Genomic DNA, 107,432 nt, shown 5'->3' on the forward strand with positions numbered 1-107,432 from the left:
CCCCTGCCTCAGGCTCAGCTTGGAGCCCCGCTTCCACATACTGAACTTCTTGGCCCCAACCCAGTTAAAATGAGTGAGGGTGGGGGAGAGCAAGGGACAGCGAGAAGGGGGGAAATGGAGTGACTGGGGCAGGGCAGGTCCTGGGTTGATCTTAAATTCAAAAAGTGATCTTGTACATGAAGAGGTCATGGCTTTAGGCATAAGGTTTTAATCACTTAAGACTGTAATTCCTGTAGTTGACAACAGCACTTGGTTTCTTTCACCAGCAAGACTTATTGCATCTAGTGCTAAATAATTAGATATGCTACTTGAAAGAATTTAGGAAGTAGTTGCTTAACTCACATATGAAAGCAGACTGAAATTTCTCAAAATAAGCTGTTTTGGCAGACCAAGTCAGAGACAGCTCCTTAATTTCACTATTTAAAAAATAAATTTATTTTAGACAAAATTATGTACAATATATACATTGGGTAAAGTTTTTTAACAAATATACACTTCTACACTTTCGCTAGGTGTGATAGGTGCTTACAAGAGTTTCATAAGTCATGTTATAATTTCGTGTCCATTAAAACATTACCATCCTTGTCCTTAACTCTTACTCTCCCACAGACATATTTTGTTTCTTGGTGTCCATTCGCATACACAGTTTTGACAGTACCATCTGGATATTCACGTCTCTTGAACTGTGGCGTATGCAGCTCTCTCTGACCATTGTTAAATTCTATAGTTTTGCTTCCATCTCTGTATTAAATAAGTGTATACAATTAAATATAAAATAGACTGACAGGGCCAGCCTTAAAATGAAATTCCAACACCATACTAAAAGTTAATAGGCAGGGGTTTAACTGAATGTAGAAACTTGGTAAAGATTCTCAGAGAGCATGCGCTATTTTTCCAGAACTTTATAGTGGTCAAAAACAAAACTTTCATTAAATCACAGTAAAGTTGATAAATACCATCTCAGCTGATCACTACTGTTGCAGTTAATTTTAAAACAATACTAAAGCTGCATTCTGAAGGCAATTAAAAAAAAAGTTGAGAGGCTGTCTTAATAGTTAAAGCAAGGAAGGAGCAGTAGAGATCACTGAAGTGTAAACGTATCAATTATTAGCAACATGCATCTTTGGAAAGTTTATTCTTGATTTAGTTAAATCAAGGCATGGAATATAGCTTACCATCCTATCTGAAGCATTGGAAGGCCCAAATAAATTTGTCCCTGATTCAGGAAAAGTATTTAAGCATGTGCTAATGTGCTTTCCTGTTTCAGGGCCTATATTAGTACATGCGATTAAATAAATGAATGCTTAGACACCTGTCTCTTAAAAGCAGATTACTACATGTACTTTGTGTAAATACATTATTCGGTATAAAATGCTACATTTCTTCTATATATCAGACATGATGTATCAAACATGTTCAAGTGTAAGCTTCTCGAGCTGAATAAGGTTTTAAAAAGTCTTTTCTATTACTAGTGGATATACCACACAGTTATACACATTCATTTTTCATCCTTTCATACAATATATCCGTCTTAACTTGAAGACAAGTACTGTACACAGAAAATGAGTTTTTAAGGAAGGGTGGATGGACTGCAGTGTGCCAAGAACTTTCTCCCCCTCTCTATTGCGTGGGAACCTGTCGGGTATATTTAAAGTAAAAAGTTACCTCTGCACACGAACAATAGTGCCATCTGGAAAAATGCTTTCCTCTCCCCCATCCATAAATAAATTCTTAATAGTTTGGTCAGGAAATGTAATTTCTTTCCTTCCGTCAGGGTAATGCTTTTCTGTAACAATGTGCACATTTTGTTTCAAAATAACTGCAGAAAGCTTTTTATACAAATTAAAGTATACAGATAAAAGGTTCATAGTTTTTACCTATTTGCCCATTTGAGAAATGCAAGACCTCTAACCCATCAGGGTATGTAGTATGAGTTGTCTGAGCATCTGCATAATAGTAAACCTGTAGAGAAGAATAGATCATAAGTGTCTAAAAAAAATCTGTCCATATAAACTGTTGGGAAGATTATTTGGATACATACCACTCTTTGATCGGGCATAACTTGTTTCACATCCCCATTAAAGAATGTTACAGTTATGGTCTTTCCATCCAAACTCATTTCTTTCCGTGTTCCATTAGGGAAAAATATAAGACGACAGCCATTTTTTAAAACCTTTTCAACCTAACAGGTAAATTACATAAAAGTGTATGTTCAGCAATAAAACTAGTATAAAGTTTTCAACAATTTCAGTTAAAATTAAATTCTCTGGCAATTTTAGCAGCTTGACAGTTCTAGCTATTGACAGGTAAACCAGCATTAGATGAAGAATATTTGTCTGACTTTTGCCCAGAATTTAATACTGAGCGCTTTGAGAGCCAAAGTTTGTTTGCACTTCTCATCCAATCCTTTCCAGTGTTTGGTTTGACCCAATAGTAGTAATAAAATGCAGCCACAGATGCTGTTGTGGAACCAGAAAGCAATACACAGGAATAGCCATTTATGAATTTGTCAGCCACATCCCTGAAACAGGTTTCAGAGTGGTAGCTGTTTCCCTCACACTTTGTCAAACCATTTCTCCAATAAGCAAAGAAAGTAGTTTTTTTTCCCTTTATTGTATAAATTCTTGTTAAATAAATTCTTGGGCCAGATGCCCAATTTATTTTAAATAGAGGTTAGAAATATTATTTGTAATATCACAGCCCTCAGGAGCCTCAGTCATGTACACTGTACAGCACCTAACCTAACAGTCAAACGGAATAAAAAGACAGTCCTTGACCCAAAGAACTTAAACTAAGTATAAGACAAAAGACTGATGGGGCTCGAGGAAGGGAGTACAAGGAATGAATGAGACCCTCGTTTTCCTTTTTTTTTGCTGCTTTGGTCATTTCCAATTGGACTCAAGTAAGAAACCATCCTGTGTGTATATATGGAACAGTTTACAACACACACTTTTTATGAAATGGTGATTTAGGTATTTAGATTTTAACAACATTTATCTTAGACTCTAAATGCCTCACAAGTGAAAGGGACACCCACCCAAAAGCCCCATATATAAATTGAACAAGAGAGGCACCACAGCCCTAACAAAGATGAGTTCCCCTGGCAGAGTGACATAATTACCCAGATTTATTCTCTGTAGCCTCTTTAAGGAAATCTGATCCTACCTTTCCATCAGGATAGTTAATTTCTCCCTGTATTTCTTCACTGCCTGTAGACACAAGAGTAGGGTGCTCTAATGGCACACATGTTTCAGTAGGAGACATGTCCTGAAATGAAAATATTTCTCTAGTAAGCAACTGTGACAGAATGCAACCCTGTATTAATACCCTCCACACTATTGTAATAATCACTGTACAAATTATGCCCTGTTTGAAATCATTTGAAAACTAATAACTCGCTGTCAATAATATGATGAAATGTGTGCAATTTTACATGTAAAATTGAAATCATGACTGAAGTTTGTTTATCAGACAAGTCTGGGGAGGGGATAAACCTGTTCCTCAAAGACAAAAGGACAAGCCTTTTGCCAGGTGTCAATCACCTACAAAATGGCCATTCTTTGGCAAGGAAGGGGGGCTGGAACAAACATCTACATCTTAGCAAACAACAGCATGAAACCCCTTTCACTACAAGACTCCAGCCTCACAGCAAGAATGAACTTCATTTAAGGGTAGCCTTCAGGAAAATGTATTTCAAAGGGGGGCTGACCTATAAAGTGAGGGCATGAAAACACCCTAAGGTATCTCTCCCTGTCCACCTCTCACTCTTTCACCTAAGATGACCAAACAAACAGCCTTTGGGAGCAAATTCTAGCCTGAGAATTTTGGTCAGCAATGTTACTGGGAACATGTGGTAAAAGATTTCACCTTGAACCAAGTCTAGAGTGTTACACTTTAGTACTAGGAAGCATTTTATCTTTATTTCTCTTGTAACCATTTCTACTTTAATGCCTTATACTAACATAAAACCTCTCTCTTTGTAATTAAACTTGTTTTATTCTTTAATCAAAACTACTCCAGTGTTGTCTTTAAACTGAATAGTGGGGGTAACTCCATTTAAAAAGTAACAAATTGTTGGATATGGATCCCCTTAGAAGGGCAACAAACCTAAAATATCTGAACTGTCCAGGAGAAAGCTGGACAGGGCAGAAAATGTTTTTGGGGGAAAATCTGGTACTGGAAGTGTGTTGGGATCACCATGCAAGTGGTAACCAAGGCTCGTGGAAGCTAGAGCGTGACTGGACTGCGCTGGCAGGCTGCAGCTATATATAGCCACTGAGGGGGCCAGCTTGGGAGCTTATAGCACCAAAGCAAAGCATTGTGAGACACCTCAAGTTGCAAGGCAGGGGGCGACACAGGCCCTCACTGGTCTGGATTGCAACCCAGAATGTGACAGCATTAAATCAGGCTCCATTTTTGTGGGATTTTTCTGGAACATAAAGATACCAGAAGTGATAAAGTTAGGTTATCTTTTTTTAAGTAGCCAAACTTGAAGGATTTTTGTGGCTGTGAGAAAGCAGCTCATGAAAGCAAGGAGGAACCAAGAGAATCATCAACCCAAAGCACCTAGAGAAAAGGTTTGATATAACTTATTGGATAATGACAAATCCACACAAGATCTGTTAGGTTTTGGCAATCAGCTTTTGCCTAGATTATAATGACCTCCATTTTACCAACAAATTCCAATCTGGTTCTTAACTTAAAACGTCAGTAACAACAGATTCCAAGGCAAAGAATCATTATTCATGTTTCATATACTTCTAGCAAATGCTACATACAATAGTTTATAAAGATGTATTATGTCTCAACTACCTGCATTCTTACAAAATTCACTGTTTTCTTCAGGTAGGAGATAAACATCCTTTTTTCTGCAAACATTTATTAAAATTTGGTAAATTTTGTAAGATAGTTTGCTTAGCTGCAATTGAACATCTCCATCACCAAACATCTCTCCCTGCTGTAACCAAAAAAAAATAGGGTTCCAAATACTAGATGGAAGTGTAATTTTCTGTACAGGTATTCTGCATTGCCAGAGAGTAGTTTAATATTGTAATCATTACTAAATCTTGTCTAGTGTTCTTATGGCAGTTTTACAAATCACTTTTCAGGCTGCACATTTGTGTAATGCAGATAACTATTCTATTATTTGGAATCAAGTCAAAATAGACAACATTCTGGTATAGGACTTACTATCATAAAAGTCCTAGAAGAAGCTTCTAGTGTTGTCACTGTCTTGTCAAAGTTACTCCCATCACTAACAGGTGCTGATTTAGGTCTTCTAGAAGGCTTTCCTGTTCGAATATAAAACAATAAAAATTGTTCATTTTACATTATCTCAGCAGCCAAGAAGCAGTTTGGGTGTTATAAGCAAATGTAATGATCAGAGTGATAGATAAACTATACTGGATATCTGCATACCTCATGTGCAGTATTAACTTGAAAGCAGTATCTTCAGCTACTCAAGAAGAATATCCAGTTAAGTGTGTTACCTCAGATATATTATTGCTTGCTATGGTAGCAGAGAGCTACAATAAAGTCATAATAATAAAATGCGCTATCTGTATTATATTTTATGTATAGATTCAAATAAGAAAGGCACCTTTTCAAAGCTCTCGGCGCCTAACTCATTTATTATATAAGAGAATAAAACAACAGCAGAGATAATCATGCCAATAGGAACTCAGCAAGCAAAACACCTACAGAGACTCCTTTCTACCCATTTTGATTTATAGGCAGCTCATCCTTGTCCTTTTCCAAAATAACCCTATAGTGTGTGTCCTTGCAGCATTCTTGGAAGATTTGGAATAAGTGAGAGGAACTATTTCCAGTATCTCGAAACCCTTACAGAGAACACAAAATGTCCTTCCAGCTACCCACTCTTTTATGAGGGATGTCCAGCTTAGGCACTTTTGCAGACTGTAGCTGTGGCAACATAGGACCAGAAGAAAGTCGATCTCTCAGGTACATCAGTCTCAAGACAGATAGGGCTTTATAGGTCATAAGCCAAGACTTTAAACTGCACCCAAAGACCAACAAACACCCAGTGAAGATCCTAGCATCATCGTTCCCGCCAAAATGCTTTACTCAGTAAGTGAGCCACACCATTCTTTACCAGCTTCATTCTTTGAATGATTTTAAAGATGTAACCTCATGCAGAGTGCATAGCTATGTGTTTAAGACTATTGCAAATAGCAGCAAGGTTCACATCTGAAAGACTGCAACCTCCTAGCCAGACGCAGATGTAAAAAACAAAAAAACCTGTTCTACTCTTGTAATGAGAGTCAAACAACAGCTGGGATCTTAAAAAAAAAATCACTCCTAAAAAGCAAATCTTAGTAACTAATGGTGGATGTATTCCCTCAAATCAAAGGGACCAATTACATCCAGCTGCTTCCCCACCATCTCTACCTTCACCTCATTCTGATCTAGATTGAGCAGCCAACTCATGGTCATCCATGGCCCAATCTTAATCAGAAGCTGTCTGAGTTGCATCATCCAAGTTGAAAATGACAGATTTACATTTTGGTGTCATCAGCATACTGAAAAACACACTTTATGCTTTCTTACTAACCCGCCTAATGGCCCCATATAGATGTTGAACAGGAGGTGGTGACAGAATGGCACCCTGCAACATCTCCCACTTCAGATGTCTTCAGAAATTGCTTTCAACTACCTCTTTTGTGATTTCTCAGAGAGAAAACAATCACACCACTGAAGAGCAGTCCTGTGCACTCCCACTAGAGTCTGTAGGCACAAGAACACTACCTTACAATCAAAACGGTATCCAAGGCAGCTGATTGATCTAATACGGCTAGCACAGATACCTGATCTTCATCCATTGCCAGGAGATCACTGACCAATGCAGTCTCTGGGCCATACCCAGTTCTGTACCCAGAGTGGGAAGGAGATCAGGGACACATCCACATATTGAGAGAGATGTATCCACAACTTTCTCCACAATCTTATCCAAGACTATTTGTTATTTATCAGAGCATTAAGTCTGACTGTTAAACTTCCACATGCATTATACTTTTGGACTATTTAATACATGGATTGCCTGAGGAAGAGAGAGATTACCAATTGTCAGTTGCTGTAAACAAACATTAAAACTGTTAAAAAGAGTTAATAGGATTCTCCTATTGAATAAATGTTTATACCTTTTACTTGTGAATAACCTTTCCCATTCATCTTGCTACTCTTTTCTATTTGAGGAACTGGAGATAGAAACTGGTTTTTTTTAAATCTAGTTGGTGGACTCTGAAAATACATAATCAAGAATTTGATTCAAAAATGATTTATTCAGCAATGTTATTACAATGCAATAGCACTCATCAACACAGACCACTTGTCCATAATTTTTTATTGCAATGACTGTTAATTATACACTTTTAAAGTATATTGTGGAGAGAATAAAGACTGAGCTTCTCTTTCCTCTGCTTCCTCACCATGCACAATCCCAAAATTTTACCTTGGTGCAGTTCACCAGGTATGAGCGTACTCCTCCTTACATTAGTTTTAAGTTTTAGTAGCCTAACTGTGAAATCATTCAGTGAAGACTGGCTGGTTTCACTGGCTAATCTTTAGAGTGCAAAGGCACTAAAGTCAGTTGCACCTGATTTCCCCACTGAACTCCAAAATAATTCAGTTAGCAGGATTCCTGGAAAGCATGGTACCTCCATACAGTGAAGATCCAGGTTTATAGGGGCAGCAGAAGTCAACAGCAATGTACTGTCTTACAACACCAATACACCCCTATTAAGAGACCAGTTGGATGTTTCATTTAATTTGAGTACCAATTGAAAACAAAAAATCACTATCTCTCTGCAGAAAATCAGTTTAAAATACCTCAAAACAAGCACAACTTACTATAGACTCTGCTCTCTTCAAATTCATTCCAGAACTTTCAGCTTTCCTGTTGCATTCAGCAGCTTCTGCTTTCTTCCAAACTTCTAGACGAAATCTTTCCATGATTTTGATCTCTTCCCTCAACTCTGTGTTCTCCTTTGTTAAGGTTTCTATCTGGTTTCTAAGGCGACCGTGAGTAGTTGACCATTTTGCTTCTCTTCGCTTTAAGTCTTCCTGCAGGTCTGCAAGCTGCTGTTTTAAAGCCTTAGAAAAATAAGGATTAACTGTGTGTAGGGGGATACAAGCCAGTCATTTCCTGCTGTATTAAAACACGGACTTGAGAAAATAGTAATCCGTCATTAGCAGTGACAGCACAGAAGACAGTGACCCAAAACAAGTGAAATCTTCTGTGTGTGAAGGGCAGGAAGTGTGTGTTGTTTTCTAAAGACAGGAGTTACTTTGTATTAACTTACCTGATCTCTCTCCCCATCAGGCAGCGAGCTTCATCCCTACTCAGGCCCCTTTACACCAGATGAAAATGTCAAGGGGCTCTAAAAGCCCTTGTTCTGGCAGAGGAAGGATTACCCTGGTACAGGAAATGGAGTCCTTCACAAACCTGGCCTCAGGGGCATACTGAGGATGGAGCTGCGGCACTACAGAGATTCTGGGCAACCCGCAATATTTTAGACAGTCCCTCTTCCCGGGGCTGCCTAAGTTATGTGGGTGGCCTCTCCAGCCTCCAGAGCAGCCCAAGATAGGGAAGGTGCTAAGGAGGCTTAAAAGCCAACTTAGCTCACCTTCTCCCTGGGCTGCAAGTTCTGTGCGCAGTGTAATGCAGAATCTCACCCTAGCTCCTAGGGAAGGAAAAGGACTTTTTCTTCATAGTGTTAAAGATTGTATTTTTGTCCTCCTTAATTTAAAAAAAAAAAAAAACAAAAAAAAACCACCAACTTAAGCCTCCCCATCTGTAAAATAAGGATACCGATACCACCTTTGTAAAGCACTTTGAGATCTACTGATGAAAAATGCTATATAATAACTAGGTATCATTATTATACAGAGATGTCTGGCTAGACAAAAAAAATATATATCGCATTTTCTATTCCTCTTTTCCTCTCTAAACAAGCTCACAGGAGATCAGGAATTAAGTAATTTGAATTAAATAATTGCCACCTTAGACTGAGTTAACCATAAAATAATGGATGATTCAATCACTAACTATAGTAAGATATTAAAAAGGAAATCCAAAATTCTAAAAGATAGAGGGAAAGATATCCATGAAATACCAAGATTACAATAAACTGCATTATTCACTCCTAATAGTGACTAACAGGTCTTATCTTTTTCAAAGGGATAGGATTAAACATGATGGAAATGAGAAGTTGTGTTTATGCATCAGACACATTATAATCTACATCTATTATGAGATAAAACTCTGCTTAGAACGCAACAATTATGGACAGAATGATGCTTGACACTGGTTCAATTTTTGCATTCAATTCACTACAGTGAATGAATTTGTTTGCAACATACTTATTACAGTAATATTTTGTAACTTGATTTAGGTTTATTGGTCTGATGTCATGTTCTTCGTTAGTGCCATTCTGAACCTTTTTTGTTATGGGAGTCTGACAGAAGGTCAACAGTTCTTCAGTAGTGTTTTGTTTTTTAAAGCAAAATGATACTTGTGTGACGCCTGTGATTTTCAGTGTGGGAACTACTGATGGATGCCAAGTATCTTGATCTAGTTTGAGAATATATATATATATATATATTCTCTCTTATCACACCCCTTCAAATTAACAAAATCTACAAATTCCAAATTGCACAACTGTGAAAAGCTGAAGTTTCACTGTGAAGATCAGAACAATCTTTAGATTTTTCTTACCTGAATTTCATCACGCTCCTTTTTATCTGGCATCGCTCTAGCTGCTGTGGAATATTTTTCAAAAACTTTACGGTCTTTTTGGAGTTTTCTCATTTCTTCTTTTTTAACTTCTTCTATCTGAGCCAATTCTTTTGTTTTCTGCTTTTCAAAGTCTGCTATTTCTTTCCTGAAATTACACAAAGTAGCTTATTGTTCTGGAATAGAACAACTTAAAGTTTGGAGTATTTATTTAGAATTTTACTTCTCAGTAATTCAGAATAGTCTCTCCTGTTCCCAGAAAGATTTTCCACTGTAAATAAATTACACACAATATAAATTTGGTCAGAAGGGTTTTCTCACTGTCACTGCTGAAGTCTTAATCATCTCTTTGCAGTTCCCACTAACAAGAATCCCCTCCATATTTACTGTTGCTTTGACTGACAATTGGACAGGACCTTTTTTCAGAGACCGCAAATAACGTTCCTTAATTGGCAAAAGGGATCGCTGTCATCCAACATAAGGCATTCCCTCTCCTTCCTCCGTCCCTAACTCTACCCCTTTTCCAGTCTACATGTGCCCAGGAAGGTTTTTCCAGGAACAAACATCTGATCAAAAAGACAGCATCAGAGTCACATTTTAGCAAGACACCAGGTAAAAGCACCAAGCTCTGGAAAATCAATCTTATTCTATTTTTTTTTTAAAGATTATTTTTATATAGTTTGACTCATTTAAAACAATCTCCCAACCATATGAGCTTTCATACTGAACAAGTTGGGTATAGATTTTTAAATCATGTTTTGATCCATATTCTAGAGTAGCAACTTGAGTGATTAATTATACAGTGTAGGCTATTTATTGCATGTTATACATTTAAACTACCTATAGTGCCAAACATTTTTTTTGCCTAAATCTACACTATTATATTCTAAGAGATGTCAATTACTTACCTGTATACTAAATATATCAGGGGTGGCCAAACTGTGGCTCATCAGCCACAGGTGACTCTTCTACAGTTAAAGTGTGGCTCACGGAGCCCCTCCATTCTCCACCTACCAGATTGGGAGCAGGTGGAGCTTGGGGCATCTGCCCAATGGGAAGGGAGTCTAGGGGCTGTAGCCCTGCAGGAGGTACCTGCCGGGGCTCAGGACTTCAGCACCTTCTTCCTGAAGCCCCACGCACTGGCAGGCACCACTCATGGAGCTGAAGCCCCAAACCTCACCACCCTGCAGCAGGGCTGAAGCCCTGAGCAGGTGCACCCAGCACTCAAACTTCTGAAGATTATCATATGTGGCTCCGAGGATCAGTAAAGGCTGGTCTACACTACGGGGGAAAATCGATCTCAGATACGCAACTTCAGCTACATGAATAACGCGATCCCGAGCAATCGATTGCTACCCGCCGATACAGCAGGTAGTGAAGACGTAGCCTAAGTTTGGCGACCCTTGAAATAGATCTCTAATATTTACTACTACCCAATACTGGTGTGCTTACCTGCCGATTTGCTCATTTGCCTATCAATAGCTCTAACTCAGAGGTGGGCAAACTACGGCCCGCGGGACCCTCCTGCCTGGCTCCTGGCCTAGGAGGCTACTCCACTGCCCCTCCCCTGCTGTCCCATCCCCCCTCGCAGCCTCAGCTTGCTCCACCACCAGCGCAAGGCACTGGGCAGTGGGGCTGTGAGCTTCTAGGGCAGCACAGCTGCAGAGCCTGGCCTGACCTGGTGCTCTGTGCTGCGCGGTAGCGACGGCGTGGCTGGCTCCAGCTGGGCAACGCAGCTGTAGTGCTGCCAGCCACCAGTGCTCCAGGCAGCATGGTAAGAGGGCAGGGAGTTGCAAAGAGGGCAGGGGAGTTTGGGGGGGGGGGGTGGATAGGGGTCAGGGCAGTCAGAGGGCAAGGAACATGGGGCTTGAATGGGAGCAGGGATCTTGGGAGAAGTCAGGAATGAGAGAAAAGGGGTTGGATGGGGCAGTAGGGGTTCCAGGGACGGTCATCAGGGAATGGGGGGTGTTGAATGGGGCAGGAGTCCCGGAGGATGGGAGGGCCAGGCCATGACCCTCTCCCTAACCGGCCCTCCATACAATTTCCAAACCCCACTGCAGCCCTCAGGCCAAAAAGTTTGCCCGCCCCTGGTCTAACTGAACAGTTGAGATGTATTTACTAAGCAAATAAAATACACTGAAATACTCCCATTGAAAAATTACCTGAGATTTTCTAAGGAGCTCTCTCGTTCTTCACGGAGTTTTGTTAAAGATGCATTTTCAGATCTGAATCTTTCAATTTCTGTTTCCAATTCAACAAGCTTCTCTCTTAGTACCCGGGATCGAACAATGTCTCCTGTCAGGGAACAGGCATACCCAAGTTAAGAGACATGCATACAGAGTGTTGAAGTATACACTAAATTGTCAGATATAAATGATCATCAGTTGATCTTACTCTGAGGCATAACTAGTCTCCAAATAATACAGTAGGCGATAAGTCAGTCCTTATCAAAGCAATCTGTGCTGCTTGTTCAACCATCTCAGGTTTTGAATATATTTGTTGTACAGGCACAACAGGATATGCAAGAAATACAAATTTAAATCTGAATTAGTCTTCAAAATAGAGTAATTCCCACTGAAGTTATGATCAGGGTTCGTACAGGGGGTGGGAGGTGAGGTGGTCAGGCTCTTCAAAGCTGCGCTCATAAAATAAACTCTGCCCATGCATGTCGGCAAAATAAGATCAACTTCAAAGTATTTTATGCAGATATTCAAAGTATGATTGTTCATACTCTCTGGGTTCGGTGAGCTTGGCTCAACCTCAGTAGGTACATCTACCCAGCAAAGAGCAGCAAGCCCCCAGCCCAGGTTGATAGATTCTGGTATTCTCTAGGTCTCTTAATTAAAAAAAAAGCTATATAGACAGCTCTTCAAAGTAGCAGCTTGGGCCCTGAAGCCTACCCCTTTCTCCCTTGGCTTCAGAGCCTGAGCTGCTACTTCGAAGAGCTGTCTACACTGCTATTTAAAAGAAGTACTAGTATGAGCCCTGCAAGCTTAAGTCTATTGATCCAGGCTGAGAGTCTTGCTGCTGTGAGCTTTGTAGATGTAAGTAAGGCTCAAAAATACCCATGGACTCTGTTAGGCTCTTCTTGATTGGAAGTTATTTTTTTTAAATGGTAGTATCATCTAACCACTTTTCACTTGGGGCACACCAAAGTGAAATGGTGCTCAAAGTTTCTTGTGGAGATCTATGATCCTTCATCTCCTTTCTTACATGAGGAATGAAACAGTTAATATTGATGTTGAAATCACTGTCACTAGGTATCTGAATAAACCCCTTCCCAAAATTAACGAGGCAGTTCTCTCTGCATTGGTTACACTCTGACATTTTTTAAAAAATTTCTTCTCAACCATAACACTAGAGGCTTTAATTAAAAAGAGCAAGCAAGCAGATTCTGGATAACAAGACAAATCTGAATCCATATCCTGTTTATGGTATAAAATTGTTTTGCCAGATATTAAATGATCAGCAATGTGCTTTTTGTATTTTAGTACCTATCTAGTATTTTTCCAGTAAGAGTGTGTTAGAATTGCTGAATTTATTCAGGTAGTTAAGAGAAGGCAGATGTGGATACAGATTGACAACAAGGGAGGGGGGAAGGTGGCATTACATTTGACAATGTAACAAAGTTGTTTCTAAATCATCTACATACACAGACGTAGTGCTGAATCCATCCTTTGAGGCCCAATGGCCTAGGAAACCAACAACCCAGGATCTGAACTCTTAACATACAGGCTGCAGTGCATTTTGCTACCACTAAACCATTGACAAAGTCCAGGTGTCCAAAAAACAAAAAAAACACCAAAACAACAAACAATGTTCCCTAACATTTTTGCATTAGAACATTCAGCTTGTGTACTTCAAAAGAATCCTACTGACCAGCAAATCTAACAATTATTAAAATTAGGTTGCTGTAAAGGATGATGAAAAACTATCAAAGGAAATGTAGCTACAATCCTAAAGACTCTCTAGTAAGAAGAAGAATTGTGCTCTGAAGATTGTTACGAAGCGGCCAATGGGAGCTGCGGGGGCAATGCCTGCAGGCAACGGCAGCACACAGAGCTGCCTGGCCATGCTTCCACCTACAGCTGAGCAAGGAGGATGTAGCTACTTCCAGGTAGCCCTCCAGATAAGCGCCGCCCAGGGCCCACTTCACCCCATCCCGTGCCCACTCTGCCCCCTCCCACCACCCAAATTCTGCTGCTGCGGGGGGTGGACTGGAGGAGTCACGTAGGGAGCCTGCCAGCCCCGCCAACCCCCCAGCACCTGCGGGGGCCCCAGGCTGCATGCCACTGCCTGCCCCCCTCCCCAGCAAGGGTCTCCCCCTCCAGTGGGGGTCCCAAGCCATGCACCGCCACCTGTCCCCCTCCCCAGCTCTCAGGCTATCCTCCCCCACACACCTCGGGGGTCACTGGGCAGCCCCCCCCCCCCCCGTTTTAGTTTCAGGTATTTTTAGGAAGAGTCATGGACAGCTCACGGGCCATGAATTTTTGTTTACTGCCCATGACCTGTCTATGACTTTTACTAAAAACACCTGTGACTAAAACATAGCCTTAATTATGAACTAGGTAGAGCTGGTTGAAAATTTTCTAGCAAATCAGAGTTTTGTCAGACAACGCCAGTTTGTTGAACCCAAAATGTCTCGTGAAACCAGGTCAGATTCAACAAACTTTTGTCAAGTCACTAGTAGGGTTCTGATGGAACCCTGGTTCCCACAGTCCACAGTTGAAGAGCAGCCCTATCAAACTAGGGCTTCCAGCCTCCCTGTTGTGGAGCCAGAAGCTCAAAGAACTGGGAGCCAGGAATCCCTGGGCTTAGGGCTTCCAGGATCCATGGCTCCCAGGCAACCCCATCTGGATGGACATACCTGGGCTAGAGACCCCAATGACTCCAGACTCTCAGACCAGTTGACTGCCCAATTCCCAAGTGGCCAGCCCTGGGAGATGGAGACCCCGGAAGCCCTAGAGCTGACTGACTTCTGAGGTTATTAGTAGTCATGAAAATGAAGAGAGTGTCAAATTTCAGTCAGCAGCTTCCAGACCCAGGGAGTGTCTTTTGTTTCGGAAATACCAAGGGTTGGTGTTCCCCCAAAAAAAATCAGGATTTCCAGTTTGAGAAATTTTGAAAAAAATTGTTCTATTCTGATTAGGAACAAAACCAAATTTTAAAGTAGCAAAATTTCTTGCAAACCAGAAATCTCAAATTTCAGCCCACTCTAGAACAAAGTTCTAAGGGCCTGATTCTCCTCTTAATTACACTAGTTTGACAACTGCGGGGAGGGATATCTCAGTGGTTTGAGCATTGGCCTGCTATACCCAGGGTTGTGAGTTCAATCCTTGAAGGGGCCATTTAGGGATCTGGGGCAAAAAAATCTGTCTGGGGGTTGGACTAGATGACCTCCTGAGGTCCCTTCCAACCCTGATATTCTTTTTTTTTTTTTTTTAAACCACTATAATTTCAGATTTCACTGACATTATTTGCAGCAGCATAAATGAATGAAGAATCAGACTCTAAATATTGATATTTGGCATTAATCCCTTTCAGTAACTTCAATTAATAAAATCTACAAATAAAGTAATGTGAGCATCTAGTAAAAAAAAAAAACTTTTGAAATCATGTTACTGGCCTCAAACATTTTTTCTAATGCTATTGCAAGAGCACTACACAGACACCAAATTTGTATCTAAATCGAAGGCGTAAAAATGAGTCATGGATATCTGCAGATTTGTGTGGCTCTAGCTATTGCTGTTGCCATTTCAGCAACGAGTTCAGCACAAGTTTTTGACAGCACACGCTAAATTTGCATGACTGGTAATTAACAGAAACTGCAAGGCAACACCAGTATTTTTTTCATTCCTCTCCATTATTTTGATTGCATGTTTTCAGAACATCTACTGCTCAGTCTACAGTGAAGTCTGTGTGTTTATATATTATTCTCTTACCTCCTGGTTCTTCTTGTCCCACATTTGATTTGGTTTCATGCTTTGCATGACAGTCTGGCTTCTGTTTAGGTTTCAGTGAAGGAAAGAGTTTCATCATGAGGTCTGATGTGGGAGGTGTACTTGCATCACCATCTGTCACACACTGTTTGGGCAAATCATCTCCCTTCTTTATTGAAGCAACCTTTCTCTTTATTGTTTTATCTGGGGCAGCCATTTCACTTTTATTGTAATAGTCAGTTTGTGGAGGTATTTTAATGGTATCATTTTGGGGTACTTCATGCTGAATCTCATTTTCTTGAAGGTCAGTCCATGTTCTTTCATCATCAAACTCAACCTTATCCTTATTTGTACATGAAACACTTCTTTGAGATTCAGACACTTTTCTATTAATCTGATTTGGTAGCAAACTGGATTCATCACTACTATAGTCTTTGTCCGATAAATCAAGATCAACATCCCTACTTTTGTTTTCTTTGCTGAGGTCTTTGACAGGTCCTGTGCAATCACAGAATGCTGGATTATCTTCTCTGATGCTCAAAATGAACTTTTTAGCATCTTCATTTGCACATTTTAAGGTGGTCTCAAGTTCTTCCTCAGACTCTGTAGTAATGACACTGCTTCCAACATCCTTATCTTCATTTACATTCCATTCAGTGCTTTTTAAAGTTGGAGATGCTGCAGTGGAAGAAGTCTGAAATATTTTATTATCTGTTTTATTGAATTGGTCCCTTAGTCTAACAGATGCCCTCAAATCCAAGACTCTATGTGTAACTGCCCTGTCATTTTTATTTCCTTGTAAGATAATTTCTGATTCTTTATTTTTGTTATTTATAATATCTAGTGTATTCATTTGCAGCTGCTGCATTGCTTTAACAGGGGTAGAAGACATTCTACGGCCTTTTGAAATTTGCTGATCTCGATCCAGGAACCTTTGTACAAATGAGGAATTACTCGAGAAAGATACTTCATCAGCAGCCTGTTCTAGAAACAAAAATTCATCTAATTCTATGTTCTCTTTTTCCTTTTCTTTTTCCCAGTTTTCCAACTTATTCTGAAATGAAAGTTCAAAAGAAAGTTCTGGATCTTTTACAGGGTGACTTGTAGAACATTTGGAAAGAGAAAAAGTTTTGGTAGATTCTGTGGACAGCTGAAACTTTTCTGTATCTGAAAAATTGTCAGTTGGCCTAGCAAATTCCATTATGTTTTCTTTATTTTCAAATTTGCAGTTGATTTCTGATCTGCAAGAATCTCTGAACTGCCCATCAAGATTCTTATCAGTCTGCAGTCTCACTATTGGTGGCGATATATTTTTTCCAATATGATTCTTGAGTACTATGGCCTTCTGAACAGGGAAGACAGAATCATTTGTTTTAGCTGCTCGGTTACATTTTTTAGAGAGCACAACAAAATTCTCAGAAACCTGTTCCTTGCTTAAAGGTGCAGTTTTCCGCTGTATTTGTGGTCTGTCCACTTTAACAACATTTCTTTCCTCCAGAGTACTTTGCTGAGTCATCAGTTTGCTTTCTTTATGCTTAGTTACTTTAGATTTGGCATTAGTGAACCTAGTTAAGCCTTCTCCGCATTTCAGAAAGGGTCGTTTTGTCAGTAGTTTCTGAAAGGTTGACTTTCCTACTTCCTTAAAAAAAACAAAAACAAAAAACACCTTCCATTATATATTTACAGACTTATCTAAGTAAGGCTTACTAATATGTAAAGTTACACAGGACCTGTCCCACTATAGTTTTAAGGAAGATTAGAATCTTAAAAATAGAATAATTGTTTTTAAAAACTTGAATACTGCATATATAAAGTTGTAAGCTCTTCAGAGCAGGGACCTGTCTTCTCACATGTTTGTAAAGTTTCTAGTACATTTTGGGATAGTATATAAATAACTGTAGTGTTTATAATAATTAACCTGTTGCTCCTCTTTTTGCATCAGGCGCTGGTCTTCTAATCGTATCTGTTCTTCAAGGAATTCTTCAAATGTCTGTTTCCTCTCCTGAATCCCAGCTTTAATAGGCCTAGTATAAGTTTTTTAAAGTTATAAACTGCAATGTTAAAGTTAAACCTTTGTTTGACAATGCAAATAAAAATGTAATTTATCATACAACATATGAAAATTATATAAGCAGGTAAGGAATTAAAAAGTTCTTTAGTCATTTACGTATCCAGTGGCAAAGCTAAGGCTATTTAATTTAAATAATATGCTAGATTACCACTGATTCTCAAAGACAAGCACAATGATATTACAGTAGAACATCAGAGTTACGGACACCTCAGGAATGGAGGTTCTTAACTCTGAATAAAATGCAGCTCCAGCAGTTCACACTCCGGGCCAGTTTCTAGAGGCAGCTACTTTACTGGGCAAGCCTGTCCCCATCTCGACTGGGATTGAGAGGGAGATTGAGGGGTGGTGGTGGTGGTGATGATGAAAACAGAGCATACTCCCTCTCAGCCGGTGGGAGGTGGTGAAAACAGCTTCCTCCTCCCCTCCGGCCGGGGGAAGAGGGTGAAAACAGCACCCAGGGCTTATAAGAAAGCAGTGCAGACCCCAGTGCGGCTTCTGCCCAGCTGCCTTGGGCTGGCAGCAGAGGTTCACAGCTTTGCCTGCAAATCTCAGCAACTTCACTTCCTAGCAGTAGGTTGGTGTCCTGTATATGGGGTTAGGGGTGGGGACAGGCATCCCAGATGGCCCTACCTTTAAGATGCAATGCACAGTACAGTATTTGCTTTTTTTTTTTTGTCTCTGCTGCTTCCTAATTGGTTACTTCTGGTTTCACATGATGTTCGGCTGACCAGTCAGTCCGTAACTCTGGTGTTCATATCTTTGAGGTTCTACTGTACTTTATCACATTTGTTTTAAGTAACCAAGAAAGGCACATGTGACGCATGGCTAGAAAGGGTTAAACATCCTGCAAAATAAATAACCCACAGAAGACATGTGGGGAGATAATTTGTGGTTTTGTGTATTTACATACATATGAGTAGGGTGAACAATGTAATCAATAGTCCCTGTCTATGCTGTACTCTGATAATTCAGAGGTCAAAAGAATATCCTATCGTGTAAATTAATTGTAAACATAGGATATCTCAGTATTCATCTCTCTTTGAAATGTACTGCGACTGGCGGAGGAACAAGCAAACCCTTATGTTAATTCATATAGCTAAGTACCCGTGATAGACCTCCTTCAAAGTCATCCTAATGACCTTTTGTTCCCTGAGGAATTTATCAAAAGACATGAAATTGTATAAAAGATCCTTGGGTCCTGATTCGGTCATCTCAGATCTGCTTAGACCTCATCAGGAGAAGTTTGAGTTGCAAGACTGAAGTCCCAGTTATTCTGGTATGCCCTGAATATGAGATTTGGAGATTGGACTGTGACCTACGAACTGAATTCTAAAGGAAGTCTTTGCAACTACATAGCTCACCATCTCTTCTGTGAATCTGAACCTCAGTGAATTGAACTCATGTATGTATATTGATATTTTAACCATACTCTCTTTTGTTCTTTAATAAATTTTAGTTTAGTTAATAAGAATTGGCTGTAGCATGTATTTGGGTAAGCTCTGAAACATTCATTAACCTGGGAGGTAATGTGTCCGATCCTTTGGGATTGGTAGAACCTTTTCTTTTATATAATGAAATAAGATTTACAGAAATTTTCATCATATTTCACATGGGTACGTGGATGGAGGCCTGAGGCTGCATCACTTTAAGGGAATTGTGTTGTTTGGACTTCTGAGTAACCAGTGAGGTAATAAAGAATCTGTTTTATGCTGGCTTGGTAAATCTAGGTATTCCAATATCCACCAGCTTTATGGGGATTGTCTGTCCCATTTTTTGCAGTTCACCCTGACTGAGTGACCACAGCTGGCTCCCCACTAGGGCCCTGGTCACAGCACATCTAAATCTTGCTGCTGCTTCTTACACTCGATGTCAAAGATCTTATCCTTCCACTATGCCAAACCCTTATCCCGGCCCTGGTCAAGTTCCAAATGCCTACTCTGCTATAAACACCCATGGCTGGCCCATGTCAGCTGACTCAAGCTCATGGGGCTCAGGCCACAGGGCTATAAAATTGCAGTGTAGATGTGCAAGGGTTGGGAGGGGTCCCAGATCCCAGGTGACAACCTGAGCCCAGACATCTACACTGCAATTTTATAGCCCCGCAAGCTACAGTCAACTGACATAGGCCAACTGCCATTGTTAAGGTCATCTTCCTAGCCTGTCACTCTGACTACATCACCCCTCCTCTTTCACTTCAAACAGACTTCCTGTCCATGCTTTCAAGGACATGCACAATTTAGCCCTGTTCTGTTTAACCTTATGTTCATTTTGGTTTCACTTCATCAGTAATGCTAGTCTTTACCACCCATTAGTTCATTTTACACCCCCTTCCCTGCCCCCGCACACAAGAGAGAGACTCCCTATCAAAATGTATAAAGCCATCACCTTATCCTCTTCCACATCTCTCCTTCAGACTCACCTCTGCCATGATGCTTACAGAAAAAGGCCATCTGATAATGGCTATGCCAGAGAAAGTTGTAATGAGTCAATCCAGTAGCAGTAATCACAATTATAGTAGTGCACACAGTAAAGCTATGCCAAAACATGATTTTGGTTTACCATTACCTTATCCCTACACATTTATTTCATCCACCTGTTATGCCACACCATAATTTAGGGGCAGGGACTTCTTTTGCCATATCTCTGTATAATGCCTATCATAGTGGGGGCCCACTTGGTTAAAATGTAATAGTTGTATTGAGTAGTATCTAGAAGCCCCAACCATTTTCAGTCAGGTCTTAGAACTTGGTCAAAAAAGATTGGATTACACTATTACTTATAAGCTTATATTTACCTTTCCTCTATGTTAGCTGCTTGTAAGCATTTTCTTCCATTGGAACTTTCAGACAAATCTATATTTCTTGAATATAAATGATCAGCATCACTGTCTTCACCTCCAACAGACTCTTCCATCTTTTGTTTTGGACACCAAGTGCTTTCTCCTATTAAATGATGGATATGTGTCTTTTTTTCTAATGTGAAACCAGTTTTCAGCTTGTACTTTAAAAACCAGGAACAACATTCAGAGGCAATTCACAGATTACAAAGTCAAAAGGGACTATCGTTATTTAGTCTGACCTGGGTAACACAAAGCCATGAGACTTCCCTCAGTTAATTCCTGTTTTAACTAGAGTATCTTTTAGAACATCTAATTTTGAATTAAAAATTTCCAGCATTGGAGAATCCACCACAACTCTTAATAGTTGTTCCAACGGATACTTAGTCATTTAAAAATTATGTTGTCGACCTATCACTATTTTTCTGTCTTTTCTATTTAGACTAAGTTCTCCAAAGCAAGGGCCCTATCATGCTGTGTGTTTGTACAGCACCAAACACAACAAGAACCCAGTCCTAGTTGAGGTGTTTGGATGCAACCATAATATGAATGTTGATTAGTAGTTTTAAAAATATTTTAAATAATGCAGTGTTTACCTGGGACTAATCCAGTATTTTTGTGATATTGTGTGAAACAGTACTCAACATTTTAAATAGAATATTAAAATTAAAGTGTTCCATTTCCTTAAGTCTGTATGCTTTAATTCTCCACTTACCAGGGAGTCCTTGATGGCCAGATACCAAGATAAGTAGTTTCTTTTGCTCTTCCATAAGCCTTTGAAGTTGTTCCATCTGTTGCTTCTTCAGCTGTTCTTGTTTCTGCTGTTGTATTTCTTTTAGCTTTATCAAGCATAAAAATCAAGTGTGTTTGAAGTCAACAGTTTTCTTAGAATCTGAGAATAACTAGCATGAAATGCTTTTTATATTTCTTGCCTGAAGATGCTTTATTATAACAAGTGGCATTTGAACAGGATGTAAACAAGCTATGTTAAAACTAGGCCCTACACTCATTAATAGTACATTTTTAAACAAATTATACTGAAGGTATTTCTTCCAGTGACCAATTCTTTAATAGTTCCACTAGCCTTTAAATGGATCATAGAATCATAGACTATTAAGGGTGGAAGGGATCTCCGGAGGTCATCTAGACAAACCCCCCCGCTCAAAGCGGGACCAATTCCCAGACAGATTTTTACCCCAGTTCCCTAAATGGCCCCCACAAGGGCTGAACTCACAACTCTGGGTTTAGCAGGCCAATGCTCAAACTATTCCTCCCCCCCTTATAATTTACAAGTTGGTTAAATTACATAGAAAACCCCACCCTGAAGACTTCGACTTTTTCTGAAAAATATTAAGATTTGGCTAATATTTACGTTTGTACTAGTATTTTTTTATTAAGACTTGAAACATCTAATGAAAATAAAATCCTTATCATAGAAATTCATCCTGTTGCTCATTTCTTATTTGCAGTCCCAATATAACATGTGACATCTCAGTTAGTTACAGAGGAAAAGGCTTTGATGCGACAGAGCAAATGAAAAACAAGAAGCGCTAAAGAACGCTTAGAGTCATAATGCCCCAGTGAGGCAAGGAAGTTTTATACTGATTAAAGTACAGAGGTACTAAGTGACTTAACCATGGGCCCCTAACTGCCACCCTTACATAATAGTGCCTTATTCCACAGGCAATCCCACTGAAAACAAAAATTACTTGCAAAAGTAAAATACTACTCAAACATAAATAGAGGTGACAAATCACACACACAGAGTTAGTGGTCAAGTTAATTCCGGGTCCTGACTCCAACTCTTGTATTCCTACCTCTATATTGTACCTCCTCACAAAGTGTTCTATTCTCATGCTGGTGTCTTCATTAAACAAACAGGAAAGTAACCACCTCCAAAACATATCACAACTCACGCATAGGTGCAGTCAGAATGGTTTCTAAGGGCTTGGCTACACTTGCGAGTTACAGCGCAATAAAGGAGCCCCGGGTGCACTAGCTCACTACCCATCCACACTGGCAAGGCACGTAGAGCACTCTGACTCCACGGCTACAGCGCTGCTGGTACTCCACCTTGGTGAGTGTAACAATGTTTGCTGTGCCCCCGTTGGAGCGCTGCAGCACCAATGTGAATAAGGTGTTGCATTACTGTGCTCTGATTGACCTCCAAAAAGGTCCCATAATCCCCTTAAGTCAAGTGGCCACTCTTGTCATTATTCTGAACTCGCTGTAGGAATGCTATAGGAATGCGGATATGCTCTTTCAAAGCTCCATTTCTGACAGCTCGCTGCTTATCTGCTCCGGGACAAAGGAATGCTGCTTGCTTTGAGAGAGAGAGAGGGGAGGGAGGGAGGGAGGGAGGGGGAAGGTCTCCTGCTGTCTGAATTTACAAGACAGCATGCTGACACGCTCTCAGCCCCACAAAAACCCACTCTCTCCCTCTCCACATACACACAACACACTCCCTGTCACACTCCACTCCACCCCACCCCCCCATTTGAAAAACACGTTGCAGCCACTTGCATGCTGGGATAACTATCAAAATGCACTGCTCTTTTTGGCATTGCAAGAGCTGCTAATGTGGCCACATCAGTGCGCTTCCAGCTGAGAGCATAAACAATTGGCAGCGTTTTCCCTGCTGTGGTCTCCAAAGGCTGGTTTAACTCCCAGTGCTTTACAACTGCAAGTGTAGCCATGCCCTAAATAGAACATCAATGCTTTTAAAGAGGCATAATAAGGTGCTCTTTAAACCATCAACAATTCCTCTTTAAATATCAACATCAAAATTACATATAGTCTTTGCACCTCACCATTATTCCATATTGGTGATGTATTCATTTACTTATTCATATGTAAAATACTTTTGAAAAAAAAAAACAGTTTTTGAGATGAGTTGTGACATTTTGATCTGGAGTGTCTCATTTTATTTTCAATGTTATCAAAGAGGGCTTTGTTTTCATAATAATCTGACTCCAATACTTTATCTACCTAACCCAAATTAAACAAAAATTATAATCAAATAGCAATTTAAATAGCTTCCAAAAGCTGCACATTCCTTTATTCCTCATTCATCTTTAGTGAAGAAGTATTGTACATAAAAAAAAAAGTGAAGTCTACTCCAGACTCAAAAGATTCATTTTCTGTTCACAAATTTTATCTGGATTATCCATGTCTGGTTTTATAATCTTTTCCCTCATCTAACTTTGACAAACTTAAAAAAAATAAGCTGTTAGTGCATGTCCAAACAAAGCTATGCACCCAGTATGTGATCACATGTAGGTGATGTATTCAGCTGTATGACTCAATCCTAAGGTCCCTGATCCTGCCATGGCATCTACATCAGTGCAGCCCTATGCCCACACAGCGGCAGAGTGGGTCAGTTCAGGACCAGGGTATTGGTTTGGCTTCTTCCTCGCCAGATGCAAAACTATTCAGATGGAGAGAGATTTTAAAGCCAAATATATTGGTATATAAGTTTTCTAACGACTAACAGAATATTTTGCTATAGAAGAAATAGATAACAAAACTGAAAACTTTCACTGTGTCTCTTTAGCTTTCATATTTCCAATCACACTTAAGCATAACATTTTAGTATTACAGGTTTTTAAAACTGCATCATTTTGTCTCAACTTCAGTGAGACAGATGATGGAACATTCTAAAATAGCTGAATAAATAAATACACTTTCACTTAAAGCAATTCACTTTCAGAGTGGAACAAGGGTTTGGCCCTCAGTATTGAGTATTATGAAGAAGAGAGTGCTAGATTAATCATCTACTGTGATTTGGAATTCGCTCTTTAAACTAGCGTTGTTCTGAAAGCAAGCAATACCTTTTGCCATGTTTAGGTAGCTGCAGTCACCTTGCAGTTAACAGAAGATGTAATTATAGACTATAACAAGAAATCCTAATGAAAGCATGCCAAGGAAAAAAATTTTTTTTTACCTGTTCAAGCTTTTGTAGAAGTGGATCACTGTAATCTGCTTCATTCTGATCATCTACCTCATCACATACAGAGTCAGTTTTAGGGGCTTTCCACAGAGCAGGAGCATCTTTAAGTGTTAACATGGGTTTTTTCTTGACCAAGTGAAATGCTGCAACTGGAAAAGTTATTTCAGTTGTATTTAACTGAGGTCCACAGGGGCTGCCAGACTACAAGATTTGTTCTTCATGCATGGAGTCTTCACTTATAGAACTGCTGTTTGAAACATGCAGCATTTTAACTGGGTGACTTATAATATTTACAGTTCCAGATGACACACTTTATTGGTTTTCAAAATATGGAAAGTAGGATTTAGTATACCTCCGGAACAGGAAGTTTTGGACATCCAGTGTATGATAAAATTTTGTTCACTATTTAAATCTGCAGCAGTGCCCATCTGGAAAAATGTATTTCAATTTAATCTGTTATGCAAGCAGCAGTATAACCGGCAAAGTAACATGTTAGGTTTGGTTATCAACTTTAAAAAATATTTCCAGGTATTGAAAGTTACACGTAAAAAAGATTTAAAAAAGCTGTTAAATGTACCTACAAATAATACATAAAATTGCTTACAATCCACTCAACATATTTATAAAACTGAATCCTCGTGTATTGCTCCAGTACAATAGAATCCACTTAAACAACCACTTGCTGAAGAATACACATTATATAAAGCAAAACAGACAATGAAGCTTTTAAATTTAGTATCAATTGAAATCAAGTAAATGAACAACATTCCAAATATGCCAAAAGATGCAGCACATATAAGCAGTGAATCAAGTAACATATTTAGAGTGATGGAGCCCTGAGAGTTTTAAATATGGTCCCCAAGAGTGAGAAAAAACTCATTGAGGAGCTGCCAAGACTACCCATTTGGCATTCATTTTAAGGCAGTGTTTAAAAAGTCCATCTAGATACGGTGAATTTTACAGTTTCACTGAAAGTAAAACACTTAAAATCTTGCTCATTTTTTGAAAACACTTCATTCGGGTCCTAGTTTGTGTCTGCTCTTGTTCAAGGTACAACATATTCTTCAGCCTACACCCTGTTGCAACTTCTGAATTGCAATTGAACTGCAAACTGTTACAACAACGGAGCAAGACAGGGACAGGCGAGTTTCCACTCGGGCATTCATATCACAACCACAGGGGGCGACAGGGTTCCCCCTGTCGAGCCTGGACAATTCCAGCCATTTCCAATGGTTCTAAAGCACACAAAGCAAACGCCCTTTTTCCCCCCATGAGAAGTCGACGCTTTTAAAAGCTGTCTTTAGATGACCGTACAAGAGAGACCGTCTCCCTCTTGACAAACAGGACTTGACAGGTGGGACATCACACCCCAGATTTGAAGCGGGCGGGCAGCAGGCCCCACATACACTCAACAGTGCAGCTGCTGGGAGGACAGAACAAACTACAGCGGCATTCGCCCTCATCGCCTGCAGCCTCCCCCTGGCCACGGGCCGATGTCCCTCTGCCCCACACGTCACGGGGCCCAACGCCTGCCCTGCCCTAGGGGCCTGCGTACCTCAGCATCACCCCCGTGAATAGTGAGGTGGGTACAGCAGCCTCCCCCCGCCAGGAACCTCGCCCCTCCCTTGGATACCGGTGGGGGAGGGGGCGCGAAGCAGCTGCTGCCCCCGCCCAACACCTCACCCGCGGCCCTGCGCACCGAGGCAGTTACTCCGCGCGACCTCCACCCAGGCACCCGCTGAGCCGAGCCAAGCGCGGCCTACGTCTGGCTTCCTCATGCGCTACGCGACAACAGCTCCTCGGCCCAGCGCCCCCCGCCAGCTCCCTTTACAAACCTGCCGCCATCGTGCCGCCTCCCAGCGCCGCAGGCTGGACAATGTCTGGCCCGGGGCATTGTGGGAGTTGTAGTCCCAACTCGACGACTTCCTCTCCGGGCTGCGAGGGAGCCTTCGGCGTTTGAACTACAGCTCCCGAGAGCCTCGGCCAGCAGCCGGGACGTTATTGGGCTTCAATGGTAAATCTCGAGCTCCCCGCCCCCACCTTCCCCAGCCTGTGGCGGTTAGAGGGCGGGGCTGAATCCTCAGTCACCACCGCCTCCCTGGCCGAGGTCCCCGCCGCTTTCCCCTTCGGGCACTCGCTGCCAACCCCACAGGGCGACCCAGGTTGGCGAGGTGACTACGAGCGATGCTGAGTCTCTGGCTTTTAGGGGCCGAGGGTTTCTCGGGGCTGCTGCCCGTGCCGCCGCCGCCAGCTCTGCAGTCTTGTTAAACAGCGTCACACACATGTCATCATAAACGGAGGCGTGGGCCTGCCAGGGCGAACGAGGAGGCGTTAGAGTCGTGTTGGGATTTGTGGGTGCGTGTTATTTTCCTAGGGGGTGTGCGTGTTTGTTTAATAACAAGTCTTTGCCACTGGTGTCAGTTGAACAGGGTGGGGAAGCAGGAGGGGGAAGAGCAGGAGTAAACAAAAGGGGAAGTGTTGGGCTTTGTAAGTTTCCCATTTGAGGCAGGTCTGTGAACACTTTTGGTCTCCAGGTAACAAGCCCATTAGGTGACCAGCCCTCAGTTCCAGCAGCAGGTGACTCACCATTGTGCACCTAGCAGCCAGTGGTACCTAACAGGCTGGGACTTGTCTCCACACCTTTGTATCAAGGGAGAGAGTGGAACAATGGGTTCTGCTTTGCATGAACTAGATGCAGTTCTTTAATTCCTTGCTACTTGCCAATACTGGTCTTTACCTCAGTATATCTTAATTTCTTCCATATATCCTCCAAGTCTGCTTCCTCCTAAATAGAGGTGAAATATAGGCAGAAGGGCATGTGGGGTCACATGGTGCCACAGGACACCCCCCCCCCGCAGAACAGCTGAGCTAGGCCTGCTTGAGGCGGAAGGGGAGGAACAGCTGGGAGCTGCTGCTGCTTTAACTCGATGGAGAGACAAGAACAGCTGGGAGCTGCACAGAAGGGCAGCTGCTTTCCAGAACAGGAAGGGCTCTCAGAAGAGTAGGGGGCTTGACTCCAGCTATTTGGGGGTTGCACCCAGGGCTCCACTGTGGTAGCAGGCATCTGGGAGCCCCTGGCCCTTTAAATCACTGCCAGCACACCCAGCTGCTGCTGCTGCCCTGGGGCTTCTGCAGCCGGGCTCGGTCAGCGATTTAAAGGACCCAGGGCAGTAGCAGTGGCTAGAGCCCTGGGCCCTTTAAATTGCCACCTGAGCCCTGCTGCCAGAGCCCCAGGGTAACAGTGGCACCTGGGACCCCAAAGGTTCCATCAGTGGTTTAAAGGGCCCAGGGCTCTGCTGCGGTAGCCAGGGGCTTGCAGCAGCTGTCCTTTAAATCTCTGCCAGAGCCACCGCCACCCTAGGTCTCTGGCAGCAGGGCTCAGGCAGCGATTTAAAGGGTTCAGGGCTCCACTGCAGTAGTGGCAGCCAGAGCCCCCAGCCCTTTAAATGGCCCCTGAGTACTGAGGCGTCAAACCATCTCTGCAGCTGGCAGTGATTTAAAAGGCCCTGGGCTCTTAGCTGCCTATACCAGAGCCTGGGGCCATTTAAATCTGGATTTAAAGGTCCCAGGGCTCTAAAGGTCCCACCCCCTGCTCAGGACTCTGGGGTATAATAAATTCTTTAAATTACTTTCACCCCTGGTGGAGGCCCACCAGCATGGATTTAGATTGCAGTAGAATTATAGCCAATGATTGTTGGCAACAGATTCCCCTCCATTTCCACCCACACATGTCCTCTCATTTGCCTCATCTGGTATTAAAAACAATTTAATATCTTTACATAACAGTGCTGGGGAAAGCTGACTTGTCTAGCAAACAAATAGTTTTCAAATTCAGTTAACCGGTGATTGGTGACAGGCTCATTGCAGACAAACGTTATCATCAATGAATTACTTGCGTAGTGTGGATGAATCTTTATTGTGAAGCTTTGCAACTCCAAAAAATGAAAACATATGCTTCATTAACATGCGTCAAAGAGCACAAACTAAATTCAGATCCTATATCAGGTAAAAATACCTGGTCAGATTAGACTGTTTTTGGAAATGTGTGTGTGGAAGTAAAATGCAAACCCTTTTGTGTTAATCCTTAATAGCAACCTGATTCCCCAAATAAAGCTGCATGCTTGGAACAGGATATAGTTGCCTGATGAGTGACACTCTTGTGCTTTTATTATTTCTATAAAACGAATACAACAAACATGTATTTGGGTCACTAGCCGGGGGAGGATTTTGCTGTCTGAACTGAAGTCTCTCCCTACGGGAATGGGTGGAGAAGAGTCTGTAATAGACGCAGAGAGAGTAAAATCATCTCCACCCACCAACAGAACAAAAGAAACAGCGACTGAAAACCCAGCCAGACAGCCCCAGTATTGTGGTGTCTCCTCTGTATTCTCCAGAGGGATGAAACGAGAGCGGCTGGATTTAGTTTCCTACTCCCTAAAAGGTCCCCCAAAGTTCACTTGCACTGTCAATATCGCCGTCTACTTCCAGCGCCTGCGCAGACGGCTGCGGCTGCTATCTGCCCAGTAGGAACGCCTGCTTCGTGTTCAATTCGGTTGATCGTCTGGTTCGCAGTCAAATGCTCTATTTTGTGCCATTTGGACGGGCGTTTCCCTTTAGTACTTTTGGAACCGGAGAACATTCCACCCCTCCAGTTATTACACGCAGCCTCTGTCACGAATCTTTGCAGATCCCGGAAGATCCCTCTGGGCAGAGAGCTCGCTCCCAGTAGGTGAGTTTGTCTCATTCTGTAACACTAGATTTTAGTCTAGGGGTGAACTCGGGTGCTTCTTTACATCTATATATAGAGTTGTCTTTCTTATTTAGGTTGCAGACGAATAAGGGGGAATGTGAGGGAGAATGAAATCTTTCCTCCCCTTGGATTTGCACATTCTTCTCTGTTTATTGGGTGATTCAGCTGTTAACTGTATTTGCAGGCCTCATCTCTTTAAGAAACCTCTCTCTTTTCTAGTTGAGCCGTGAGTAGTTTGACAGAGAAAGTGTAACACGGAATGCCCTTTATGGTGCTTTTCTGGGAATTATTGCCATCTGTTTGGGTTGTTTCTTGAATTGCAGGATCAGATCTGGGTGGCTAGACTGACATTTTGTAATTATTTTATTTACTTTAAACTCTAGAAAATCTCATTGTTCTGGCTGCACAGATACAGTACATTATTTTTCTAAGTCAATATGACATCAGACTTTAAAAGGGGGTTGCGAGCCAGAGTCTATTCTAGAGCTTATATCAGGGGTAGGCAGCCTATGGCATGGCATGTGAGCTGATTTTTCAGTGACACTGATTTACACTGCCTGGGTCCTGGCCACCGATCCAGGGGCTCTACATTTTAATTTAATTTTAAAAACCTTATTTACTTTACATACAACAATAGTTTAGTTATATTATAGACTTATAGAAAGATACCTTCTAAAAACATTGAAATGTATTACTAGCATGCAAAACCTAAAATTAGAATGAATAAATGAAGACTCAGTATACCACTTGTGAAAGGTTGCCGACCCCTGGGTTATACTGAGAAAATCCTCTTTTTGGCAACTGTACGTTCTCAGAGCAGGATTTGAGATGATCTGTGGAAACTGTGTTCAAATCCAGTTTAGGTTCAGTCTAGGGTTTCAGTCTGGCAGTGCTGAAATTATATGACTATTCACATCAAAGGGACCAAAATGCTCTATTGATTTTGTAAGATTTTTACCACTTCAGTTCATCTCAGATTTCCACTATTCCACTCATTCCAACTTCTTCAACAAATGGACAGTGGTTTAACTATGCAGTACTGATTTGTCACTGGAGCACAGTCCATCCTGTACAGTTAATGAGGCAGAAACAGTATGGGTGAAGTAGCATGTGATCATAATATATACACACACAAAGGAGCTCAATTAAGGTTGTTTGGGCAACCTTGATTTGGGCATATCCTAACTTCTGAGAGCTTGACTTTGCAAACATATTGTTCTTTTAATGTAGTTTTTTTGTGTGTAATGTGACAAAGTGGAAATTTTTCATAATATTTTGTGTGAATATCATGTGTATTTCAGTTTCCCCTATGTGTTACATGCTTAACTAGACGGTGGAAAAAGGTTGTTTACTCCTTCATAGACCCAGAGATTCAGGTGTGACTGATGCCTAGCTGTCTGGGGCCTGGGCCAAACATTTGCCTGATCATCTGGAGAACAAAGGGCTAAGGAAGATGGATGGCCAGGTGACAAGGTTTGCCTGGGAACAAGAACAAAGGACTCCAGTGGGGTTGTTAAATGTGGGCTGCAGAAAGCAGGAGACACTTCTGGACTGGCACTTGAGGGTGGGTCAGAGATGGCTCTGGTTCTGATCTGACCCAGAGGGACTTTGTTGTAACTTTCTATTCTCCATGCTAACTAAGGACGTATAATAAACCCTTCTGTTTTTACAACACTATCTGAGAGTCACTCCAGAATGAGGAAGTCGGGGGTGCATTGCTCCCTTTGAGTGTGTAAGTCTTCCCCACATGTATAATTCAGGTGGACTCGCTGAGGGGAGCTCATGGTGTGAAACAGGAGTGCTGAAGGCTCTGAGGTTCAGTCCCAGGAGGTGGTAAAGCCAAGGGGTTTATCCCAGTGAAAGAGTGTGACCCTGAGGGGGTTGACACAAAGATGGGGATCATCCCAGGGACTGTTCCAGAGCTGTTTGAGAATACTGGACCTATGGATCTGTGACAAATGTATAGGGTCTCTGCCTATAAATGGAAATGTATATAAGATTAAATATGGAATTTGTAGAGCTCTGCAGATTTGCAGATATCCTTTTTATATCTGCAGACCATGTTTATGGATCACTGATTAGATGCAGATAAAAAAAATTTATCCCTGCAGGGCTCTAGGAATTAGAGTGACCAGATGGGATGAAGAAAATATCGGGACACATGGGAGGAGGGAGGAGGAGTCCCATTGGCGGAGTGGGCGGGGGAGGAAAGCAGAGTCACGCCGGCAGAGCAAAAAAACCCCAAACATCGGGCAGGACGCAGGACAAATGCCTAAATATCGGGATGTCTGGTCATCCTAGTAGGAATTTCCATGTACTGTAATGCTGTTGTGTCGGTAAGAGACAGAGTCATTTTGGCCTTGTCTAAGATAAGAAAATTGCCCACTGCTAATAACAGATTTGAGCAGCAGGTGCAGCTGAACTGTTTTATAACATGATTTATCTGCAAGTCTAGACCAAGCCAGACACTGTTCAGCAGCATTTCAGAAACTATGGTTAAAACCAATTCAGAGTGGCCCCTTGATGGATCTGAAAAGAGTATTAATAACAGTGGAATCTTTTTAAATGTCCCTACTGTAGACAAGGCTGTAATGTTTGGTGATAGGTCACTTGGATGGGGTATGGTATGCAAGGAAATTCTGGAAGTTTTGTGAATTAAAACACTTTGTTTTGTTTTGTTTTGTTTTTTAATAGGATGACTGTGGCAATCTTTGAAAACTGTGTGTTCTTTCTTAAAGTGAAACATTTACCCATTCAGGAGAAGAACAGACTGAGAACATGCATTAAAGAAAATGGCGGAATAATTTATTTTGTGCTAAATCATGAGGTATATTTCACCCTCTCTCCCCCCCACCAATGAATACTGAAGAAGGTTAACTTTTGCCTCTGGCAGAAAAATCAAAATTGGTGCAGATAGAGTGAGCGAGAGAGCTTTCATGTATGAAGTTCTAATATAAATACACCTCTATCCCGATATAACGCTGTCCTCGGGAGCCAAAAGATCTTACCGCATTGTAGGTGAAAGCGCTTTATCAAACTTGCTTTGGACTTTGATTGACAGACACTGATCCCCAGCTCTCTGGTCCCCAGCTAGTTTTCAGAGCTCTTACAACCCCTACTCTAGGCTGAGGGGCCAGCATGGCGGCAGCTGTGACCACAGCAGGTCTGAGTTATACAGCGGCTACCCTTGGGCTGTTTGCTGCAATCTCGCTGTAAGCAGGGAACAGGGAAGTCCTGTTTTCCTGCCCCTGGCAATCCTCCCACGGAAGGGCAGAGGCCATGGCTACACTAGAGAGTTGCAGCGCTGGTGAGGGGGTTAAAGCGCTGCAACTTAGGATGTGGCCACACTTGCAAAGCACGGCCAGCACTGCAACTCCCTGGTTGCAGCGCTGGCTGTACACCCGGTCGAGCCTCAGGTGTAGGGATTCCAGCGCTGGTGATCCAGCGCTGGTCAGCAAGTGTGGACGCCCACCAGCGCTTTTATTGACCTCCGGGGTATAAGGAGGTATCCCAGAATTCCTGTCCACAACAAACCGGAAGAAAGGGAGAGCTCGGAGTTCAGCCAAACTGCTTATTTAAAAAACAAACACAGCTCCTGTTTGCTGAGCGAGTGGAGGCAGGCAGGGGAATTACTTTGGAATGTTCACAGCTGTTTGCTTGAAGAGAGAAACAGCACTCTCACATGGCAGGGGGGAGAGGGGGAAGTCCGTGTTGAGCAGTTGCTGATCTGGTCTGACGGGTATTTAGCAGTACATAATTTGCATTTAGTGAATGAGAGAGGAGTGGGGGAAGGGAGTTAGAACTTTTAAAATGATTGAAGGTAGGCACAGTCCTTAGAACTTGCAAGGCAGGGAGCTGAGAACAGTGTCAACTCCAAAAATCCATTCTGTCTGTCTCCTCCACGCTCCCTGTCACATTCCACCCCACCCCCCTCTTTTGAAAAGCACGTTGCAGCCACTTGAATGCTGGGATAGCTGCCCACAATGCACCACTCCCAACAGCGCTGCAAGTGCTGCAAATATGGCCACACTGCAGCGCTGGTAGCTGTCAGTGTGGCCACACTGCAGCGCTGGCCCTACACAGCTGTACGAACACAGCTGTAACTACCAGCGCTGCAAAACTGTAAGTGTAGCCATGGCCTCAGTCTCTGTCCTCTCCCCCCCTCCCTTCTGGGTAAGGTGGCTCCTTGGTCCTGCCTCCCTGCTGAGGGCTGCGCCGGCTAGCCGCAGCCTTTGCTACATGGACAGCAGGGACCGTGTGGCCTGACTCCTCGATGGGGAGCTGGGCCCTGTAGGGTGAGCAAGGCTTGGGCGGGGCGCTGCGCTGGTGGCTCCTATGTCTCTCCTGCTGTGCCCTTCTGCTCCACCCCACCGCCGCTGCCATCCCAGATCATCAGTAGATGCGGGAGCCAGGTGAGGCTGGCCCTGTGGGTGGCCGCTTCAGAAGCATGTCCAATATGGTGTCAAAATAACGAGCTCTGTGCAGATAGAGACGAATCCACTTGCATGTGCCGGCGCCTTGCCATGGGGGGCTGACGGGCTGTTGCCTAGAAGACTCCACCCCGGGGGAGGGTGGTTGGCTTGCGCACTGGGAGTTGTTAGCTGAACTGTGATGCCAAGCAGCACCGTTGTCTTTCTCTTAGCCAACAATGGCCCAGCCCCGCCCACCAGAGCGCTGCTTTACCGCTTTATATCCAAATTCGTGTTATATCGGGTCGTGTTATATCAGGGTAGAGGTGTATTTCTATTTATCAGTGCAGTTGTAATGTATCTATCACTGTAATCTCTAGGTGTCATATAAAAATTAAGAGCAATATCCTATCTGTCCACAAAAGGACCATATGTTCCACCTTTACTTTTTTTTACTATGTCATTTTTGATGGCAGTCTTTTTCCAGGAGAAAAATTACCAGGCTATTATTGTTCTCCTTATCACCGAGGGAAGGTGTCACACAAAATGACAGGTCTTGCATTAGGTCTTAGTTGTGTTTTTGTTTGGATTAGTGTTGAATCATAGAATATCAGGGTTGGAAGGGACCTCAGGAGTTTATCTAGTCCAACCCCCTGATCAAAGCAAGACCAATCTCCAACTTAATCATCCCAGCCAGGGCTTTGTCAAGCCTGACCTTAAAAACCTCGAAGGAAGGACATTCCACCACCTCTCTAGGTAACCCATTCCAGTGCTTCACCACCCTCCTAGTGGAAAAAGTTTTTCCTAATATCCAACCTAAACTTCCCCCACTGCAACAACTTGAGACCATTACTCCTTGTTCTGTCATCTGGTACCACTGAGAACAGTCTAGATCCATCCACTTTGGAACCCCCTTTCAGGTAGTTGAAAGCAGCTGTCATATCCCCCCTCATTTTTCTCTTCTGCAGACTAAACAATCTCAGTTCCCTCAGCCTCTCCTCATAAGTCATGTGCTCCAGACCCCTAATCATTTTTGTTGCCCTCTGCTGGACTCTCTCCTGTTTTTCCACATCCTTCTTGTAGTGTGGGGCCCAAAACTGGACACAGTACTCCAGATGAGGCCTCACCAATGTCAAATAGAGGGGAATGATCACGTCCCTCGATCTGCTGGCAATGCCCCTACTTATATAGCCCAAAATGCCGTTAGCCTTCTTGGCAACAAGGGCACACTGTCGACTCATGTCCAGGTTCTCGTTCACTGTAACCCCTAGGTCTTTTTCTGCAGAACTGCTGCCTAGCCATTTGGTTACTAGTCTGTAACAGTGCATGGGATTTTTCCGTCCTAAGTGCAGGACTCTGCACTTGTCCTTGTTGAACCTCATCAGATTTCTTTTGTCTCAATCCTCTAATTTGTCTAGGTCCCTCTGGACCTCCAGCGTATCTACCACTCCTCCCAGTTTAGTGTCATCAGCAAACTTGCTGAGGGTGCAGTCCACACCATCCTCCAGATCATTAATGAAGATATTGAACAAAACCAGCCCCAGGACCAACCCTTGGGGCACTCCGCTTGATACCAGCTGCCAACTAGACATGGAGCCATTGATCACTACCTGTTGAGCCCGATGGTCTAGCCAGCTTTCTATCCATCTTATAGTCCATTCATCCAGCCCATACTTCTTTAACCTGCTGGCAAGAATACTGTAGGAGACCATATCAAAAGTTTTGCTGAAGTCAAGGAATAACACGTCCACTGCTTTCCCCTCATCCACAGAGTCAGTTATCTCGCCATAGAAGGCAATTAGGTTAGTCAGGCATGCCTTGCCCTTGGTGAATCCATGCTGACTGTTCCTGATCACTTTCCTCTCCTCTAAGTGCTTCAGAATTGATTCCTTGAGGACCTGCTCCATTATTTTTCCAGGGACTGAGATGAGGCTGACTGGCCTGTAGTTCCCCGAATCCTCCTCCTTCCCTTTTTTAAAGATGGGTACTACATTAGCCTTTTTCCAGTCATCTGGGACCTCCCTCTATTGTCATGAGTTTTCAGAAATAATGACCAACGGCTCTGCAGTCACATCCACCAACTCCTTTAGCACCCTCGGGTGCAGCGCATCCAGCCCCACAGACTTGTGCTTGTCTAGCTTTTCTAAATAGTCCTGAACCACTTCTTTCTCCACAGAGGGCTGGTCACCTCCTCCCCAGGCTGTGCTGCCCAGTGCAGCAGTCTGGGAGCTGACCTTGTTTGTGAAGACAGAGGCAAAAAAAGCATTAAGTACAATAGCTTTTTCCACATACTCTGTCACTAGGTTGCCTCCCTCATTCAGTAAGGGGCCCACACTTTCCTTGACTTTCTTCTTGTTGCTAACATACCTGAAGAAACCCTTCTGGTTACTCTAATGTCTCTTGCTAGCTGCAACTCCAAGTGTGATTTGGTCTTCCTGATTTCACTCCTGCATGCCTGAGCAATATTTTTATACTCCTCCCTGGTCATTTGTCCAATCTTCCACTTCTTGTAAGCTTCTTTTTTGTGTTTAAGATCAGCAAGGATTTCACTGTTAAGCCAAGCTGGTCACCTGCCATATTTACTATTCCTTCTACACACCAGGATGGTTTGTTCCTGCAACCTCAATAAGGATTTTTTAAAATACAGCCAGCTCTCCTGGACTCCTTTCCCCCTCATGTTATTCTCCCAGGGGATCCTGCCCATCAGTTTCCTGAGGGAGTCGGTCTGCTTTTCTGAAGTCCAGGGTCCTTATTCTGCTGCTCTTCTTTCTTCCTTGTATCAGGATCCTGAACTTGACCATCTCATGGTCACTGCCTCCCAGGTCCCATCCACTTTTGCTTCCCCTACTAATTCTTCCCTGTTTGTGAGAAGAGCTCTGCCCCTCATTGGTTCCTCCAGCACTTGCATCAGGAAATTGTCCCTACACTTTCCAAAAACTTCCTGGATTGTCTGTGCACCACTATATTGCTCTCCCAGCACATATCAGGGTAATTGAAGTCTCCCATGAGAACCAGGGCCTGCAATCTAATAACTTCTATTAGTTGCTGGAAGAACGCCTCGTCCACCTCATCCCCCTGGTCTGGTGATCTATAGCAGACTGCCATCACAATATCTCCCTTGTTGCTCACACTTCTAAACTTAATCCAGAGACTCTCAGGTTTTTCTGCAGTTTCATACCGGAGCTCTGAGCAGTCATACTGCTCTCTTACATACAATGCAACTCCCCCATCTTTTCTGCCCTGCCTGTCCTTCCTGAACAGTTTATATCCATCCATGACAGTGTTCCAGTCATGTAAATTATCCCACCAAGTCTCTCTTATTCCAATCACATCATAATTCCTTGACTGTGCCCAGGGGCGGCTCTAGACATTTCGCCACCCCAAGCAGGGCGGCATGTTGAGGGGGGGCGCTCTACCGGTCGCCGGGAGGGCGGCAGGCGGCTCTGATGGGCATCCCGCAGCCGTGCCTGCAGAGAGTCCGCTGGTCCCGCGGCTTTGGTGGACCTCCTGCAGGCGTCCACCGGAGCCGTAGGACCAGCGGACCCTCCACAGGCATGCCTGCAGGAGGTCCACCAGAGCTGCGGGACCAGCGGACCCTTCGCAGGCACACCTGCGGGAGGTCCACTGGAGCCACCTGCCGCCCTCCCGCAACTGGCAGAGCACCCCCCGTGGCATGCAGCCCCAACCATGCGCTTGGCGTGCTGGGGCCTGGAGCTGCCCCTGACTGTGCCAGGACTTCCAGTTCTTCGAGAGAGATATCCCTGTGGGTGCTCCACTCTAGGTGTCGGTGCACCCTGTGCCTTTGATCAGAGATTTCTGCAGCAGTACTCGTACCGGCCATGTATGTTCAGAGCCTGGCCCCCGCTCTGAGTATACCTCTAGTGAGCATGCGCGGCCAGTTCCTTCTGTACCGTCCCCGGCTTGAGATGGAGCTCAGCAGACTCCTTAAAGAATTTCTTTCCTCATCTTAAAATAACTTGTAGTTAGACAGTTTCTTGTTAGTTGTTAGTTAGTGTTACCTACCTTTTTTCTACTGTTTAAAAAAAAATTGTTCTCTCAGCTGCTTCAGATATGCCTGGCTCCACAGGCTTCAAGCACTACTCCTCCTGTAAGGACACTATCCCTCTCTCCGATGAACATTCGCAGTGCATAAAATGTTTGGGGAAGACCCATATTCCCCAAAAATGTGCTCACTGCACTAAACTAAGCTTCAGAGCGTGAAAGGACAGGGAGCTAAAACTTAAACTTATTCTACTTCAAAAATCCCTAGGGTCCGCCTCAGATCCTGGCGTGGACTCTGCCTCTACTCACTTCTAAAAAGCAGAAGAAAGCAGCAAAACGAGGGCACTTTCTGTCAAATTCAAAAGAAGCCCTTAGACACAAACCTTCTCTGGTCAGATCCACAGTCTCCTTACCAGTGCTCCCCCACCTGAGCACTTTCGACGAGCCGGGCTCTTCCGGCACTGCGTTAAACCCGCCTGTGCTTTCGGCGGCAGCGCGAAGCTCTGTTGCCGAGGCAACAGGCTTTCACTTGCCTGCCTCGATTATGGCACCTGTTGGCACCGCGATGAATGTGGTGCCGACATATCAGGCCCCCCATGAGGCACCGCAGCCTTCTATTAATAGCGCAGCACCGACTCCAGCACCGGCATTAACAGCGCTACTTGGCACGGAGCCAAGACTAAGAACTCTGGTGCAAGCCCAGGTTCCCTTACAGCAATTCTATCAGCCTTCACCTTCAGCTGCCTCAGTGCTGCCGTTTACCCAGTCAAGTGACCTCTTAGTGTCACCTACGCTGCAATCGCCCTTCCTTAAAGACTGCTTCTCCCTTACGAATGATTCAGGGTCCAAACAACCTTCCTCCAGTGAGGAGGAGTCTGAACTACAGGGTGATGTTTCAATGCAATCAGAATTCCATCCTCGGAGTCCTGTCACCCGCGGGCACAGGAAAATTGTCTCAGACTATCCTTGAGACCCTGCCTCCTGGTGCGTTAACCCCTGGATGGCACCCCTATGCCTTTTCCACCACCATGGCAGTATTGGGCCCCATGGGCACCTTTCCCTCAGCAGCACACCCGCTATTCCAATCCAACGAGATGCGAACGTCCAAATGATATGACTCACTTGGCGGCACCCTCCCTTTCTCAGGATCAGTAAACTCCTGCTCCTGATCCCGTACCAACTGAAGTACCAACTGAAGTAATGCCTGAAGAAGCTTTACTTCCCTCCCCTCCACCGTCCTCAGACGATTTTTCAAAATTCCAGGATCTCTTTAAAAGGGTTGCCAGCGAGCTTAGAATCAATCTAGAGGAAGTACCGGACCAACAACATGAGTTAACGGACATCCTGCAGCCCTCTTCTTCATCCAGACTGGCATTACCAATCAATGCAGCCCTTCTGGAACCTGCTAAGTCCATCTGGCAGGCTCCAGCCACAAGCCAGCCTACCTGCAAACAAGCGGACCGTAAATACTTCATTCCCTTTAAGGGCTCTGAATTCCTTTTCTCACATCCTGCGCCAAACTCACTGGTAGTGGACGCAGCCTCCGCCATACCCCAGCCAACAAGGAAGGCAAACGCTTAGAACTGCTGGGTTGCAAAGTGTATGCCTCTTCACAATTTCGAATGGCCAATTATACTGCAATTCTGGCAAAGTACGACCATAGAAACTATAACAAGTTCATGGACTTTGTTGAACACATTCCAGACCAGAAGAAACAACAGTTTACAGCTTTAGTTTCCGAGGGCCAAATCATATTATGCACGGCTCTTCAAGCAGCTCTGGATGCGGCCAATACCGCAGCAAGATCCACTGCTACAGCAGTGGTCATGCGCCGAGGTTCATGGCTCTCCTCTTCCCTCTTTCCTCGCGAGGTTCAGAGCACTATAGAGGATCTCCCTTTTGATGGTGATAAACTCTTTGCTTCCACCACGAATGAGGTGCTCTACTCAATGAAGGACTCAAGGACAACTCTTCGATCCTTAGGCATCCAAACCCCTACAACCAGAAGGCGACAGTATAGATATCAACCTTACCACCGTCCACGCTACCCCCCATATACTCAACATTTCCCAAGATCTCAGGATCAACAACAGCAACACTAACACCAGAGATCCAGATACCAGCCACATCGCTCCAATTCTTCCAGGATGCCCCAACTTCCTCCAACTAATAAGCAGATTTGAACCTTTGGTCGAGGATGTCGTAAACATCTTCCCAACTTCAGCGTATGCACTGCCTACAACTATCTTTGGACACCGCCTAGAGCCATTTTTGCACGAATGGCAGAGTATTACCACCGACAAGTGGGCTCTAGAGGTCATCACAGCTGGGTATTCTGTCCCCTTCCTCTCCTTACCTCCCTCCCCCCCACCCATCCACCCTCCCCGTCCCTCTGCAGGGACACCTCTCACGAGCTACACCTCCAGCAAAAAGTACATCTCCTTCACCTGGGGGCTATCGAACTTGTGCCCGAATGCCACAAGGGGAAAGGGTTCTACTCCCATTATTTCTTAACAGAAAAGAAAACTGGAGGATGGCGACCGATCCTCGACCTCAGGAGGCTCAACAAATTTGTCAAAAAGCAAAAGTTCAAGATGGTTACTCTCACCACCATAATTCCAGCCCTGAAGCAGGGCGATTGGTTTTCAGCCCTCGACCTACAAGACGCCTACTTTCATGTCACTATCCACCCAGCCCACAGACATTTTCTTCGTTTTACCCTTGGCTCAACGCATTTCCAATACAGAGTTCTACCATTCAGCCTTTCCACTGCCCCTCGAGTTTTCTCCAAGCTCCTAGCGGTAGTCACTGCCTACCTCAGGAAAAAAGTCATAATATTCCCTTACCTTGACGATTGCCTCCTGAAGGCCTCCACATTCGACGAGGCTTTCTGCTTCACACAACTCACCATCGATTGCTTCCAATCCCTGGGCCTGCAAATAAAGAAAAGCAAATCCACGTTATGTCCTACCCAGCACCTGGAGTTTATAGGAGCGAGCCTCGACTCCACAACCGAACTGGCATCTCTCCCACCCGACCGATTCAATACCATAAAACTGCTGGCTACGAGACTTCGCAACAGCCCCCTGGTCACCGCCTGAGACTGCCTCCAACTACTAGGGAACATGGCCTCGTGCACCTTCGTGGTCCAGAACGCACGTCTCTACATGAGATGCTTCCAAGCTTGGCTGGCCACGGTTTACAAACCAAATGTGCACTCACTAAACAAACACCTGGCCATACCCTACCGAGTCAAAGACTCTCTCATATGGTGGACAGTCCCCTACAACCTCTGCTCTGGAGTCCCCTTCCTCCAGACCTCCCCAACTCTGATAATGGTGACCAATGCATCCCTCACGGGCTGGGGGGCACACATCTCTCACCAAACAATCCACGGGCTATGGTCTCATTCCGAGACCTCCCTGCACATAAATATTCTAGAACTTCAAGCTATACGGAATGCCTGCCGCTGCTTCCTTCCACTAATCAAGAATCAGCATGTACGCATAATGACAGACAACATTGCCTGCATGTTCTACTTAGACAAGGAGGGGCTCGTTCCCTCTCTTTGCTCAGAGGCCATAAAACTCTGGAATTGGTGCCTTGCGAACCACATCCACATATCATCTGCTTATCTCCCAGGGGTGATGAACACCACTGCCGACGAGTTAAGCAGACGTTTCCCTTCGGAGCACTAATGGGAGATAGACGAGGGAATCATCTACAACATATTTCGCACTTGGGGTCACCCAACCATAGATCTCTTTGCAACCATGAAAAACACGAAATGCCTCAATTTTTGCTCCAAGGCGGGACTGGGCAAACACTCCCTTGGAGACGCATTCATGATCCCATGGCACCGGGACTTAGCTTATGCATTTCCTCCAATACCATTACTCAACAAGGTCCTCATAAAAATACGAACGGATCTTGCCAATGTGATCTTGATCACACCTTCATGGCCGAGACAACCGTGGTTCCCTTTCCTCACCAGGATGTCAGTTCGACCACCGATCTCCCTGCCTCTCATCCCGAACCTTTTATCACAGCAACACGGCCGGCTTCTTCACCCCAGTCTCTCCATGCTTCATCTCAAAGCCTAGTACCTGCATGGTTCTCCGACGAGAACTAGACTGTTCCGACCAAGTTCAGAGGGTACTTCTACACAGCAGAACACAATCCACCAGTACCACCTATCTCCGAAAGTGGAAATGATTCACAAAATGGTGTTCAACTAAACAACTGTCTCCTACCTTGGCACTTCTTCCCTGCATACTCAACTATCTATTGGACATTAAGCAATCCGGCCTTTCCTTCAGCTCCATCAGAGTCCACTTAGCTGCCATCACAACCTTTCATGGTACAGTTGACAATACCTCGGTCTTTGCTCATCCCATCACCAAGCGTTTCCTGAAGGGACTCCAAACCTTATATCTAGACATTAAGCCACCTACCCCTCCATGGTATCTTCACCTAGTATTGTCCTGTTTAACTCAACAACCCTTTGAGCCCTTAGCCACCTGCTCCCTCTTGCACCTTTCGATGAAAACAGCCTTTTTGGTGGTGATTACCTCCACCAGACGGGCAGGCGAGATAGCAGCCCTTATGGCAGATCCACCATATACACTCTTCTTCAAGGACAAAGTTACTGTACGCCTACACCCAAAATTCCTTCCAAAAGTTCACACTTCTTTTCACATCAATGAACCAATACGTCTACCAACTTTCTTTCCGAAACCACATGCAAACTCCTTCGAAGCCACATTGCACACACTTGATGTGCGCAGGGCCTTATCCTTCTATTTGGACAGAACCAAACCCTTCAGAAACTCTCCTAGACTTTGTCTCCATCGCGGAGCGCTCCAAAGGCATGCCTATCTCTATCTAGAGACTTTCGAACTGGATCTCCGATTGCGTACGACTCTGCTATCAGATAAAAAATGTTGCACCTCCAGCACTGATCAGAACACATTCCACTAGATCTGTATCTACCTCTGTAGCCTTCTTACGTAAAGTACCATTGACTGACATTTGTAGAGCAGCCACTTGGTCCTCCGAGCACACATTTGTCAAACACTATGCCCTTACTCAGGGCCCTCTCTCTGACACTCGATTAGGCAGGGCAGTATTATCTACTGCATTCCTGCCAGATCTAATGTCCCTACCTCCTTGAGATACACTGCTTCGAAGTCACCTAGAGTGGAGCACCCACAGGGACATCTCTCGAAGAAGAAGAGGAGGTTACTCACCTTGTGCAGTAACTGACGTTCTTCGAGATGAGTGTCCCTGTGGGTGCTCCACTACCCACCCTCCTCCCCTCTACTTCGGAGTTGGGGTAGCCTCCGTTGTAGAGAAAGAACTGAGGGAACCGGCTGCGCATGCTCCCTAGAGGTATACTCAGAGTGGGGGCCAGGCTCTGAGCATGCGTGGCCAGTATGAGTACTGCTGCAGAAATCTCCGATCAAAGGCGCAGGGGCACACCGACACCTAGAGTGGAGCACCCACAGGGACACTCATCTTGAAGAACGTCAGTTACTGCACAAGGTGAGTAACCTCCTCTTCTCCTTGCTTGTTTCCCAGGCTTCTTGCATTTGTGTATAGGCACTTAAGATGACTCAGTGATCGTCCTGCCTTCTCAGTATGAGGCAGGAATTCTCCCCTCTTGCACTCTCCTGCTCGTGATTCCTCCCGGTATCCCACTTACCTCAGGGCTTTGGTCTCTTTTCCTCGGTGAACTTAGTTTAAAGCCCTCCTCACTAGGTTAGCCAAGCTGCTTGCGAAGATGCTCTTCCCTCTCTTCGTTAGATGGAGCTTATCTCTGCCTAGCACTCCTCTTTCTTGGGACACCATAAAAGCATAGGACTGGAAGGGACTGTGAGAGGGCATCTAGTCAAGTCCCCTGCACACAAGGCAGGACTCTGCAATAACGAGACCATTCCTGACAGGTGTTTATCTAACCTGTTCTTAAAAATCTCCAATAATGGAAATTTCACAACCTCCCTAGGCAATTTGTTCCAGTCATTAACTACCCTGACAGAAAGTTTTTTCTAATGTCCAACCTAAACCTCCCTTGTTGCAATTTAAGTCCATTGCTTCTTGTCCTATCCTCAGAGGTTAATGAGAACAATTTTTCACCCTCCTCATTGTAACAACATTTTATGTACTTGAAAACTGTTATCGTGTCTCTTTGCCCCCCCCCCCACCCCCCCCACCAGTCTTCTCTTTTCCAGACTAAACAAACCCAATTTTTTCAGTCTTTCCTCATGGGCCATGTTTTCTAGACCTTTGTCATTTTTGTTGCTCTCTTTCAGACTTTCTTCAGTTTGTCCACATCCTTTCTGTAATGTGGCATCAGAACTGGACGCAATACTCCAGGAGAGGCATTATTAGCGCAGACTAGAGTGTAAGAATTACTTCTCATATCTTGCTTACAGCACTCCTGCTAATATACCCCCAGAATGATGTTTGCTTTTTTTGCAACTGTGTTGCCCTCTTAACTTATATTTAGCTTGTGATCCATTGTGATTCCCAGATCCCTTTTCACAGTACTCATTTCCCATTTTATGTGTGTTCAATTGATTGTTCCCAAGTGGAGTACTTTGCATTTGTCCTTACTGAATTTCATTCTGTTCACTTCAGACCATTTCTCAAATTTGTCCAGATCATTTTCAGTTTTAGTCCTATCCTCTCGAAGCACTTGCAACCCCTTCCAGCTTGGTATCATCTGCAAACTGTATAATCATATTCTCTATTCCATTGTCTAAATCATTTATGAAGATATTTAACAGAACTAGACTCAGGACTGATTCTTGCAGGACCCTACTCGATATGCCCTTCCATCTTGACTGTGAACCACTAATAACTACTTTCTGGGAATGGTTTTCCAACCACTTATACACTCACCATATAGTAGCTCCATCTAGGCCAGTGATGGGCAATCTGTGGCCTGCAGGCTGCACGCTGCCTGTCAGGGTAATACAGTGGTGGTCTGCAAGATAGTTTGTTTATATTGACCATCTGCAGACACAGCCACCTGCAGTTCCCAGTGACCGTGGTTCACCATTCCCAGCCAATGGGAGCTGCGGGAAGCAGCATGGGCCACAGGTTGCCCACCACTGATCTAAGCTATATTCCACTAGTTTGTTTATGAGAAGGTCATGTGAGACTGTATCAAAAGCCTTACTAAAGTGAAGATATGCCACATCTACTGCTTCCCCCCATCCACAAGGCTTGCTACCCTGTCAAAGCTATTATGTTGATTTGACACAATTTGTTCTTGACAAATCCTCGTTGACTCTTACTTATCACCTTACTATCTTCTAGATGTTTGTGAATTGATTGCTTGATTATTCATTCCATTATCTTTCTGGGTACTGAAGTTAAGATATCTGGTCTGTAATTCTCCAGGTTATCCTTATTCCCCTTTTTATAGATTGATATTATGTTTGCCCTCTTCCAATCCTCTGGAATCTCTTCCATCTGCAATTAGTTTTCAAAGATAATCACTAATGTCTCAGATATCTCCTCCATTAGCTCCTTAAATATTCTATGATGTATTTCATCAGGTTCTGGTGACTTGAATATATGTAACTTGTCTAATTAATTTTTAACTTGTTCTTTCTCTATTTTAGCCTCAGAATCTACCTCGTTTTCACTGGCATTCACTATGTTGTTTACTAATAGAAAATTAGTATTGAGTAAACAAACTAATGAACTGCAGTGCAGTAGTTACCTATTTTTGCATCTGCATAATAGCTGTGATTTTTAATCTCATTTTTAGTGTACACATGTCATTGTGGATAATGTTGCTGTACTCAGCTCTTATCATCTGAAAACTATTGAGAAGTATCGACTCCCCATTGTAAGTGTTGATTTTGTATGGAAATCGGCTGAAGAAGGAAAACTTTTACAGATTGATGGCTATGAGTCTAGTAAATCATTGGAAGGTAGTTCTGATCAAAAGCCAAGACTTTATGGTAAGTGTATTTAGTGAAGTTTTTTATGGGCTGGTATCTTTGGAGAGGAAGATTTAATTTAGAACTAATTTCAAATGAATTAGCAAAAATAGTTGTTTTCGAAAAAGTAATATAAACAGAAGATGCAGAAAAAAGGCTGGACTAATGAACCGCACCATATTGGAGTCTTTCCCATTGATTTTAACGGGCTTTGGATCAGGCCCTGGATCAAGACTATGGGTAAAATAATAAATCCAATCATGGCAGTCTTTTTGAATACACTGAAAAAATATCACCTGTAGTTAGCTAGAAGCTTTAGTTTGAGTCAGCAGTATATATTGGGTTAACAGAATGCTACAAAGATGAGTGTTAGTTTCTGAGACAACAAACTGTGAGGAATTATGAAATCTAGAGAACAGGATGTAATAGTAGCAGTATGAAATTAATAGCAGTGAGTGTGGAAGAAGGGTTTGAATATACTATAATTAAGATACACAGATTTCAATTTTACTCAGAAAGAAAAATACAAGCAAAAAAGGTCTGTAGTGACACTATGAGAGACTGCCCAAGAATTTGAAAATAGACCAAATAATCTGTTTTAGGTTATTAGTCCCCTCATACATTGTCTTAATTTTTTTTTTCAGTTCATTATTTCATGCCCCTCCCCCTGTTTTTTTTTAACACTTCTAAGTAACTTTTATTTCTTTTTGCTTTTTGGCGATAGCAGTGTCTGCTAATGTAGTGTCATCTATGAGTTTTATGTGTTGTTCACCTCCTCCGTAAGTTTGTAGTAAAGATGTTGTTATATTTTTCTGAACTCCTTGTAATACAGAATTTAGTATCTCGGATAAATTAATATTATGGATCAGTGTGGTCTTGAAAAATAAACGTAGGGTTAGGAATCAGGAGCCCCTGAGTTCTAATCTCTGCTCTACCAGTGACTCACTGTTGGACGTTGGCCAAATAATGTTACCTCATTGTCTCACTTTCTCTATTTGTAACCTGCTACTGTTTACCTTAGCTACCTGATAGGAATATTTTGATGATTAATTATTTAGCATCCATACAGTTCTTTGAACATATAAAGCACTTTGCAAATACTAAGTCACATTATTGATTTTTGAGCTATTAATGTGTTAAACATAAGTAAACCAGATACAAGGAATTATGCCAAGTAACATATTTTGATAATACGATAACAGGTGAGAAAAACCACTCCTCTTCTGAACATGACATTAAGGAGAAACAGGATGCCACTGAGAAGAATGAAAACTGTGGCCGTGATCCCACTCCCTTGGAAGTCAGTGAGAGCTCCGTTGGGCCCAATATGGAGAGCATCAGGTAATCCCTCTGCCCATCATAAAAGAAAAAATATATTTTGATATTAAGTGTGAACGGGGATCAGTTTATGAATTTGCCAGCATGCCTGTTAGATTTTTAAAGTTGAAATCTAGCAAACTATGTTTAACCCAATATGTAATAGAATCCAGTAGGATAAACCCTTTTTATTTAGTCCAGGGAATGTTAGCTTATTAGTTTAACACTAGGTTCTTTTCAGGTCAACTTTCAGCTTATCCTGATTTGAGAAGTACTGCTCACTTGCTTATTCTTAACCAACCAACAATTTATTAATTCACCAGAACTACGTTTACATAAATAACCAAAAGTTCCCCACACAAATGTAGACACAGCCAAGTGTGTGTACTGCAACACAATATGATCTGACAAGCAATTATCACAGACTAGAGTTGAGGCTCAGTAGTTATGTCACAGAACAATGCAAATTACCAAGATTTCTCATTACATTTAGTTATGGATCAGCAATTCTTAATCAGTTAGTACCTAACACATGGATCACAAGTCCAAGGGTGCACTTGTCTATAAGGCATTTTAAAGAGTGTGGTTACTTCTCTCTGGCACGATTGGTGCAAAAGGGACAAGTTTACAATATTAAAAGCAGTTGCTTAAAACAACTCCTTTCAATCTCTCTTACGCCAATTTGACTGGACTTACAAAGGAGTTAAAATCTCATGGGCTCAGTAGGGGGGCAATGTTCTTTGTGTCCAGGGCCCCAATAAATTTTAATCCACCTTTGATTTCAAGGATTTTGGCCCTACTATCAATTGGGATTCCCCCAATCTAAGCAATTTCTCTTCATATCCCAAAGTTATACCCTGGTTTATGTCTTTTAACATTTCTCCTTCCATAGGCCAGACGATTCCTATTCTAGAGTGTAACAATTATTTACAATGAAAAACAACAAAATCTTTACAATCTTCTAAGTTTGGAGGACATACTCCATACATTATTTGATTATACATAAGTATTTCACATTATTTAGGATTTATAATAGAACAAGAGGCATTTTTCACATATGGAAGGATATATATCTGACTCACAAGGCAAACTGCTGTGCAGGTGCTAATTTGATGTGAAGGACAAATTATTCACAGTATATTTGATTTACAAAAAGCACAGTGTATAGTTTATAGTCAGTTTGGGGTGAAAACACTCTGCATAGGAGAGATGGATGTGACCTTTGCTAATTTATTAGCTAGGTTGTGGAAAAAGAAAGAGGTTTATCCATTTACAAATTCGAGATACTTGCCTATGTGATTAACAATACTGTCATTTTAGCCATTTTAGTTTCTATAGTTGGGGAGAAGAATGCTCCACTTTGGCTGATCTGTGGTCCTTAGACAAAGTGTCTCACATGATGTGAAATATTTGCTTATTGTCTTCTTAGGTGAGTCCTATTTGGGGATAAACAGAGGTTGCTCTTCTAATTTTTGAGAGCTCGAAGTAGTAATGAATCATTCAAGGGATACCTGTCGCTTATGTTCCTTGCAATATTTTAAAAAGGAAAAGAACAAAACCATGCCCCAGCTCCTGTAGTCCCCACAGAGTTACTCTGGTGACTTCTACAGGTTGGATGCTATCTTGACAACAGTATCTTTTAAAAAAATCCTGAACCTTTCTCTGTTTTCTGTATTGTGTATATGCATGACCATAGATAAAGCTTTCATATCTTGTTTTAATAAAGAAACCATTTTTGCTTTTGAATCCTAGTTCTGAGATTTGATTTGACTTTTGTTCCAGCTCAGCATATGCATGAAGTATTAGCGTGTTGCAACTTCAGATATAATTGTTTTTTCATGTTGGCTAATGTTTTTGAGATATATGTGTGTGAAATTTATATTTATTTTTGAAAACCCTGGGACCGGCCCCAAAGACTTAACCATTTCTAAAACCCTAATGTTTTTGAGTGCTTTTTCTTTCCACTCGTAAAAGCTCTAACTTGCCTCTGGGTTAAGTAATGACATAGAAATTTTATTTATTATTCTGTAATGCAGCCTAGGATCTTGGGAGTTTTAGAAAAGATACATTAAAAATAATAACAATAATTGATAATAATCACGGATTTGATCTGAGCCTGCCCCCAGTGAAGTTAGTAGCAAAACCTCCCACTGACTTTACAAACATGTCGATGATGAGGTAGGTGAATAAATATTATCCTCATTTTACAGAAGTATAAACTGATGCTGAGGGTCTATATTGTTACCCTGAGTCACTAGCTGCATTTGAAGGGAAGTTGTTTTGGGGGCCCATAGTAACAGGATTTCCTGGAGGAATTCTGGATGTTTCCATTAGAATTCCGCTGGGCATGCACACTGGTGCTCTACCAACCTCTTACAAGGTACAATGTGGGATTCCTCTTGTGCTTTGGTGGCCAGCATAGGGTAGTCACCTTCTCCCTCCCTGTCCACTTTCAGAAAGCCAAGCAGTTCTGCCACTACTGCTGTTCTGATTGCCTCTGGTTCTTTTGTAGTGTCACAGAAGAGAGGGGAAATTGCCTTGTGTCTTCTCTTTTGTCTCGCATAGCAGTGCAGGGTTGTCCACAAGTACCTTCTCCAAGAACATACTGAGAACTGCAGGGGCGGCTCTAGGGATTTTGCAGCCCCAAGCACGGCAGGCAGGCTGCCTCTGGCTGTTTGCCTGTGGAGGGTCCACTGGTCCCGCGGCTTTGGAGGACCTCCCGCAGGTGTACCTGCGGGAGGTCCTCCGAAGCGGCGGGACCACGAACCCTCTGCAGGCATGCCTGCGGGAGGTCCTCCGAAGCCACGGGACTAGCAGACCCTCTCCGCAGGCAAGCTCCTGGAGGCAGCCTGCCTGCCGCCCTCGCGGCGCCAGCAAAGCGCCTTCCGCGGCTTGCCGCCCCAAGCATGCGCTTGGCGTGCTGGGGCCTGGAACTGCCCCTGGAGAACTGAGAGGCAGAGCTGGGATCAGAACTCAGAAGGTTTTGGCTCCCAGCTCAATTCTCTAGACCTCACTGTTGCTAAAAATGTAGTTTAATTTGGTTGTGCCCTGCACTAGGCTTTTCCACGCAGCAGTGTGATGTGTTGTATAAGTTTGTGATTTATAGAGTGTATTAACGTGCTGAGCATTAATTGGTCTGATAGGCCCTGATCATGTGCTTTAAGGTAGTGCTGTTTGAAACAGTAATATGTTAAAGTGAACTAGGGAACCTTTAGTGCCATCAGTATACATGGACCAGTTAATACTCAACAAGTTAATGCGCTTAGAAATCACACCATCATATAGCTTATAGCTTCATCATGGAGACACACCCTTTTTTAATTTGTAAAACAAGTTTTACAAGTATCTTTATCATACAAGGTAATCCTCCTATTTAAGTTGCTAAGTACTCCAGACCATAACAGCTATGAAGGTGCTTTCATGAGGTGTTGGGTAACAATACTGCATCTCACATTTCTAATGAAGACTTCATTCTTTTTTCTTTCAAAAAAAAAGAAAAAAATGAACTAAAGATATGCAAAAAACAGATCTTGACATTAAATATCTTTAAAGCACTGTCTTAACAAAAAGCAGGACATTCTTAATGCTGAATGATACGGCACCGCTGTTTCACTCAGGTTACAGACGATAGTCTTCTATGTGACAGTTTTGAAACTGATGAGGATCTTGCATTCCATTTAATTTTGTAGGATCATCACACAACAGAATGAGCTGACTGTGAAACAGTTATCTGAAAGGTGACCTACAAAGGCGAAGGGAATAAAAATCCTTGTGCTTTTTTTTTTTTTCTAAGCTTTGTAATATCAGGAGTGGTAAAGGTTGTCTTCCTTAATGTTGCTAGAGGCCTAGAGAACTGTATGAGCTTTCAGTTAAAGAGGCAAGGATATTGAATCTTTCATAAACAGAGCTTTTTCTCCCATTCCCCTTCCATTTTGTCAGATTTTTATCTCCTGTGACATCCTAATCTGCTAGTTCTCAAGCAGTCCAGAGAGTCCTCCATCAAAAACAGGCAATTCAAACTGGAGATTTCCAATTAAAACCTCCCCAAAGCACTTGTATGAAAGAGAACCTCCAGGCCTTTTTTTCTTTTTTTTTTTTATTGCATCTTAAGAAAGCAAAAAAAAAAAAAAAGGTTTTCCCCCATTTTCAGATCACCTTTAACTTTGACTTTCTTAGCTTTTGTATTGCTTAAATAGACACATACACTTCTACCCCGATATAACACTGTCCTCAGGAGCCAAAAAATCTTACCATGTTATAAATTAAACCATGTTATATCGAACTTGCTTTGATCTGCTGGAGCGTGCAGCCCAACCCCCCCCAGTAGCGCTGCTTTACCGTGTTATGTCCAAATTCGTGTTGTATTGGTTCGTGTTATATCGGGGTAGAGGTGTATAACTCAGTCCTGCATCCCTGATACATGCAAAACTTCCATTGATCTTATTTGGAATTAAATAGGCAGAAAAGACTGTGGGCTCAAGCTCTGTGTTTAAAAAAAATAATATTATAACATAAAATATATATATATATTATAATTATTATGATATTATCATGTAAAATAATTGATTATGATTTTAAAAGGCCAAGCTGTTTTAAACTAGAGTTTTGTTCACTATAGCAATTTCTCTGGTTACAGAATTTCTCTGCTAAAACAAATAGATTTTTGTTTACATTTCTGTCTGGTCCTTCTGCCACAGAACACTCAATGAATCTGATTTTCAGAAGTGCAGAGCACCTGCACTGTAAACCCCCCAGCACAGCTGAATATCATGTGTATTGAAGTTACTCCTATGCCAGTTGAGAGCAAAGGGCTGATTGTTACTGTAATTAAGGAGAGAGCAAGTTGTATAAGAAGAAACAACTAAAACACTCACATTTTAAAAACTTATTAATAAAATACATGTTTCACTGGCATTAAAAGCCATCAGTGGTAGAATAGATGTTAATTTTCTAGGAATGAAATCAGTTACAAATTATACTTATTTGCTTAAAATACTTGATGTTGAAGGGCATGACTTTAATATTAGGACATATATTTAAAGTCTGAGGACAGGGTGGGACTTAATCTTCCACTGATATTTAGGATTGCTAAAATGCAACTGAATGGGCAAAACTAGATAAGGCATTTAGCATATTAGTGGGCCAGGCAGGTAAATCACATTTGTTCATTTGGTTGCCCAATGTTTTTTGCAAGATGAGTAAAGTTGAAAGCTAGTCTCCATGTTCAGCTTCAGCTTGGATGAACTGATCAGTCAAAGTATCCATGACATGTTATGTGCATGTCAGAAGCTTGTGTGGCACTGATTTTTACTTGTTCAGAATAAGTTTTTGGTTTTTCTGGGCTGTGGGAAAATACGCTTATATTGTATAAAGGTAGGCCCTGCACTTAGTGTGATGCTGCAACCTTGTAAAATTACTAATTTCTAAGATTTATTTTAAAATATTTAAGAGAATTTCAATTATTCTGATTTCAGATTTTATACAGAAAATGATCACGATATTCCTTATTTTCCACAAGATTTTGAAGTTGCAAAATATGATGTCCTGGAAAAAGTAAGCATCTTTAGTGACCTCTCTTATGTTAGTAGAATGCAGTAGGATCAATAAATGGTTTGCAGTTCTGTATGCATTATTTTAATTTTTTGCTTTAATCTTACCAATTATTATGCCATCAGGGTCACAAAAATGAAGAACACTGTTGACAAACAAATTTAAAGTAGTGCATCTTTCAGTGCAGCCTAACTTTATTTGAAACAAAACTCTAATTTTTATCAGTATAGCATCCCTAAGGTAACAAAGGACAGTAATGTGTATATTCTTCTGGCAGTTTATACAGTTAACAAAGATTTTATATAAATACATTAAATGTAATTTAAATACAGTAAGTTTTCATTTCAAAATGGAGAAGACTTTCAGATCTCAAAATATAGAAGAAATTGTACATTGTCCAGCACAGTGAATCTCTGATACTGACTGGAGCTTCTGGGTGCTGTGGTAATGAAAATAATAAATAATTGCTGTACATTCCACTAATGCTTTCATAGCAGTACATCATGATAGTTTCCTATACAATGTGGGGGACGTGGGGAAGTATATGTTATGACAACAAACAGTTGAAGAAAACATTAACAGTATGAATGGGACATGTATTGAAATAAAAGGGTTGTGGTGTTTGGTTTTTTTTCAGATTAGTACTGAGAAAGGCAAACAAGTTGTAGTTATTGAATTGCAGTGTTCCCAGAAATCGTGTGAGTTTCCCTTTCGAATATCTGCACACTTCAGCATGTCAGATGGATTCAAGGTATGAGCTGGCTTTTGTCATTTATTTCAGTGTATTTAATAAATCCATCCCATAGTGCCAGATGCTTGTCATTCCTGTTTGCAATCGGATTACTAAATATAAATAAAAGAAAAGGTCATTCTACTAGTTTTTTGACTAACATAACTGACTGAAAGTAGGCTCCCAGACACAATGAGGCTAATTAATCTTTCCTGCAACTATTGAAGCCAATGTCAGTGTAACACAAATGAGATCAATTATTTGAATATAAACCAGGATGAATTTGCCCCATTGTGTCACGTCAAGGACCCTACTTGGAGCCAATTATTTGCCAGTCCTGTCACTTCAAAGTTGGTAAAATGACTTTTCCTGTCAGTTATTTTTAAGAATCTACCCAACCATTACAGACTTTGTGAGTAATGCAGCATGCTTGCCCTTCCTGACCCTCTAGTTCTTCTCCAGCAATCCTAAAAGCATTGCCTCTTTGGGTATGTCTATACTGCAATAAAAGACCTGGGGCACAGCTGCTGCTGGCCTGAGTTAGCTGACTTGGGCTCAGACTGTGGGGCTAAAAATTGCAGATAAGATGTTTTGGCTTGGGCTAGAGCCTGGACTATGAGATCCCTCAAGGGAGGGGGCTCTCAGATCCTGAGTTTCAGGCTGAGCTCAAACCTCTACACTGCTATTTTTAACCCCGCAGCCTGAGTCCCACTAGCCCAAGTCAGTTGATCTGGGCTCTGAGACTAGGTACAACAGGTTTTATATTGCAGTGTAGACGTACCTTGTGTGATGGGGATTACATGTACAGGTGGTGCTGTCTAGTGGTTATACCACTGGGTGCCAGCTCTGCTCCGTTTCCAGTGTCCCTCTCCAGCAATTGTTCTAATGCTAAGTGGTCCATCTTTTGTTAGGTAGCAACTACGCCTTCTGGCTGGATCACCAGTTGCATTCACTTCCTTTCAGGGTAGCAGAGTCCAACAAAATAGATACAGTCCAATGCCCCCAGAAAAGAAAGAGTCTTCAGCCCACCTACTGACTCCTGTGGGTGGAGCAGTCTTGACTCAAGGCTTACAATATCTCTGTACTCTCCTCTTCTCCAAGGTTGGGGGAGATGAACGGGTTTATGCCCCTACATACACAGGGCAGTTGGTAGGAGAGCCAAGCTCTCTCTCTCCACCAGGCTCTGACCTAGGATCCCTATGAGAGGCAGTGATAGCATATACCCATTTCAGGACTGCATCCTGGAGCCACTTCCTACCTCTTGCTTCCCCAGTCCAAGGTGTGGGCAAATGCCTCATTAAATGACCCTCCAGAAGCTAGAGCAAAAGGTTCTCTACTCTTAGGGAATGGCTAGCTCTTCCTTTAGGGCCTCTGAGGTAACTGCTGCTAGCAGAACTACTCTTGCAGCCAGGACTGCTGCTGCATTCTTACTTAGGAGTTCCCAAGGTAGGTCTCCCCCCTTCTTCTTCATACCTTGTTCTTGGCTTAGAATCTTGCACCTTTCCCAGTATTCTTAAAGAATTGCAGAAGAGCTTTTTTTATTGGGCCCCATTTTCCTTGTATCCTTGATAGTTGTTTCAAGGAAAATTTTGTTATTTAAGGCCACTGAGTTTTCTGTATAAACACCCCCTTTCACTGGTACAGTCTTTACAATCCCAAAGAATATGATCTATCGTTTCCTGGACCTGTTATGCATAATTTAGCTTTATTCTTGTTAATTAGAAATAAATTACTGCTTAACCTACGATGCCCTGTTAGAATTCTGAAAAGAACCACTTCATTCTTCCTTTCAGGGTCTTAGATTATATCAACATTGTCAACTGTTTGGCATGCTATTTGGAATTTTCTCCCCTTCGTTTAGTTTGCTCACAGTTCTTGGCATTCCTTCTTTTACTCATTTTTCATTAGGTGTCTAAATTTCAGTTTTCTTAAGGAGATTCCTTGATCAGTTTGTTCATAATTAATAGCCCTTTTGTCTGTTTGTCTTCCAGTCTTTTACATCCCTACATGCACCAGAATCCATGCTATTACTATGGTTATATCCAGTTGCACCAGTTTGGTTGTTAGCAGTAATATTGCATTCAGAATATCATTTCTGATGTCACACTTTGCATTGTAAATTGCCTGCTATCCTGAGAAGGAGTCAGAGAAGATGGCCATGGCAGCTGACCACACATCTAAAGCCCAGTTTAATGCTAGCATAATCCGTTAGCTAAACCGTAAAAGTGGATACAAAGTTAGCCTTAGAACTCGCTTGAATCTGGGTGAGGACACGCAGAAGGCTGTTTCCACTCTTCCCACAGTTCCTTCATCTTTTGAGTCATCTGTATATATATATGGGCATAGTGTCCCCACTTATCACAAATATATTGATTTCTTATATCTTGTATATTTATCATTCTTCTCCTTTTATTTATTTGATTATATTATTTCATGCCTACCTCGGGGAAATGGTTTTCCAATGATAGAGAATTTTCCCAATAACTGTAGATTTTGATCTCTTTTAGTTCTTTTTTTCCCCATTTAAGATTCTTTATCCACTCTGTACTCTGTTTACATGGGAAACTTTGAATTTTTGCCCTACTTAGCCTCCACTTAATTCCAAATAATCATTATATATTCGCTGAGTGTTGCCTAGTACTTTGGCCCAAAAGGTTAAGTCTAAGAACTTCATTCTAAAAGTGATAGGCACTTCACTGGCATAAGAATGAAGGCACCACATGCAATATGCAGTGGCTGTACTTGGATGTAGCCTAGTTTTCTCAGATTTGTGTTCACTGCTGACCTAAAGTCTTGGCATCCATACTCAATAAGTGGCCTAATTCCTGTTCTGTATAGCATTACCACATTTTTCATATCCACTCCCCAGTATGTTCCAGAGAGACTTTTAAGTAACTTAGCTCTACCTTTGTACTTTAATATTTTCAGTATGGTCCATGAGAGGCAGTCATATAGCTACAACTTTACATCTGTTTGGATTTTCCTTGTTGTGAACATCATTCCCTTACTTTAGTCCAGGGCCGCCCAGAGGATACAGGGGGCATGGGGTCTTTGGCGGCGGCGTGCCCCCGACTTTGGTGGTAATTCTGTGCAAGGGCGTCCTTCCGCTCCAGGACCCACCGCCAAAGTGCCCCAAAGACCCGCGGCGGGGGCCCCTCGCTGCCGAATTACCACTGAAGCGGGACCCGCCACCGAAGTGCCAGGTCTTCGGTGGTAATTCGGCAGCAGGGGGTCCTTTTACCCCGGGACAGAAGGACACCCCTCCACCCCCACCGCCGAAGACCCGGGGCGGAAGAAGCTCTGGGGGCCTGGGCCCCACAAGAGTTTTCTGGGGCCCCCAGAGCAAGTGAAAAACTCTCGTGGGGCTCCAAAAAACTCTCGGGGGCGCTCCTGTGAGGCCTGGGGCAAATTGTCCCACTTGCCCCTGCCCCCAGGTGGCCCTGGTTTAGTCTATGGAGAATTTGAAGGCCCGCCTGTTTCCCTATTCTGCACTTCCCTTAAATGCATAATTGAAAGTGCTGCCAAAAGAATAAAAGTTTCTACTTTTTGTCCATATGACACAAGACAGCAACAAATAATGTGATCGCTATTCCTGTACTCGTCTCCTTGGGGAGGTTATTTATCATGATGTTAAATAGGGTTGAGCTAATTACACTCCTCTGTGGAGTTCCTTTTGCAGTTGTGTATGTGTTGGAAAAAGCTTTCCCTATTCAGACTAGTTGATTTGCTGAAGTCCCTTACCCATATATACATTCTTCCTATAATATCCATGGAGCCTACTTTATGAAGTAGTCGTACTCTCCATAACATATCATAGGCTTTTCTATGTCCAAAAAGGTTATTTCCCCCACCCCCATTCCAAATTGTCTGTTTCCCATTTAAGATTCTCCTCCAACTGGAGCAAGCTCTGTATGTGCAGAGGGGTGGAGTCATCTGGACCCGGAACTGCTCCTCAACCCCTTCTGTCTCAGTGTAGGGTTTATGTGCCCCATCACACTCTTAAAACCTGTTACGCTAGAGCTCTAGATTAACTTTACGCACAAGTCTCTCAGCTGGTAGTGTGACATGCCACAAAACTGGGACACTTCTGTAAGTCTTGTTTTTCTTATGTATCTTGATGTTGTCATTCGCAGAGTAAAGAACACTTCATAGCAACTAAGACTTCTGAAGAAATAAGAGAAAATTATGAGATTTATATTGAAGATTTGAAGAACCAGGATTTTCTATTAAGAGAAACCTTTCCACCAAGTGCAGACTATTTAGCCTCTATGAAATTACAAGAGGTTAGTATGACTTATTTGTTTGTATTCTTCTAGTCTTGATGATTTATATTAGTTTCTGATTCTGAGTGTGAGGATTATGGTTTAGATGTAAGTAGTAGAATATAATAGGTTAGGGAAAATGGTATTTATGGGCTAATGTTTTGAAAGATTTTTAGGAATAATGAACTAATGGTTTACATTACTTTACTCTAACATATGAAAAGCAAATTTAATCACGCTGTAGAGAATTCCCAGGATTCGTATTCCCACTGTAGGTAAGTACATAGAATACTCTATCAAAGTCCATGGGAGTTGTGCCCAAAAAATGTCAGGATATTGTACGATTTGATGTTTTCAAGTGCCAGAATTCTCACTCATTCATAGCCTTGATCCAATTTCCACTGAAGTCTGTAGGAACAGACAACAGTGAGTTGGTCCTGGCCCCAGGAGTATTTTTCAAATAGGTTTGATTATCTATCTGCTATTGAAAATAGATGTAGTGTGATACAACTTTTTTTTCCATGTACATTTTTACTGTAACCAATCTACCTTTGCCCCAGATAAGCTAAACTACGCGTTGACACAAAACTGGCTTTAAGATGATATCACCTATATCCAGGAAATGTTAGAATCCCTTGTATTGTTTTCTCTGAAGCAATACAGCTATTGTCACTAAAACTTCACTACCTTCCAACAGTTCTTTTCTATTCTAAGCATAGAGAAACATTTGTGTTGTGTCTGATACTGCTCTGCAGTAACTGCTGGAAAACGTTGTTTATGGCAACAACTGGAGCTCAAAAATACTGCAAAAAAAACCCCAAAACAAATTTTAATAATGTTCCTCAGTACATATTAGAAAATCTCTCCATACTTTCTTTAGCTGCTTTGGATGTATGGATTGCACTGGTTTTCATGGTCCTTCCTTTCTTCTCTAGCTTTGCATCCCCTGTTTTTACCTGTATGAGAGGAATATCTTTGTGATAGATTATACAATTTTTTGCAGCTTTTTGAACCAGGAGAAATAGTATGCACCCTAAATGAAGACAATCATTTTGAATCCATCCATCCTGAACTTACAGGAATCAACTGCATAATAAAGAAAATAGTAAGGACATGCAGTCCATTCTAGCAAAGCTTACTGTTTGCAATCCATTGTCCTATTCATTGCATAAACAATAGATCCATCATTCAACAGCTGATTGGCTCCTGCCCTCACTGAAATTGGAAACAATTTTGGGGTAGTCTGTCACAAAGAATAATGGAGGAAAGGAAAGAGGGAGCAGGGAGCGATTGAGTTAGCTGAAGAGTCTGTGCAAGACAGAAACTCAGTATGAGTTTAGGGAATTGATTAGAAAAATTGTTCACAAGAGTTATGACTGTGGTGAAAGTGGTTTGGAGATGGTTTAAAGGGAAAAGAGAGAGAATTGCATTGTAGTAAATTTTTTTGTGGAGTTTCTTCCAGCGGAGCTGGCAGAATATGCCACCTAATCTGGAGCTTGTTTGCACTATATTTTAATAATAAATCCCATTCATTATCAGATACTCCACTCAACTTTCAAGCAAGAACATGACCTCATGCTTTGCCACGCTCCACATCCAGAAGACTTTTTGCAAGCAAGTCTCCCATTCAAGTCAATTGGCCTAAATAAGTCTTAGTAAATGTTAACACATATATTGTAGCGTATCACTTATGAGAACAGGGAAATCAATGGGAGTTTTACCAGTGTTAGAACTGGAGGAGCAAGTTCTGCATCTCTGTTTCTTTTATTAACTGATATTTGTTTACTGCAGCTACTTCTAGAGGAAGCCATAAATTCAAGCACTTTATCCCAAGAAACTAGTGCTTTTGTGGAACTGATCTGGGCAGAAGCACTTGGTCATTTGGATCATTTACTACTTGAACCAGTAAACAACATCAGCCTAAATGACGTAAGTTAATTTTACTTAGAAATGGTTACTCTTTAGGAACCAGTGTTATCTAAGTATTAATATAAGTATTTTGTTTCAAGCGGGAGTATTTTGCCCTTTCCAACCTGGGATCGGAACTATACTAGATACAGTTGTATTTAAACACGCCTCCACAACTGTATCTAGTGTTTGTGTGTGTGTGTGTGTGTATCCAGAGACTGTTGTGGGTGCATTTTATAAACCAATTAATATATACATTAAATAAATTTAAACATACCATTTGATGTGTAGATATGGGAGCCTGTCTACTGCAATTTCCTATTCATTTCTCATAAGTCACCAGGCATTTGGTAGATAACATTCAGTCATTGCCAGTGTAGGTAAGATATGAACCACAGTCCTAGAAGTGAAAAAGTCTGTATCTCAGTGTGTCCCTCTGTAAGAATTAAGTTGATAAAATTCATATATTCTGACTGGCTTCACTGCCAAAGTAGTTAATTTGTAAGAGAAACATCATTATGTGCAATTTCCTAAGAAAAAGTCTTAAGTTTTTAAAATATAAGTATTTAAAAGCTGTGGTTCAGTTAGGAATGTTGCCAAAGGGCCATTTTGAAGCCAGGATCAACTTTGGATCAATATTGATATAGAGTAGAACTTGGTTACGAAGTCCCTGGCTTATGTCATCACTATTACACTACTGGATGTTACTTATGGTTTGTGTAAATTATATTGAAATTTGCCTCTTTCCTACTGCCCTGTGATCATCAAACTATCACCTGGCATTCTACAGAAAGGATCAAATGGGAATGTATTACAAGTAACAGCTGTATTGAAATTCAGTACAGCTATGCAAGCAAATCTATTTCCTCTAGGAATGATGTCCCTAGCCTCTGTTTGTCAGAGGATGCAGATGTATGGCAGAAGAGAGATCACTTGATCATTACTTGTTAGGTTCATTCCCTCTGGGGCAGCTGGCATTGCCACTGTCGGTAGACAGGATACTGGGCTGGATCAACCTTTGTTCTGACCCAGTATGGCCATTCTTATGTTCTATTTCCTGTTTTATTTCAAATTTGGACAGAATGTCAAATGGATAATGGTACTTCAGTGCAATCTTCAGTCTCTTGCTATAAATAGGTGTTCGCCTTATGTACCGATAGATAAACTAATGATTTAGAAGTTTAATTAATATTTATTGTTATCTTCTTGCAGTTTCCAACCATAAACCCTCTGGGATTGTTTTCCATTATTTAATAAAGAGTTAGTCTGACCTTGTGAATTTACAAGAAACTAAAGCACTTCCAGCTAATTAAATCCATGTTCTTTTTTGTTGTATACTTGGGGTGCATCCTGCTCCCCTTACTTCGTGAGTAGTCCTACTGAAATCAGCACGACTACTTGCGGAGTATCTCAGCATGAAGGTAGAATTAGGTCCTTGGTTTTGAATGCCAAACTCAGATACAAAAAGGCTTACTGATGTTGCAATAACAAAGAATAAACAAAAAAGTATTATCTTAGGCCATGTCTACATCTAAAATTTTGCAGCGCTGGTTGTTACAGCTGTATTAGTACAGCTGTATAGGGCCAGCGCTGCGGAGTGGCCACACTTACAGCAACCAGCGCTGCAAGTGGTGTTAGATGTGGCCACACTGCAGCGCTGTTGGGCGGCTTCAAGGGGGGTTCCGGGACCGAGAGAGCAAACCGGGAAAGGAAACCAGCTTCGCCGCGGTTTGCTCTCTCGGTCCCGGAGCCAGCCAGCAAACCGCGGGGAAGGAGACCTGCTTGCTCGGGGTTCCGGGACCGAGAGAGCAAACCGGGAACGCCGCGGTTTGCTCTCTCGGTCCCGGAGCCAGCCAGCAAACCGCGGGGAAGGAGACCTGCTTGCTCGGGGTTCCGGGACCGAGAGAGCAAACCGGGAACGCCGCGGTTTGCTCTCTCGGTCCCGGAGCCAGCCAGCAAACCGCGGGGAAGGAGACCTGCTTGCTCGGGGTTCCGGGACCGAGAGAGCAAACCGGGAACGCCGCGGTTTGCTCTCTCGGTCCCGGAGCCAGCCAGCAAACCGCGGGGAAGGAGACCTGCTTGCTCGGGGTTCCGGGACCGAGAGAGCAAACCGCGGCGAAGCTGGTTTCCTTTCCCGGTTTGCTCTCTCGGTCCCGGAACCCCGAGCAAGCAGGTCTCCTTCCCCGCGGTTTGCTGGCTGGCTCCGGGACCGAGAGAGCAAACCGCGGCGTTCCCGGTTTGCTCTCTCGGTCCCGGAACCCCGAGCAAGCAGGTCTCCTTCCCCGCGGTTTGCTGGCTGGCTCCGGGACCGAGAGAGCAAACCGCGGCGTTCCCGGTTTGCTCTCTCGGTCCCGGAACCCCGAGCAAGCAGGTCTCCTTCCCCGCGGTTTGCTGGCTGGCTCCGGGACCGAGAGAGCAAACCGCGGCGTTCCCGGTTTGCTCTCTCGGTCCCGGAACCCCGAGCAAGCAGGTCTCCTTCCCCGCGGTTGCTGGCTGGCTCCGGGACCGAGAGAGCAAACCGGGAAAGGAAACCAGCTTGATTACCAGAGGCTTCCTCCTTCCACGGAGGTCAAGAAAAGCGCTGGTGAGTGTCTACATTGCATTACCAGCGCTGGATCACCAGCGCTGGATCCTCTACACCCGAGACAAAACGGGAGTACGGCCAGCGCTGCAAACAGGGAGTTGCAGCGCTGGTGATGCCCTGCAGATGTGGACACTCTCAAAGTTGCAGCGCTGTAACTCCCTCACCAGCGCTGCAACTTTCTGATGTAGACAAGCCCTTAGTGTGGAAAGAAATTACCCTCTATTTCTAGTATTTACCTTTTTCAGGCTTGTTATACTGTTTTGTCAGGATTTCATATTTAATAATCTCTTCTCTTGAAGGTGAGCAAAGGGGAAGGTATTCTACTTCAAATAAAGAATGCAATGAATGAGGGAACAGCAGCAAAGGCACTGAAAGTGATGATGATGGAGTTCTATCGAATTATACGTCACAAAAGTGGAATAGACTATAATATTACCAAAAAACTGTTATCTAGCAAACAGGACCTCTGTCAGGTAACACTTTCAGATTGTTAGCAAGCTCTGATGTGTCCTGTATAGTGTCACTTATAAATACTGTTACACCAGTGAGTAGGATATTTTTTCACTCTTGCAAGGGCTACTAAAGTTCCATTGTGAATCCAGATAGCAATGGGGGGCTTACCAGTGGTGCAAAAAAGTTACATTTAAAATATGGTTGATATAATTATCTTTGGCCATAGGAATGTTTCTGATACCAGAAGTCCCACATCCCATAAATCTTGCCCATGACTGATGATGTGGCAACAATATAATCTTTTTATAGTTTAATGTTGTATAATTAATTTGTGTGCAGGTTAGGTACCCCATCATGATATGTTGTTATACAGATCATACTATATGATCACAATGGTCCCTTTTGACCTTGGAATCTATGAATATGCATTAATAAAATGTGTGTGTGTGCCACTTCTCCAGGCACAAGCTGGTGCTGGGTTGCTTGGCCTCCCCACCCTGTTTCCATCCTCAGAGCAGGACAACTCCCTGCTAAGGTTTGGGAATTGGATTGGTCCGAGCAGGGCCGGCTCCAGGGTTTTTCCACCCCAAGCAGTGGCGGGAGGGTGGGGGAAGCCGTGATCACAATCGGCGGCAGCTCCACCATGCGACTTTCTTCTTCGGCGGCAATTCAGTGGCAGGTCTTTCTCTCCGAGAGGCACCAAGGGACCTGCCGCCGAAAAGCCCGACTTGCCGCCCCTTCCCCTTGGCCGCCTCAAGCACCTGCTTGCTGAGCTGGTGCCTGGAGGCGGCCCTTGGTCCGAGTCTTGTAATAACATGATCTCAATCCCTCACCGTTCCCCCCTCTTCTAGGCTGTGAAGCCCAGCTTTGTGCATTGCTTTTAGTGCCATTGCCCTCCTGATTGGCCAGTGGCACAGCTAACACCACAGGATGGCTGCTGAGTGGCAGCCAGGGAGTGGAGACAGTCCCAAGAGCAAAGTCAAAATGGCAGCCAGCAAACAGAAAGTACTGACTTGCTGAGTTGTTGTGAGATGGTCCAAGGCTTGGAGTGATTTTGGAGTTTTATGAAAGCAGTTTAACTGTATCTGCCATGTTTTGTTTACATAAGTTGCCACACCTGGTTTCACTTTTGCTATTCACGCTAATAGATAAGTTGAAATAGTCTCTGCTTTTATCTTCAGTTCCAGTATTATTTCACTATAATTAGTGTGAATGATTTTCTTTTACTATAATTTTCTCTCTCTTTCTTTATTCTGGGTTTTGGTTATTTTCTAGATTAAATGTAACAAATATAAAATGACTCCTCCCAAAAAAGTCACCAAAAATGTAGATAATTAGAACACTGTTCACTAGTCACTACAGTATATTATCCACATATCAATTCTAATGTATATCTTTATATTTTAGCTAATCAGAGACATGCTTAATGTCTGCGAAACAAGTATGTCAAGCCCTAACCCACCATCTCTTGCTAAATACCGGGCTTTAAGGTGCAAGATAGAAGCTATCAATCCAAACAGTGAAGAATTTCTCAATGTTAAACAGCAGGTGTTGAAAAATAATCACAGGTGGGTGTTTAATAGTGATAAAATGACCTCAGTTGAATTATAGGAATAATACATAAAATACATATAGTGAGGGGTGGGCCACCAGATTCTGCCACAGCAGTGAGATCTTTGGCTTGCTCCTCCAGTTCTCACACTGGTAAAACTCCCATTGATTTCTACTCCACTCCAGAGCCAGCAGGGTTGTGGAGTAGGCAGAGCTGGCCATTACAAAAGCAAAGTAAGCAGGCATAGCAGGTCAGGTGTTTGTCCTATTCCTCCTCCATTTCTGAGACCAAAGGAAGAGAAAAGAACTTGCTCCCATACCTTCCCTAGGACCAGAACTAGATGGGAAGAAATTCATGCCCAGTCATCAGCTCCAGCAGCTTGGGGCTGTGTCCTTGCTGGGCCCTGCAGATTGTACAGCCAGCATGATAGGTCATTGGTAGCTCACTCCCAACTCTAAAAACAGCTGGATCTTGGCCCCAGTTGTTCTTCCTGCCCATCTTTGCTTGGATCAGCTCTATAAGATACATCTTCTTCTACTATGATGTACATTTGGATTGAATAGAAACAAATTCATTATGACAGTATCTGATAAGACTGCTAAAACTGCTCTATTTTTTGTTTCATTATTCAAGGCCTCAGTTTTGAAAAACACATCATCCTTTTTGGAAGGAACTATTTTTAAATTTGTTTTAATTAGATTTTACGGCTTCTGTGTTTGTTTCTGAATGTCAGTGTTTATTTTCAGGCATTTTAACGCTGATCTTTTTTTAAGTGTGAATTTTTTATTTCAGCTATTTTTAATTTTCCTCGTATTTATTTAAAAAACCTGCCCCCTCTCTTTTGAGGATCTCCTTAGCCCCTTTCAAACAATTCTCATTCATGTAAAAAAATATAAATTAAATGTTCTTTTGTATATACTTTCAAAAGCTTACTCTCTAATGTATATTTCATTTGGATTCTATTTAATTGTATTGGTTGGTGTTATACTAGAGACCCTATCTTGTAATTAACCAGTAAAATTAAACATGAAAAAATGAATAAACTCATAGAAATAAAGTTAGCCAGACTATATGGTCTTAGTTTTTGGGACACTGCATTTGATTTACTGTAAAAGATAATTTTTTCAAAAATTAAACTGCTGTGGAAATAGATGTTGAAGGAGCAGGCTTAAACAGTCTTCTAAAAAAGAAACTTTGTATAGTAGCTCCATAAGTAGGGACATTAAAAAATATTTGTAATCCTCAAAAAACCCTCCTTGGGTAAAGTTTTCCCAAGTGCCTAAGTAACTTAGGAGCCTAAGTCCTGTTTACAAAAGTGACATAGGTACTTAGGAGGTGATAGCCTTGTCTACACTACAAATGGCTTGCTGGTATACTGGCAACATAAGCTGCATCTACACAAAGGGCTCTGACAAAAGGAGTTTTTCTGCCCAGTTTGGAATACCAAGTCCCTGAACCACAGAAGCACTCATCTGTCACCATAGCTGCATCTAAACGGGGGGTTCTGCCGCATAGCTATGTTGGCTGGAGGGGATGGGCTTTTTACACCCCTGACTGACAGCTGTGCCAACAAAACTTTGTGATGAAGACCTGGCCTCATTCTTTTTGAAGTCATGGGGACTTAGGAGCCTAAGGTCACAGCCTGGTCTACACTACAAAATTAGATCAACATAAGCCACCTTGCGTTGACTTAGTTGTACATGTGTCTATACTTACATTTGTCTTCCGCTGATGTAAGTGTCCAGTTACAGGGATGCAGTAACACCACCTCCTTGAATGGTGTTGAGCCATGGTCAATGTACTGAGGTTAATGCAGCACGAGTACTGACACTGTGTGACTTATATTGACCCTAACAGTTCTCCAGCAGCTGTCCCACAATACCTGACTGCTCAGGTCACAGTTTTGAACTCCACTGCCAGCGGTGTCAGATACCAGAAGCCACTACTGCTCCTTTAAAATCCCTGCATATTTTTAAAAGTCTTTTCCTGGTTGCCTAGCCTGGCGAGCATACCTAGCATCTCTCCCTTGTTGTAAGCAACTAACCATGCTGGCTCCACTCACTAGATTTGCTACTGCTTGGAGCAGACAGTAGGTATTGGATCTCCTGAGCCTATGAGGAGAAGAGACTGTGCAGACACAGCTTTGGAGCAGTCATAGGAACATGGAAATCTGCCAGAGATTGCACAGGTGATGCAGGCAAAGGGGTACGGTAGGAATCACAGCAGTGCCAGGTGAAAACGAAGGACCTGCAGCAGGCATCCTAGAACCAGGGCAGCAGAAAGTCAATCCAGTGTCTAGCTACAGACCTGCTGCTTTTACAATGAACTGAATGTCACTTTTGAAAATGATGCAAAGGCCTGACTTAACCTCCAGTGTAGATGCAGCAGGTTTAATGGGAAAATGCTTCTGTTGTCCTAGCTAATGTCACTCAGGGAGGTAGAGTTCCTACAGCAATGAAGAAATCTCTTCTGTTGCTATAATCTCCATCTGCACTATGGGGTTACAGCAGTGTATGCTGTACTCCTGTAGTACCCATTGTGTAGACATTTCCTTAAGAGCCAAGTCACTTAGGTACTTTTGAAAAATTTACCCCTTATTTTAACTCTGAAGGTTGTCTCCTGTCGGAGGCAGAGCCTGGGAGTGATACCAATAAACAGCATGCTGGAGCATTACATGGTCCAGATCAATGGATCCTGCTCCAAGTCTGGACTTCCCAGGATCTGAAAGGATACCAAAAAAGGCAAATTTTAAAAAAGCTTTGCTAAATTCCTCTCTGCTCGTGCTACTGAGGGATTCAGCACCAGATTCCTACTACTCTGAATATATTATTTAAATATCTTTGAGAGGATCCCATCAAGATTGTTTTGTAATTGAATACGTATTTTGTATGTAGCTGAGCTTGTGGCAGGATTGTTCGAACTGAGCTTGTAGGCCCAGATCATCAGGTGCCTAAATATCTTTAACTCCCATTGATTCATGGAGTTGGGCACCTAAATAGTTTTTAAGCCTTAGTCAGTGTACTACAACTTCCAGCAGCCATTGGTCCTTTCTACAGTGTAGACAGGCCCTTCGTCACTTACAGTACAAATTAGCTGGAGACCATTCTTTATCACCCCAGTGCCCTTTTATTTCTCTGTCTTTTCCCGCCACCACCTATATACAGCTATATACAGTTCAGTATCAATCAGGTAGCCCCTTGGCGAACAGCTTGCTCTTCCAGCTAGCTGGGAGCAACAGGCCCTCACTTTCCTGTCCTCCCTCACCTACTTCCTTCCTGCTAGCTTTATAGGCCTTCCCCCATCAAGCTCACAACCTGTCAGCTCCAATCTTTTCCCCTTACTGGGAGCTAAGCTAGCAGGCTCTGTGCTAACGGGCTGAGTCAGTGCCTTTTGGCCAGCACCCTGTTACATATAGCCTCAACAGACAAGTGTCACTGGCTGCTGGGAGTTGTAGTGTAAGGCAGCTACATTCTGTGCAGACCATAAGCTAGAAGCTCTTCCTCTTAGGTCACCCAGACCGTTGACTTCAAAAGGACAATGAATGAGTAGGCCTGATAGATGGAAACTTTAAAATTTTGGAAAACTAACATTCTGATTTTTTCACAGTTCTGCCATAGCTTGAACTCTGTGAAACAAATACATTGTATAAAAAAGGGGGAAACCTACTATGAGATTACAGGCAATCACAGATTAGATAGCTGCTATAGAATTACAATTTGTATTCCTGTTTGCCTTTAATATTTAAATATTTCCAGTATGTTTTCAGTAAATGTTCCTTTGTACTGTGTCTGGTTCTTGTAATTATGAAAGAAAAACAAATGAAGAGTAGTCATTTCTTTGAGGTACATATTCTTCACTCTTTAGCTATTAATTGAATTTGAATACACTTTCTAACTCACATTGCCTCAAAGTTTATTTTCAATTTCTTGCAGTGACTGTCCAGTGCAAGTTTTACAAATATACAGAGTTGGCAGAATAAGTGAAACAGCAGAGTTTCTGAGCAATCCTGGGAATGTTCAGTCCTTATTCCATGCATCATCTGTGCGCAACTTCGTTGGAATTCTCTCCCGGTAAGAACTTGCAGTATTTTTTCTCTAAGGTTTTCCAGCATCTTTTTACTTTTTTGTTTAATATTTTGAGTTTATAAAGGACTCATTTTCTTTGACATTAAGCAAACGTTTACTTTAATGTTTGAGCATTAACATTTATGCAGGTACATCACAATAGAAAAATTTACCTTTTATTTTGAACAGATGAATTAAAAGATGTGATATTCTCTTGAAAACGGGTCTAGGGTGGATATAAGTGGTCAGATATCATGGTAATAAGCATAATTTAAATACCTGGTAAAGAAAGAACTTAATTTTTTTTCAGTGTGTTCTATTTAAGATTAATTACTAACCTAATAAAATATAGAGAGAGTGGAAAGAGTAATAAATGTGAATAATATATCCCTTCTTCTACCACAGGGGTAGGCAACCTATGGCACGCGTGCCGAAGGCAGCACACAAGCGGATTTTCAGTGGCACTCACGCTGCCCAGATCCTGGCCGCTGATCTGAGGGGCTCTGCATTTAATTTAATTTTAATGAAGCTTCTTAAACATTTTAAAAACCTTATTTACTTTACATACAACAATAGTTTAGTTATATATTATAGACTTATAGAAATACACCTTCTAAAAACATTAAAATGTCTCACTGGCACACTAAGCCTTAAATTAGAGTGAATAAATGAAGATTTGGCACATCACTTCTGAAAGGTTGCTGACCCCTGTTCTAGCAAGTCTTCTATTGCTGACCTCCATTTTTAGATGTTATTTTTAAAAATATATGTGTGTATGTAATATTAAGCACACATCATTGTCTTCTTCTGTTGTAACTCATATCTTACCACACACTGTTTATTTTCATCCCTTGGGTTGGATCTAATTAGGGTCAAACATCTGCAGCCAATAGTAGTACTAACAAATTCTATGCGACTTCACAGTAGTAAGTACTGAGTTCATTAATGAGTGTTCATGTGATCATCTACTTTAATTGCAGATCCTGACGACAAGAATCTGTTAACTTTTATTTGCTTGTAAAAGGGCATGCACACCTATGATACTATATAAATAATACAATATTAGTTTTATTTCTGTAGCCAAATCTGTTCTTGAATAAAGTTGATTTCTGTCATAATCTTAACAGAATTCATATATTCTAAGGCCATATGGGACAATTAGGTTGTCTGGCTGAACTTCCTGTATATCACAGGCCACTAAGGGTATGTGTCAGCTGACTCAGGCTTGCAGGGCTTGGGTTTCAAGGCTGTTTAACTGTGGTGTAGTCGTTCAGGCTCTGGGACCCCATGAAGAGGGAGTGTCCCAGAGCCTGAGCTCCACCCTGGGCCTGAATATTTAGACCACTGTTAAACAGCCCCATTGCCTGAGCCTTGCAAACCAAGTCAGCTGATAACCCCTGCATTGAGCCCAATATAGTATTTCTTTTACTAAAACATACCTTTCAGAAAGGCATCCAGTCTTGATTTGAAGAAATCAACAGATAGAGAATCCACTACTTCCTTTGTTAGTTTAGTCCAAAGGTTTATCACCTTCAAAAATATGTGCCCTATGTCTAATTTGAATTTGTTTGACTTCAGCTTCCATCCATTGGTTCTTGTTATGTCTCTCTCCTCAAGATTAAAGAACCCCTCAGTACCAGGTATTTTCTCCCTGTCAGGGTACTTATAAACCGTAATCGAGTGACCTATTAAGGTCTTTAAGTTTCTCCTTGTAAGACATTTTCTCCAGACCTCAAATGATTTTTGTGGCCCTTCTCTGTGCCTGCTTCAAATTTTCAACATCCTTTAAAAAATGTGGACACCAGAACTGTATGTAGTATTCTGTTACCAGAGCTGTAAACAATGGTAAAATAATCTTAGAGCTTCTCTGTTTATACGTCCAAGAACAGTGTTATCTCTTTTTGCCACAGTGTCACACTGGGAGCTCATGTTGAGTTTCTTACCCACTGTGACCTCAAAATCTTTTTCACAGAGTCACAGCTTTGAGGATACCAGCCCCTATTTTGTAGATATTACCTGTGTTTCTTGTTCCTAGATGTCTGACCTTGCATTTGGTTGTATTTAAATGTATTTTGTTTGAATGGGCCTGGCCTACCAACTGATCCAGATCACGCTGTATGACTGCCCTCACTTTGTCCTTATCCTTATTTACTACTCTGCCAACCTTTGTGTCATCCTCAGATTTGATCAACAGTGATTGTATATTTATTTCCAGATCACTTGATTTAAAATATTGAACAGCATCGGGCCTAGTGCCAATCCATGAGGAACCCAACTAGAAACATCCTCATTTGATGATGATTCCCCATTGACAACTGCTTTATGAGTTCTGTCAGTGAGCCAGCTCTTAATCTATTTAAGATGTGCTTTATCTATATTATATAGTGCTAATTTTTTCATAAGAATGTCTACAATATTGGATCAAATGCCTTACAAAGTCTAAGTATATTACATCTATGCAGTTACCAATAGTAACCAAATTTGTAATCTCATCAAAAGTTTAAAGCTGCTTTGTTTGACAAGACTTACTTTCCATAAAAGAAGATTAAAGTTAAGGATCAAACTGCCCTTCGCTCCTGGACACTCTGCCTTTTTGGTCCTCCCTTGTTTTGCTTAGATAATGTATGTATCTGTGATAGGTATATGGTGTTCCACGTAGTATAGATTATAGAAAAGTAGCACTATTTATACAACACACAAATATTAAGTGCTTGTTTTGTGTTAATGTGAATGTTTGCCAGTGATCACTATTTTGTTTTCACTTTGTAACATGCAGTTTTTATGTGCTACAACTAGAAAAATAAGGAGTATTTACTGTAATATCCTCTTGATGAACTTCACCAAGGGATTTCCCCTGTTGTGACTAACTCAGTAATATCTCTGTTTTACTGAACATTTTCCAGAACTCCCTTTCCATGGTTTCTGTAAACTGTATTTTGTCTAGTTCAGGGGTAGGCAACCTATGGCACGAAGGCGGCACGCGAACTGATTTTCAGTGGCACTCACACTGCCTGGGTCCTGGCCACTGGTCCGGGGGCTCTGCATTTTAAATTAATTTTAAATGAAGCTTCTTAAACATTTTAAAAACCTTATTTATTTTACATACTACAACAGTTTAGTTATATATTATAGACTCATAGAAAGAGACCTTCTAAAAACATTCAAATATATTACTGGCATGCAAAACATTACATTAGAGTGAATAAGTGAAAACTCGGCACACTACTTCTGAAAGGTTGCCAACCCCTGGTCTAGTTCATCAGTGGCACCTATTTACTCAGTATGTATTAATCACGGGACCGTATGTCAGGATCCTTCTGCCTTCATTAACTGTGATGCTATTTCTTTTCTAGAGGTCTTCCTTTTACCAAAGATAGTGGTTGAAGATCATGGCATGGAAAGAACTGATATTGGGAACCTAGGGAGTGGCATTTATTTCAGTGATTCTATCAGGTTGAAATACTTATAATATTGGGTTCTTTTGACTCTTAAAGGAATTTAAGTTTCTTTTTGTAATGTTTTAGAGGAATTTTAAGATAACTTTAATGTTGAAAGTTATTCCTTTCCATTTTTTCTGCTTTCTATTGAAATTTAAAATAGAAATGCATGTTAATATAAACTGTATGTGTCTGTGTGTGTGTGATTTTTTTTTTAACTGTAGTACAAGCACTAAATATTCTCTACCAAGTGAAATGGATGGAACTCGACTGTTGGCTGTGTGTAATGTGGCACTTGGAACCTGCTTGGATTTGTATAAAAAGGATTTGTCATTAACTAATGCGCCAGCAGGATATGACAGCGTGCATGGAGTCCGTAAAACAGCAAACATCTCTTCAGATTTTGAGGTATTGAAATCAGATCCAACCAAAAAAAGGCACTGAGGTTGTTTAAAACTCTTGGATTTATTGTGCCAGTGTTAGATAACAGGATATTGGGAGACTGAGCACCTAGGTTCTATTCCCAGTTCTGCTTCTGAATTACTATGTGGCAATGGGCAAGTCACTTAATCACTTTTACCTCCATTTCCCCATCTGTGAAGTGCATATAATACCTGCATCACAGGATTTTTAAACATTTTTATAGAGCTTTTGGACTATGGCATGAAGGACACTATTTAAATGAAAAGTATTAATATTATTTCATATTACAGTGGAATTCTCCTATAAATAGCTGAGAGAGATTTTATATTGAACTTGGTTCTAACAAAGTGGGGTGAAAATCCTGACCTACTTTGCTACATTTCAGCAGATTTTCATGTCACATAAACCACATACCCAAGAGGATTTGGAGCCGTGGAAGGGTCAACCAGGATTTGTGTAATGGATGTTGAACGTAGTTAGGCTATGTCTATACTAGCTGTAAATCATATTCCACCAGGGCTGCAGCCGTGAATCACAACTTCTTTTCCTAGGGTAGACACATCCCTTTAGTAAAGCATTGCTTCAGTTACAGTGAACTTTCATTCCACTATAAATTATTTGCATTGTGCTATTTCCCTTGAAATATACCAGTTCATATCTGTCAGAGAGGTGCGGAATGCTACTTTTCAAGGAAATTTCCCCTGCATCCTATAATTATCACTTTCACATAGTAGAGGGAAAGGGCAAGGAGGATCCTGGCTCCCAGTCTTGCTACAATAGCTCCCAGCAAGGAGTAAAGAGCTGAGTAGTCTTGCTAAAGTTGCTCTGCACTGAGGGTAGAGAGGTTGCCAAGTGTGTGGTTTTTGCAGCCTAGTTGGGCTATTTATAACTGACAGCAGCGGGGACTTTTTAGCAGTTGCAGATTGCAGTGTTTGCTATTTTGCTGCCCTGTTGCCACTGGCCATGCTGCTCAGGAGTCGAGAGGAAGACTCCTGATCTATGTCACCCTCTGCCCTGCTGAGATGTCCTGCCCTGCACTCAAGGTCTTGTGTCTCATCTACCTCTTGGGTTACGTTTGCAGCATGCATGGAAGACCTGTGCCTTAGTCCCAAAACCTTCTGTTGCTCTCCTTCCCCATACCTGCTGATGATCATTGTGACTCCTGACATTAAGCAGTTATTTAGAGACATGCTCACTCACAGAAACTTTTTTGTGTATGGTGTCACAGTTCAGGGCATCTGCACCTGTATTTCCCCTCAGAAGTTCAGCAAGGGCACCTGACGCTCAGGCTTCCAGTTCTTGCCACTCTTGGGTGGAGACATGCATTTTCAGGCTGGACAGTTCCCTGGCCTTCTCTGTGTAATTCGCAGAACAGTCAGTCTGCCTAGACAGACCTTCTTGCTTTTTCTTCAGAGATGGATAACAGTTAAGGTTAAGATTTTGTCATGGTTATTTTTAGTAAAAGTCACACACAGGTCACGGGCAAGAAACAAAAATTCACTGGAGCTATGGCCTGTCCATGACTTTACTAAAATAACAGGGTAGAGAAATACCAGGAGAGTCCAGGGGACTAGTGTATGCATATGTCCCCAAGGGGACTTCAGAGGCTGATAACTGAGAAAGTTCAGTTGCATTCTCCTTCTCTGCTAGAGAAGATACATACAATGCCACAACACCACATACACAATTGTATTTTAATATTATATATCCCATAGATACTCCAATAAGGTTTAATTTAATGCTGTAAACTTATTTTAATTCCATAAGGTTTGTTCAGGATGTTGTCAGTCTGTCACATATGGGATATAGAAAACAAAAATGAAAGAGGGTTCCACTGTCTTATTAATGTGTAAAATAAACATAATCACTGCTCCAAATTGTTTAAACTGTAAAGGTAGGAATAGGTGCAATACTATGCAAACAAATAAGCACAGTTGCTGTGTAGGCAGCCAGAGATGGAAAAGTGATAATTATATTTGGAATTATTTTGAGGAACAGTTGTGTTAAGGAATTTTTTTTGAGAGAGGTTGGGCACCTGGATAACTTAATTGTGAGGCTTTCCGCTGAGTTGAGGATGGCATGAAAAAAGTCATAAATTTGTGAGTGAGAAAAGGAGACGAAAGGAGCAGTCAGTAGTGAAGTTTGGGCAGCGTAAGAAGGTAAAGGATGAGAAGAGGACAGAGGTGGAGTTCTTTGAAGAGTGCAAAGCGTTAGTATTAAAACCATACAGTTATATTGTGTATCTCAGATGAGATGTCTCTTTAGATCAGCTCTTAAATCGATTTACAGTCTTTGTAGGAATACCTGTAGCTTTTATTATATTTGTAAAATAATTCTTTTTGCTTGCAACAGGATGATGAATTTGTTGTATACAAAACATGTCAGGTTAAAATGAGATACATTGTTAAGTTTTGCCTTGCTGGAGACCAAGTAAAGCAGTTTCAGCCTGGAATTGAGACAGAATTAGAGCAAGATCGGCCAGTGACCTCACATTGTCATTTACAACCCAAAGGTGGAAAATATTTCTTGTTTGTAATTGTATTTACATCATAAATGCTATAGCTATTATCAATAATTCTTGAATAAAACTGATCAAATACATTTTTAATATAATTGAAAAATTATTTTGGATTGATTTGCAGCTGTCACCACACATTCTTGACTAATATTGGTATCTTGGAAGCATCTGTTTAACAGATTTCCTCTGGGAATAAATATTGAGGCTGGTTTTCTCCTCCTGACAGAGTGCCTTTCAAGAGGCCTAGCAGGAAGTACTCTTGCATAAGTCATCAGATGCTCTTTAAAGAATTCACATTTTACTCCCTAAAGGCTAAACAAAGGTCTTATGAAAATCTGTCATCAACTCATGATCTCTCAGACAGCCTTATCACAGCAATAGAGCAATATTATTGTGGGACTTCCTAACAGACACTGAGTATTATTTTTAATCCATGTATGATGAATTACAGTTTGTAACATGGGCCAAATGGCCATTGGTGTGTGGGATTGGCGTATTATCCCACCACCCAAAAACCCAAACCAAAACACTAACCTTTCTTCAATTTTTTATATTTAGACTATGCATTACCAAGTATAAATCTTTTAAACCACGTAAAAACTGGTCTTCAGGACACATCTGGAAACCCCAGTCCCTCTTGAAGATATTCATATCAAGGGGAGGATAATGGACTTTATAGCACAGGTACAGCGCACTGTTAGCTCAACTTTTCAGCAACTGACTATTGAGAATTAATTAAATTGTTATGTACTGTTGAGTCACTTTTAGAAAAATAGACAACTCAATCTCTAATGAAGGTCCGTCTCTTACAGGTCCTGACATTAATTCAAAGTGTTTTTAATTTTTAAAGGTAAGCAGACAAATCACTTTTGTAAGTCTTTGGGCAATGAAAGATCAGTGAATTTGTGTAATTCCATATTTCAGAATAATTTTTCTGCCTATGTACGGTTAAGTCATTGCCAGGAAGAAAGTGTTCTGCAGTGGAATATGCTTTTTTTTTTTTTTAAAGGGGCTTTCTTGCCTGCCTATTTGATAACTAGATTGGTGGGTGAGCTTACCAAAATATGAAAGGCCCACCCCCAAGGATGAGGGAGTGGTCCCAAACCCAGAATCAATAGATTATCTGGGACAAAAAAATTAAAAGGGGATGGAGGTCCAGGATCAAAACAATGGATCCAGGGGGCTACACCCAGCAGAGACCCTAGACCACGTCCACTGCTCCTTGAAGTCTAAGGAACTTACAGAAACTTTTTCCTAAGTGCAGATTTGCTAAGTCGGGTTTGCGTAACCCAGAGAGCATCTGTATTCCATTATCAGTTTCCTGAACTGTCCATTCCCCCAAGCACCAGTAGATTTGTTACAATCACTATATGTATACGTGTTTGAGAAATTTGTGTACAAATAGGTCTTCAAAAAGATAAACCAAGTTGCACTCTGCCTCCTAGCCACATTTTGTAGTATGAAACATAATAGCACATTTATGCTGTTAAATTTAAAATAGTTAATTTAAACCAAAACCACTTGTGCAGAATGACCTATGGGAAGATATACTCACTACCTGTTCTTTTTTTATCATGATATTTTTTTCAGTTAATAGGATTATAAAAGAGATCCATTTCTCTATTTCAGGTAGTAGTGTTTCAGACATACACCAATCAGAATGATAATTCCATTGAGGCAAAATATGTCTTTCCTTTGGATAGCACAGCAGCTGTATGTGGATTTGAGGCTTTCATCAATGGGAAACATATTGTTGGAAAGGTAAGATGACTTAATATTTCGCTCTTCCATAGTGTTTTCAACCCAAAAATTTCAAAGCATTAATGAGCGAAGACGCACAACATTAGTGTTAATACTACTCTCACTCTGATTTTATACCATTGACACTTAACTAGATTTCAAGTTGATGATGTCCCACTAAATGACTGTTGGTTAACTGAGACAAGGTAGTTAACTGTGTTCCATATAAAAATAGTTCATTTACTGATTTTTGGAGCAATCTTTTGCAGGTTAAAGAAAAGGAACAAGCACATAAGGAATATAGAGAAGCAATCAGTCGAGGTGATGGAGGCTTACTTGATGGACCAGGATGCCCCAGTATGTTGAATGTCATGGTTTACTATGTATTTTAGAAACCCCAGATTGGTCACATTGTATATTAGTTGCTGAAGTCAGATACCAGACAAAACAAGTTTATGACATTGATCCCCAGCCCCACAAATAAATATGTTCTTCACTTTACACATATGAGTAGTTCCATTGGAATCGTTAAGAATCATGTCTTTAATGGAAGGATTTTTTTTTTTAATAATGGAAATTATTTAGGCTGCACGTTTGATCATTTTAGGAAATTAGTTGAACATATCTGCTGTACATCCTTCAGAAACTAGATTTTTCCAACTCTCTGTAAAATCCTCTTTTAAAAAAACAATTTGAACTTGAATTGAATTTGATTTATGCCTAGTTACTACTGATGAGTTTTGTCCAGACAGGAATTTTTAGTAAATTGGTTAAAACAGCATAACTTCTTGCCCTTTATCACCATAATTCATTTTCTTCAAGCTGCTTCTCTGAAGAAATATAGAAAACTAGCATTTGTTTTCTGTACATGACAAAACAAATGATTTATTGCTTTGGAAAATTATAGTTTAAATATGCAGATTAAAGCAAGCATCTCTTTCTAGGATGTTTTTACTGTAAGTGTTGGAAACTTACCACCTAAAACTACAGTTCTTATCAAAGTCACCTACATCACTGAGCTTAGTTTTCAGGATGGCTGTATTACTTTTCAAATGCCCACTGCTGTGGCTCCTTGGCAACAAGACAAAGCCTTAAATGAAAACACACAGGTTTGTGCATTTAAAATATAACTTAAAGTAACATGTTCTGGTTTGGAGCACAAGTGCTCCTGTTAGGGCAGTGATTCCACAACAAGTTTGAGGGGAGTTGCAACCATCCTCCCTTTCTTACCTTTTTACATGTTTCTTATTGTTTCATTTAAAATTTATTCTACCCCTCCGGCTAAAAGCAAGAGCGTTCAGAAATGTGAACCAAAACAACGAATAATCAATGTGGTGATGCCTTCCTGAATCTGCTCAAAACAATAGCTCTAAGACAGGGTTGCAACTTGGTATTGTGACCAGCCTGCCCATATTGTAAATGGAAAGTGGTTCCTGGCTACATGGGATGAAGGCTTAGCATGGGGAAAGGGGTCCCAGGATGGAAAAGGTTGAGAGCCACTGATTTAGAACATGAGTAAATTTAGCAGTGTTAGTAATTAAGGTCCCAGGCCTATAGGCTGGCTGCTTTATGCAGGTGGCCCCCTGCACCCTATTGACGTCAGTGATGTTCCATGTGAGCAAAGAGGTTTGCCCACAGAGAACAGTTTGCAAGAAGGGACAAATGACTTAGTATGTTTCCCCTCTTTAAATATCATCAAGCTTATTCTCCTTCCCATATGTATGTATAATTCCCATATGTTATACTCGCACATTGAGGAAAGAGTTGACCAAGTGCAAGTGAAAGAGCTGAGGAAAGCTGCTGGGTGCTATGCTACAGTTGCTTTTCTAATAAACCAAGAGTGGCACTAAGATCTATGTATTTCATAACAGAGATATATTTATCATTTTTTATTTTGTGTAGGATACAGTAAAGAAGGTTTGTGTTAAACAAATAGGAACAAAAAAGGGGTGAGTAACATTTAATAAGATATTTGATAGTCAAAAATTATTTTGAATAGTTTCCTTATTGTTGTTACTAACACTCTGGATTCCTGAATGTGAAGCAGCGTGTAAAATTTATTTTTCACTGTTTATGTGGGGTTTATGGCATTTCATTCAGGTTGGATGATGAAAAGACTTTGGTTCAAAACTGCTCCTCTATTTGGGTTGCAAACACTACACGGCAATAATTTTTAGGCAAACTCCATCTCCACCCCACTTCATTGAATATTTTGGATTGTTCGTTTTCTGAAAACATTTCTGTCAATACCAGGTTTTATAAACACTTTGCATCACAAACCTAATCCCTTGGGCTTGCACTACCTGAAAGTGTATTTTTTTAAAATTGAACTGATTGTTAGCTTTTTCTTTTCATTAACATCTTAATAATTTTTAAAAATTATATTTCAAATTGTGAATTTTTTTCTGATAACTTAATACTTCTTGAGAAATTGATAATTATAGTTCACTTCATGCAGTGTCTCTGCAGATTTCCACTCGCTCCTATTCATGAGCTATTCTGCTAGTAAAAGCAGTAAGAACTTTAATGGGCACTTGTGCTACTCCAGGAACTGAATTTTCAGTGTTGGAAACTACGTAACACCCATGTACATGTATGCACACAATGCTGTGGCAAAAAGGGCCAATCCATGGGCACAGGGGCTGGAGCACCCACAGGGCAAAAATGGTGGGTGCTGAGCACCTACTGGTAACTCATCTTATGGTGTTTATATTTTTTAAAGGATGTTGGAAAAATTGAGGAGGGTACAGAGAAGAGCCACAAAAATGATTTGAGGGTTAGAAAAAATGCCATATTGTGAGAGACTTAAAAAGCATAATCTGTTTAGCATATAAGATACATGTGCAAGTGATGACTTGATCATGGTGTGTAAGTACCTTCATGGTGAGAAAATACCAGGTACCAAAGGGCTCTTTAATCTAGTGGCAAAAGACATAAAAGAACCAATGGCTGGAAGTTAAAGCTAGACAAATTCAAATTAGAAATAAGGCACAATTTTTTTAACAGTGAGAGTGATTGTTCCTATGGCTAATCTACCAAAGGAAATGGGGGATTCGCCATCTCTTGATGCATTCAAGTCAAGACTGGATGTTTTTCAGGAAGGTACTCTCTAGTCATACACAAATTACTGGGCTCATTACAGGAGTAATTGGGTAAAATTCTATGGTGTATTTTATACCAGAGTTCAGACTAGATGATCTCATGGCCTCTTCTGTCCTTAAAAATCCATGTATCTATGAATATCCTTAGTGAATCAGCATGTCCGCTCTTTGGAGTGTCTTGGGAATAGAAACTTTTGCAAGGGAAGCATGGGGCAGAAGAGAGCAAGGAGGTCAGACTAGATGATCATGATGGTCCCTTCTGATCTTGAAGTCTATGAGTCTACAAGTAATGCACTGCTTATTTCCTTTATCCTAAGAGCTGCAAAAGATAGGGAACATAGACTGATGTGTTCCTGATGGAGGAAGCATGGCATACATGCCAAATAGCCTCTTCTCCAAAACTGCCTCGTGTGTCAATTGTTTTTTCTTTATTTAGTGGATTCTGTGTGGCCATGTCTATTGAAATGCCGTACAGTATTGAACGCATTCATAGTTGGACGCACACACTTAAAATAAAGGTAAGTAATCTTCTGCAACTGTTTTTCTGTTTTAGAGCTATGTCTTGTATTTTAAAAGGACCCTTTTATATTTTTAAAATAAATTGCATATAAATTGCATAGGACTCATCATGGAAACTGGTAATTTCCATTTCCTTATATCAAATGAAAAAATTTTCATGTGCACTTTTTTTAGAGCCACTTCAGTAGAAGTCTTTTAATCTTAAAATGTATTTAGAAAAGTGCATGTCAGTCTAAAGAAAAATATATATTTTGAAATGAAACCATCATCTTAACGGTAAAAAAAACAAAAAAAACTTTGGGACATCTCATACCTAATATTATATCTTCAGCCTGAGTTTTTCTTGAAAGCCATGCAGTTTTGTACAACTGAATGCTATTTTTGGCAGAAATTGGTAAATGCCTGCTTTTTACCTTCTAGAAAAACAGACTGCAAAGCCGTAATCAGGACTGTGGAGAACAGTTCCTTGGACATCAGTGGCTTTACTCTAGAAATCTGGATTCTCAAATATATCTACCCAGAATGTGGGTAGAGAAGCATCCAAACAAAGAGAGTGAGGTACAACTGCTACTTCTACTATACCTTATCAACTAATGGATTGACTAAATTCTGCCAGGACGTACCATTCATATAAATCCTATTGAATTTAGTGAAGAGTAAGTCAGTGCAGAATTTGGCCTGATATGGTTAATTTTGTACTTTGGAAAAATTTTAAAGAAAGATAAGCATCAATGTTAGAAAGAAAAAAGATTATGGGACAGTATTTCTGTATAATTATCATGAATATACACTTTGTACCAGACTTAACTTGTGGTGATGTCTTTTTGATCAATTTAACAAATTCAGTCTGTACAGTCATTCATCTTATTGGTCTGTGTGAGCCTCTCTCTTCAGTTTGCTTTCATATTTTATTTAGCAAGTGCTCCATCTTTGGTCTTTAACTTTAAAGTACACTTTAAAACATTATAAAGCACGTACATTGAAAAAAATTCTTATATACAGTGTTAAAGCACATGCACAATAGCAACAAATTATCTCCTGAGCTGTTAATTTGAAGCATTTTCCTGTTGGTCTTTAGAATTATATAAAGAAAAGATTTCTACTCAGATTTAAATCTGAAGAAAGTTATATATTTCACAGTGCACAGAACATAAATGCAGCCATATTTGCCAAGTTCAGTGGGAAAAAAGTATTGCAAGATGAGGGGTGAAATGCTAGCCCCTTTAAAAGCAATGACAAAGCTCCCATTGACTTCAGTGGGGCCAGAATTTCACTCAAAATGTCTTGAGGAGGGAACTAAAATATGCAAGTATTGTATTTGCATCTTCACAACCTACAAGTACAAATTAGTAATAGTTCCTTTCAGGACATAGTTCCATTGAATGGAATTTTCATAATTCTACCTTTTATTTTAGTTGAACTTTCCACAGAATCTTTCTGATATAAGCCCCAGTCCTGCGAACATACACACACAAGCTTAAATTTATTCAAAGGAGTGGTCCCTTTGGACTGTATTTGCTGGGCTGGAGCCTATTGTCAGAAATAATACTATAACAAATTTCTAAGCACAAATGATATCACAGACAATTCATTATTAATATTTCTGATTATCCCTACTTCTGTATGAGCACACTTTTCTCTGTCTAGTTGTGCAGACATATATATTTCAGAGGGATGTGACTCCATATTGACACTGCAAGTCCTATTGTTCCTATTGCATCACTACTCCTGTATTCTTTGCAGGAGTTAAATGAACCAATAATTGTTGGTTGAGTCTGGAAATATGTAGCTTCAATAAGTGGGCAGAAAAATAGAATGCTTTTGGGGAAAAATAATAGTTTTGGGGAAAATAATAACATATAGATATCAATTAAAACAAAGCTGGCATTCAGGATAATGGCACAGAAGCTCCAGTCAAGAAGCAGAAAAAAACTGTGAGGGGAAGATTTCCTACCTCCTGCAAGGGAAAGGAGAGGGTTGGGGGTGAGCCAAGACCTGGGCCAGGCAGCTCAACTCCCCCTCGGGAAGTCAGGCCCCAGTTCAAGTTGAGCGGTGCACCCCATCCCATGCCTTGCCTGTGACTCCAGATAGCTGTGTAGGCTGCAGCCAGTTTCAGGTGCCATCAATGCCTGAAGCCCTTCAAGCAGCCCAGGAGATCCTGAGGCTCCCAGTTCCGCCCTCACCAGCTCCAGCCGGTACCTCAATCTCGCAGAAAACCCGCATTGGGATATATGTGTGTGTCCCCGCCTCGGCAGTACTGTTTCCCATCAAGAGGGATGTCCCACCAGCGTTCGCCCGCCTACAGCTATCACGCCTCAGGACAGGAGAGGCAGGCTCAGCGGAGCCCTCTTTGGATCCCGCACCAGGGCATCAATTGAGGGACTCAAGACGTACCTCGCTGGTAGATTGGCGTAGATCCTCTGAGGCATGCACCACCTGGCAAGAACTGCAGGACTGGCCCTGACCATCTTCAAAGGCTCAGTACTGATCACAGTACTGACTGGGCACCAGAGAGCATCATCACCTGTCTCCAACAGGAAGGTTGTCCTACTCAGGACAATCATCCTGGTAACTGGCTTCTAGTAGCTCCCAGTCCCATTCAACATCCCGGTACCAGTAGAGGCATGAGGCGTGGATCACCAGGTATCTGACGCAGATCCACTGAATGCCGTCAGTCCCCGAGTGCCTGACCGAGACAGTCTCACTTGGACAGATCGGCTTTGGGATGCAGCAACTGGCACCAGTCAGACATGAGTCACTGCTTAGCCTGATCCTGGTCACCTGGGACCAATGACTCCACTGGTAGCTCCAGCTCAGAGTGAGGTTCCCTGACTGTGGGACAAGCCCTGGTACCAATGGTGCCGACTACATTATCAGCACCAAAACCTGTCCCAAGGTCCCAAGCGAAGTGCCCAGCGCAATGGTACCCATGGAACTCTTGAGGATTCACCCAGCCTTCCCAGGAGACTTCGGGGGTAAGACCCCGCAGGTCCAGGAGGACCCAGGAGAGCAAGCTGCTGGACCACCAATGGATGTGGAGGTTCCGATGGCACAGGCATCGTCCTAATCATCGCCAGATGAGGCTATCACGGAGCCCCCTCACCCAGTTCTTCAGCATGATGCCAAGGCACACCAGGAACTTTTGAAGATGGTCACTTCTAACCTGGGGCTTGAGGCAGAGGAATTGGAAGAGCCATCAGACTCCCTGTTCGACGTCCTCTGCTCCTCAGCTCCTGCCAGGTTGGCTCCACTCCTTCATTAAGGCGTTTCTAAGATCACTAATGTCCTGTGGCAGACCCCTTCTTCCCTGGTCCCTAACTCTAAAAGAGCCAAACACAAGTGCTTTGTGCCAGCCACAGGGTATGAGTACTTATACTCCCACCTTGCCCCCAATTCCCTTGTGGTTTAGGTGGTTAACCACAAGGAGAAGCAAGGACAACCCGGGGCCACCACCAAAAATTAAGACTTAAGGAGGCTGGATCTTTTAGGAAGCAAGGTTTATTCATCTTCCAGCCTTCAGCTGAGAGTGGTCAACCACCAAGACCTCCTTGGCTGATATGACTTCAATATGTGGCAAGCCATGGACAGGTTCGAAGGGTCACTCCCCAAGGCTTCCAAGAAGGAGTTCTGAGCGATCCTCAAGGAGGGCACGACCGCAACCAGGGTGGCCCTCCAGGCGGCATCAGATGCTGCTGCCCACACCATGGCTTCCGTTATCTCCATGCAGCGAGCCTCTTGGGTGCTTCTCTCTGGGTTGTCCACTGAGGCTCAGCAGTCAATGCAGGACCTGCCCTTTGATGGCTCGTCCCAATTTGAGGAGTAAACAGACAGAAAATTGCCTGACCTCAAGGACTTCTGCACCACCCTAAAAGCCCTGGGTCTCTATGTCCCAGCCCCAGCACGTAAGTGGTTGAAATCACAGCAGCCACAGGACCAGCCCCATAAACAAGCCAAGAGCCACAAGCGCTGCCCAGGCCACCTGCCTCCACCCTCTGCCCAGTGGGCTTGACCCATAATAAGCAAGGGGCCAAATGGTCATTTTGAGAGGGCGACCAACCAGACTATTCCCTGGATCCATCTTTCCCAGTGTTCTCCAATTGCCTTTCCCTCTTCCTCCCTGAGGACCGATGGGTCCTCAGCACAGTGGAACAGGGTTATACCCTCCAGTTCCTTTCTACCCCAACCTTCTCACTTGCCTTCCCCATCCCTCTTCAGGCACCCCTCTCATGTGAGTCTCCTTGCGCAGGAGGTAAGGGGGTTACTACAGCTGGGTTCAGTGGAAGAAGTTCCTCTTGAGTACAGGAACAAGGGGTTCTATTTCCAGTACTTTTTAATCCGAAAGACCAAGGGCAGTCTACGGCCCGTCCTGGACCTGCAAGACCTCAACAAGTACCTAAAGAAGATAAAGTTCTGCATGCTTGCCCTGGCTTCTATTATCCCTTCCCTGGATCCGGAAAACTAGTATGCCGCCTTCAACTTGAAGGACACACACTTCCACATAGCGATCTTTCAAGGAGACCGATGCTTCCTCTGGTTTATGGTGGCCCCCACTACTACCAGTTTGTGGTCCTCCTGCTCAGCCTGGCAACGGCACCAAGAGTGTTTACCATGTGTATGTCAATGATAACAGCTTGCCTCAGGTGCCGGGGTTTTCAGATCTACCTGTACCTCGATGACTGGCTCATCCAGGGCAGTCCAGGTGTCAAGTCCAAAGGGATGTTGTGGTGCTTCAGGCCACATGCCGCTTTCTGGGCCTACTGGTAAACGACAAAAAGTCGACGTTTCTGCCGGTGCAGAGGATAGAGTTAATCAAAGCAGTCCTCGACTCAACCTGTGCCAGGGTATTCCTGCCACTGGAAAGGTTCCACACATTGATGGACCTCATCGCGGAAGTCTCCATATTCCCTCTGATTACAGCCATATTCCCTCTGTCAGCGCCTCCTGGGTCACATGGCAGTGTGCACTTACGTGATCCACCATGCCAGGCTCCAAATGCAGCTCCTGCAACAATGGCTGGAGATGGTCTATTCCCAGTCCAGAGGCTCCCTGGAAAAGATGGTTACCATTCCCCAGGCAATACTTACCTCGCTGCGATGGTGGTCCGACCGCAGGACAGTCCTGGAAGGGGTTCTGTTCGACAGCCCCCATCACTCATCGAATTGGTGTTTGATGCCTCGGATTTCAGCTGGGGTGTGCATCTCACCGACCCCCAGATACAGGGGATGTGGTCCCCAGAGAAGGCAAAGTTGCATATAAATGTCAAAGAGCTCCGAGCAGTCTGTCTGGCGCGCGGAGTCTTCATGCCCCACCTGTCAGGCAAGGTGGTACAAGTCCTGATGGAAAACACAGCCTTGGTGTTCTACATCAACAGGCAAGGGGGAGTGCGCTCGTTGGCTGTCTGTCAGGAGGTGCTCCATCTATGGGACTTCTGCATCAGCCACTAAATCCACCTGGAAGTTTATCACCTTCCCAGTGTCAAGAATACGCTGGCAGACCAGCTCTGCGGGGACTTCTCCTCTCACCACAAGTGGTCACTCCATCCAGAGGTAGCCTGCATGATCTTCCAAAGGTGGGGAACTCCCCAAGTGGACCTGTTCGCTACCAGACAGAACAGGAAATGCCACCGGTTTTGCTCTCTGCAAGGTCTAAGCAAGAGCTCCTTCCCCGATGCCTGTCATGGTTGTGGAGTCTGATGCACACATTTCCTCCGATTCCACTCATCTGCAGGGTCCTGGCAAAGATCAAGAGAGAGACGGCGCAAGTTGTGATTGCCGCAACGTGGCCTTACCAACATTGCCTCAGCATGCTTTGAACTTGTCAGCGACCACTCCCTGGTCCCTGCCCAACCGCCCAGACCTGCTGTGACAGGACAACGGTCAGCCCCTCCACCTCAATCTCAAGTCCCTCCACCTCTCGGCGTGGATGCTGCATGGCTGAATCCAGAGGAACAGACCTGTTTGGAAGGAGTCCAACAGGTCTTCCTGGGGAGTAGGACGAGGTTTTCCTGCTGGGCATGCGAACATGGCATCTCTCCCTTGCATTCTTTCATACAGGCTATCCTGGACTACCTACTCCATTTGAGGAACCAGGGCCTGGCACACTCTTCCATTAGAGGGCATCTAGCGACCGTTTCCACTTTTCACCCGACAATCCAAGGACAGACGGTATTTTCCCATGATGTGACAGTCAGATTCTTGAGAGGGCTCAAGAGACTCTTCCTGCAGGTACGGACTCCTGTCCCACAGTGGGATCTTAACTTTGTCCTTTCTAGGCTCACTGGCCCACCCTTTGAGCCTCTGGGTTCCTGCTCCCTTTCCCACCTGTCTTGGACGGCCGCGTTCCTGGTGGTGGTGGCGGCATCAGCAAGACAGGTCTCTGAAATTAGAGTCTTGACTTCAGAACCTCTGTACGCTGTCTTTTTATAGTCTCTCTGTTCATAAGACACAGCTGGTGGTTTCACCTTTCGGTTACCTAATAGGCCACAGCTGTAGCCTGTCTCAAGTCCTGGCATCAATGTATCATGGTTCAGCTGAGGATGGAATACGCTCATCTCACCACACCATAGATGGTAACCCATGATCATACTGGAGGGAGGGATTGCACTATGTGAGAAAATTTTAAAACAATACATACAATCTTTTCTATAACAAAGTAGCTACCTACTATAATAAACTTGTATTGAATTCATGGGTTTCTTTTCTGTATTTCCACTTTATAAGCTTAGAGAATGCAGGTTTTTGAACTTTTTAACCAATTACAAGTGCAAGGCAATACAGTGCACACTTATTCTCCTGTTTTCTTCAGGAAAAACATTGTACTTTGAAATAAATTTATTTTTAAAATTCTAGGACTTCTCATGAAGTGATGATGGTGTTGATGATTTTAAAAAATAAGCCTGTTTCTTATTTCCGAGAAACAACTCCATTCTGACTGCGGAAAAGTAAAATAGATGGGAACAGAAAACACTTGCAAACTTCCCACTGAGTTTCTTACCCATGAGGGATAAGCTAGGGACACAGGACAGGGAGAGCTACTCTCATCAAGATTTAACAAAAACTAACAAAAAACCTACTTGCTAACCTCTAGACCAGTGGTTTTCAAACTTTTTTTGTTTGTAGACCCTCAAAATTTTCAAATGGAGGTGCGGACTCCTTTGGAAATAATAGACATCTGTGGACGCTCCAGGGTCCACGGACCACAGGCTGAAAACCACTGTCCTAGACATTTGGCTTTATTATGCCCAGATACTGCAATATTGGGTGATCTTATGAAAACCTAGATACATGTACTGATCTTTGTAAAATGTTTAGCATCCTTTTGGCACTATATAAATAACAGTGGTCCATCGTGTTGATTATCAAACTCTTCTTTCTTCAGGCATGCATGCTTGTATTTCAACCAAAGTTTGAAACAAGTTTTAAAGGAATCCAGCTGTCTGGAGAAATTATTATTTGTCTAGATTGCTCCAATTCCATGGAGGGTTCAACACTTGAACAAGCAAAGCAGATTGCTCTCCATGCTCTACAAACATCTTGTTTTGGACAGAGAGTGAATGTTATCAGATTTGGCACGAGTAAGTTTTCTTTTGTTAGATGCTCACTTTTATTACTTTCTTGTCATCCTTATCGTTATGCTCATCTTTTTTTATTAGACAAGCAGTAATATATTAAACTGGAAACCTGACAGTCTCTATTATTTAGTAGTAGAGAATACGTTTATTGTGGTTTTTCTAATAGTAAAAATGAAACCATTCACTGCCGTAATAGTTAATGAAAATATAACTTAACATTGAAAGGAAGAGCTTAATTTCAGTTTTCATTCCTCAGATTTCACAGAATTTTCTTCATATTCAAAGAATATCAAAAGTGATCTTGCAGCAGTGAAGGAGTTTATTATAGTAAGTTAAATTGCTTTTCCTCTGTGTGCTACTGAGAGTTTCTTTGCCCGCAGGGATTCCATGTAACGTCCACCATCACGTTGTTCTGTTGCTTTATTTGAGACCACCTTCTAAATTACTTCCATGACTTAGTTTCAGTAGTATCCAAGAGCCCATTTTCCCTGGTAACAGGTGCATCATCTCTGTTGTATGTCCTGTTATAGCTCAGTGAAAATTTAAGGTAACTGATGGCAAGTGTTAGTCATAGGACAATAAAGTTGGAGATGGGAGAGTCCTATTGGATAATCCAGTTGCTCTTCCTGAAATGCAGGATTATTCTCTCTTTATTATCTTGTCCAGTCTGGTTTTAAATGACTCCTCGAGTGATGGAGCTTCCACTCCTTCCTTTGGAAATCTTCTCTGACTAACAGGAATCTTCCTGATGTTCCTCCTAAATTTTACCTTTTAAAATGTCATGCCCCCTCCCTTTTCCCTCTTGTGACCTTGTAGCAGGACAGGAAAAAGTACAGACATCCATGTGAACCTCCCTGCTCTTACAGCACCATCTTTCTGGCAGTGAAGACAGCACTTGAATATGCCAGTGCACTTGGCCATCCCAATGAAAGGCAAAATTCAGTTGGCACTATCTTGGAAGGAAGATTAGACTGTAAATTCTGGAGTGCAGGGATTGTCTTTTTGCTCTCTGTTTGTACAACTTCTAGCACAGTGGGATTCTGGTCCGTGACTGGGGCACATAGGCACTGTCACAATGCAGATGATAATAACTACAGGAGGGTAGAAGGCAAGCTTAGAATTAAGCGAGCAATCACTTGTACTAGGAAACCAGGAGAAATTTACCACGGGAGGGGAAACTTAACTCTTCATTACAGTTTATTCTGGGGAAGGGTAGAAATAAAATCCAGACTTTCAGATAATCATTTTATCATTTTTTCCTCTTTAGTCAGCTACACCTACAATGGGAAATACTGACTTATGGAAACCTTACGTTATTTAAGTTTGTTGTATCCTTGTCAAGAAAGCGTAACATTCTTCTTCTATCCGATGGGCACATTCAGAATGAGAGCATGACCTTCCAAATTGTGAAAGAGAATGTCAGACACACCAGGTTATTACATGTGGTGTTGGGTAAGTACAGAATGAATTAACAGGTGTACTGTGCTGTGCTTCAGATTTAAAAATCAGTGATCATTTTACTTGAAATGAAATGTCAGTGTGTTGAGGATCATCAGGTTTGTGAATGTGCTGTCATGTACATATAGATGGAATGCAAAAAGTGAATGCCACATTCTTCAGTTAAAATTAAAAATTCCAGGAAATTCAAATTTGAGATTCCCTCAGTAGAGTTTACTTTGCACATATGTAGTTTTGTCTGATCCTCTCATTCTTCTAAAATGTGTAATTTAATATATTCCTATTTAATATAAAAGCAAGCCTTAGAATGGGACAGTAGTTAACATTGCTGAAACTTTAATTTTTGGCATTTCCTGACTCCATAACTTTAATAATGCAGTAACATAGTTTTCTGCATTTTTTAAAATAAAGATTTAAAAAGAAATTACCATCGCTTACTAAAATAAGCACTTAATTGGTTCTAATTAGTCTTTATCTAAACTAGGATTTAAAGATGTGCTAAAGATGTTAGCTAACAAGTTCTGATTAACATGTTGCAAAAGCCTAGTATAGATTTTTCAGGGCTTGTCTACATTAGAAAGTTATACCACTTTTACTCTATTGGTACAACCCCCTAGTGCGGATGCAGTTATATTGATATTAAAGTACTTTACGTTGGTATAGCTAGTCCCAGATGGGTAAGGGAATAACGATACCATTACAAGTTACCTTTATACTGGTATAACTGAATCCATGCTAAGGCTCTTATGGTGTAACTATTTCAGTAAAAAAAAATTACACTTGACATATTTATACTGATGTAGCTTTTAAGGATAGACCAGACCTCAAAGTATACTTTTAACATATTAAACTGGTTGAGTTAAAGTAATAATGGTGAATGAGACATAACAAAGATAAGTTGACACCTTTCCTGATGCTGTTGATTGGATGAGACAGTTTTCTGAAAAGCTGAATTAACAGAGAAGCAGTACATCTTTTTATATTGTGACGGATGTATATCGGCAACTGAAGAAAACTTTTTTTTTAAATGAAAGGTTAGAAATTTTAGAATATTGCAAAATGCAACAACAGTTGGAAAGAGACTTTAAAATTGTGTGTGCCACACTTTTTCTCGGCCTGTTCTGTTTTTGAGGTAAATGCAATTTTTTCCTTCATTTTTTATTTGTTTTTTTCCAGTTAATTTTCACTCTGTCAATGGTATAACATTTTTTTAGCAGTAAGTCCTTTAACTTGAGAAATGAGTTAATCAAATCCTATTTTCTTTTTTCCCTACTGCCACCCCACTTAAAGTTACAGATTATTTGAGACTTGTCACCCTTGTCATCCATTTTGTTAGGCAGTCTCTTTATTTATACATTCATTGCCCTTCCCCTTCACATTACTTAATTACAATAGCTTCCATCCTTTGTAAATAGATCGCATAAAATTCTCCATTAGGTAAAAACTCTTGTCTGTTAAGCAATTTTGGCCCCACAATCTTAATTTAAGATCAACCATTTCCAGAAAGAATTGCTTGACAGTCCAAAATGAAATGCCAGTGGCTTTCAATGGAAGTAGGGCATCTATTTCAGGTAGGCCCTTTAAAAAAAACTCTGCCTCAAAGATCTTACATCTGTTATGGAGAAACTCAAGAATGCACTTTCCTTAAAACCCTGTGAACATGTACTTCATCCCTCATTTCACTACATCCTGTGGGAAACCAATGAGTTAGCTTTTCTCTGTGTGTGATTTGCGCTAATTGAATGCTGAATTTTCAGAGCTAAGACGTGGGTTTTAAACCTGTATGCACTGGGGATGAACATGGGAAACGCTACTGCTCTTGTTGGTTTTCACTTTTGATAGCATTAGAATAGTGATTTAAATATAGGCAACCCGCTGTCAGGATGGAACATGTGTTGGATCTTGCCAGTTCTGAGCTTTGTTTAATGTAGATGTGAATGAAGGAGAGGGATTTAGAGAGATTGGAGAACTTGCTACACTATTAAAAAATTAAAATGTTTGGAATCAATTTCAGATTATCAGTTTTTACTTAAAAACAACAACAACAAAAATCTTTTAAAATGTGCTTAGTTCCACAGCAAATCATCACATGCTGAGATCTTTGTCTCAATATGGTGCTGGAGCATATGAATATTTTGACCCAAAATCGAAGTGTAACTGGCTAAAAAAGGTAAGTTTTATCAATCCTGAATATATTTTTTTCTGAATTTTACACTATTGGCAGCTGCTTTGGGTGGAACTCTTTGGGAGCCTCAAAGTTTCAAATTGGGAGGAACATCTTTGGGGATTGTGAGGCCTTGTTGTTTCAGACAGGAGTACTCTTGGTGTTTTAACAGACAGAGAACTGCTTTGTATTGGGAAATGGGGCTTTTGTGTCTCAAAGAGCAGTTTCCCCTTAAGTGAGACGTTGGACTCCACCTGAAAGGCAACTCCCTCTAACTTTCAGATACCATGCCAGTTTCAGACCAAGGATCTCACAAAAAGAGAAGCTTCTGAAATATCTTCCACCTCTCTTCCTCTTTGACGTCTCTGATTTTTAAAATATAAGTCACCTGGGTGAAAAAGGGCACTTCTCTCTCTCAGGATATGTACAATCCATCCCATGTGCTGGGTCACATATGGTGAGAGGAAAGGAAAAAACTTCGTAGCAGTCAGTTGGATCCTGTTTTCGTGACCCTGATTATAAAACGTGTCAGTATGGCCTAGTGGCTGGAGTCAATAAAGTGGCCCTTCCACTCAGGGCAGTGCGTCCTAATGGCTAGAGTCAATAAAAGCACCCACTTCTGGGGTACTGTGTGGCCCGTTGGCTCGCTGCGGATGCTGGATACCACCTAGAGTGTGTGGTGCCCAGGGTAGGGGGACTCAAACCTTCGTTGCTCCTTTGAGTCCCAGCCCAAAGCCCTGGTGGTGGTTGAGGTGCTCACCACTGAGTCAGCAGGGATCCTCCCGAAACATCTTGACTGTTCCCCATTTCGCTCACTGGAGAAAAGTCTAAATCCCCATGGCTGCTTCCTATCCTTTCTCCCTCGGCGATGCTCCATGGTTCCCATGGGTTTCTAGGGTCCTCAAGTGGCATAGCTCCTGCTGGCGCAGTCTCTTCTCAGGGCTTGTCAGGCAGCCTGGAGTCATTTGCAGATGATACAGAACTACTCAAGATAGTTAAGTCCCAGGCAGACTGCAAAGAGCTACAAAAAGATCTCTCAAAACTGGGTGACTGGGCAAAAAAATGGCAGATGAAATTCATTGTTTATAAATGCAAAGTAATGCACATTGGAAAACATAATTCCAACTATACATATAAAATGATGGAGTGTAAATTAGCTTTTACCACTGAAGAAACAAATCTTGGAGTTGCTGTGGATAGTTCTCTGAAAACATCTACTCAACGTGCAGCAGCAGTCAAAAAAGTTAACAGAATTTGGGAATCTTTAAGAAAGGGATAGACAATAAGACAGAAAAAGATCATATTGCCACTATATAAATCCATGGTATGCCCACATCTTGAATACTGCATGCAGACATGGTCACCCCTTCTCAAAAAATATATATAGATTCAGAAATGGGCAACAAAAATGATTAGGGGCTTCCGTATGAGGAGAGATTAATAAGAGTGGGACTTTTCAGCTTGGACAAGTGATGACTAAGAGACGATATGATAGAGGTCTATAAAATCATGACTGATGTGGAGAAAGTAAATAAGGAAGTGTTATTTACTCCTTCTCATAACACAAGAACTACCAAATGAAATTAATAGCGGCAGGTTTTAAACAAACAAAAGGAAGTATTTCTTCACACAATGCACAGTCAGCCTGTGAAATTCTTTGTCAAAGGATGTTATGAAGGCCAATACTATAACAGGGTTCAAAAAAGAACAAGGTAAGTTCATGAAGGATAGGTCCATCAATGGCTATTAGCCAGAATGGGCAAGGATGGTGTCCCTAGCCTTTGCTTCCCAGAAGCTGGGAATGGGCAACAGGGGATGAATCACTTGATGATTACATGTTCTGTTCATTCTCTCTGGGGCACCTGGCTTTGGCCACTGTCAGAAGACAGCACGCTGGGCTAGATGGACCCTTGGTGTGACCCAGTATGGCCGCTCTTATGTTCTGCCAACCTAAACCCCTGGTGTAGACACAGCTAGGTCGCAGAAGAATACTTCCGTCAAACTAGCTACACCTCTACCCCGATATAACGCTGTCCTCGGGAGCCAAAATATCTTACCGTGTTATAGGTGAAACTGCGTTATAGCGAACTTGCTTTGATCCGCCGGAGTGTGCAGCACCGCCCCCCGAGAGCACTGCTTTACCGTGTTATATCTGAATTCATGATATATCGGGTTGCGTTATATGGAGGTAGAGATGTACTGTCTGTGACAAGAAAACCCCTTCTTGTGATATTTTTCCTATTAGAGTAACATATTTAACTTATTTGCATCTTTTACACAGATAGAAAGCCAGACATCGAGAATATTTTCTCCAGAATGCAGTTCTGTCTCTATTAAATGGCAACAGTTTGACTCAAATGCACCAGAGCCATTACAGGCTCCTGCTCAAATACAGTCTTTATTTAACAATGAAAGACTTCTTGTCTATGGATTATCCCACGTTGTACTCAGGTAATGAATGATACAAAGAAGCATGTTCTTTTTTGGGTGGGTAAAAATTAATATATAATACTTTGCAAATATTGATTGCTGCGATAAATATTGTGTGACTTTCTTTCATTAGCTTAAAAATATTGTCTAAAAGCCATCACTGTGCCTAACCTATAAGAAATATGAAGAAATGAGTGATCACTGCCCCAAGGAATATACAATCTTACCTACAGTCTATACTAGGCAAACAACCAATTCCTGAGACTGATCCTGTTATCTGTCTTAGGTACTTACATGGCCTCCTTTACCAGAGTGCCTCACAGTCTTTAATATATTTATTCTCACAACACCCCTATAATGCAGGGAAGTACAATCACCTGCATTTTACAAATTAAGAACTAAGTGCCCCAGGAAGTGTCTTGTGGAACAGGGACTTGAACTCAGGTCTCCTAACCTACTACTGTAACCACTGGATCATCCATCCGATCATCCTTTCCCCAAATTTCTCTCAACTGGCATTGAAAATGGCTCAGCTGCTAGTGTCAATGAGACAAAACTGTTTTCAATACAGTTACAGAAAGTACTATTGACACTTATGTTTCCTGTAAGCTGCGCACTTGAGTGGCGGCACAAGAGAGATTTAAGTGCCACCCAGCTGATTGGGAGAGTGCGCACTGCCGGCAGGATGTGTTCAGGTGCCCCTCTCCCAGGGCCGGCTCTAGGTTTTTTGCCACCCCAAGCACAAAAAAATACAAAAAAACCTCAGAGCGCAACTGCCGAAGCAAAAAAAACACAAACAAACAAACCCACCTCTCGGAATGCAACCCCTGAAATTGTGCCACCCCAAGCACGTGCTTGGTTTGCTGGTGTCTAGAGCCTGTCCTGCCCTCCTCGTAGGTTGCTCCATCCTGCAGCTGCTGGCTGTGCGAGGGGGGGAAGGTGCTGATGTCTCCCTCTCTCCCTGCCCCTGTACCCCATCTCCGCAGAGCAGGGGAGAGGCAGGGGATGCAGCCTGGCTCAGGACTCAGAGCTGCTGTCAGGAAGGGTGAGTGACTGAGTGCCTTTCTTAAAGAGACTGTGCACTGTTTCTGAGATTTCCTGTCCAGCAGCCAGCTCACACAGTCTCTATCTGTCTGTCTCCTCCCTCCCTCCCCCCGCCCACGTACCCCATCTCTGCAGAGCAGGAGAGGGAAGACGACAGGGCTCAGGACAGAGCAGGAGAGCTTTCAGTGAGTGTCTTAAAGAGACAGCGCAGGGCATCTCTCAGAAACTTTCCCAAAAGCCAGCACACATACCGTCTCTGTGTAACACACACACACAAACTCTGTGTCACACACACACATTGTGTCTGTGTCACACACTGTTTCTGTCTCTCTCTCTCTCACACATACTATCTCTGTGTCTTTGTCACACACACACACACACACACACACACACACACACACACACACACACACACACACACACACATTGTCTCTGTGTCACACACCCTGTGTCTAACGCACACTATCTCTGTGTCACACACATCTCCCAACACATACTTGTATTATTGTTGTTTACTTCTTGGTACTTCCTTCAATGCACATATATTCACTGTAATTTTATTCTTTGAAAGTGTGTTATTTTAGTGTTTTGGCTGGTCTATGCATTTCATAATTTTTGTTTCTCTTATGCTTAAATTTAATTCTTTGAGTAGTGAGTTCTAAACCTGTCCTGGCTGGAGTAATTATCTCTATTTAATTTTTTTAAAATATATATTATATCTAGGTTTTTGTTTCTATGGGTGGCGTGCATCTGCACATACCTCGCTGCGCATAACAAAATTAATTGCACACATGGATGGAAAAAATTAGAGGGAACATTGATTGACACACTTTTTATTAGCCACCAACCTTTATCATACAAGTTGCAGAGGAAATCAAACTTTAATAGAAACTATCTTCTCAAGAAAGGTGTCATATGGGATGTTCATGTCATTGTGCTTAAATACATTCAGGATTCCTTTTTTTGTGACTCTTCTGTATAGATTCTTTTGTGCACCAGGTAACATGTTTTTAAAGATATGCATCTGATTACTCACAACTCCAATTCTATTTGCATTTCTGGATACTGAGCATCACTGCAGAAGTGCTAATAGCACAGAATGTGAGAGGAATACTTTCCTTATTTCTTTCAGGCTACCTTAAATGCACTAATAAATGATCAAGAATTGCAAGCAATGGTCTCAACCACTGAATTACAGAAGACAACAGGAACAGTGAGTTAGGCCAGTGTTATTTATACATACCATATACATGTTGTTTTAAAATAGCACATACCCTTGTTTTTGGCATTTTTGCTTCTGCTGTTTTAACAAAGAACCTCAGCCTCATTTGAAGGAAGCTTTTAAAAAGGCAGCTGACCTATGTGGGATAAGTGAGCACATTTCCTACATGCTTGCTGGCACAGACTGATTTGTAAAATATAAACTTACCTGGATTGAAGGTGGTTCTTCCCATTTTAGGAATTTGTTGGGGCTACCTCTGTAGTTTCTGATGCTGAGGTGATGTTAGCTGACCTCTGCTAGGGATGATGCAGCAATGTTCTCTTTCAATATTTAAGCCATTGCTTTTTGGAAAAATTCTAAAAGAACTGAGACCTGGTCTACACTACACAGTTAGGTCAATGTAAGGCAGCTAGTTATGACCTAATTATGTCAGTATACACACTAAACCCTTGTCCCGCCGATGTAAGTGCCCTAATACACCGATATACTAACTCCACATCCACAAGAGGCATAGGGCTTATGTGGGTGTAGTTAGGGCAATGCAGTGTCTGTGTAGACACCTCTTTACTTACATTGGCTGTTAGCAATTTCAGGGCTCCATGCTGGAACCGTGAAATTGACGAAAAAGCACAGGGAGGTGAGAAGCCTGGGTGACTGACCCCCACTCCCAGTGGGGAGGCGAGAAGCTGAGAACCCGGTGGGCAGCTGGCCTCAGCTCACAGTTGGGAGGCAAGAAGCCAAGCTGGCTCCTGGCGGTGAGCTGTGCAGTGCTGAGTCCTGGCTCTCAGCCCCCCACATTACCCCTCTTCAGTTGGGTGAGGATGCGCGCCACCGACAGAAGAGTACTGTGGACATCAGTCACTGCAGTAATTACTGAGGTGGCTGTAAGTCAACCTAACAAAGGTCAACTTAAGTCTGTAGTGTAGACATGCCCCGAGAGAGGAGGGATCCTAAAAGGCAGCACTATCCAATGTGAACAAAGGCTGTGACTGTTTTAGTTAATGTTGAAGAAAATTCAAATCCACTCCCTATGGGAAAGCATGGCAGCTGTCCTAAATAACTTCCTACACTGAAAAGAGGAAAATGGCTAAAAGAGGCATTTATTTACTTTTTAGAGCTTGTCTACTCCTAGAAATTCACCAAAATAACTATTCCAGAAAATTATTCATTAATAATTATTTTGAAATCGTTACTTTTGGTGTAAATTCATGTGTGAGCATTTTTATTCTGGAATGAAACTGTGTTTTTGCTGTTTAGCTTAATCCACTTTGGAAGCTATTTCAGTACATTTCCAAGCTCTTATACAGACAAACTGGGTTGGTGTGAATGGGGGAGGTACTCACTTATTCTAATGAATCAGATACTCTTTAAACTACTGTCCTGAGAGGTTCAAATTCTCATCTGGGCTTCAGATCAGTATTCCTCTTCATGGGTCAAGTTTATAGTTTGTACCTCCACAAATCACACTCCTTCTTTTGACCTCACGACTAATCAAAGGTGCAGAAAGGACAAATGCCATTTTGACAGGTGCAAATTGTGATTGCAAAAAGAGAAGCTGCCTTATGAAAATCTGGGCCAAATTTAGAAGATGAGTGTTATTTTTCTATGCCTCACATAGACTCGGAGAATTCCCACTGTTTTTTCCTTTCCCCCTTATCCAGAAAGATCCCTTTGTTGTGGCTACCAACATCTGGCCAAGAAGGACTCACCAGGGGTTCCCTTCAGAGTCAGTCAATGTTTTTTTTTTTAAATGGACCTATGGTGATGATTGGATGTCACATTGCTCCATGTCCTTACTGGGCTGGGCTTAACAGTCCTCAGTACTCCCACTCCTTGTTAGCTTTAACGTATTACAGATGTACAGATTATTTTCCTCCTCTTGGCTAGAGTGATTCAGTTGAAACAGAAATTACATCGCCAGTTTGCACAGTTCACTGTCCCCCAGAGCAGGAATTATTGATGGTATAGAGGTATGATGATTTTTAAAAGTTAAAAAAATGAGCACCAATCATAAAAATACAAAATTATTTCAAACAAGGTGTGGGCTGTAGTGCTCCTCTATGGAAAATACTCCCTTGAAACTTTTAAAACTCAATAAAATGTAACTTTAGATGCCAGTTATCCTGAAACTGGATCCTCATTGATCAGAAGACTTTAAAAATCATAAAACCTAATACATAAAATGGAGATTTTTAAATACAGGGTTTTAAATTGGTGATCATTTGAACTTGTCTTTTTTCCTTAATGTAGCTTCTCCACAAACTCACAGCAAGAGCCCTGATTAGAGATTATGAAGATGGGATACTTCATGAAAATGAAACAGAACATGAGGTTTGTCATTCTAAAGATAAGAATATGAACTAGGGACCACTATTTTATCTCAGTTTATGCTTAAAACAAGAACTATTAAAGGGGTTCAGTGAAATGGGGATGGGAAGAGGAGAGGTGGAGAGAATCTTTGACTTGGGAATGGAAATTGGAAGGTTGCAGTTTGAATTCCATAGATATTAAGGCCAGAGTGGACCATTATGATCATCTCGTCTGATGTCCTGGATAACACAAGTCAAAAAAACATACCCAGTAACTTCTGCATCAAGCCCATCACTTCTGTTTGAGTTATAGAATATCTTTTAGAAAGAGAGAGAGTCTTGATTGAAAACCTTCAGGTGATGGTGAACCTATCACATCCCTAGATAAGTTGTTCCACTTAGTTTCTGTTAAAGAGTTGTCTACTGTCCGAAATCTTTACCTCATGTAGGTACTTGTAGACTGTGATCAAGTCATTTCTTAACCTTTTGTTAGATAAACCAAATAGATTGAACTTCTTAAGTGTCTCACCACAAGGCATGTTTTCCACATCTCAAATCATTCTTGTAGCTCTTTTCTGAGCACCTTCCAATTTTTTAACATTCGGTTTCACATATGTTTATAGACATGAGGGTATAATCCTGTAAACCTTTACTTGCTTGTATGTGTGAGGGCCAGATCCTGCAAACTTTATTCACCTGAGTAGTCCCACTAGAAGTCAGAGTTCTGGAAGCCAGTAGGACCCTCGTGTGAGAAAAGTTTGCAGGAGTGGGTCCCAAGCTTTGGGGTTAGACTTAAGGAAAATATAGTAATGGTACTTTTCACAGCTCTGCCTACAAAATAAGCTCCATTCATGTGAGTTGGGTGTAATGCTGCATCACAGTAAATTGTCCAGATGTTTAAAATATGATGGTGCATGTTTTCAGAGCTCTACTAGTCTCCTTGAGCTTGTCTCCCCCTCACTGGGACTTGATTATGCCCATGTGCTCTTTTAGACAAATTGGGGTTGATTGGGGGGAATAAATAAGTGATGGTACCTTCCAAATGCCATCCTCTTGAGGCACCAAAGTGAGACAGTTAATTCACAGATAGTAAATTTTGCAAATCTGTGACACCCCCATACTACTTTCTTACAAATAGTTAACATTGTTGACATTGTAAATTATCGTCATTGGGCATTTGAGGTAACAACTCACTAAAATGAGTGGATGGGGGGGGGGGCAGTCACACCTTTCAGAGCTACTGGTCCGTGCTCTGCATACCAATAGAAATCTCTGCACCAGTTACACTCAGTTCACATTTTTGAGATTTTCTTCACAGCCGTAACAGCTAGAGGCTTACTTTATTTTTATTCAATGAAAGCCGAGATTCTGGAGAACAAGATTGTTTGTTGTTTTCAGAGAGGTCTCAGTATATTTTATGTCTGTGTACAGGATGTTTCTGAGTCCTGAACAGGCTTGAGCATTTCCATTCATGACTTGACACAAATTGTGTCCCACAGGTGCAAGGTGTTTTGCTTTAGTTGTGCTGCTGACATGCTGCCCTTTACGTTTCAGTAATAACCGTCATTGATCTAGGATCTGATAAGGAGTCATATGCTTGCACTGGAAGGAGCTGGAAGCCCAATAGAGCCCTGAGTGACTTGTGACAAGACCATTCCAGTGCAGTTTTTCTTTAAGAATTACCATTTCCAGTTTCCTCTCCCCCAGCACAAGTGGATAAATCTGCAAGTAGCTGAGAGGGTTAGGATTAGCCCCTCTCCCTTCAAAACACTTCTAAACAGGAAGCAGGAAATTGGGTACACAAACATAACCACATAAACACTGCTTAGAAATAGCTGCAAGCTGAGCTAGTTTACTTACATCTGTAGTGCATAAGAACGTATTGTGTATATTCAGTTTTGACATTGACACTTATTTTAGCTAATATTGTTTTCACCTGTATGTTTTGTTTTTACACATATTTTGTCATTATATAACAACCTAGATGAAGAAACATACTTTGAAAGCCCTGATTATTAACCTCAGCCTGGAGAACTCCATCATAACCCAGTTCACAAGCTTTGTGGCAGTAGAAAAAAGGGTATGTATTTCCATTAAAATATCCCTTTACAGTCTGTATGTCTCTAAAAAGTCTTTAGAAAATAATGGAAAAGAGAGAAAATTATTGTCATCTTGTAAGAATTAAAGCACATATTGTTTAATATTATCTCAGTGAACATTTTTAGTTATTTTACAGAAGAACTAAAATTATTATTTTTTGCAAAAGCTTGTGTTCTTTGGTCCTTTTTGAATGATATGTTACTTTCTTTATGAAGCTTCGTTTATATCATACATTGCTGGAGCACCTAGGCTGTGTCTGTCCTACCCACTACCCAGACTGGATGTTTGCAAGTCAACCAACAGAGACGCATAATCTCTATGTTTATTGTGAAGATACTTGCTTTATAATGATTTAGAAACTGCATTTTTCTTTTTGTATCTGTGTATGTGGCAAGTTCAGAACTGTGCAAGTGTTCTGACTTTTGGACTGTATCTGTAGGCACAACACCTGTAAAGTCACCATCTCTGGTCCAGGAAGAACTTTTAAATCTAGTAGAACAATACTCTTACCATATATTGCTGCAACTGTAATTGAAAGAAACTGTTTGGGTTGCGGGCAGCAAGGACTGTGTCTTCCCATATGTCTGTACAGCATCTAGCGCATTAGGAACTACTATAATATAAACAATACTGATCGTTATTAATTATTATTTATTATTATTTATTTAGGGTTATAAGTATACTAAAGGAAAATAATCAATTCCCTATTACGGTATAATTATCTGACAGTCATGAAGGGCATTGAGTAAGTTGGGATAACTTAAGGAACAGGAGACATGCCATATTTTGGACAATTACATTTGTACTGCATTTAAAACTAAAAATAGGCTGGCACAGATTTTGTTGATAGAAATAAATATTGTTTTGTTTGTGCCTTTTAAGAATATAATTTACACATTTGATAGATGTCATCGCATGTATAATATCTCAGCAATCCTGTATAATAGTTATTGGTGGAATTATTGTCCCTTTCTTGTAAATATGGCTCCTTAATCAGCCAAAGATTTACTGTTAAGCTCTGTGCAGCGCACTCTGTACTATCTGCTCTGCACTTGGTCACTACCTCCCTAGCAAGAGACTAGTCAGAACTTTTGCTCTTTGGGCAGTTCTTGTCTCTGATTTTCAGACAATGTAGTCATCTCTGTCATTACCTCCTAGAAATTATCTTTATATAACACAAATTTTATAAACAAAGTGCCATTCTACTCAGGCTCTTTGATTACTGTGAACTATTCTAAACAACAGTTAAATTTAAACAGTATAAACTTGGCAGTATAAAATCAGATAACATGCTCAAAAGCATACTGGTTCCAATATGTTGGAAAATATCTTTACCATATATAAGTATAATAAAGCAAGTCATGTGTCTTGTACATATATCAGAAAAAAAAGGAAATTTAAACATCACCTTTGTATATTAGGATTCTGTATGTTCATCTCCATATGCCAGACCACTGCATTACACTCTCACAGAAGAAATATTCTCTTTTCCTTTCGTAATCTACAATATGTTGGTATGCTTGGTTGCTCTTAACCATTGACTTGTATAAGGGAGTTGTGATGGGGAAGTGACGCATGAGTAACAGCTGACATACAAAATTTTAAACTGTTTCATTGATCTGCCTGCTTGAAAGCAAGTGAAAGGGTAATTTCTGAACTGAAGTTACATAAGATGCAGAAGAGGTTTCTCAAAATACAAGACGGTGCATTGCCAGTGTAGTGTACCAGTACATTTACTACCAATAGCGTGTATGATACGACAACCCTTAATGCAGTCAGGCAAAGTTCACCCAGCATTTGGCTGGTCCAACCTTACATTGTCTGATAGAGAGGGAATCTCTGGCATAAACAAGCATCACTTTTGAGGATTACAATAAAATTAAAGACAGTTCTCTAGTTTGTAATTCTGTTGCGTTTAATTTAGGATGTTAATGAAGTTCAGCATGCTGGTCTTCCAAACATTCTTGAACTTATAGCTGAGGAAGATATAGACTTTTTACCCTACATGGACTGGGAGCATGATACATCTAGACATGGATACCTGTTTTCTAATAGAGGAGTGGGATTTGGCAGATGTGAATTGGTAAATATGCTTAATGTGTTCTTGTTTTTAACATTATTGTGTATTACCCAGTTGTGGTAGTAGATGGTTTATAAGGTAGCAGTTGGTAATTGTTTATAAAGTCTGCACCATTTCTTATTATTCTGGATGCAATTAATTACATAAATGTTTGTGTGAAGTGCAAAAAATCAGAAGACTCTCTCCCAAAGAAAGGCAAGGTACATAAAAGTTGTTGTGGCACCAGGCCCCATTACAGCAGAGACCTTTGAGAGAGAAGAGGATTTTAGCAGCCCTCTATTCTCTTCCAGGATAAATTCTTCCCTGACTGTCTAGTCCAAAGCCTTGTCTTCATTAGAGTACTTAGATGGTGGTACATCTGTCAGTTGTATTGCACTGATTGAAGTACCATGAACTGTCTAGCATAGCCACCCTGAATCAGGGTCAGACTTGTCCTTGCATCCATACCAAGGCTCCTTAAATCAATTTAGGTGTGGGATGTCACATATTCCTCAGCTGGTAAACCTCTTTAGTTTGCTGGCAGAGTCCTCCTCTCTTACATCCGCCATGCCTCATTCAGCACCCACAATACCCCCACAAAATACTGTTATCCTGTAGTGAGGGGGTATGGCCTCCCTCCGATCCAGAGAGGAGGAACCACTTTCTGTGCTCGTGTGGGTGGAGTCAGACCAGGTTTGCTCTTCTCACTGGGAGTTGAGAGACAGGACGGGAAGTACAAAAGGCAGAGCCTTTAGCTCAGTTGGAGCCGAGCCAGAGAAGGAGACAGACATATCTTGCTCACTGCAGGCCTCTGACTCTGCTGCCAAACCAGGCAATGCCCTGTTCCGCAAGGAGACCAAGTCCAAGGAGGAGCTGCTGATAGCTATCCACCCCCATGGAGACGGATGACACTACAGAGCCAAGGTACTCAGAGGTAGTAGGAAGTGGCTCAGGGACACTAGAGTATAGCTTGGTTACCTGAATCCAGGTCAGTGTGTTTCGAGCGGATCCTCACTGACACAGTGACAGAACATTCCGCTGCTTACAGCCTGGGGCTGGGAACCTGTGGAGTAGGGAGGGCCTGGGTTCCCTTATCCCCTTGTGCCAACCTCATCCAGGAGTGGCAACCTCCCCACCATAGGCAAAAAGTCCTGTGTTTGTCTTCCGTCTGCCAGAGCTGAGGTAACACTCTGTGTAGTGCTCTGCCCTGCCTGAGGGCCAGAGCCCATAGCCTGCTTGTTAGCTCTGACCAGCCTGAGGGCCAGAGCCCATAGCCTGCTTGTTAGCTTTGCCCTACCCAAGGGCCAGAGCCCACAGACTATTTGGTGCGCCGCCCCACCGAGAGGGTTGGAGCATTAGCACCTGATTTGCTAATTCCCCTGATGTTAAGCAGTGATCCCAGTGACGTAATGAGGTGGTGTGACTTCTCTCCAACCCAGATGGGGAGGGACGACCTTCACTGCACTACATACCTCTTTTTGACCCAAGCACCTAGTCAAAATTTGAGGCCCTAGAGATATTCCAGTTGGGGGTAGAAATTGACGAAAGATGCTGCATCAAGAAATATACTGATCTTGCTTATTAACAAGGAATGTACAACGTCCTGGGTCCCCAAAGGTAGGAGGAACCAGGAAACAAAAAACATTTTATTTGGGTCTAGTGCTAGCTAAAGATCTCTGTCCCTGTTTTTTTCCAGGGTCTTATTCCATGCTTTCAGGCTGCTGCTTCACTCTCTTGCTGTTTGCCTCTTTGGGATTGGGTGTGAATGTACCCCACAATTAATGTAACTGGCAGGATATGTTAAGCAGGAGCCCCTGCCCACCCAAGACAAAAGCAGTTGTGAACCCGCCCAGGGAACATACGTACACTTCTTGCCCAAACCCCATTCACCACTCAGTCCAAAACTCCTGGATGGGTTCACAACCCCTTTTGTCTTAGGTGTGGAGGTTGTGCTTAATTTATCCTGACAGTCATGTTAATTGTAAGGGTGCCTTCACATCTAATTTCAAAGATGTTTTAACTAAGCCTATAACAGTACCTTCCCTTCCACCCTACTGTACACATCCTCAACCAAGATCCCACTATGAATAAGGTCCTGTGTAAATCATGATTACATGGATTACATGGAAATCATGAAATTAGCCAATACCATGATTTTTCCTACAGCAGAGACACTGTTGGAAAAATCGTGGAATTGGGCTCATTTGGCTGCTCATGGGGAGGAGAGAGGGAGGGCGTTGTCCTGGAGGTGGGGTATCTCACCATGTGGCACTGGCTGGCAGGCCCGGGGCAGGGATTGGGGCCTGTGCTCAGTTTCATAGAATAGTAGGACTGAAAGGGGTCTCAAGAGGTCTTTTAATCCCATTCCCTGCACTGAAGGCAGGACTAGGTATTATCTAGACCATCCCTGACAGGTGTTTGTCTAACCTGCTCTTAAAAGCCTCCAATGATGGAGATTCCACACCTCCCAAGGCAATTTATTCCAGTGCTTAACCACCCAGACAGTTAGAAAGTTTTTCCTAATGTCCAGCCTAAACCTCCCTTGCTGCAATTTAAGCCCATTGCTTCTTGTCCTGTCCTCAGAGGTTAATGAGAACAGTTTTTCTCCATCCTCCTTGTAACAACCTTTTATGTACTTGAAAACTGTGATCATGTCCCCCACTCAGTCTTCTCTTTTTCCAGACTAAACAAATCCTATTTCTTTCATTCCTTCCCCTTCTTAACCTTTAATCATTTTTGTTGCTTTTCTCTGGACTTTCTCCAATTTGTCCACATCTTCCTGAAATGTGGCGCCCCAGAACTGGACATAATATGCCAGTTGAGGCCTGATCAGCACAGAGTAGAGCAGAAGATTTACTTCTCATGTCTTTCTTACAACACTCCTGCTAATACATCCCAGAATGATGTTTGCTTTTTTTGCAACGATGTTACACTGTTGACTCATATTTAGCTTGTGATCCACTGTGACCTCCTAGGAAGTCATTTCCCATTTTGTAAACTGATTGTCCCTTCCTAAGTGGAGTACTTTGCATTTTCCCTTATTGAATTTCATTCTATTTACTTCAGAACCATTTCATCCAGATCATTATGAATTTTAATGCTATGCTCAAAGCACTAGCAACCTCTCTGTTTGGTATCCTCCACAAACTTTATACTCTCTATGCCATTATCTAAATCATTGATGAAGATATTGAACAGAACCAGACCCAGGATTGATCCCTGTGGGACCCCACTTGATATGCCCTTCCAGCTTGACTGTGAACCACTGATAACAACTCTCTGGGAACGTTTTTCCAACCAGTTATGTACCTAATAGTAGCTCCATCTAGGCTGTATTTCCCTAGGTCACCACTGCTGCTTTCCTGTCTGGCCAGCTGGTGGGAACAGGGGATATCCCTGACAGTGCACAGAGATTAGAAGGCATGGTCCGACCAACAGCAGCCTCTGGCAGGCCCAAGAGAGATGCTGCAGTGCTGGCTCTGCCTGGCTGGCAAGGAGCTGACACCAGGATCCGCTGTTTGGAAAACGAGCAGGTATGTGAGGGGTCCCTGCCCTAGAGCAGGGATCCCTGCGTAGCCCATGAAATTCAAACACTTACCGTGGTACTGCAGTGAGGTTTTGTTTTTTTTTTAAAAAGCAAACTAATTTTCACTGATCCTCAGCTATGGATCACCAACCTGATTTAATGTTCTCTCCCCCATCTCCAGTACTCAACTAACTGGTGACCCCTCTGTGGATCATAAGTTGATATGTTTGTTCTAACAAATCACAGGTGGCAGTGTGGAGCTAGTAGCTGAGGGAGTGTGAGGAGAGGGACTGGTCACTCCTGTCCTCCTGCTGGCAGACCCAGGTGGCTGCTGATAGTTCACTCTGACAAGCATCCGGTGGCTTATGCAAGCAAGAGAATCAGCTCTTGATCCACAACTGAATCTCCATTTCAGTAGTGGCTCAGCAGAGTTGGGGGATTACTGGAGATGGGGTTGGGGTGTTTGTTGGTGGAGGAGGAAGTATTGTTGCACTGTGGGAGACAGAGATTGCTTCTCTCCGCTACCTAAGAGACTACAGCACAGAGCAGGGGTTTATGGAAGGGTGGTACAATGGCTGGGGAGCGTTTGTAGGGGGAGGGGTAATTGAAGAGGACATTACTGTAGAGGCCATGGGCAAAGAGGGGATTCCAACCCAGGGAACTGAGGAGGGTTTTGGCCAAGGGAGTTGTCAGCACTGGAAGCTGTCTGAATCAGCTGCACCAATGTGCCAGTGAGATGCTTTTACACTGTCACTCAATTAACTGAACCGTAACTAATCGTGGCTTTACCTCTCCAAATTACATAGCGTTACCACCATAAACTGTGGTAATCTACAACATATTGCTGTTCTGCAGGATGCTCTCAACCATTAACTTGTATAAGGAAGTTGTGATGGGAAGAAACAAATGAGTAACAGCTGACATTCAAAATTTTAAACTGTCTGATTGATCTGCTTGCTTGAAAACAAGTGAGAGGGTAATTTCTGAACTGAAGTTACATAAAATACAGAAGAGGTTTCTCAAAATACATGGAGGTCCATTGCAGTGTAGTGTGCCAGTCTGTTTACTGCCAATAGCGTGTTATGATACAACAACCCTTAATGCAGTCAGGCATTCTAAAGTTACATTTACTGTGTGTTTGTGTATACCGAGCATCTTTCATATGAATACTCCTCCTCTCTATATTTCCTTGCAAATTTCACGCAGCATTTGACTCTTAACCTTACATTGTCTGATAGAGAGGAAATCTCTGGCATAACAAGCTTCACTTTTAATGATTACAATAAATTGAAGACAGTTCTCATGTTTGTAATTCTGTTGTGTTTTAATTTAGGATGCTAATGAAGTTCAGCATGCTGGTCTTCCAACATTCCTATGGCTTCAGGACGTTTAGACTTTTACCCTCTACGTACTGGGAGCATGATATATCTGGACATGGATCCCTGTTTTCTAATAGAGGAGTGGCTGAATCGGTAAAGACGCTTAATGTGTTCTTGTTTTTAACATTTGTTGTATATTACCCAGTTGTGTTAGTAGATGGTTTATAAGGTAGCAGTTGGTAATTGTTTATAAAATCTGCACCATTTCTTATTATTCTGGATGCAATTAATTACATAAATGTTTGTATGAAGTTCAAAAATATCAGAAGACTCTCTCCCAAAGAAAGGCAAGGTGCATAAAAGGTGTTATGGCATCAGGCCCCATTGCAGCAGAGATCTTTGAGAGAGAGG

At 42.0% G+C, this 107,432-nt stretch overlaps 2 protein-coding genes across 5 annotated transcripts; one reads left to right on the top strand and one right to left on the bottom strand.

Moving 5' to 3' along the window:
• Positions 1 to 407: 407 nt before the first annotated feature.
• Positions 408 to 26,898, bottom strand: CENPJ (centromere protein J). 4 transcript variants are annotated; one of them, XM_030561314.1, is made up of 16 exons: positions 26,382 to 26,898; positions 24,541 to 24,695; positions 21,313 to 21,436; positions 20,556 to 20,703; positions 17,609 to 17,714; positions 15,694 to 17,329; positions 11,914 to 12,046; positions 9,734 to 9,899; positions 7,867 to 8,109; positions 7,158 to 7,257; positions 5,191 to 5,291; positions 3,166 to 3,267; positions 2,042 to 2,182; positions 1,878 to 1,962; positions 1,666 to 1,786; positions 408 to 741 (listed from the first exon to the last, which is right to left on the bottom strand). In XM_030561314.1, the coding sequence occupies exons 1-16, from the start codon at positions 26,389 to 26,391 to the stop codon at positions 549 to 551; spliced, it is 3,564 nt and encodes a 1,187-aa protein (XP_030417174.1). In that variant the 5' UTR covers positions 26,392 to 26,898; the 3' UTR covers positions 408 to 548. The 4 variants fall into 4 exon arrangements, with proteins under 4 accessions (XP_030417174.1, XP_030417193.1, XP_030417184.1 ...); XM_030561333.1 differs by lacking the exons at positions 20,556 to 20,703; positions 24,541 to 24,695; positions 26,382 to 26,898 and having other exon boundaries at positions 15,694 to 17,325; positions 21,313 to 21,398; XM_030561324.1 differs by lacking the exons at positions 20,556 to 20,703; positions 24,541 to 24,695; positions 26,382 to 26,898 and having other exon boundaries at positions 21,313 to 21,392.
• A 1,117-nt stretch (positions 26,899 to 28,015) lies between these two features.
• PARP4 (poly(ADP-ribose) polymerase family member 4) lies at positions 28,016 to 107,171 on the top strand. The gene is given in 40 exon segments (XM_030561355.1): positions 28,016 to 29,275; positions 30,659 to 30,769; positions 31,991 to 32,123; positions 45,488 to 45,683; positions 46,865 to 47,003; positions 52,454 to 52,532; positions 53,167 to 53,280; positions 57,393 to 57,542; positions 59,313 to 59,450; positions 62,313 to 62,486; positions 63,874 to 64,034; positions 67,951 to 68,101; positions 71,438 to 71,535; positions 71,744 to 71,927; positions 74,295 to 74,454; positions 75,019 to 75,086; positions 75,088 to 75,144; positions 76,090 to 76,221; positions 76,470 to 76,529; positions 76,531 to 76,557; positions 77,145 to 77,309; positions 78,103 to 78,149; positions 79,738 to 79,819; positions 80,242 to 80,317; positions 80,320 to 80,378; positions 87,198 to 87,393; positions 87,647 to 87,717; positions 88,658 to 88,691; positions 88,694 to 88,729; positions 88,732 to 88,824; positions 88,827 to 88,842; positions 90,919 to 91,018; positions 93,294 to 93,441; positions 93,444 to 93,463; positions 95,619 to 95,699; positions 97,959 to 98,039; positions 100,002 to 100,097; positions 102,042 to 102,200; positions 105,521 to 105,709; positions 107,036 to 107,171. Coding segments are annotated over 39 exon segments (4,050 nt in total). The 5' UTR covers positions 28,016 to 29,275; positions 30,659 to 30,749; the 3' UTR covers positions 107,096 to 107,171.
• Positions 107,172 to 107,432: the final 261 nt, after the last annotated feature.

The sequence above is a fragment of the Gopherus evgoodei genome, chromosome 1, assembly GCF_007399415.2.
Source record: "Gopherus evgoodei ecotype Sinaloan lineage chromosome 1, rGopEvg1_v1.p, whole genome shotgun sequence".
NCBI classification, from domain to species: domain Eukaryota; kingdom Metazoa; phylum Chordata; order Testudines; family Testudinidae; genus Gopherus; species Gopherus evgoodei.

Coding starts and splice junctions, on each gene's coding strand:
- CENPJ (XM_030561314.1), bottom strand. Junction 20,704..21,312: donor TGGCCATCAAGGACTCCCTG/GTAAGTGGAGAA, acceptor ATCATTTAATAG/GAGAAAGCACTTGGTGTCCA. Junction 17,715..20,555: donor GCAGCTAACATAGAGGAAAG/GTAAATATAAGC, acceptor AACTTATACTAG/GCCTATTAAAGCTGGGATTC.